The sequence below is a fragment of the Polyodon spathula genome, chromosome 17 (genome assembly GCF_017654505.1).
Source record: "Polyodon spathula isolate WHYD16114869_AA chromosome 17, ASM1765450v1, whole genome shotgun sequence".
Taxonomy (NCBI): Eukaryota; Metazoa; Chordata; class Actinopteri; order Acipenseriformes; family Polyodontidae; genus Polyodon; species Polyodon spathula.
Genome location: NC_054550.1, coordinates 5,063,007 through 5,172,865, shown reverse-complemented (window position 1 = coordinate 5,172,865; position 109,859 = coordinate 5,063,007). Strand labels below are relative to the sequence as shown.

General features: G+C 49.0%; 6 protein-coding genes across 13 annotated transcripts in view; 3 read left to right on the top strand and 3 right to left on the bottom strand.

Moving 5' to 3' along the window:
* Window positions 1-1,145: 1,145 nt before the first annotated feature.
* On the bottom strand, window positions 1,146-10,806 carry LOC121330267 (cytochrome b ascorbate-dependent protein 3). Its single transcript, XM_041276644.1, has 8 exons — window positions 10,578-10,806; window positions 10,394-10,457; window positions 7,338-7,495; window positions 6,945-7,132; window positions 2,509-2,717; window positions 1,818-1,972; window positions 1,450-1,612; window positions 1,146-1,366 (listed from the first exon to the last, which is right to left on the bottom strand). The coding sequence occupies exons 4-8, from the start codon at window positions 7,129-7,131 to the stop codon at window positions 1,349-1,351; spliced, it is 732 nt and encodes a 243-aa protein (XP_041132578.1). The 5' UTR covers window position 7,132; window positions 7,338-7,495; window positions 10,394-10,457; window positions 10,578-10,806; the 3' UTR covers window positions 1,146-1,348.
* An 86-nt stretch (window positions 10,807-10,892) lies between these two features.
* tmem138 (transmembrane protein 138) lies at window positions 10,893-15,171 on the top strand. Of its 2 annotated transcripts, none has more exons than XM_041276645.1 (6): window positions 10,893-11,026; window positions 12,377-12,722; window positions 13,003-13,166; window positions 13,372-13,543; window positions 14,179-14,254; window positions 14,462-15,171. In XM_041276645.1, the coding sequence occupies exons 3-6, from the start codon at window positions 13,039-13,041 to the stop codon at window positions 14,572-14,574; spliced, it is 489 nt and encodes a 162-aa protein (XP_041132579.1). In that variant the 5' UTR covers window positions 10,893-11,026; window positions 12,377-12,722; window positions 13,003-13,038; the 3' UTR covers window positions 14,575-15,171. The 2 variants fall into 2 exon arrangements, with proteins under 2 accessions (XP_041132579.1, XP_041132580.1); XM_041276646.1 differs by lacking the exon at window positions 10,893-11,026 and adding an exon at window positions 11,033-12,276.
* A 1,343-nt stretch (window positions 15,172-16,514) lies between these two features.
* LOC121329652 (transmembrane protein 258) lies at window positions 16,515-19,392 on the top strand. The gene is made up of 4 exons (XM_041275356.1): window positions 16,515-16,621; window positions 17,421-17,530; window positions 18,383-18,518; window positions 19,216-19,392. Exons 1-3 carry the CDS (start codon window positions 16,619-16,621, stop codon window positions 18,507-18,509), a joined length of 240 nt encoding a protein of 79 aa, XP_041131290.1. The 5' UTR covers window positions 16,515-16,618; the 3' UTR covers window positions 18,510-18,518; window positions 19,216-19,392.
* A 6,526-nt stretch (window positions 19,393-25,918) lies between these two features.
* myrf (myelin regulatory factor) lies at window positions 25,919-60,778 on the bottom strand. 7 transcript variants are annotated; one of them, XM_041276681.1, is made up of 27 exons: window positions 60,410-60,778; window positions 44,223-44,310; window positions 43,417-43,641; window positions 42,686-42,747; window positions 40,808-41,081; window positions 40,598-40,698; window positions 40,358-40,472; window positions 36,545-36,740; window positions 36,291-36,367; window positions 35,382-35,516; window positions 33,661-33,751; window positions 33,255-33,455; window positions 33,063-33,171; window positions 32,094-32,203; window positions 31,838-31,998; window positions 31,424-31,496; window positions 30,820-30,905; window positions 30,373-30,438; window positions 30,135-30,215; window positions 29,148-29,224; window positions 28,820-28,930; window positions 28,450-28,683; window positions 28,252-28,339; window positions 28,077-28,154; window positions 26,820-26,922; window positions 26,573-26,647; window positions 25,919-26,167 (listed from the first exon to the last, which is right to left on the bottom strand). In XM_041276681.1, the coding sequence occupies exons 1-27, from the start codon at window positions 60,453-60,455 to the stop codon at window positions 26,081-26,083; spliced, it is 3,150 nt and encodes a 1,049-aa protein (XP_041132615.1). In that variant the 5' UTR covers window positions 60,456-60,778; the 3' UTR covers window positions 25,919-26,080. The 7 variants fall into 7 exon arrangements, with proteins under 7 accessions (XP_041132615.1, XP_041132617.1, XP_041132618.1 ...); XM_041276683.1 differs by having other exon boundaries at window positions 25,919-26,164; XM_041276684.1 differs by having other exon boundaries at window positions 35,382-35,492.
* A 10,162-nt stretch (window positions 60,779-70,940) lies between these two features.
* On the bottom strand, window positions 70,941-92,230 carry dagla (diacylglycerol lipase, alpha). Its single transcript, XM_041276368.1, has 20 exons — window positions 91,504-92,230; window positions 81,724-81,841; window positions 80,983-81,194; window positions 80,474-80,575; window positions 80,179-80,317; window positions 78,882-78,969; window positions 78,486-78,620; window positions 78,323-78,400; window positions 77,905-78,029; window positions 77,496-77,646; window positions 77,247-77,330; window positions 76,804-76,881; window positions 76,500-76,580; window positions 76,192-76,334; window positions 76,033-76,101; window positions 75,879-75,951; window positions 74,828-75,024; window positions 74,614-74,743; window positions 72,064-72,236; window positions 70,941-71,907 (listed from the first exon to the last, which is right to left on the bottom strand). The coding sequence occupies exons 2-20, from the start codon at window positions 81,816-81,818 to the stop codon at window positions 70,941-70,943; spliced, it is 3,120 nt and encodes a 1,039-aa protein (XP_041132302.1). The 5' UTR covers window positions 81,819-81,841; window positions 91,504-92,230.
* Window positions 92,231-102,653: 10,423 nt separating this feature from the next.
* LOC121330094 (synaptotagmin-7-like) overlaps window positions 102,654-109,859 on the top strand; it is a 73,549-nt gene continuing 66,343 nt past the window's right edge. Inside the window, exon 1 of the mRNA XM_041276367.1 lies at window positions 102,654-102,778. Within this exon, the coding sequence (XP_041132301.1) occupies window positions 102,748-102,778 (31 nt within the window). The 5' untranslated portion in view covers window positions 102,654-102,747. The remainder of the gene's footprint in view (window positions 102,779-109,859) is intronic.

Genomic DNA, 109,859 nt, shown 5'->3' with positions numbered 1-109,859 from the left:
TGTTAAACAAACGTCTGCTCGATGTACCGTTCTGTCCGAGGCTGAAAGGCAGAACCTCAGCACAGCAGCAAAATGCCAGCGCTAAGGAAGAGCGAGAGAAAGAAAAGTCTGTACTGCAGCGCCACCTAAAGGCCATTCACAGGAAACACAAAGTTACAGCCTCTAGTGCATTTTTCAGCTTAGCTGTGTCAAGAACTCTTAAATCAGCGTGAAATTTTGGCTCTGATGTTAACCAAAATAAAATAAAAAAGCCAAGACGAATTATAGTCGATTTTGACAGCGACTATTTTTTTAAAGTAGCTTTTTATTTGATTTGTGATTTTTAGTAAAGTTTAGTTTCCTTTTAGTTGTGTGTTTATAATAATACCACCGTCTTGCACTGCTTGCGTGACGTCAGATAACCGCGTGCATTTCGAACTGACTGTGAGCCAAACAGCATTCCTGTGGATTTCCTGGGTGACAGTCAGTATCACGTTATTAATGTTAATGTCATTGTTACTGTAGTGACCCTGTATATCAGTGTGACTCTCTCCAACACAGGCACTCTGGGTGTGTGTGTGTGTTTGTAATTACCAAGATGTTTGACTTTATTATACTGTCTGTCTGTCTGCTTGAACCCCACTGTGCACTGAACCCACATTGAACCCCACTGTGCACTGAACCCACATTGAACCCCACTGTGCACTGAACCCACATTGAACCCCACTGTGCACTGAACCCACATTGAACCCCACTGTGCACTGAACCCACATTGAACCCCACTGTGCACTGAACCCACATTGAACCCCACTGTGCACTGAACCCACATTGAACCCCACTGTGCACTGAACCCACATTGAGCCCCACTGTGCACTGAACCCACATTGAACCCCACTGTGCACTGAACCCACATTGAACCCCACTGTGCACTGAACCCACATTGAACCCCACTGTGCACCGAACCCACATTGAACCCCACTGTGCACCGAACCCACATTGAACCCCACTGTGCACCGAACCCACATTGAACCCCACTGTGCACCGAACCCACATTGAACCCCACTGTGCACTGAACTCACATTGAGCCCCCACTCTATTGCTGTATGTTGTGTGGCCTGATCTCAGTATTCTGAGCTGGTGTGATCAGCGAGTCTGCACTACTGCAGCACCATGGAGAAAGTCATTTATTAAGCATGATTACTTTAAATCTCTACAAAGAGAACACAACCCAAATGAAACAAACACACATATAAAGAGGCTTTTCTTTTGAATCTAAAGAAACCCAGTGAATCAGCGGGAAGGTGAAACACAGACAAGCCTCTCCGCTCGAGTGCAGAAGGGGAGGCAGTGTCTCGCTCGCTCACTCTCCTCAGTCCTGCAGCAGTGGCTGTGAAGACAACAATCACAGTGTGTGTGTTTAGTATTTTGTGTGTGTGTGTGTCTTGAACTCTGTGTGTCACTCTCTCTTACCTGTGTGACCTCGCTGTTCTCCCCCTCTGGTCTCTGCCACGCCTGATTGGACAGGATCCTCAGCACAGCCAATCCGAAGACAACTATCAGGACCCCCAGCATGTTTGCAAACTGCGCCTCCTGTGGCAGGGCTGAGTACTGTGCCGTCCCATTGTTACCTTTCCTGAGGAAACACAAAATCCACACACAGTAAATACACAATAACAACACTACACAATCCACACACAGTGACAGCAAATACACAAAACCAACACTACACAATTCACACACACAGTGAGAGCAAATACACAATCCCCACACTACACACTACACACCCAATGTCCACACTACACAATCCACATGCACACACTGGCACTGCTGGCTCTCACAGGGAGAAGATGAGCTTCTCGTTGATGCCCGAGACGGAGGCTGCGATGCCCAGGATGAAGATGGTGCTGCCCAGCCACACATGCAGTGGCTTGGCGCGTCGGCGGAGCTCCAGGGGGGTGCAGGGCAGAAGGAAGGAGGCCAGGCCCAGCAGCCACTGCGGGGGGAAACAGCAGGGGGAGCTGTCACACACAGGAAACTTGTTTTCTCTTCTTTTTACTTAAGGCCAAAACAATAGCCAAGTGACGTTTTAAATATTGTACCAAACACACTGTGCTGTGAAAGGGGGCTGTGTAGCTCTAGCTAGAATATATCACACAGTCGTGAAGTATGTGTTACCTGTCCTGTCCTGTGAGGTGTCCTGTGTTACCTGTCCTGTCCTGTGTTACCTGTCCTGTCCTGTGAGGTGTCCTGTGTTACCTGTCCTGTCCTGTGAGGTGTCCTGTGTTACCTGTCCTGTCCTGTGAGGTGTCCTGTGTTGCCTGTCCTGTCCTGTGAGGTGTCCTGTGTTACCTGTCCTGTCCTGTGAGGTGTCCTGTGTTACCTGTCCTGTCCTATCTTGTCCTGTGTTACCTGTCCTGTCCTGTGAGGTGTCCTGTGTTACCTGTCCTGTCCTATCTTGTCCTGTGTTACCTGTCCTGTCCTGTGAGGTGTCCTGTGTTACCTGTCCTGTCCTATCTTGTCCTGTGTTACCTGTCCTGTGAACAGGGCCACAGTGCTGATGCCGATCCAGCTGTGCAGGGAGTACAGGTTGGGGGTGTGGCCCTTGTTGTGGAAGTCGAAGACAGCAATTAGCCCCAGCACGGCCAGCAGGAAAGACAGCAGCGTGAGGCTGGCGTGCAGCAGCTTCCAGGGCAGCTTGGAGCCTCCCCAGGTGAGGGGGAGCCGGTACAGCACTGCCGCTACAACCAGGCAAAGAGGCACAGTGTCAACACATTATCTACACAACACAGTGTCTATGCAACACTCTCTCACACACACGAGGCTGGGCTCAGCGTCAACACAGTGTCTACACAACACAGTGTCTATACAACACTCTCACACACACGAGGCTGGGCTCAGCGTCAACACAGTGTCTACACAACACAGTGTCTATACAACACTCTCACACGCACGAGGCTGGGCTCAGCATCAACACAGTGTCTATACAACACTCTCACACACACACGAGGCTGGGCTCAGCGTCAACACAGTGTCTATACAACACTCTCACACACTCGAGGCTGGGCTCAGCGTCAACACAGTGTCTACACAACACAGTGTCTATACAACACTCTCACACACACACGAGGCTGGGCTCAGCGTCAACACAGTGTCTACACAACACAGTGTCTATACAACACTCTCACACACTCGAGGCTGGGCTCAGCGTCAACACAGTGTCTACACAACACAGTGTCTATACAACACTCTCACACACACGAGGCTGGGCTCAGCGTCAACACAGTGTCTATACAACACTCTCACACACACACGAGGCTGGGCTCAGCGTCAACACAGTGTCTACACAACACAGTGTCTATACAACACTCTCACACACTCGAGGCTGGGCTCAGCGTCAACACAGTGTCTATACAACACTCTCACACACACACACGGGGCTGGGCTCAGCGTCAACACAGTGTCTATACAACACAGTGTCTATACAACACTCTCACACACACACGAGGCTGGGCTCAGCATCAACACAGTGTCTATACAACACTCTCACACACACGAGGCTGGGCTCAGCGTCAACACAGTGTCTATACAACACAGTGTCTATACAACACTCTCACACACTCGAGGCTGGGCTCAGCGTCAACACAGTGTCTACACAACACAGTGTCTATACAACACTCTCACACACTCGAGGCTGGGCTCAGCATCAACACAGTGTCTACACAACACAGTGTCTATACAACACTCTCACACACACACGAGGCTGGGCTCAGCGTCAACACAGTGTCTATACAACACTCTCACACACACACACGAGGCTGGGCTCAGCGTCAACACAGTGTCTATACAACACTCTCACACACACGAGGCTGGGCTCAGCGTCAACACAGTGTCTATACAACACTCTCACACACACGAGGCTGGGCTCAGCGTCAACACAGTGTCTATACAACACTCTCACACACACGAGGCTGGGCTCAGCGTCAACACAGTGTCTATACAACACTCTCACACACACGAGGCTGGGCTCAGCGTCAACACAGTGTCTACACAACACAGTGTCTATACAACACTCTCACACACACACGAGGCTGGGCTCAGCGTCAACACAGTGTCTATACAACACTCTCACACACACGAGGCTGGGCTCAGCGTCAACACAGTGTCTATACAACACTCTCACACACACGAGGCTGGGCTCAGCGTCAACACAGTGTCTATACAACACTCTCACACACACGAGGCTGGGCTCAGCGTCAACACAGTGTCTATACAACACTCTCACACACACGAGGCTGGGCTCAGGTCAACACAGTGTCTGTACAACACAGTGTCTATACAACACTCTCACACACACACACGAGGCTGGGCTCAGCGTCAACACAGTGTCTATACAACACTCTCACACACACGAGGCTGGGCTCAGCGTCAACACAGTGTCTATACAACACTCTCACACACACACACGAGGCTGGGCTCAGCGTCAACACAGTGTCTATACAACACAGTGTCTCACACACACACGAGGCTGGGCTCAGCGTCAACACAGTGTCTATACAACACAGTGTCTATACAACACTCTCACACACACGAGGCTGGGCTCAGCGTCAACACAGTGTCTACACAACACAGTGTCTATACAACACTCTCACACACACGAGGCTGGGCTCAGCGTCAACACAGTGTCTATACAACACTCTCTATACACACACACGAGGCTGGGCTCAGCGTCAACACAGTGTCTATACAACACTCTCACACACACACACGAGGCTGGGCTCAGCGTCAACACAGTGTCTATACAACACTCTCACACACACGAGGCTGGGCTCAGCGTCAACACAGTGTCTATACAACACAGTGTCTATACAACACTCTCACACACACACGAGGCTGGGCTCAGCGTCAACACAGTGTCTATACAACACAGTGTCTATACAACACTCTCACACACTCGAGGCTGGGCTCAGCATCAACACAGTGTCTATACAACACAGTGTCTATACAACACTCTCACACACTCGAGGCTGGGCTCAGCATCAACACAGTGTCTATACAACACAGTGTCTATACAACACTCTCACACACTCGAGGCTGGGCTCAGCGTCAACACAGTGTCTATACAACACTCTCACACACACACACGGGGCTGGGCTCAGCGTCAACACAGTGTCTATACAACACTCTCACACACACACACGGGGCTGGGCTCAGCGTCAACACAGTGTCTATACAACACAGTGTCTATACAACACTCTCACACACTCGAGGCTGGGCTCAGCGTCAACACAGTGTCTATACAACACAGTGTCTATACAACACTCTCACACACACGAGGCTGGGCTCAGCGTCAACACAGTGTCTATACAACACTCTCACACACTCGAGGCTGGGCTCAGCGTCAACACAGTGTCTATACAACACAGTGTCTATACAACACTCTCACACACTCGAGGCTGGGCTCAGCGTCAACACAGTGTCTATACAACACTCTCACACACACACGAGGCTGGGCTCAGCGTCAACACAGTGTCTACACAACACAGTGTCTATACAACACTCTCACACACTCGAGGCTGGGCTCAGCGTCATCACACGATGTCTAACATATACACACACACAGTCACAACAAACAAGGCAGGGAGCACAACATCAACGCACACACACCAAAAGCCAAGGAACACGTGACCAACAGACGTATAACCGATCACGTGACAAATCTCTAAACAAAGGGGCGAGGCGAATCCACGCTTGGAAGTATTTTGATGAACCTGACGAGAAAACCGTGGTATGTACCACGAAAACAATGCTTCACCATTTGAAATAAAACATTCAGAAATCACTGCGGGTGCCTGAGTGATGGCAGTAAAAGACAAACATGCCTAATAATTTCAAAAGGACGTTTTATGTATAGATTTTAATGCACCATTAAACTTTTACGGAAATCATTTGTTTAAAAAAGAATTCCTGGATATCTATTAGCCAACAGACGGGGATATTTAAAAAAAAAGGTTATTTCCCGTTTGTGGCTCCGATCTCTGAACAGCAGCGTTAATAACTGAGGAAGCGGCACATTTGATAGGGTCTGTGACATGAGTAAGCTACGGCATTATTATTATTATTATTATTATTATTATTATTATTATTATTATTATTATTATTATTATTATTATCATCTCAATAGCGCAGTACAAATACAAAGAGACCTTTACTACTAATAATGCACATGATTTTAAAAATGATCTTGTTTAGATTCTGTTGCTTTTTGTAGTATTACACGCAGGGCAGCCACTATAAGATCGTCATCATTATTAGAAATGTATACAATGAATCTATCGATTTAATCTACTAGCTCATCATTTGATGCCCATAAATGAAATGCAACATTTGCAGTGTTAAAACGTTACTTGCGTATTTAGGGATTCTTTGCTTAGGAAGTACTAACAAGGGCTGTCAGTATCAGAATGTAATATAAAGAGAGTGTGCGTGTGTGGATATGGATATGTTTTAACAATGACATCTGAATAGCATTTAAACATAAAAACTGACCACACTGCATCTCGCAAATAGGCAAACCAAGACCAGGCACTCAATACCAGCCCTGACCGCAGAGCACTGGACTCACCCTTCCCATACAGCACCGTCAGCCCAGTCACCATGAGCACTGGACTCACCCTTCCCATACAGCACCGTCAGCCCAATCACCATGAGCACTGGACTCACCCTTCCCATACAGCACCGTCAGCCCAGTCACCATGAGCACTGGACTCACCCTTCCCATACAGCACCGTCAGCCCAGTCACCATGAGCACTGGACTCACCCTTCCCATACAGCACCGTCAGCCCAGTCACCATGAGCACTGGACTCACCCTTCCCATACAGCACCGTCAGCCCAGTCACCATGAGCACTGGACTCACCCTTCCCATACAGCACCGTCAGCCCAGTCACCATGAGCACTGGACTCACCCTTCCCATACAGCACCGTCAGCCCAGTCACCATGAGCACTGGGTGCCAGTTAAACTGCATCGCTGAGCCGTCCCAAGCAAAGCCACCGCGCCACGTCGCGTTCCAGTACACCACGAAAATCACGCACAGCAAACCCAGGCACAGAGCCAGCAGATAGGTGAGATACAGCTGCCCTGGGACACGCATCCTGAGAGAGAGAGAGAGAGAGAGAGTGTCAAGTGAAAGTCATAGATCTGTGTCTTCGCTGAATGTCCTCATGGTGTATTTCATTGTACTTCATGAACACGTTCTTAATGGTGTGTTAATGAAACCGTCCAAATACAGAATCTTCCACGTTCTACCTTTATACTTTTACCTGGCCCTAGAAATCACAAAGAAAAGAATTTACTCACCTCTGTGTCGCCGTGTCTTCTTCAGTCGTCTTTATAACGTTCCCTTGTTTCTTCTTCCCTTACAGGAGAATCGCGTACTCTCTCTCTTTCTCTGTCTCTCTCTCTGTCTGTTTGTCTCAGAGCAGAAGAATCAGGAACAGAGAAGCAGCAAGCTGGAACTGAAAGAGAGTCAGTGAGTGAGTGAGTGAGTGTGTGTGTGTGTGTGTGTGTGTCAGTGAGCATGTGCAGTATTATTTAACAATCATCAACAATGAGAGACCCAGCACAAGTTACACAATAACAAAACTGTATTATATATAAAAACACGCTCTTGTAACCAGAAAGCAAGTGGGCTGTGTTGACAATCCAGTTGGTCCGCACCAGTAGTTTTAAGCCACAGTACCAGTGATTCTCATTCCCCCCTCCCCTCACATGTCTGTCTCTGCGGTGACTCTACCAGTTTCACAGCCAGATTTAGACTGGGGTTTCTGCATGGAGGAATTGAAAGTTCAATTCAGCGCGGTCTAGCCACAGCGTTTACTGTGTGGGGACTGGAATAGCCTGCAGTGTTTATTACACAGATGTCACCTGCAGACGCTGCACGGTCTAGTGTGTGATAAACACTCTATCACACAGGTGAGGAGGGTCTGATTCATCAGAGCGCAGCTCAGCGCTCAACGTCTCTTCGGAATCAACTGACAACTTCTTCAAAATGACATGTCCTTGCCTTAGTATCTTACAGACTTACTGAAGAGCCTATGCCTGTCTGAAGCTACAGAACTCTGCAGTGAAATGTCTCCCAGCCGTGGTGTAAAGAACACCCTAACACAGCCTCCTGACACCTTTTCACCCAGAATCTACCCGGTAAACAACACATTTCAAACCCTTGAGGGAAGGAAACGTGTTCCTGCCAACCCCTCATTTCTCGCACTGCGGATCCACAGCGAAGCCACCAGACCCATAGTGCCGGAGGACAACGCCCTCGTTTAGGAAATGCTGCAGTTCATGTTCTATTTAATGGAGAGGAACCTGAGGCTTGTTTTTTCAGATTCTCGTACAGGCTTTCGCACACACAGCCCTCAGTTATAGAAATGGAGAACCAGCTAGTCTACACTTCCCCATCACACAGCAGGTGCTGCCACTGCCCACACAGGTGTGCAAACAAGACCGCTGAACTGACACAATGTTACAAACTTTCTCCGTCCTGGGGCTGACAGCTCCAGGTAAACACCAATGGCACGGATCTGTGCAAAGCCTAGTCTATAGTGTTAGGATCCCAATGGTTAGCTGTGAGCTCAGTGGACAATATCCACTTCTGTTAACTTCTTTTGCAGAGCAGTGATAGGAGGTCACTGCTGTTGCTTTCATGATATACAAAGCTCTGTTGTTGAATGCTGCATCATGCCAGCTTTGTGATGCTGATAAAACCACTCCTTGTCAATGTTGTGCTGTATATATGCTGGCTGCAGAAGCCTTGATTGTGACTGTTCATGGGTGTCAAGGAGAGGAAGACACAAGAACTGCACAATGAAAGGAGGCTGTATATCAAACACATTACAAAATGCTGTTGGACCAACGCCACACAAACAAGCTTTTACAAAATACCAATAGTGCTAAACACACTACAGCGGTTATTCGCTGCGGTTTCTCTCTTCAAATGGCCATTGCCGGAACGTGTGATTCTAGCGGTGTATTTAAATTTCCAAGCCGCTCAATACACATCTCGATATGCAATACAAAATGCAGGGTAATGCAGGGTAACGGTACAGTGAATGCAGGGTAACAGCACAGTGAATGCCGGGTAAACTGAATACAGAAGTGTTTTTTTTTTTTAAAAGCGCGATCTGGAATTATTCAAATCAAGTACTTAGGTAAATAATAATCATAATAATAAATATTAGCTCTCTGTCTGTGTATTCAAAGTATGCAGTTTTTTTTTTTCTCTGCTGCGTGTACACGCAGGTCAGTGGTATAAAGCGAACCCCACATCCATGCCCTTTTTTCTCTAATGCAGTGTAGAAGGACTCTGGAAATCGAACCTGTTTCGATTTTTTTTTTCCCGCAGCGATTACGCGCAAGTGTGAATGGTTGCATTCGACTCCAGAGCTTCGATTTTTCAAAAGGAAAAACGCCGCGAATATACTCTGTAGTGTGCCTAGTCCGTTCAGAGCCGATTTTTCAGTTTCTGGTTGTGCCAGGTTCACTTTCTGTCGCTTGTGCAAGTCAGTTTATCTAGGGATCCAGGGCGGTCGATGCAAGGCAGAGAGCAGTGGTGTGTAGTCGCGGGTAAACGCCCTTCATCCGCTTTGAATCTGGGCAATGCAGCCTTTACCCACTTCTCATGTAAGGGATGCATAGTTTACTCGCTTCTACTGTGCTGTGATGAGCAAATCCCGGGTTAAAGACAAGATATTTCAAGGGTCTGTGTTGTGTTGCAACGCCCAACACTGACCACCGAGAGCTCTCAGGCCGCGAGAAGGGGCGTGACCACCGGTGTGTGTGTGGGTCTGTCTGTCTGTGTGTGTGTGTCTGTCTGCCTGTGTGTGTGTGTCTGTATTTGTGTGTGTGTGTGTGCTCTGTGATTGGTTGTTTATTTTCTGTTAATGTTCAGATGTTAGGCATGCTGTACTTGCAGGGCGGTGCTAGTAACCTTCATCCCAGCCCGCGAAAGGACCTCCCAGAACTGTTCGCGTCCGGCAAACTGGGACGCTAATCCACTTTTATGTCCCACTGCAAGGCAGTGCTGTGACTGCAGGCAATGCTTAGAATACCTGTTTACACCGCAGGACTCCTGCTCCAAGAGCCCTAACCAGCGGAGAAAGCGTAGATCTAACAGTCAAAAAACAAGTGTTCTGCAGAGCTCTTAAAAAGTGGCATGGTCGCCCGTGTTTAGAAATACATTCATAAATACAGTTATGTTTTTAATAATGCTGTTGTCACGTGATATTTAGCCACTGCAAAAACCGAGCTGTACAATGCAGCGCAATAACGACGAACAAACAGAACTGGTCTCTGCGTATTAATTAAAATAAATGAACTTGTTAACGAGTTTCTAGTTTGTAAAACCAGTCACATACCATCGCAGTCTCCAGAACGCAGAGCCGCTGTGTGGTGCGAGCGCTTAATCTCTCCGGTCTGCAGCTGTTGAATATAAAAGGACAGGCTAAACATCATTAAGCGTTAATAACTCCCTACAGTGCCTTGCCAGATGCGTTAACGGCTGATTATCGTGTCGAATGTGTGAAACTGGTTAAACCTCACCTGTTCTCTTAACTCAAGAAAGCCGTTCGTGTTTCTCGCTAGCAACGAATCATGGGAAATGTAGTTCTCTCGCCCGTGACTCGACCAGGATGTTATATAAGAAGGTTTGGTAACAGGGCTAACCTGTAACATTGCACAGTGTCGAGGAATTCGGGACAGATGCCGTCCCGGAGGCATTTAGTCCGGGATCGGGACTTGATCTTTACATTAGGGATTGTCCCGGTAGCTCTTAACAAATACAAAGCTAGGCGAGCCCTGAGGACATGTGACAAAACAGAGAGATGCATCCCAGCCGCTAGGGGTCAGTGAGCACAGCAGTGCGGGCCCCGGGCTTTCCTGGCGATCTGCCCTCCTTTCTGTGGGACTCGATGTTCTGCGAAGCGTCGGTTCGTTTCTATGGGAGTGAAACAACGCCAGGGACTGAACGGAACCAGGGACGCTGCGGACAGGTAACTGGGAGAAGCGCGGGGTCGGACTGGGGAAGAGGGATTGCAGGTGAAAGAGTAAGGGTGTCACTGGGGTTATCCGAAGCAGGGTTTGTGTTAATGAACGGGACGAGCGCACTGTGATTAGCTGCGCGGTGATCTCTCTACCGCTGGGTCCGATTTTTACAACCGAACCGAACCCGCAACAATACCGTCTTCTCACCGCGATCCTACCCGACCCAAACCCTCAAGTGTTTGTTCTTTACCGACTGTCTTCGTCGACGGACTCTCTCACATTCACACACATGTGCTTGCGGGGAGATGTGTGCCAGCTTTGTGGCTGTCGTTCACAAAAAATATGATGACAGACTTTAAAGCAGCGAATCCAGTCAGACGTTAATTATTCCGAAATAGTGACTCATTTCTGATTGACCTCTCGCACTGTTATCCACTGCGTGATATAAATCCTGCGCTACTGCTTGTTTCACCTCGTCCACAGACATTTGTAATGTCACCAAGGAGACGCGCTGAAAGCATCTTGCGACTTATCAAACAAGCCACAATACAAACCAGAACATAGCTGCCTCCTGGGTAATGCAGGGAATGCATCTAGCTTTACGTGTGGGAAAGGGTTACAGACGAGAAGGCTGAAGGGACAGAAAACGTTTTTGGGTGATTTCAAATTCACATCTGAGCCTGTCCACGAAAATTACATTTTTTTTTTTTTTTTTTACCCGAAACGCAAACCGCGAAAAAGTTCACATTCGGACCCGACTCAAGCAGGACTCAACCCCGCGACTCCACTGGGACTTGCAGGGTATCTGTTTGCAATGTTGTGAAATGCCGCTCAGCACAGCAGTCTGGACGGTTAGGAGACGTTTTAAATATAATCCGTAATGAGACGCCGCGCAGTCGGGTAACTGCTGCTATAAATATGCGGCCAGCCATGATAATAAAACATTTTTAGCGTCGTCATCATTTAGCAGTGTGAGCATCACAAAGAAAGACAGGACTGCTACTTTTCCAAAGCTTGTGTCAGGCACATAGACTGTCTCAGTATGTGCTGTGTGGCAGCTCACTCACAACTCCAGTGATTATACACAAGTGAATCAGTCTGCACTCTGTGATATGAAACACTTATCCTGGGGACACTAATCCTGTTGTTTTATAAGCGCTGTCTGCGTAACTCTGAGAGCCAGGCCTGCCGGGAGGGGAGGGGGCAGGTAAACCAGCTCAGCAGCAGGCTGTTGCTCTGCACTCCGACCAGCCCCCCAGTAAGAGAACCTTTTTCTGTAATCTGTTGTAATCTTTTTAAACCTGATTATCCTTCCTCTGCCTCCTTCCTCACTCTGCTTTCTCTTGAATTCAAAACAGCAGGGAGCCGCGACGCATGCAGCCAGCTCTCCAATTACATGACTTTCTGCAGGTTGGGACAAATAGAAAGCACCTGAAGATTGGCTCCTTGAACCTTGGAAGAGGTATTACGAAGAAGGGGAGAGAGGACAGGGAGCCGTTTGTTTCTCTGAGCCAGTGAGCGCACGCTCACACTCGCAGAGGGTCAGGCCAGTCCTGTGTTGCACCCTCTCTGCAGTGAGTATGGGCCCCTCTGTGGATTGGACTCTGGGCCTGTGATTCTCCTCTGTCAGGCAGCCTCTATCAGCTGCCTCGCTGCCTCCCTTCTAGAAGGATCTCTTCCCCGCACCCCCTTCTCCAGCGCTGGGTAAGTCAGGACAGCCTCACTGGGAGGGCAGGGGGAGCGCTGTTTGTGAAACCCCAGCCCCAGGGCAGGTGTGTCTGTTTTTGTGTGCTGATAGCCTGTTTGCTGAGTAATTCAATAGAAGCCTGTAGTGTAGTCTCAGGGTGTGCTAGTGTAAAACTGTAGTGCTCTTTGAGTGTGGATTTGCTGGGTGTGTTTTCACATTGTGGGACTGTGTGTAAAGTCTGTCTGTGTGTGTGTGTGTGTGTGAGTGAGTGTTTATCTCTCTGTCTCCTCCCCCCAGGTCCCGGATGTGCCCCCTCGCTGACCCAGCCCAGTGATGCTCCAGACCAGTAACTACTCACTGGTGCTGCTGGTGCAGCTCCTGCTACTCACCTTCGACCTCTTTGTGAACTCCTTCAGTGAGCTGCTGAGAACCGCCCCCGTCATACAGCTGGTGCTCTTCATGTGAGTGAGCGGGGTGAGGGGCCTGTGTCTCCTCTGTGTCCAGGGCATTGCTCTCTCTCTCTCTCTCTCTCTCTCTCTCTCTCTCTCTTTCCTCTCTCTCTCCTCTCTGTGTCCAGGGCATTGCTCTCACCCTATCTCTCTGTGTCTCTTCTCTCTGTATCCAGGGCATTGCTCTCACCCTATCTCTCTGTGTCTCCTCTCTCAGTATCCAGGACATTGCGATCCTGTTCAATGTGATCATCATACTGCTGATGTTCTTCAACACCTTCGTGTTCCAGGTGGGGCTGGTCACCCTGCTGCTGCAGCGCTTCAAAGGGCTGCTCATCGTGTCTGCCTTCTACCTGGGGCTGAGCATAGCCTTCCACGTGTGGGTGCTGGTGAGTGACGGGCTGTACTGGGAGGGTGGGGCTGGTGAGTGATGGGCTGTACTGGGAGGGTGGGGCTGGTGAGTGACGGGCTGTACTGGGAGGGTGGGGCTGGTGAGTGATGGGCTGTACTGGGAGGGTGGGGCTGGTGAGTGACGGGCTGTACTGGGAGGGTGGGGGTGGCGAGTCGTCAGTCTCTTTCCCTCGTCCTCTCTCCTCTCTCCCCTCCAGCAGTGCAGGTGATGAATTAGTCTCTGTCAGGTGTTAGTGTGTGTGATATTAGCAGCTCAGCCTCTGTGTCGGTGAATGACAGAGTGACTCCGGGCTAAGGATGCAGCCTGGAACTGCCTTACAAACCACAGGAGGATTCAAACCCAGGACCTCAGTCACAACATCCTTCCACTGCTGAGCTGTGTGTGATCCCCTGGCTCCCAGTTCTTCACTTTAACTACTAGGCTCCAGGCAGAGCTGTGTAGGGGACCTGAGTCTCTGCTCTGATCCTCAGACTGAACTGCTTTGCACTGAGATGAGGAGCGATAGTTAGATCTGGATTTCAGAGGGGTCCATTGTTCTCGGTTCACTTTCTTGGGAGTCTTGAGTGTCTGCCTGTCTGTGTTTGAAATCCCTGTCCATCTGTCTGTCTCCAGAACCTACGCTGGCAGAACTCTGACCGGTACGTGTGGACAGATGGGCTGCAGGCTCTCTTTGTGTTCCAGCGCCTCAGTGAGTAAATCTGCAGAGAAACTCAGGTGCACAGACACCCTGACACGCTGCCACACACACAGGGACACGCTGCCACACACACAGGGGCACGCTGCCACACATACAGAGCCACGTTTCCACACACAGAGCCAATTCTACAGACACACAGGCAGAGTTTGCACTGGTTTGCTGAGTGTGTGACAGCCTGCTCTGTGTTTAACCCCTCAGTGGCCGTGCTGTACTATTACTTCTACAAGCGCACTGCAGAGTGTCTGGGAGACACGCGGCTCTATGAGGACTCTGCCTGGCTGCGCCATCAATTCTCCCGCGGCAGGATGTGAGGTCAGCGAGGCACTGACTGCACCGTGTCCTGTGTAAGGAAATGAAGAGACAGCCTGTGAACAGAAAGGGGGTGAGATTGTCCAGCTTCTCCCTCAGGAGAAAAGAGATACTGTCCTCTTCAGTGCTGGTCCCAGCATCAGTGGACTCCTCCGAACTCTGTGTGTGTGTGTGTGGAGGGTTTATTTTTTATAATGGAATATGGTTGGATTGGATATGCTTTTATAACTTGAAGTGCTGATGGTTTTTTGTAATGCTTTTGTATTCAATTCCCAGTTGTATATGAGAATGTGTTTGTTTTTCCTACACTGACTCGCTGTCTGTTACCTGCTGCTGTTCCAGTTTTACTTTTACATTACACATTACCGTGGGCTGCACGATTCCACTGCAGGCACAGTGAAGTGACAGGAAGAGTTCGCTGCTCATCTCACACCTTCAGTCCAGGCCGCTGGGGTTCAGAGACCGGGCAACGGCAGACCTGGGCTTTGCAACATCCAAAACAATTCAAAACTTGAACAGTGGGTTCGTGGTTTTGTTCTGATTTCACATTGTACACAATTTTAATGTGTAATAAAAAAAGCAAGCTGATTTTATCTTTCTTCAGAAACTCTGCTGTGTGTTTTCATCTAGCCAGTATAGCCAGTACTGTTTCCCGCAGTGTGTGTGCCTGTTGGAGTCCAGTGACCGCTCACAGTGACAGAGTCCACAGGCATGCGATCCACATTGTAGAGTTCATGAGTGACTGCCCTGGGATCCAGGTCCAGCTCCGCAGCTCTGCGGGGCTGCACAGTAAAACAAACATTTTCCTATTTTCCAAACACCTGTTATCTCAAAATGCCCCCAGGGAACCTGCAGTGCTGTGTGTATGTGTGTGTATGTGTGTGTGTGTGTGTGTGTGTGTGTGTGTGTGTGTGTGTGTGTGTATATGTGCTGCTCTGTGTTCTCTGTGGGTTCTGTGTGTGTGGTGTACTCTACAGTGCAGTGCCTGGGCTGGTATTGTAGTTATTCCTGGAGGAGATGCTGTTGGATAGCAGAGGTTTCTGTCTAATGCTGCCTCACTGCTCTTGTATTACGGTGTGTGTGAGTCAGCCCCCGTGCTTTCTGATGCACGCACACCCTTTCTATTTTCATCACCAAGACAAATCCAGGATCTGTGTGTAAATTCAGGACAAGGAGCTCCCTTACACTGGAGAAAGGGGCAGCTCCGAAAATATCACGCTCTGCATTTAAATCTAATGCCAGTCCTATTTATATCAGTCTGTTACATAACATTAAAATACTAAATGGTTAAATCTGATCGAACCTAACCGGGTTGTATTGTATACTATTGGCAAACAAGCACAGGCAGACTCATCTAGCTCTTAGCGGTGCCTTGCTGCCGCTGTGGGGCGCACTGGTGTAATTACACGACGAAACTTGGACTATCGCTATATGCTTACCGGAGAGACACTAGTAATTAATTGCGAGACGATCTTAAATTGCAAAGCTACATTTTGGAATTATTATTATTATTATTATTATTATTATTATTATTATTAAGTTTAATTCAGTTAGTGATTGCAGGACTGGTGAGAATATATTGTAGGTAAACAACCAATTTCAGTGCAGTGAGGCCTTTTTTCCACTGCAGAGCCGAGCCGTGCTATTGATGTCACATGCAATAAAAATACAGTTGTTATTAATTATTGTTGTAGGAGTGATACTCCTAGTATCACACCCGCCGTTAAACGTACGCTCTTCTCATTGGGTTAAAGCGCTTTATAGTCCGACAGTTGGGAATTGTAGTTCTCTGACAGGCAGCCGTAGTGCGTGAAGCCAGGTTTTTGGCGTTATTTAATTTGCAGGAGGACTCAGATCTATTTTACAGGCATGTTGTTAAATTTAAGAGCGCTGTCCCTCTCTGCTCTCCACTGCTAAATTTCATGCCAGGGAAGCGGGACCCTCAGAACTACACTTCCCATACTGCAACGGGTGACAGGCGACTGCTGACCCGACTGTTCCGCAGATACGTGGCCTTCCTGAGAGAGACTCGGAGACTGAAACAACATGGTGAGTGCCTGCAGACTCAGCTAGAAGTAATGTTGCAATACGGTAAATGTGTAAGAAGCATTCATATCCGTAGCCACCGCTCTGAGGTTGGTATGGTCTCCCGGTAACAGATCATCTGACTTCATTTAAACGCAATCGAGGTCCTAGCTCGGTGATTAATGTAATTAGTCCGGGCGTTTTGGTTCTGGAGCAGAATCCCAGCACAGTTACTGGTGCAACCCGTCCCTGCAAACACTGACGGGCAGCGCAGTCCAGTCTGCAGTGCCGTGCACGTACGTGTCAAGCTATCTCTGGAGCTCTACATGCAAAAAGTCAAACCGTTGCAAAGATTTGTTATCTAATTTGAATTGGGAGTGCTGCGGCACTGTACTGGGATCACTTCATCTACCTACTTTTCTTAAATAGCAAACCATGTGAAAACGCGGGGAACCTTCGTATCTTGGTTCTCCGGTGCACGGCACTCTATTAACTCGAACTGAAAACCTCCAGTTAATGCTGGGCACGCTGACCCATGAGGAGGATGTGATCGGGACTCCTGTTCCAGCAGCTCCGGGTTTCACAGCCGCTTTTATTAACCACAGTGGGGCCTATATAACAGCTGAAACTGCTTGAGGACAGTCATTTCTGAGAATAGAAATCTATGTTTAATCCTCATAAAACTGTACAATTTTTTTGCTTTCTATGATTTTTATTTTTTATTTACGTTTTCCGTGTCCCGGTTTAAGTCTGATGAGCCGCCTGTATGTGTGTGTGTGTGTTGAACCCGCCGATCTCTCTCTCTCTCTCTCTCTGTCTCTAGGAGCTGGAGGCAATGACTCGATACACCAGCCCGGTGAACCCGGCTGTCTTCCCTCACCTCACCGTGGTGCTGCTCGCCATCGGCATGTTCTTCACCGCCTGGTTCTTCGTGTATCCTTCAGCCAGCACGGCACGATCCGCGCCCTGAACGAGAACCAGCTCCTCTTGTTCGTAACTAGTGAGCTTGAGGTTAGGTCCTGGCTCTTTGTACATCTTCAGATACTGGCTGTGCAGGTGAGTGATTGTGGGTTTAGTAGAGGCTAGGGTCGTTGCTGTGTAGCACAGAGTAACACTGACATTGACCCATACACCGGGCTGCTTGAGGAAAGAAAAGCTGCCACTAGATGGCACTGTAATACCGCTGTGTTAAACATAAGTTCCAATGAAAAGATGATGGCGATAGGGAGCAGTTTGAGTTCCAGTGAGATATTATGTGCTGTTTTGTTGCCCTTGACTTTGTGTAGGGGAAGAGGGAGCCGTGTGGGGCTGGGCTGTGATGGAGTCCCGTGTGGGGCTGGGCTGGGCTGTGATGGAGTCCCGTGTGGGAGCTGGGCTGGGCTGGGCTGTGATGGAGTCCCGTGTGGGGCTGGGCTGGGCTGTGATGGAGTCCCGTGTGGGGCTGGGCTGGGCTGTGATGGAGTCCCGTGTGGGGCTGGGCTGGGCTGTGATGGAGTCCCGTGTGGGGCTGGGCTGGGCTGTGATGGAGTGCCGTGTGGGGCTGGGCTGGGCTGTGATGGAGTCCCGTTTGGGGCGGGGCTGCTGGGCTGGGCTGGGCTGTGATGGAGTCCCGTGTGGGCTGGGCTGGGCTGTGATGGGCTGGGCTGGGCTGGGCTGTGATGGTGTCCCGTGTGGGGCTGGGCTGGGCTGTGATGGAGTCCCGTGTGGGGCTGGGCTGGGCTGTGATGGAGTCCCGTGTGGGGCTGGGCTGTGACAGTCCTCAGTTTCCTTGACTCCTTGCCTCAGCTACGAGGTGACCTCCACCAAGTACACGCGAGACATCTACAAGGAGCTGCTCATCTCGCTGGTCGCCTCGGTCTTCATGGGCTTCGGGGTGCTCTTCCTGCTGCTGTGGGTCGGCATCTATGTCTGAGGCATGCTGGTAAGTGCTTCATTAAAGGGTGTCGCGGGCTCCCGACCCGCACTTCCTCAGTGCTCCTCGCCCGACTCCCGAGGTGACACTCCCTCAAGTCACAACGCGACCGACACTCTCAGTAGCTGCTCACCTCGAGTGAACGGAGTCCCTCTCCACTTCATGTGGTTCATGGTGCTCTCCGAGTTCTGCGTAGTAGAGTGACCAGTCGAGCCACCCGAAGCACCACGAGAAAGACTACGTGGTCTCCCCCCTTGTAAGTTCCTTCTTAAACCACCCCAGTCCGAGACTCCCACTCTGAGGGGGTAGACTGCCCTCTGAGGGCAGGGAGGGGGGCGGGGGGGGGTTACCAGACCCGGAGAAGTTGGGGTTCAGATTTTTTGTTTCAGGCGGGATGTCGAGTAGTATTTATTTTAGGTTTTCGCTGCTGTCCTCCCAGCCTCCCCTGTGTGCTTCACTGCAGTGTGAAGTAGTTTGATAGAAATCCTGCAGAGGAGCAGAATTGCTGGCTGAGTCTGTGAGGGGTCACGGCTGCATATTTTAGCTTTTTCTTGGGTTTTAGTTTTGCTGCTTGGGAATCTAGTGCTCTGGTAAGGTGACTATATGATGCACAATTTCATAATTCAAATAGTTTTTTTATTACTATATGAATGCATACATTAACTGACCCTCAGGTTGTTTTTTTTTTTCTGACTTCCTGTTACAGAGAGAAGGGGAGGGGCTACACACAACAGCAACATTCCAGGGGCGTGGACTTCAAAATTTCCACGGCAACGCAGGCATTTCTTATTGCAACTGTTTTTCACAGATTCTGTACAAACTGTGCATTGACCTGGGGAGGGGAGGGGAGCCATCGACTGAATAAACACGTGGGTTTCTTAAACAATTGTTCCTTTCTCATTTTAAGTAGCAGTATTTTGGGGATGTGATAGTGAGGAGCTGGCAGCACTGGGGATGAGGCCCTCTGTCTGTCTGTTCACAAAGCAAATTACTTTACCCATTTTACCCACTGCCTTTAATTACTTAAAAGGTAGAGGGTAAAGTAGGAATGTTGTAGCACCCACACACACGCTGTAATGTTGTCACGTTGAAGCGCGCACGTTGAAGCGCGTTGAAGCGCGCACACACACGCTGTCATGTTGTAACACACACATGCTGTCATGTTGAAGCGCTATAGTTTCCTTCAAGACCCTCTTGATTAATTACATATCTCTGTGTCTTACTGATGAAAAAGGCAGTGTGTGTATAGATATCTTCAAATAATCTGAGACAGGTGACTTAATGAGAATAAAGAATATTGTATTAAAAAAAAAATATATATAATAAAAGTAATTTATAATTTGTATTATTTTATGAATTTTTTTTATAATTTATAATATTCCCAGTTATTATATTTATATTATTATTAATTAAAAAAATATAATAATAATAAAATATAATAAAATAAAATAATAATAAAAAATAATAAAAATAAAAATAAAAATAAAAAAAAAAAAAAAAAAAAAAAAAAAAAAAAAAAAAAAAAAAAAAAAAAAAAAATTTTTATAAAATATATATTTTATATTTTCCATGTTATATTAAATGCATAGAAGCTTCAGCAAAGAGTTACACAGATTTCATTTCCACAGTTGAGGGAAAAGCAACGAATCAGCTGTGAAAGAACCGCACAATAAATAGCAAAGCAATAATAATAATAATAATAATAATAAAGACACAGTAATAATGGTCTGGAGACCTGTTAGAGCATCGCACCGCTCCGCACAGGGCAGGTGACACTGAGCGCCGCTCCAGAACGTGTGGTCCTATACAAAGGGTTAAAAATCAGTGATTGTAAAAGAACAAAAAAAAAATTTGTGCATTCTTCAAAGAAAATTATAATAAAAATCAGATTGCAACAGCAAGATAAGTACAATACATATTTACACCAGCTTTAAGCTTTATTTTCCATTTAGTAGATTTTAATAAAAGTTATGTTTCTTTTTTTTGTTTAACTGATTATTATATATTTTTTTTTTTTTTTTTTTTTTTTTTTAACAAGCGTGTGTTTTTATTCCTGAAACCCCTGATTTCCTGTCTGCCGGTTGCCGAGGGAGACGGAGGCAGGTCAGGAATGCCAGTGGGTTTCAGATACAAATGCTCAGCCCAGAGCAGGACGTCAGAGCTGTGGCTGGGTCCTGAAACCATTGGAAATGCAGGACTCTTAACTGTGAGCAGCACAGGGGCCTGGGACTCTCACTAGGTTAGGAGCATTGTTCAACCCCCTCTCACTCTCTCACTCCCACCCATCGTCTGGCTTAAAGAAACCGTTCTACTTTGTCTCTCACACATTCCCTCTTGCACTCATTCTCACTCGCTCTCATTCTCACTCTCTCACACACTCAGAATGGCTAAGGAGCAGGGAGTTGTCTGTTAATCCCAATGGAAAGAGATGTTTGGGCTGAGAGATTTGACACTATAAAGACTGAACACACAGTTCTCCGCAGCACTACAGCACGGTTCATATTTCAGGGCGTCTTGTAGACGCGTTATATTTACATGAAAACAAAACCACAAATAAAGCTATAGAATGCCATTTCCTACATTACAAAAAAAACCCCACTAAATAATTATAATCCTGCAGTTACAATTTATAGTCCTATAGTGGAGATGTGCTATCTACCTTTCACTATGGTAAGTGACGTCAGTGTGTATACATTTAGTTTAATTGATGTTTGAATATTTTTTTTACTTTTATGTGCTCTGTCAAAAATACAGTGTAAAACATTTCAGTGTAGTGCTTGTAAAAAGTGAGGGATTGACCCGCTGGAGAGGAAAGCCCTCCCTTCACGAGAGACAGCACTGCCCCTACAGAGCGCGGGGTGACTGAGGCAGCACCACCCTTTAGTGCAGCCTGTCTCTGTGACCTCATTCCAGAACGCTCTCCCTGTCTCGGAACATTCTCTCGGAATGCTCTGTCTGTCTCTGAACATTCTCTCAGAACGCTCTGTGTCAGAACATTCTGTCTCTTTGTGTCAGAACGCTCAGTCTGTCAGCATGGACAGTGTTTGGTTTTGTAACAGTAAAGCTTCAGAACACAGTGTAACAATAAGAACATGTCTTTAACTTTGCTTGGGAGGTGGGGTTTGGTGGAGTGAAAGAGGTGATATTGCACCCCCACCTCCACCAGACTGCATCCTGGCCCAGCAGGAGCTCAGAGTTTGGGGAGGTTAAAGGTTGTTCTGTTTTTGGAATATCTAAGCCCTTTGGTCCACAGTGTGTGAGTTTGCATAGTGCTGCTTCTGTGTTGGGCAGTGCAGGAAGTGAGACACTTTTAAAGTGATGCACAGGAAGTGCTTGGAATGGGTTGTGAGTGTCTCTCCCTCGAGGTGAGGGCTGTGCTTCACACCTGCCCTGGCCTGAATAAACAGTGTGGAACTGCCTGTATGAGATGAGGGGTGTGATTCACACCTGCCCTGGCCTGAATAAACAGTGTGGAACTGCCTGTATGAGATGAGGGGTGTGCTTCACACCTGCCCTGGCCTGAATAAACAGTGTGGAACTGCCTGTATAAGATGAGGGGTGTGCTTCACACCTGCCCTGGCCTGAATAAACAGTGTGGAACTGCCTGTATGAGATGAGGGGTGTGATTCACACCTGCCCTGGCCTGAATAAACAGTGTGGAACTGCCTGTATGAGATGAGGGGTGTGCTTCACACCTGCCCTGGCCTGAATAAACAGTGTGGAACTGTCTGTATGAGATGAGGGGTGTGAGGGGTGTTCACACCTGCCCTGGCCTGAATAAACAGTGTGGAACTGCCTGTATGAGATGAGGGGTGTGCTTCACACCTGCCCTGGCCTGAATAAACAGTGTGGAACTGCCTGTATGAGATGAGGGGTGTGCTTCACACCTGCCCTGGCCTGAATAAACAGTGTGGAACTGCCTGTATGAGATGAGGGGTGTGCTTCACACCTGCCCTGGCCTGAATAAACAGTGTGGAACTGCCTGTATGAGATGAGGGGTGTGCTTCACACCTGCCCTGGCCTGAATAAACAGTGTGGAACTGCCTGTATGAGATGAGGGGTGTGATTCACACCTGCCCTGGCCTGAATAAACAGTGTGGAACTGCCTGTATGAGATGAGGGGTGTGATTCACACCTGCCCTGGCCTGAATAAACAGTGTGGAACTGTCTGTATGAGATGCATTGACTGGGGCGAGGATACCTGCCCAGTGAAAGTGTTGCTTTGAGATGAATCTTCAGCAGTAGCCTGTGCTAGAGGCACCAATAGGGCAGGAGGACTGTCAGTAGGTCTTAACATGCGGCTCAATTTCGAGTGCTGATTACATGAGGTCCCGACGTGAGAACTGGGTAGCGGTTTCTCTTTTTATTATTATTATTAATATTATTATTATTATGGAGAAACTCTACAAACTTAACCTTCTGGGAAACTTAATATATCCACATAGTTTAGAGTTGAGCGTTGAAACACTTTGAATTAACAGCAGGGTTCATTGCAGTGAATTCTGCTTGCATGTGTGCCTACACTGTATTTCATTACTGTTACATTTCAGTATGCATGAGGAGTTTCTGGACTCCAGTATGATTCTTATCCAGTGCAGTTGCTACGAGATGTCCAGTGTTTTATCTGCTATTTCCAGCAGTAGTTTGCAGTCAGTTCAATGAGGTGTTGAAACCCAGTTCAGACCAGTACAATCCAGTGTAACTGCTAATCACAATCCAGTTAGTCATCCTTATTGTTATACAGGTGCTGGAGTACAGAAGTAGAACCTGGACACTTGAGTTTCAGTGGCACTGCTGTAACTCCGATCACACTGTTCTCAGGCAGCAGCCTCGAAAGCCAGTCTGCCTGTATTCAGGCATGGCAGGCGTGCTCTGCTGCCACTCCAGTCTGCTGCTTTTCATTTGGTGCAAAGGAAAGGCGGCTTGTAACATAAATAGAATACTTGTATTACAAAATAATTGTTGCTGCAGTGTGATTACAGTGTAATCTGTGTGTTGCTGCAGTGTATTACAGTGTAATCTGTGTGTTGCTGCAGTGTGATTACAGTGTAATCTCTGTGTTACTGCAGTGTGATTACAGTGTAATCTGTGTTGCTGCAGTGTGATTACAGTGTAATCTGTGTGTTGCTGCAGTGTGATTACAGTGTAATCTGTGTGTTACTGCAGTGTGATTACAGTGTAATCTGTGTGTTGCTGCAGTGTGATTACAGTGTAATCTGTGTTACTGCAGTGTGATTACAGTGTAATCTGTGTGTTGATTACTGCAGTGTGATTACAGTGTAATCTGTGTGTTACTGCAGTGTGATTACAGTGTAATCTGTGTGTTACTGCAGTGTGATTACAGTGTAATCTGTGTGTTGCTGCAGTGTGATTACAGTGTAATCTGTGTGTTGCTGCAGTGTGATTACAGTGTGTGTGTTACTGCAGTGTGATTACAGTGTAATCTGTGTGTTGCTGCAGTGTGATTACAGTGTAATCTGTGTGTTGCTGCAGTGTGATTACAGTGTAATCTGTGTGTTACTGCAGTGTTATTACAGTGTAATCTGTGTGTTGCTGCAGTGTAATTACAGTGTAATCTGTGTGTTGCTGCAGTGTGATTACAGTGTGATCTGTGTGTTGCTGCAGTGTGATTACAGTGTAATCTGTGTGTTGCTGCAGTGTGATTACAGTGTGATCTGTGTGTTGCTGCAGTGTTATTACAGTGTGATCTGTGTGTTGCTGCAGTGTTATTACAGTGTGATCTGTGTGTTGCTGCAGTGTGATTACAGTGTAATCTGTGTGTTGCTGCAGTGTGATTACAGTGTAATCTGTGTTGCTGCAGTGTGATTACAGTGTAATCTGTGTGTTGCTGCAGTGTGATTACAGTGTGATCTGTGTGTTACTGCAGTGTGATTACAGTGTAATCTGTGTGTTGCTGCAGTGTGATTACAGTGTAATCTGTGTGTTGCTGCAGTGTGATTACAGTGTAATCTGTGTGTTGCTGCAGTGTGATTACAGTGTGATCTGTGTGTTGCTGCAGTGTGATTACAGTGTAATCTGTGTGTTACTGCAGTGTAATTACAGTGTAATCTGTGTTGCTGCAGTGTGATTACAGTGTGATCTGTGTGTTGCTGCAGTGTGATTACAGTGTAATCTGTGTGTTGCTGCAGTGTGATTACAGTGTAATCTGTGTGTTGCTGCAGTGTTATTACAGTGTGATCTGTGTGTTGCTGCAGTGTGATTACAGTGTGATCTGTGTGTTACTGCAGTGTAATTACAGTGTAATCTGTGTGTTGCTGCAGTGTGATTACAGTGTGATCTGTGTGTTGCTGCAGTGTGATTACAGTGTGATCTGTGTGTTACTGCAGTGTGATTACAGTGTAATCTGTGTGTTGCTGCAGTGTGATTACAGTGTGATCTGTGTGTTGCTGCAGTGTGATTACAGTGTAATCTGTGTGTTGCTGCAGTGTGATTACAGTGTGATCTGTGTGTTGCTGCAGTGTGATTACAGTGTAATCTGTGTGTTGCTGCAGTGTGATTACAGTGTAATCTGTGTGTTACTGCAGTGTGATTACAGTGTAATCTGTGTGTTGCTGCAGTGTGATTACAGTGTAATCTGTGTGTTACTGCAGTGTGATTACAGTGTAATCTGTGTGTTGCTGCAGTGTGATTACAGTGTAATCTGTGTGTTGCTGCAGTGTGATTACAGTGTAATCTGTGTGTTGCTGCAGTGTGATTACAGTGTAATCTGTGTGTTGCTGCAGTGTGATTACAGTGTAATCTGTGTGTTGCTGCAGTGTGATTACAGTGTAATCTGTGTTGCTGCAGTGTGATTACAGTGTAATCTGTGTGTTGCTGCAGTGTGATTACAGTGTAATCTGTGTGTTGCTGCAGTGTGATTACAGTGTAATCTGTGTGTTGCTGCAGTGTGATTACAGTGTGATCTGTGTGTTACTGCAGTGTGATTACAGTGTAATCTGTGTGTTGCTGCAGTGTGATTACAGTGTAATCTGTGTTACTGCAGTGTGATTACAGTGTAATCTGTGTGTTGCTGCAGTGTGATTACAGTGTAATCTGTGTGTTACTGCAGTGTGATTACAGTGTAATCTGTGTGTTGCTGCAGTGTAATTACAGTGCGTTTAGGATTTCATCAACCATGGAACTACATTACGCGTGATTACATAACTCTGTGTTGTGCCACACTATAATCAAATCATCATCTGCATTCATACGTCAGTAACGGTGAACTTGTTTCACAGTCAAGTTTTACTCTGCTCTTTATGCGTGCCAAGTATTTTTTTTGTGTCGAGGGTAGGAGTTTCAACAAAATCTCCTTCGTCCCCCTGAGGGGTGGGGGGGGGGGGGGAGGGGGAGGGGGAGGGGGAGGAGGAGGGAAGAGGACATCTCCTGTAACAGGAGACGACCCTCTTGGGTTGAACCTCTCAATAATGAAGCTGTTCTAAGGTACAGCATGGTGAACCCCTCCCTCCCTCCCTCCCGATACAGTGGGGGTCACTGGAAACAGGAAGTGCAAGGAGATATATACATAGTGGTTCTGTCCCACAATGCACCTGGTGTAAGCCACTCCCCTTTCAGACACACGCCTGCAGGAACAGGAAGTGGTAGTTGGCGAAGGGTTGTCCCGCCTCCACATGCTTGCTTTCACAGGTCACTTCCTGCTGCCAAGGAGACATGTCAAAGGTCACACAGGGGTCACACATCAGCTTCTATTAGACATTGATCTATCAAATGATCAGAAAGTGTGTAGAAATATTGAGCTGAACCTTTCACTATTCCTGTCTCTGCCTCTTCCGCCCTGAAGCGCTCCACTAGAGGAGGCTCACTGGAGAGTGAGTGAACTGGTCTGGAAGGACAGCCTTGAACACCCACAGCAGGACATAAACTGAGCAACTTACAGACTTGAACACCCACAGCAGGACATAAACTGAGCAACTTACAGACTTGAACACCCACAGCAGGACATAAACTGAGCAACTTACAGCCTTGAACACCCACAGCAGGACATAAACTGAGCAACTTACAGACTTGAACACCCACAGCAGGACATAAACTGAGCAACTTACAGACTTGGCGACCCGGAAGTGATACGCGATGTTATGGAATGGAATAACCTCTAGAGGCCACCGGTGAGCCATGCCCTGAGAGGAGAGAGATGGAACGAGGGAGGAAGGACGGAGAGAGAGAAAGGAGTCAATGCACGTAACTCAATAATCTCATTGTGTTCAGATAGTTGTGTCAGTTTATACACAGTGCCTGTGTGGAGTTCATGTCCAGGCCTTCTGCGTGTGTGTGTGCGTGCGTATTCAGTACCTTTGTGGAGGTCATGTCCAGGCTCCTCTGTGTATCCAGGCTCTTGGCACAGCGGCGCCCCCTGCTGACCCCACACAGTAGCACCAGCAGCGGAGAGGAGGAGCTGAGGAGAGGGAGGGGGAGATCACAATGAGCATCAAGCTAGTTTTACACAGATTAAATAAACCAGTGCTGGGGGAGTGGCTGTGTTACAGAGGGGAGTGCTGGGTTACAGAGGAGAGTGGCTGGGTTATAGAGGGGAGTGCTGGGGGAGTGGCTGCGTTACAGAGGGGAGTGGCTGCGTTACAGAGGGGAGTGCTGGGGGAGTGGCTGTGTTACAGAGGGGAGTGCTGGGGGAGTGGCTGGGTTACAGAGGGGAGTGCTGGGGGAGTGGCTGGGTTATAGAGGGGAGTGTTGGGGGAGTGGCTGGGTTACAGAGGGGAGTGCTGGGTTACAGAGGGGAGTGGCTGGGTTACAGAGGGGAGTGCTGGGGGAGTGGCTGCGTTACAGAGGGGAGTGCTGGGGGAGTGGCTGCGTTACAGAGGGGAGTGGCTGCGTTACAGAGGGGAGTGGCTGCGTTACAGAGGGGAGTGCTGGGAGAGTGGTTGGGTTACAGAGGGGAGTGTTGGGGGAGTGCTGGGTTACAGAGGGGAGTGGCTGGGTTACAGAGGAGAGTGCTGGGTGAGTGCTGGGTTACAGAGGAGAGTGGCTGGGTTACAGAGGGGAGTGGCTGGGTTACAGAGGGGAGTGTTGGGGGAGTGGCTGGGTTACAGAGGGGAGTGTTGGGGGAGTGCTGGGTTACAGAGGGGAGTGGCTGGGTTACAGAGGGGAGTGTTGGGAGAGTGGCTGGGTTATAGAGGGGAGTGCTGGGGTACAGAGGGGAGTGGCTGGGTTATAGAGGGGAGTGTTGGGGTAGTGTTGGGTTACAGAGGAGAGTGGCTGGGTTATAGAGGGGAGTGCTGGGGTAGTGTTGGGGTACAGAGGGGAGTGGCTGGGTTACAGAGGGGAGTGCTAGGGTTACAGAGGAGAGTGGCTGGGTTATAGAGGGGAGTGCTGGGGGAGTAGCTGGGTTACAGAGGGGAGTGCTGGGGGAGTGGTGGAGTACAGAGGGGAGTGGCTGGGTTACAGACGGGAGTGCTGGGGGAGTGGTTGGGTTACAGAGGGGAGTGCTGGGGGAGTGTTGGGGTACAGAGGGGAGTGGCTGGGTTATAGAGGGGAGTGCTGGGGGAGTGTTGGGGTACAGAGGGGAGTGGCTGGGTTGAAGCTGCAGAGACTCACTTCATCTCCAGGGTGAGTCCAGCTCGGCCCGCGGTGCTGTTGCTGCTCAGCAGGATGGTGTAGCTGTAGTTACCGGGGCTGAAACAAACACACACACAACCGTTACACACACTCACACACACATACACACAACCTGCTACAGAACTGCACTCTGAAAACACACTACCTCACTAACCTGCATGACTTAGGCGGGGTGCAGTGCTGCGATGTGATTGGCTGGTCTGTCTCCAAAATCCGCAGGGAGCTCAGAGAGGGGTCCGGCCCTGGAACACAATCAATCAACCAATGACTCAATTGATCAATCAATCTAATCAATTGATCACATACAGGTGAACAAGCAGAGTGCTGGTAGGGTGATCAGACAGCTACTCACAGGCAGTCTTTGCTCTGCGTTGGCGCCGGGGCGGGGGCAGGTCTTGTTCCCCCCCGGGCAGTGTGTTTGCTGCCCCCCCAAGCTCCAGCGGTCTCTTGGACTTGCCCTGGATGTGAGTGCTGTGAGGGGGTGGCGCGGGGCTGAGCCAGCTCCACAACCGACCCTCCTTCTCACTCTGACGGGACTTAGCCTTCTTATTGGTCATCCCGTCAGTGGAGGCAGGAACACTGGGAACTGAGAGAGAGAGAGAGAGGGACAGGCGATTGAGAGGCCAACAGACTATGAACGCTGATAGTGCAATTTAAATGAACCGGTTATTTGCCTAAGATGTTTATTCGCAGCTCGACAGTTGAAAGCGGAGCGCTCTTACCTGTAGTGGATTGGTTAGTGCTAAAGGAGAGGGTGGTTGCTGATTGGTTGGTTATGGTAGGGGTAGAGGAACAGCACACATCCTGATTTGACAGAGTAGGGGAGGGCGGAACTGCAATATTCACAACAAACAAACAAACAAGAAGACACCATGAGAGACTCGGGGAGATTGCAAAATTTAATATTGTTTAACCCTAATCCTGTGTTTTTACATTCCTGTGTTTTTGTGTTACAGTAATATTCCCCACAGGTTTGTTTCTGAAGCAGTGATGTAGCGCTTTACAGTCAAACAATATAAACAGACAAGGTGGGGGTGGAGCGAGTCTTACCTTGCGAAGGGGGGGTGGTTCCAGTGAAGTCCGGGGAAAAGGTGGACTGCCGGGACGAGCCAAAATCAGGAGAGGACCTGTCCCAGTTGAGGAGAAACCTCAGTTAGTAGAGCAGGGGAGTTTGTGGGTTCACTGTCAAACACTTCCTTTCACTGTCAAACACTGTCCTTTTTCACAGGCTCAGTTTTACAAAACAGGACAAGGTGCTAGAGAGGTCTTAAGCATTCAAAATTATACTCTACAGAGGTGGATATAAGATCTGATATATCTAATCTCTAGACTCTCGCCGTGTGATAATTCACTAGCATGCTGTGCTGTTCTCCTTGGAAGACCAGTTGATTCCTTCATTTATTTTCATAGAATGTGTTAAGTGACCTTCTAGTCAGTGTGAAACAGCTTTCCTGTGGGAGCTGGAGGTGAGTTCCTGAGGTAACGATGTTGGTTGTGTTGCCACAGAAGGAGGAAGATAAAGGGGGTCTCCTCCCCGCCAGGGAGGAGAGTGGAAGGTGAGAGAAGGCATTACCTGGAACTGAACCCAGGTCTCCAAAGAGAACAGCACAGCATGCTAGTGAACTGGCACACAGCGCCACCTGGCTCCTTGTGACAGTCTCGCAGTCTAACCTTGTATATGAGAGTGACTTCCCTTTTCAGGGCTTGCACAATTCAGGAGTGGAGAATCGTGGATCTTAGTGCACAATTGCAGAGTTTCATGCCACTGAAGACAGGAGGGATTATCAAACCCCAACCGTGATTTTGAATGAAATAAAGCATGGTATAGTTCTGTAGCTTTGCAGCTTGTGTTATGCAGTGAAAAGTATCAAACAGTTAGCAATGCTGTCCTAAAATGAGCTCTTCAGCCCAGTAGCCAAAGCACATGATAAGTGCCTTGACTTTTTACCAATCATCATCAAGCTGCTTCACCTTCAGGTTGCATTTTTATACTTGTGGATACATTTATGAAGAGACAGAGAGACAGAGTGGACATACCGTGGACAGAGTGTGACTGTGGCGCTTAGACCATGCCTCCAGGGCATGGCCATTATGCAGATGGTGGCCATGGCGACCGAACTACAGGCCAAGTGCAGGGCAAAGAGGAGGAACGAGAGAGTGAAGAAAGAAAGAGAGACGTAAACAGAGGAGACGGCAGGAACCGTTTAACTTGAAAGGGGCGTGTTCAGAGGGGGGCGGGGGTGTGAGAGTCGAGAGAGCGCGAAGGGCTACCTACCCTTCAGCGTCGATTTCACTGCGGTTGTGCAGGGTCAGCACGTACAGCGTGGACATGGAGATGACACTGCAGAGAAAGAAGGACAGGCATTGGACAGGGAACACTGGGCAAGCCATCTGTACTGGAGCTGCCAGATTAGAGCTAGGATCTTTACTGCGGTCTGTATTAGAGCTAGGGTCTTTACTGAACCTGCTGTATTACTGGAGTGGTCTTTATGGAACCTGCTACATTATTCCAGGGCACTTTCGAAGTCAACAGACTAACACAGCTCTAGACTGCTGGCTTCAGAAGAGGCTACATGTAGATTCTTAGAGGAGCTGCTGGACTCCCATTGATGCTGCAGTTTCGTTTCAGTGTTTTCACTCAGAGGTTAAAGTGAAGTACTCGAGTGTTTGAAGGTGTGGGTCCCGAGAGATCAGTGTGGCGGAGTGACCGGTCACCTCTTACCTGAAGGCCATGATGATGACCAGTGCGAGGATGGTGCCCTGCAGGAAGCGGTGACTGATACAGCTCTGCTCGGACACGCTCGGACTCTGAGAGGACAGAGAGACACAGGTCAATCACTGAGACAGAGGGACACACACAAGAGCATAAAAGGCAGGAAGGACACAGACACATTGATAGAGAGAGAGACTCTTCACTCTGCAGCTAACCTTGTTATCCCTATTTATTCCCTAACTGGAATGGCTGTGTATTTGGCAGCAGAACAGCTTTACTGCTTAGTGCCCTCATTGGCATGTCTAGTTTGGACTTGTACAATGTGACTGTAGTGATCAATCCATAAGCATGTAGTGCAATGGCTCCTGTGTGGTTGCAATACTGGTACCCACCACTGTGAGGTGCTGTCCACTCTGAACTCAGGAGCCTCGCTGGCTGAAGAAGGGATTCAAAGCAGTGAAGGGCTGCCTGTATTTAATGAGCAGGAGCAGCAGCTCAGGTACAGGGTGGGGGGTCTCATTGCAGGGTCACTGTCTGCCTGACTGAGCCAGGAGTGGAAGCAGAACAAATACACACACAGAATTGCAATCACTGGATCAGATGCAGCACCCACCTTGCTGCCCACCTTGGGAGGCCTCTTCTTGTACGGCCCGCTTCCTGCCCGGCTGAACTGACTTCCTGCTTGGCTGTGAAGGAAATGCAGAGGCATGTTAACCTACAGAGTTACCAGAAATCAGCTCTGAGGAACCAGGCTGCCAATTCAGGGGCTTCCCATCCCCTCCCCCTCGATGTTCCCCATCCCCTCCATCGATGTTCCCTATCCTTTCCCCCTCGATGTTCCCTATCTCCTCCCCCACCCTTGATGTTCCCTCTGCCTCTCTCGATGTTCCCTATCCCCTCCCCTGTCCCTTGATGTTCCTTATCCCCTCCCTCAAAGTTCCCTATCCCCTTCCCCAATATTCCCTATCCCCTCACCTCTCCCTCAATGTTCCCTCCCCTCCTCTCCTCTCTCCTCTCCTCTCCTCACCTCAGAGTTCCTCCGCTCACAGTTGATTTCATGCTGTCCAGCCTCCTCAGTTTGGCCAGTTTCTTGCTCCATCTCTCCAGCTCGTCGATTCGAGTCTCCAGGTTGTCAGTCAGTTTGCAGAGCTCCTTCACCGCACCCACATTCTCCATGAAGATTCGATCCTGAGAGAGACAGAAAGCTCAACATAGATAGATAGATAGATAGACAGATAGATAGAGAGAATCTGGGCTGATTGGAGTGAAGCCGTGGTTCTCACCTTGTTCACCACCAGTAGATTCTCGATGGTCTCTCCGTTCACAAACACGACATCGCCCGACTCCTTCACCGCATCAGGAAGAATCTCCTGCACTTCCTGCGCGATCACACCTGGGCAGGACATGACATCATCACACTGGTAAAAGGACCTTCTCAGGTGTGTGTGATTCGTCCAGGCGAGCAGGGTTTCTCAGATGTAATGTATTACCTGTCTCAGGTGAATGTATTAGCTGTCTCAGGTGTAATGTATTAGCTGTCTCAGGTGTAATGTATTACCTGTCTCAGGTGGAATGTATTACCTGTCTCAGGTGAATGTATTACCTGTCTCAGGTGAATGTATTAGCTGTCTCAGGTGTAATGTATTAGCTGTCTCAGGTGGAATGTATTACCTGTCTCAGGTGAATGTATTACCTGACTCAGGTGTAATGTATTAGCTGTCTCAGGTGAATGTATTACCTGTCTCAGGTGAATGTATTACCTGTCTCAGGTGAATGTATTAGCTGTCTCAGGTGTAATGTATTATAGCTGTCTCAGGTGTAATGTAGTATAGCTGTCTCAGGTGTAATGTATTAGCTGTCTCAGGTGGAATGTATTACCTGTCTCAGGTGAATGTATTACCTGACTCAGGTGTAATGTATTAGCTGTCTCAGGTGAATGTATTACCTGTCTCAGGTGGAATGTATTACCTGTCTCAGGTGAATGTATTACCTGACTCAGGTGAATGTATTACCTGACTCAGGTGTAATGTATTATAGCTGTCTCAGGTGTAATGTATTATAGCTGTCTCAGGTGTAATGTATTATAGCTGTCTCAGGTGTAATGTAGTTTAGCTGTCTCAGGTGGAATGTATTACCTGTCTCAGGTGAATGTATTACCTGTCTCAGGTGAATGTATTACCTGACTCAGGTGTAATGTATTATAGCTGTCTCAGGTGTAATGTAGTATAGCTGTCTCAGGTGTAATGTATTACCTGTCTCAGCAGTGGTGTCGATGCCCACAGTAGCAGCGAATTCTGGTCTATACTGGTAGTGGACCAGTCTCATCTGGGAGATATGCTTGAGCTGCTCTGTGGTGTCAACCTGCAAGCAGACAAAGAGAATGAACAGGGGAGGAGCGGAGAGGGAAGGGGGAGAGGGTTGCTGGTACTGGGGTGAATACTGACCTCCTGCACGTTCTCCTTAGTCCGGATGTCCGAGGGGTGCATGAGTGACCCCATGACCTTGATGTTGCCGTGGACGACGAGAGCTTCGTCGGGCCGGTCCGTGTTGACCCCGACACGGCCGTGATGGAACACGGTGTCCGGGAGCTGACCGCGCTGCCAGAGCACGTCACTGTCACTCTCAAACTGACCCGGGTTCGAGGCCTGCAGGGCAGAGCAGCACACTGTTAATATTGACACTGCACGCTTCATCGGCCAGGGAACCACAGGTACTGATCAGTGAAAAATAAATATTAGCTGTCAATTCTGAGGAGAATAGAGGACTTACAAAGACACACAGTGGCACACAGAGAGACAGACACAGAAACAGACACACACACACACACACACACACACACAGACTCCTCACCCTCACTATGATCCTCTCGGATGCTTGCGCTGTCACAGTGTAGCTCTGACTCTGAGACTGGGCCTGCAGCGCCACCACCAGCATGAAGTACCTGCACAGCAAACAGGAAACAGGAAGTCAGGGACACGGCCCTCTGCACAAACCTCTCCAGACTTCTGTGCAGAAAGCATAACATTCAGGACAGTTTGAGTTAGCGGGACACTTCTAGATTGCAGACACATTTCCACTAAGTGATCAGCAGGTGTATTGGGGTCTCTAGTTTGATCAGGTGTATCGGGGTCTCTAGTTTGTTGATCAGCAGGTGTATTGGGGTCTCTAGTTTGATCAGGTGTATCGGGGTCTCTAGTTTGATCAGCAGGTGTATCGGGGTCTCTAGTTTGATCAGGTGTATCGGGGTCTCTAGTTTGATCAGCAGGTGTATTGGGGTTTCTAGTTTGATCAGCAGGTGTATCGGGGTCTCTAGTTTGATCAGGTGTATCGGGGTCTCTAGTTTGATCAGGTGTATTGGGGTCTCTAGTTTGATCAGGTGTATCGGGGTCTCTAGTTTGATCAGGTGTATTGGGGTCTCTAGTTTGATCAGGTGTATCGGGGTCTCTAGTTTGATCAGGTGTATTGGGGTCTCTAGTTTGATCAGGTGTATCAGGGTCTCTAGTTTGATCAGCAGGTGTATTGGGGTCTCTAGTTTGATCAGGTGTATCGGGTCTCTAGTTTGATCAGCAGGTGTATCGGGGTCTCTAGTTTGATCAGGTGTATCGGGGTCTCTAGTTTGATCAGGTGTATCGGGGTCTCTAGTTTGTTGATCAGCAGGTGTATTGGGGTCTCTAGTTTGATCAGGTGTATCACGGTCTCTAGTTTGATCAGGTGTATCGGGGTCTCTAGTTTGATCAGGTGTATTGGGGTCTCTAGTTTGATCAGCAGGTGTATTGGGGTCTCTAGTTTGATCAGGTGTATCGCGGTCTCTAGTTTGATCAGGTGTATCGGGGTCTCTAGTTTGATCAGGTGTATCGGGGTCTCTAGTTTGATCAGGTGTATTGGGGTCTCTAGTTTGATCAGGTGTATTGGGGTCTCTAGTTTGATCAGGTGTATCGGGGTCTCTAGTTTGATCAGGTGTATCGGGGTCTCTAGTTTGATCAGGTGTATCGGGGTCTCTAGTTTGATCAGGTGTATCAGGGTCTCTAGTTTGATCAGCAGGTGTATCAGGGTCTCTAGTTTGATCAGGTGTATCAGGGTCTCTAGTTTGATCAGCAGGTGTATCGGGGTCTCTAGTTTGATCAGGTGTATCAGGGTCTCTAGTTTGATCAGCAGGTGTATCGGGGTCTCTAGTTTGATCAGGTGTATCAAGGTCTCTAGTTTGATCAGCAGGTGTATCGGGGTCTCTAGTTTGATCAGCAGGTGTATTGGGGTCTCTAGTTTGATCAGCAGGTGTATCGGGGTCTCTAGTTTGATCAGCAGTGTATCGGGGTCTCTAGTTTGATCAGGTGTATTGGGGTCTCTAGTTTGATCAGCAGGTGTATTGGGGTCTCTAGTTTGATCAGCAGGTGTATCGGGGTCTCTAGTTTGATCAGGTGTATCGGGGTCTCTAGTTTGATCAGCAGGTGTATCGGGGTCTCTAGTTTGATCAGCAGATGTATCGGGGTCTCTAGTTAGATCAGGTGTATCGGGGTCTCTAGTTTGATCAGCAGGTGTATCAGGTTCTCTATCAGCAGGTGTATCGGGGTCACCTCTGGTCAGGGTTGGGCTTGCCCTTCTTCCTCATGTTGTTCGATGTCGTCTCGCTGAAGTGCAGCCGTCCCACCGTCACCTTCGTCACCTGCTCAGGAGGGAGGGTGACCCTGCAACACAGACAGAGGGGTGACCTGAGAATAATAATAACAATAAACTCCCTCTCCATCTCTCCATCTCTCCATCTTATCCTCCCTATCTCTACCTCTAACCATTCTCCTTTCCATCACTCCATCTCCTCCTCCCTATCTCTACCTCTAACCATTCTCCTCTCCATCTCCTCCTCCCTATCTCTACCTCTAACCATTCTCCTCAACATCTCTCCATCTCTCCATCTCCTCCCTATCTCTACCTCTAACCATTCTCCTCTCCACCTCTCCATCTCCTCCTCCCTATCTCTACCTCTAACCATTCTCCTCAACATCTCTCCATCTCCTCCCTATCTCTACCTCTAGCCATTCTCCTCTCCATCTCTCCATCTCCTCCTCCCTATCTCTACCTCTAACCATTCTCCTCAACATCTCTCCATCTCTCCATCTCCTCCCTATCTCTACCTCTAACCATTCTCCTCTCCATCTCTCCATCTCCTCCCTATCTCTACCTCTAACCATTCTCCTCAACATCTCTCCATCTCCTCCCACCTCCTTATCTCTACCCCTCTAATCACATAACAATTCCCATCTCCTCCTCCCACCTCCCTATCTAACCATTCTCCTCTCCTACATTTCCATCTCCTCCTCTGGCTTTTCCTCTCTCTCTCCCTCTCCCCTTCCTGCACCCACCCATTACCTAACCCCCCCCCCTTATCACTTGAGTCAGTCTAGCCCCTCATTCCCCTGCTGGAGAGGGAGGGAGAGGGAGAAGTGTGTCCCAGTAGCTTTACTGGTGCACTGGGGTGGGACACTCACACCACTGGTTTGAAGGGCCTCTTGCTGCGGTCGGACTGGGATTGCTCCACGTTGATGGTCTGGTTCATGGCTTCCAGCTGTAGGAGACAGGAGAGAGGTGTCAGTGAATATTGAGTCTCGGGGCAGAAAGTGGGAACAAATCCAAGAGCCCCCTCCCACTCCCCCTCTCGTCACCTTGAGTTTCAGGTAGAAGCACTCGATCGCTCAGCCTCTACCCCACCCCTCCCCCTCTCCTCACCTTCCCCTCTCCTCACCTTGACCCCATTCAGTTTCAGGTAGAAGCACTCGATCGCTTTCAGCCCCTCGCTGGTCTTCACATATTTGGGATCTCCCAGCATGCCGATATACACGGTGACCTGGAAGTGATTCTTCTTCTGGCACACAAAGGAGTCGTCGGGCACCGAGAAGTTGAAGCCCTTGTCAGCGTCGACGCGGTACGTGGGCATGGGGCTGGGAGAGAGGGAGAGAGAGAGAGAGAGGTGAGGTCTGAGAGAGGAGGAACGAGAGAGAGGGAGGTGAGGTCTGGGAGAGGAGGAACGAGAGAGGGAGTTGAGGTGAGGTCTGGGAGAGGAGGAAACACTGTGCTCTAAGGTAAGCATCCTGTCCAGGATTCTCAGCGTGTTTCTGTAACGGAACTCCGTTCCTGGTTATGGGATGCCACTGATGTATTGCTATGCACAGCTGGGCAGCGTCACAGACTGACAGGGCTAACAGGTTGCCATAGAGACTCTGCGGTTTTAGTATGATTACTGTAGAGTCCTGCGGGCAATGAGACTCCCACACCAGCTGTAACCCTAACCCTACCCTAACCTGGGAGAACGACCCCTGTTATTACAGCTCTGACCCAGAGCTGCTCCTTGGAGGCTTGACCTTTCGCCTCACTGTCTGAAGTCAAAGGTCACAGTGGCTCAGAGACAGAGCTGCAGTCCCTCCCATTCACACTGAACAAATAAACACACGGCACACGTTTACTCAACAAAATCCACCCAGCTACAATATCCTAGAGTTTCTCTCACCAGCTTAAATAAATAATAAAAGAGGACGCAGAGGTCATCGGGATTAAAGGACGCGGGGGTCACAAGGTCAGCTAACCTGATACCTTCAGTCTAAACTGCATCTAAGCCTTTGTGATCTGAATCTGCATAGCTAGGTCTGCATGGGACACAAAAACATGACTCAGCTACTGCCAGGCTTGAGTGGCGAATGGCAGAGTGGAGCATTTTCAAAGAAGTGTATTTCCTTTATTAAAGTAACTCATAATGGTATATCTGTCGTCTCTCAACCTCCTCTCCCATCACCCTTTCCTCTAACCCCTTCTCCTCTCCTGTCCTCTCCCCCTCTCTGCTCTCCTCCTCCCTGGCAGTGACTCTGCCAGGTATCACCCAGTCGAAACTCCAAGCTGTCCTCCTCCTCCACAGCACTAACCTCTGGAGATTCCTTATGTCTTACTTTTCCAAGTAAAAGTGTGGGTTTCTCTCTCTCTCTCTCTCTCTCTCTCTCTCTCTCTCTCTCTCTCTCTCTCTCTCTCTCTCTCTCTCTCTCTCTCTCTCTCTCCATCTCTCTCTCTCCGTTGACCGCTCCCTGTTTTTGTTTTCCCTGCTTGAACCTCCCCCATTTACACTCTCTTCCCAGTTCCTTCCCAGAACGTACTGTGCTGCATTTCAAACTCTCTTATCGGTACGACAATGGAGTGTGGAACTCATTTGGAACTGGATTATCTGGAGCTGTGGTTCTGCTTCCAAATCCACGTGGTTCTGTCTGAACTCTGTCTCAGTCGGGCACAACCAATCAAGGAATTGTCACAGATGTGTCCGGGTTTGGCCTTTCGAGAAGAGTGTTTGCAAAGGGATTTTAAATTATAATACATCAAATAGCAGGTGTTTTGGGGTGCAGGTAGCAGGTGGTGATCAGGTGTTTTGGGGTGCAGGTAGCAGGTGATGATCAGGTGTTTTGGGGTGCAGGTTCAGGTGGTGATCAGGTGTTTTGGGGTGCTGGTTCAAGTGGTGATCAAGTGTATTGGGGTGCAGGTAGCAGGTGATGATCAGGTGTTTTGGGGTGCAGGTAGCAGGTGGTGACCAGGTGTTTTGGGGTGCAGGTAGCAGGTGATGATCAGGTGTTTTGGGGTGCAGGTTCAGGTGGTGATCAGGTGTTTTGGGGTGCAGGTTCAAGTGGTGATCAGGTGTTTTGGGGTGCAGGTAGCAGGTAATGATCAGGTGTTTTGGGGTGCAGGTAGCAGGTGGTGATCAGGTGTTTTGGGGTGCAGGTAGCAGGTGGTGATCAGGTGTTTTGGGGTGCAGGTAGCAGGTGGTGATCAGGTGTTTTGGGGTGCAGGTAGCAGGTGGTGATCAGGTGTTTTGGGGTGCAGGTAGCAGGTGGTGATCAGGTGTTTTGGGGTGCAGGTGCAGGTGGTGATCAGGTGTTTTGGGGTGCAGGTAGCAGGTGATGATCAGGTGTTTTGGGGTGCAGGTAGCAGGTGGTGATCAGGTGTTTTGGGGTGCAGGTAGCAGGTGGTGATCAGGTGTTTTGGGGTGCAGGTAGCAGGTGGTGATCAGGTGTTTTGGGGTGCAGGTAGCAGGTGGTGATCAGGTGTTTTGGGGTGCAGGTAGCAGGTGGTGATCAGGTGTTTTGGGGTGCAGGTAGCAGGTGGTGATCAGGTGTTTTGGGGTGCAGGTAGCAGGTGGTGATCAGGTGTTTTGGGGTGCAGGTAGCAGGTGGTGATCGGGTGTTTTGGGGTGCAGGTAGCAGGTGGTGATCAGGTGTTTTGGGGTGCAGGTAGCAGGTGATGATCAGGTGTTTTGGGGTGCAGGTAGCAGGTGGTGATCAGGTGTTTTGGGGTGCAGGTAGCAGGTGGTGATCAGGTGTTTTGGGGTGCAGGTAGCAGGTGGTGATCGGGTGTTTTGGGGTGCAGGTAGCAGGTGGTGATCAGGTGTTTTGGGGTGCAGGTAGCAGGTGGTGATCAGGTGTTTTGGGGTGCAGGTAGCAGGTGGTGATCAGGTGTTTTGGGGTGCAGGTAGCAGGTGGTGATCAGGTGTTTTGGGGTGCAGGTAGCAGGTGGTGATCAGGTGTTTTGGGGTGCAGGTAGCAGGTGGTGATCAGGTGTTTTGGGGTGCAGGTAGCAGGTGGTGATCAGGTGTTTTGGGGTGCAGGTTCAGGTGGTGATCAGGTGTTTTGGGGTGCAGGTAGCAGGTGATGATCAGGTGTTTTGAGGTGCAGGTAGCAGGTGGTGATCAGGTGTTTTGGGGTGCAGGTTCAGGTGGTGATCAGGTGTTTTGGGGTGCAGGTAGCAGGTGGTGATCAGGTGTTTTGGGGTGCAGGTAGCAGGTGATGATCAGGTGTTTTGAGGTGCAGGTAGCAGGTGGTGATCAGGTGTTTTGGGGTGCAGGTAGCAGGTGGTGATCAGGTGTTTTGGGGTGCAGGTAGCAGGTGGTGATCAGGTGTTTTGGGGTGCAGGTAGCAGGTGGTGATCAGGTGTTTTGGGGTGCAGGTAGCAGGTGATGATCAGGTGTTTTGGGGTGCAGGTAGCAGATGATGATCAGGTGTTTTGGGGTGCAGGTTCAGGTGGTGATCAGGTGTTTTGGGGTGCAGGTTCAGGTGGTGATCAGGTGTATTGGGGTGCAGGTAGCAGGTGATGATCAGGTGTTTTGGGGTGCAGGTAGCAGGTGGTGATCAGGTGTTTTGGGGTGCAGGTAGCAGGTGATGATCAGGTGTTTTGGGGTGCAGGTAGCAGGTGGTGATCAGGTGTTTTGGGGTGCAGGTAGGAGGTGGTGATCAGGTGTTTTGGGGTGCAGGTAGCAGGTGGTGATCAGGTGTTTTGGGGTGCAGGTAGCAGGTGATGATCAGGTGTTTTGGGGTTCAGGTGGTGATCAGGTGTTTTGGGGTGCAGGTAGCAGGTGGTGATCAGGTGTTTTGGGGTGCAGGTAGCAGGTGGTGATCAGGTGTTTTGGGGTGCAGGTAGCAGGTGATGATCAGGTGTTTTGGGGTGCAGGTACCAGGTGGTGATCAGGTGTTTTGGGGTGCAGGTTCAGGTGGTGATCAGGTGTATTGGGGTGCAGGTAGCAGGCACTCACAGCTCTTTGCAGTTCACGTCGTACAGCGCGGCCCACTTATTCTGCTGATGTGGCTGCCACTTGATGCACTGGTAGTTGGGGTCAAGGTAGGAGCCGTCGCTGTCCTGCATCAACCCTACAGAGGGGAGGACAGAAACACTCCTCTATTACTGCACTCGTCCTTCAATTCATTCATTTCACAAACTCAAACCAGGACAGGTGTGCTCTCTGTTTACCTGTGCAGGTGTGCTCTATGCTTACCTGGCTCCTGCTTGATCATGCCGTTGAGTATCTGAGTGTTGAGAGTGTTGGGGGGTGAGTCGGAGTGCTTCCTCTTCTTCGCCTGATGGACAGGAATCCTACTGAAACACACAAGGTGGGCAGTGAGACACCAAGGAACACAACGATCAGAGACACTGTGCTCAGAGACAGTGATGATACATAGAGACAGTGCAGTGAGAGACGACTCACTCTGGTGCCCCCTGGTGGTGCTGTAGCAGCTGGTGCAGCATCTGGCCCTGTTGGTTGTGCTGAATATCCCCGGCCGCCATCACTGGGCCAATCGAATACTGAGACATCATCGGCTCCGCCTTCATGTACATGTCCCGTGGCATGCTGGGATAGTGGGGGTGCGGGCCCTGCATGTGGGAGGAGCTGAGAGGGGGCGGGGCCTGGTGCTCCAGACGAGTGGGAGGGGTCATGTGGCACATGTTCTCTGGGGTCATGGTCCGATGCATGTGTTGATCTACATATGAGAGAGAGAGATGAACAGACATGAATTGCTCCTCTGCTGTAGCAGTGATTTCCAGCTAGTTTGAACACTGGATCAAACCCCTCGGAGTTTGACATGAGGAGGCTGTTGGCTCCTGTCAGTATCACAATGAGAATGATGACACTCTGTGTGAAACTAACTGCAGGTGACTAACCCATACAGCTGCCCATTGGTGTTTCAAGCAAACCTTTTTGGTTTCCCACGTCCTGCTAAAGCCTTTCAGTTAAAAATGAATAAAAGGTATACTCTGTAACACACAGGCACTCACGCACGCACTCACATACACACGCACACACACACACACACACACACACACTCACTCACACACACACATACACGCACACACACACTCACTCACGCACACGTACATGCACACGCACACACTCACACACTCTATCAGACACACACACTCACACACACTATCACACAGACACACACACACACACACACACACACACATACACACTCTCTCTCTCTGCTCTTTTGCCCAGTTAAAATACCTTTTAATAAACACGCTACGCTGTCTCTTGGAAACTGCCGAATTCTCTGATCGGAGTGTACCTACCATTGTTCCACGGAGGCTTGGAGGCCGGCCAATCAGATTAGCAGATTCCACTCCGACAAGGATTGAGTGTGAGGGGAGGGGGGGCTCGCTTACTGAGGCATGAACTGGGCTTCCAGTGGGGGCAGGGGAATGGATCAGAAATCTCTCTCTCGCTCTCTCGCTCTCTCTCTCTCTCTCTCTCTCTCTCTCTCTCTCTCTCTCTCTCTCTCTCTCTCTCTCTCTCCACAGATTCACTCCACAAGGTCAGAGTGGGACCTTGAGTGGGTGAAAATCAGCTTGCATTTTACACAGCACCCTAAACTATATATATCATTTCAGATGGCTTTATCACATCAATATTAGGGTCTGCTATACATTATATTAAACGTATAATATAACATTAAGATATTGACAAAGACTTCTCGTAGACTTCATGTTTGTCACAGTGAGTGCTCGGCTACAGATTATAATCTGCTCTGTCACACCAACGCACTGCCTGCTTTATTAAGCATATCGGTTTGATTTTGTTTCCTCCCAGTCAGTTCCTTGTTCTTGTGGGTGAACCCTGCTGGTTTCACAGAGGCCCGGTATATCAATGAACACACACACACACATGTACACGTACACACACACACACACACACACACACGTACACACTCGTACACACACAGAGACTATACACACTGAAAACGCCTGTTTACATACCCATAGTCACTCCAATATGACCATGTTAGACTCTGAATATTTCAATTTCTACAGCATTAGCACTCCCCAGTACTGCCGCTGTCCTTGCAGGTGTTTCTCGGTGCTTTCCACTGTCCCTGTTCCTCTCGCCCTGTCTTCCATTCCCAGTGTTTACAAACTCATTTTAAAGCGCTAGACACTTTCAGTCTTGTTAGTGGGACAAAGGCATCAGACCTGCCCTATTTGCAGAGAGATAGCGCCCATACGTACTCCATCCCCCCCGCCCCGACTGCACAGTGGTACAGTCTGGACGAAGCCACACTGTGGCACAGGGGACACTGGAACTTACCATTCACTTGCTGGGGGGAGTAGGGCTCTGAGCTGGAATCGGGTGGGGACTCGGGTAAAGTTCTGCAGGATGAAATACAATTCAAAATCAAAACTTTAAATATATAGAAACATTAAACAACAAAAAGAATGGAACAGCTCTATTGAGAGGAATGTACCTCTCCTCCCTCTCCCTTGCTCTTTTGTTTGCTGAGGGAAAGTCAAACACGTCGCGCCAGGCGTACCAGTGTGATGAAATGGAACTGTCCTGCGCAGTGACGGGAGAGGGGGGGACACTTCCTGTGAGCGCACGAAGCTAACTCACAGAACAGTCTTAAACATGAAGAGTCTACTGTGACTGAAGTTTAACATTACAGCCCCTCCACTCTAGACTGTAAACCTCCCCTGCCCCCTCCCAGCTCTCCCTCACTGCTACCCCCTCCCAGCTCTCCCTCACTGCTACCCCCTCCCAGCTCTCCCTCACTGCTACCCCCTCCCAGCTCTCCCTCACTGCTACCCCTCCCAGCTCTCCCTCACTGCTACCCCTCCCAGCTCTCCCTCGCTGCTACCCCTCCCAGCTCTCCCTCGCTGCTACCCCTCCCAGCTCTCTCCTCTCCCTTCACTCTCTCCAGTCCTCTCTCCCCTCACTCTCTCCAGTCCCCTCTCCCCTCACTCTCTCCAGTCCCCTCTCTCTCTCTCTCTCTAGTCCTCTCTCCCCTCACTCTCTCTAGTCCTCTCTCCCCTCTCACTTACCCAGGAGCGTAGGGGCCCTTGGTTTCGCTCTTGATGGGAGGCCCAGGGCCCATGCAGGGGTAGCCCTTGGTGAGCAGACCCAGGTGGGGAGGGTAGGGTGGCTGGCAGGGATTGGGGAGCAGCGCCCCCTGTCTGATGGGCAAAGGACTGCTCACCACACACACCCCCCCTGCAGACACACCAGGCTGTGGATTTGAATAGCTGACAGGGATCTCGGGGAAACAGCTGTGGAGCAAGCAGAACACAGTCAGAGCGCTGATACACCGCTGCTGTGAACAGCAATAATAACACGAATACTAATCATGATAAGGCATGTCCCCATTGGAACACATTAGTAGCAGCTCCTGTGCTAACTTTGCAGAGAGCGCCGATCTCGCACGCGGATGTAGCAGGGAACCGCGTTGTGCAAGCATGGCAGGGGAGTGAGCCTGTGAGAGCGTGGAACACACGCCTCTAGTCCGGGGCGCGGGGGAGAGAATTCCACAGGCTGCTTCCTTCTCCACTGACGTCAGTAGCTGATTTTAACAAGCGCTTCGTTACGAGTGTTGGAACGAAATCGAGAGCTGTTATTTGTTCCTTTAGGAATTCTCACATGAAGATAAGTGGTGTTCTTCCCCTCTATACAAACCATCCAGATAACAGAGACACCAGTGGAGTGTTTGAGAGTCAGTTGAGTGCCAGTTACTTGTCTGTGTGTTGGTAGTGTGTGTGTGTAAGTAGTATGTGGAGTGTATTTGTGTCAGTAGTGTGTGTAAGTAGCGTGTCAGTAGTATGTCAGTAGCGTGTGTGTGCTGGTTCTCACTCACATGTCGGCCGAGTCGTCCTTACTGATGTACTCCTCCAGAATGCTCGTGTCAATGTTCGCCGGCTCGAGAGCACCGTTGATATCGTGACCTGAAGAGAGAGTGAGAGAGGGAGAGAGTGAGACTGAGAGGAAGAGTGAGAGAGTGACAGAGAGTGAGGAAGTCATATCACTGTGTCTGTGTCAGTATGAGTGTGTGTCTGCGTGTGTTCTCTGGCACTGCACAGACTCCTCTCAGGGCAGGGCTGATAATCATAACAACCTGTGAACAGCAAGATGAGAGGGGCAGGAATCTACTGGAGCGGAGCCAGGAGCAGCTATACATCAACCCCACTGCGGACTTAACCCTTTCACCGCTGCTCCGCTCCAGTCCTGCCAGAGTGCTGTGGGCAGCACACACAGCAGTGCCAGAGCTCTCTGTGGAATGTGAGGAAAGTACAGTATTTCCATCCCAGCAGGAAACAGTTGTGACTCAGCTCACCTTTCTGAACTTTCAGAGGGAGTGATATAGAGAGAGAGGTGTGCACAGCTGTGCATTGCTAGTGAAATGGGTGAGGCCAGCGCTGGGAGTTACTGCCTGTCTGTAAACGAAGATGCTCTCGTTAAGAAGCTTGTTTCACACAGAACACACCTTCCGTTAGCACACAGGCACACACCGCACACGCTCACACTCACAATAAACCCTCACACTCAATGCAGTTTCAGTTTGCTTTTTTTTTTGTGCAAAGTGCTGTGCTTTGTTTTGTTGGTTTACTGTTAATTATCCAGTTGGCCCATTGTCACTACATGAATAGCTGATTATTTTGAACACAATCCCACAGTGTAAAGCCTGCCCATTTTTTTCTTCTTCTTCTTCTTGTATTATCAGCAGCCCCCTCCTCCCTCTCCCCCCTCCTCCTCAATGGAAGGAGACTGAATGAATCTTGAGTTTAAGCTCTGTCTCTGTGTCGCTCTCACAGTGAGACTTGCAGTTTTCACCTGGGAGACAATCCACAATAACCAGGCTTTCCAGCTGCTGCCACACGGAGAGAGCCCCAGAGAGAGAGAAAGCACAAGATGGGTTACCGTGTTCAAAGAAGAGATCTGCTTACCGTGTTCAGACAAGATAGCTGCTTACTGTGGTCTCTCAAGACACTGGCTGATGCAATTCTTTAGTTCCCCCACTACCCCTCTCTCAGAGCGTGCTGAACTGAAGGCACTGCAGGGTTTGCACAGTAATCCTGCATGCTTTTCCACATGTGCTTTATTACACTTTGATTTTATAAGGGGCAGCACAGTCTCTCTGCTCTGTGGGAGCTCCTATCAATGCTGGTCTCTGTTATCACACAACGCAGGAGCACAATGGCCTCTATTGCAGTGCAGCAGGAAAGTGAGATAATAGATATCCACACAGCGTCCAATCAATTAAACCAACATAAGTGTAATTATTAACCAGCCCTCCCTCTCCCTCTCCCTCTCCCTCTCCCTCTCCTTCACTCACTCTCACTTTCCCGATGCTTATAATGTATGTAAATAAAGCTCCAACGATAGCAGTAAGTATGGATTTCCATTTGCTCTCCTTGTAGACTAAGCCCACCCCAGACCCCTATCCCAAGACTGTCCCAGTGGATTCAATCACACAATACTGTGTCTGTGTTATTGCTCTGCATTTACAACTGAAACCAATGGAACCAATCAACTGTATTGCATTGTGTGAGACTGATTCTGTTTTGCAGCAGGATATGAAAGAGACGCTATGTGTTTGTAATAGGGATGACCCGTCTGCTCAAACCTGGGCGAGGAAGGGTTAAGGGTGGCTTGTGGTTTGGGGAGGGAGCAGGTCATCAGTTTGGGATTTGAGACTCTGCTGAGCAGGGTCAAGGTCTCTGGGAAAGTGGCGATTACCAGGCTGAGGCGCTTACTGCTACCCTGAGAGCCACATGACCCGTCGAAGAGGAGAGCGGAGAACAACGGGATTAGGAGTGGAGGCATTGCAGTGAGGCAGACTCACTCACAAACACACACAGTGAAACTCACACAGACACAAACACACAGTGAGACTCACACAGACACAAACACACAGTGAGACTCACACAGACAAACACACAGTGAGACTCACACAGACACAAACACACAGTGAGACTCACACAGACACAAACACAGTGAGACTCATACACACACTCACACAGTGAGACTCACATAGACACAAACACACAGTGAGACTCACACAGACACAAACACACAGTGAGACTCACACAGACACAAACACACAGTGAGACTCACACAGACACAAACACACAGTGAAACTCACACAGACACAAACACACACAGTGAGACTCACACAGACACAAACACACAGTAAGTCTCACACAGACACAAACACACAGTGAGGCTCACACAGACACAAACACACAGTGAGACTCACACAGACACAAACACACAGTGAGACTCACTCACAAACACACACAGTGAGACTCACACAGACACAAACACACAGTGAGACTCACACACACACTCACACTGTGAGACTCACAAAGACACAAACACACAGTGAGACTCATACACACACTCACACTGTGAGACTCACAGAGACACAAATACACAGTGAAACTCTCACACACACACACACTGTGACTCACATACACACACTCACAAACACACACACAAACACTGTGACTCACATACACACACTCACAAACACAGACACATGCACACACACACACTGTGAGACTCGCACATACACAGTAAGACTCTCACACACACACACTGTGGGACTCACATATACATACTCACACACACAGAGACATTATGAACTGTACTATATGTTTATAGCAGGAGCTCCTGGCCTGGGCACACAGTGCAGAGCAGGCTGGAGGAAACTCATATTCTCATAGCAGACAGTTAGACAAGACACCTCTCACATTCACCCAGCCCCCCCATTCTAGCCGCATTCTCCCAGCCCCCTGCACCCCCAGCCCCCACCTCGGCCACAGTCCCTCATTCCCTGACAGCCTAAGCTCCACTCCGCACTGGAATGTCAGGAATCCTGCTGTTTGTGTTGGAGAACTGGGCTCCCCTCCATCCCCCCTGACCATCCTCACCCTTTATCTCACTCCCTTCCTTCTTCCTACCTTTCTTCTTGTCTTTCCCTCCCTTTCTTTTTTCCCCTTCCTTCTTCTCCCTCTTGTAATGGATCTCCTCCTAGCGGCTGATGAGATAATAAGACTTGCATCAGTGTAAGACCCTTGCTTGCCTCTCGGCTACAGAGCTCATTCTTCGCTTGAATGCAAAGCCATTTGTCTTTTGAAGCGCATGGTTAGCGGTTTGTGTCCAGTGTCCTGCGCTCCACTCAGCAGTGTAGGATTTACAGCAGGGTTATCTTGTCAAACCTCTGGAATGCCATGTCAGAGAATTACTTCCCACCCTGCTCCCGGGTCAGGGCCAAGTTCCTTCAGGACTGAGCTACAGAGAAATCATTGGATTCATCTCCGAAAGCAGGTCACAGCAGGAATTCAGAACCTCAGCTCTAACGACTAGAGCCACACAGCCTCCCTCCCAGTCTTCAGCTCTAACCATTACAGCCACACTGCTTCCTTCTCTTCCAATCCCTCAATTTTGACCTAATTTAGGAGCCCTTGAGTTTATATTATACATGGAACAGTACAGCACCATCTAATACAGGTTTGAATAGCAGCTCCTGTCATTACTGAACACACTGGCACTCTGTTAAAAGGGCAGGAGAGTTGGACCTGTTTAAAACATCTCCTGGTTGTTCCCATTAGCCCCAGCGTTGTATAAACAGCAGGGATTAGGGATCGAATTCTAACATTTCACATCCCTGGTATTTACAAGACCCGTTTTGCAGTCACGTGACAGCTTTCTGGAAGAATAGTTTTTAATGTCCTCTCCTCTCGTGCTCCAAAGAATGAACACTGAGAGGAGAACCACTCAGGACAGAACACTTTCATGGAGTAAAAACCCTTGAAACTAAACAGGAGTTAACGTTTCATGAGTAGAGTCCTGATACCACAATTCCAGGTTCTGAGTTCCAAAGAATCAATTGCAAGCTCCAATGAGTGAATTTCAATGGTAATGAATCAGCACTGAGTTCTGATCATCACTACCAACCCTGAAGACTGAAGTCCCTGCTTGGGCTGGTCGCCACAAGCAGGTCAGCCCTAGTGCTATGTGTGTCTGTACCTGTGGTAAGTGTTCCTGTGATTCAGGAGAAGACCATAGAAGTGACTGTACTTGATGCAAGGCCCCAGGGGTCAAAGGTCTTTAACTCACTGTGCAACTCAATTTAACTACCTGTCAGAAACGATTCTGCGTGATTTAAAATTATGATTGAGTGTTTGAAACAGTACCTCATCCTGCTGATCTTTACACAGCTGCGTGTCATCCTGCCTTATTCACAATAATACCCAAGACACCCCACCCCCCTTTCAGATAGCTACCTTCATGCAGGAGGGCAAGCAGTGATAAACAGTTTCTAAGAATAACCTGCAGCCCTCCCCAGCACTCCCTGATCATACAATCCCTTGCTCTGCCGTGGTTATAATGAGATCCAGATGCTGGCTCCGGTCTCAGACACACCCCCCATCGCCTCGGGTTTCAAACCCTGAGCTGCTGCTGCTGGGAACACTGATAACAGAAACACACACAAAAAAAATGCATTCCACTACACGTTAGGAGCCATGAAGTGTCCGTGCAGGCTGCTTCCCAGCCAGGGTCCTTCCAGAGCACACTCCTTCAGCTTTCTCTATCGAAACACTGCATGCAGCCATTTACTGTAAATACTGACACCAGAGCCAGGAATCCAATACAGTCTAGTGTAGAGAACTCAGTGCTGTACTGGGGATCTGAGAGCCAGCTAATTCAATACAGTCTAGTATAGAGAACTCAGTGCTGTACTGGGGATCTGAGAGCCAGCTAATTCAATACAGTCTAGTATAGAGAACTCAGTGCTGTACTGGGGATCTGAGAGCCAGCTAATTCAATACAGTCTAGTATAGAGAACTCAGTGCTGTACTGGGGATCTGAGAGCAGCTAATTCAATACAGTCTAGTATAGAGAACTCAGTGCTGTACTGGGGATCTGAGAGCCAGCTAATTCAATACAGTCTAGTATAGAGAACTCAGTGCTGTACTGGGGATCTGAGAGCAGCTAATTCAATACAGTCTAGTATAGAGAACTCAGTGCTGTACTGGGGATCTGAGAGCCAGCTAATTCAATACAGTCTAGTATAGAGAACTCAGTGCTGTACTGGGGATCTGAGAGCCAGCTAATTCAATACAGTCTAGTATAGAGAACTCAGTGCTGTACTGGGGATCTGAGAGCCAGCTAATTCAATACAGTCTATAGAGAACTCAGCGCTGTACTGGGGATCTGAGAGCCAGCTAATTCAATACAGTCCAGTGTAGAGAACTCAGCGCTGTACTGGGGATCTGAGAGCCAGCTAATTCAATATAGTCTAGTATAGAGAACTCAGCGCTGTACTGGGGATCTGAGAGCACATACACACTCAGCAGGGAGCTGGCAAGCAGTGAGTCCCTCTCTGTGATGTTTGTTATATAAGGTTTTAAATTTGCACATTCCTCTACCGTACATTAGCAGGCACACCAGTCAAACATTCAACACAGAGCCAACAGGGACACCAATCAAACCTGCATCACAGAGCCAGCAGGGACACCAATCAAACCTGCATCACAGAGCTATCAGGCACACCAATCAAACCTTCAACACAGAGCCAACAGGGACACCAATCAAACCTGCATCACAGAGCCAGCAGGGACACCAATCAAACCTTCAACACAGAGCCAACAGGGACACCAATCAAACCTGCATCACAGAGCCATCAGGCACACCAATCAAACCTTCAACACAGAGCCAACAGGGACACCAATCAAACCTGCATCACAGAGCCAGCAGGGACACCAATCAAACCTTCAACACAGAGCCAGCAGGGACACCAATCAAACCTGCATCACAGAGCCAGCAGGGACACCAATCAAACCTGCATCACAGAGCCATCAGGCACACCAATCAAACCTTCAACACAGAGCCAACAGGGACACCAATCAAACCTGCATCACAGAGCCAGCAGGGACACCAATCAAACCTTCAACACAGAGCCAACAGGGACACCAATCAAACCTGCATCACAGAGCCAGCAGGGACACCAATCAAACCACAGAGGCACGGCTCAGCCAGTCCTTCCTGAGTGATATATAAGGGCTGACAATCGTTCCCACACCACCAGCAGCGCGACGGCTTCCTCAACCCTAACCCTATAGCCCTACCCCTAACCCTCAATGCTCCTCCATCCTTCTGCTGTGGTGACTTTAGTTTTCAGTGACTTCTTTATTTTCACTTGGACTACATTTATGCTGCCGCCATGACACAATAGACGCAGAAGGTATTAGGACAATGTTAATGGGAGGGACAGGGAGAGGGGCAGTGTGACTGGGATAGAAACTGGACTGGTAAATTGTTTGTACTGCAGCTCTGTAAGTTCTTGGTCTCTCAGAACAATAGCCTGTACCTCAGTAACGGTCTGCCGCAGCCCAGCTGCGGAGCTCGCACACTGCCAGCATTGTTTTCTCTGCCGCAGGACAGTCGGATTCAGAGACAGACAAGGTCCAGCCTGTGCCCCGACCAAGTCAATGCCCTTGTTGTGAGTTCCGAAGATAATACTCCATTCTGGGTAGGTCAGCACACAAACAAATATTGACAGGAGCCCTGCAAAGGGCCTCTGTTCCACTCGCACACTGGCTGTTTGTTCGGCTCTGAAAAGCCCTTGGTTTGTAAAGCCTGGCCCTGGGTCCGAGTGAACGCTACGGCAGAGAGGGAAGCTGCTTGCATTAACACTGCAGTGACTGTGATTCAGCTCTGCTCACACCCAGGGACCACACTGCTATCTGTAATGGATATGTTTAAACACAGGGGCAAGAGAGTTTTTTTCAGAATTCTCTTCCTTGTGGGATATTCTAAGCACTAGAAACGAGCCACACACAAACACACACACATACACACACACACACACACACACACACACACACACACACACACACACACACACACACACACACACACACAAGGACACACACTTTTGCACTCCTATACTTGTGGGGACTTCTCACTGACTCTCACTATATTTTTATTTACTATTTCTAACTCCAGTCAGTCAAAACTCCACACAGGGTGAAAGTCGACAACAAAATAAATATTTTGGTACTTTTAGTTTTTTTTAAAGGCCCATGTTGTTCTTAAAACAGTGTTTTACAAAGTGGGAACATACCAACAATGTCATTTTTTCAGGAGCTATTATCTTTGTGGGAACATTTTCTCAAATTTTGTCCGCACATTGATAGTAATACCTGCACACACACACTCACATACACGCACTCACACACACACACACACTCACACACATACACACACACACTCACACACTCAAACCAAGCTGTTGCTTTTCAGCTGCAGGCTGGCAAGTATTTCTTCCTGAAGGCTCCAGTTTGGATTAGCTGATCCAGTGCAGCTGCTGAAACACTGATAAGCGTAGAGGAGCTGTTTACTGTCGGAGCCACTCCTTCACACTGCTGCATTCCTCCAGCCTGCTCCCAGGACCCTCTCTCGGCATTGGGACAGGACTCTACCTTCCCCAGTCACAGCCAATGTGCGCTCAGCATCACAATCTGTCAAAGTCATATACAGCGGGAGCCTCAAACTCCAAACATGGGAGCCAGTTCATATTGCAGCTTTCTTCTAAAGTCATTATAAAGCTCTCCCCTCACTCCCTCTCTTTCCCTCCCCGCTCTCCCTTTGCCCTCTCTCCTCTCCCCTCCCCTGCTCTCCTCTCTCACATCTGTGTAGTGTTAGTTCAGGTATGAGCTGGACTGAGTGGGTGCACATTAATCACACGCCCTGACAGTGCCTTGCCTGCACAGCCAGGCTACGTCCACACTGCCATTCCAGGAAAACAACCTCCTGGCAAAGCGAGTCTATTATCAATCCACTTTGTGAAATGAACACAACAAAGTTCTGCACAATGAACTTACCACTAGACCACACTGCCTCCTTCCCTCTCAGTTAACTCAGCTCTAATCCCTAGACCACACTGCCTCCCTCCTTCCCAGTTGCTCAGATCTCAGTCTATATTACTGTCACAGCCCCCCACAGTGCCTCTTCACCTCCCACACTGCCTCTTCACCCCTTCACTGCCTCTTCACCCCTTCACTGCCTCTTCACCTCCCACACTGCCTCTATACCTCCCACACTGCCTCTACACCCCCACACTGGCTCTATACCCCACACTTCCTCTACACCCCCACACTGCCTCTACACCCCCACACTGCCTCTACACCTCCCACACTGTCTCTTCACCTCCCACACGTCCTCTACACCCCCACACTGCCTCTACACCCCCACACACTGCCTCTACACCCCCACACTGCCTATACACCCCCACACACTGCCTCTACACCCCCACACTGCCTCTACACACCCCACACTGCCTCTACGCTCCCACACTTCCTCTACACCCCCACACTGCCTCTACACCCCCACACTGTATCTGCGCTCCCACACTGTCTCTATATCCCCACACACTGCCTCTACACACCCCACACAACCTCTACACCCCCACACTTCCTCTACACCCACCACACTGCATATACGCTCCCACACTGCCTCTACACCCACCACACTGCCTCTACACTCCCACACTGCCTCTACACGACCACACTGCATCTACTGCCTTTGTGCATGGCCAGCTGAGTGACGTACCGCATGTAATTCCTTCTACTTATCCTCACACCAGAGATCAAGTGGAATGAATGACAGCGAGGAAAGCAAACGGAACACAAGCTGATTTACTGCACTAGCAGCACACGGCTCAAACTGGCCTTCCCTTTAAGAGGAGAGAATCTGAGCCTGTACACCAGTGGTCAGGGGCAGGCAGAAAATAACCTGCAGTTAAATGAATGTGTTCCTGCAGGAGAGCTTCGCAGAAACACATTTTATAACTAACTCCAGCATTACCTCATTGTGTACCTGGCTGTGTACTGACAGTGTCTATTGACAGTGTGTACTGACAGTGTGTATTGAGAGTGTATTATAACTAGGCTGTGTACTAAGAGTGTGTATTGACTGTGGTGTGTGTCTTTGTGTAAACGCCACTGGTTAATCATTGTCCACAGAGTCAGATTCGACTGCAACTGGACAAAGTCCACAGCAACCATTGCACTGTAAACAGTACCCACAATCCACTGCTGCAGCGCATTCCGGGCAGAATATACAAACAGTAACCAAGCTCCACCTCCCATTGTCCAAATTCAATGAAGCTCCACCTCCCAGCTTCCAGAAATATAATATGCAAAAAAAACAGGGACAGCAAATAATCCATGTGACAACTCAAGGGAGAAATTCAGTCTCCGTGCTTCAAGCCTGCCCTGGTCTGGAGGAAGCACCCTGTCTCTTAGGGGGAGTGAGGGAGGGAGCAGTTCAGTCTCCGTGCCTCAAGCCTGCCCTGGTCTGGAGGAAGCACCCTGTCTCTTAGGGGGAGTGAGGGAGGGAGCAGTTCAGTCTCCGAGCCTCAAGCCTGCCCTGCCCTGGAGGAAGCACCCTGTCTCTTAGGGGGAGTGAGGGAGGGAGCAGTTCAGTCTCCGAGCCTCAAGCCTGCCCTGGTAGGAGGGAGCAGTTCAGTCTCCGAGCCTCAAGCATGCCTGTAATTCTGAAACCCCCAAGAAATCGCAACAAGGAATGTCCAAACCAAGTTTCATCACAATCCGATGAGTGGTTATCAAAGTATAACCACAAATACAAGTGGGATATTCGGAGTGAATGCCCTGTACCCAGCATCGTCGGGGTAACCAATATAACAACAGGAGAAATTACAAGATTATAAACATGGGAACCTGGGGATGAAAGAATAAAAGCTAGACACAGGTGTATACACACCGACACACACAGAAGCACGCACATATACTGTACATACAGAAACACACACACACACTGTATACACAGAAGCACGCACATATACTGTATACACAGAAACACACACCCATACTGTACATACAGAAACACACACACACACTGTATACACAGAAACACACACACATACTGTACATACAGAAACACACACACACACTGTATACACAGAAACACACACACATACTGTACACACAGAAACACACACACATACTGTACATGCAGACACACACATATACTGTACACACAGACTGACAAATAACCCATATAAAAATAATGTAGTCCATCGCACAGCACTGAGCTGGAGTTTGCTGTACTATTAACTGTCCTGGAGTTACTGTAATATTCACCACAGTATAATTCTTGGTAATTGGAAAGTAGGAAAGCATTTGTATGTTGACAGACAGACAGACAGACACACACACACACAGACCTGTTCTCAGCCACAACATGGTTCTTCCTGTTACCAGCTCTCTCCGCGATACCTCAGGAATCAGAGCCCTGTCTTTCTTTCTGTCTCGCTCCCTCTTTCGTTCTCACATGTTCTCCTGCGGTACTTCAGAGCTGCTCTCTCGGCTCCTTGCGCAGTGATTCCAGCAGGCCTCACAGCAGCGTGTATGTGCAGTGCTGTGTGTCTCTGTGTGACTCTGCAGCCAGGGACAGGCAGGTGTGTGTGTGAGGGGGGGGCTGCTATTTAAGGATTTGGGAGGTGAGATGGGATTAAGAGGGGGTGTCATGAGGTCTGGTTGTACCAGTACTCTGGTAGCCCGCTCCGTCTCCAGCTCTCCCTGACCCGGCACTGCCGTCACCGTGGCCCGCTAAGAAGATTAGCCGCCCGAGAGAGAGAGAGAGAGAGTGCGACAGAGAGAGCAGAGGGTGTGGGAGCGCTGGGACACCAAGCACTGCAGAGCGACCGAGACACAAGACTGTCTCCTTCCCTCCCTCCCAGTCCCTCAGCTCTAACCACTAGACCACACTGCTGCCCCTTGCTCTCCCTCCCACTCACACACTCCTGCACATTCACACTCACACTTACACACTCACACACTCCTGCACACTCACACACCTGCACACTCACACACTCACGCACACTCACTCACACACACACACACACACACACACACACACACACACACACACACTCCTGCACACTCACATTCACACACTACTGCACACTCACACTCACTCCTGCATACTCACTCATACACTCCTGCAAACTCACACACTCCTGCACACACACACACACACACACACTCCTGCACACTCACACTCACACACTCCTGCACACTCACACACACCTGCACACTCACTCACACACACACACACACACACACTCCTGCACACTCACACTCACACACACCTGCACACTCACACACTCCTGCACACTCACTCACACACACACACACACACACTCCTGCACACTCACATTCACACACTACTGCACACTGACACTCACTCCTGCATACTCACTCATACACTCCTGCAAACTCACACACTCCTGCACACACACACACACACACACACTCTGACACACTCCTGCACACTTACACACTCCTTTACACACACTCACTCAAACATTCACTCACACACTCCTGCACACTCACACACACACACACACGTTTGTTTTCTTATACTTGTGGGGGCTTCTCATTGACTCTCACTACATTTTTATTTACTATTTCTAACTCCAGTCAGACAAAACTCCACACAGGGTGAAAGTCAACAACAAACTAAATGCATTTATTTTTTGAAGGCATATTTAGTTCTTAAAAGTGTTTTACAAAGTGGGGATGTTGTAAAACATACATACACACACACTCCTGCACTGCACACTCACACACACACACACACACGCCTGCACATACACCTGCACACACACACACACAGACACACGCCTGCACATACACCTGCACACACACACTCCTGCACTGCACACTTACACACACACACACACACACACACACACACACACACACACACACACACTCCTGCACTGCACACACTCATGCCTGCACACTCACACTCACTCACACACACACACACAGACACACGCCTGCACATACACCTGCACACACACACTCCTGCACTACACACTTACACACACACACACACACACACACACACACACACACACACACACTCCTGCACTGCACACACTCATGCCACAACACTCACACTCACTCACTCACACACACACACACTCCTGCACTGCACACACTCACGCCTGCACACTCACACTCATTCACACACACACACACTCCTGCACTGCACACACTCACGCCTGCACACTCACACTCACTCACACACACACACACTCCTGCACTGCACACACTCACGCCTGCACACTCACACTCCTGCATTGCACACACTCACACCTGCACACACACACTCCTGCACTGCACACACTCATGCCTGCACACTCACACTCACTCACACACACACACACACTCCTGCGCTGCACACACTCACGCTTGCACTCACATTCACAGTCATACATACACACACACACACTCCTGCGCTGCACACACTCACGCCTGCACACTCACACTCACTCACACACACACACACTCCTGCGCTGCACACACTCACGCCTGCACACTCACACACACACACACTCCTGCACTGCACACACTCATGCCTGCACACTCACACACACACACACACTCCTGCGCTGCAGACACTCACGCTTGCACTCACATTCACACTCATACATACACACACACACACTCCTGCGCTGCACACACTCACGCCTGCACACTCACACTCCTGCACTGTTATCTTGCTGATTGCATATATTAATGAGAAGTTTGGTTAATGTGTTTTTATGGTTTTCTGTTGTGTATATTTAGAGTTAATAAACAGCCTGCTTTGCACAGCCGCACTTCCCTATCGCATTGCTTCAGCGAGGTCAGTGTGCAAAAGGAGGATTTGTTTTAAATTAAAAAAAAAAACAGTTGGCGGATAATTCTAAATGAAATTACAGTTTTTCACACTGAAACTGGTTCCATGAACAAAATATCCCAAACCATTAGTTAGGTACCAAAAGAAAGATTATTTCAATAAAACTATAAGCATTATTCATCTGTTTTCACATAAATTGCAGCTTCATTAAACCTTTTTTGCTAAACCCTACACACAATTCTCTTCATAAAGCACAACCTTCATCAATGAAACCTCATGTTTTCATGTAGAAAGCACTGCCATTCAATATTCCAAACTCCAGTCATTAAAACACACAGTCCTCAAGGTGCAAACACTATTAAGCTTAATTGTTCAATGAGCAATCAGAACCTTGGCAGGAATAAAAGGGCTACAGGTGAGCTGTCAATAACGGAGAGAGAGGTAGAGGGACAGGAAGGGTGCGAGGACGAGGACGAGGACGAGGACGAGGACGAGGACGAGGACAAGGATGAGGAAAAGGAAAAGCAAGAAGAACAATTATCTTGTGACTGGTCGACTATGTTCTTGAAGAAGAAGAAGAAGAAGAAGAAGAAGAAGAAGAAGAAGAAGAAGAAGAAGAAAAAGAAGAAGAAGAAGAAGACAGAACATTATTGGCCACCGTGCCATTGTAGATGTCCCTAGCCAGCGTGGAGACAACATCACAGTTTGTGCAGCCATCAGTCACCATGGTGTCCTCCATCACCATGCCAACCCTTGGCCCATATAGCACAGGCCGCCTGCCCACTTCGATGGTCTACGGGATGCTTTGTTCCAGCAGGAGCAAAGGGAGCCTGGGACAAAGAAACCTTCTCCAGGCGATGGGGCTTTTCTTGACTGCTACCAAATTCAGTTGAAATTCTTAAAATGAAATTTTGAAAATTCTGGTCTTTGTGTATTGTTTTTACACTTGAGCATAGTCTCTAACCTAACTTACACAGATTACTGTTGCAAAGTGCCAGATTTATAGAGGTAATACTGAAAAAGCATATTTTATAACAGTGTTTTCCATTGAGTCCACCTGTGTGTAATAGGTATTCAGTGGGGTCCATTTATTTGATGGCTTTTGTGTGCCATTTGATGGCAAAGTTACATTTAGATGAAAGATAACATGTTTTAGAATAGAGTCTCGTTTGGTCTGAGACGTCGGAGGTTTGGTGAGTACAGTGTGGGTTTTTTGTTTTGTGTTTATAGTTTTGAGTAAATGGAGTATAATTTCAGGAAAAGTGTGTAAATGGTACTGAAACATTATGATCTCTCTCTCTCTCTCTCTCCTCTCTCTCTCCCTCTCTCCCTCTCTGGGTAATGTCACAGTAATAGCTGGTGAAAATTACACGCACTTTCTCTGAGCTAGGACGGCAAGGGGCCCGGATTTAGCTTCAAACTTTACATTAGAGTTTGCCTTCAAGCACTGACACACAGTCAGTTAAATATTCGATGACTTGGAAGAAAAATCAGTTAAACCAGGAAGGGTCAGTTCTGGCCGAGGAGAGCTCCAGAGCGGTCGGGTTTTGTGTTTGTTTGTTTGTTTCAAATGATCTCTAAATTACTTGGTTCCAAGTCTTTAGAAATGGAGGATTAAGGGTTACCTATCAAACCTGTTTGATTGTGACTCCCCAGGACCGGGGCTGGCCACCATTGTATTAAGTAGTGAAGCAGATGCGATATTTCAAATGAATTGCGCACAGCGTGTTTCTTTGACTGAATCGTTTATATGGGACTGCTTGACAGCTCTGTGTTTCTGTTTTAATCATTGAGTCTCTCATTGCTGCAGGGAGAGAGATACCCTCAGAATAACACACTATAGGTTCACGTCTGCGTCATCTCTGCATCCTTTTCATTCTAACTGAACCCTCAATTACTCAACTAGACCCCAAATTGAACTGATAATCTGCTTAATTAGACCTTTTCAATTGGTTTCAGCTCTTAAACAGTTGCAGAGTTCAAGTTACTTTGTTTAAAAGTCCACACCCGAAGAAGACACTCATAATGTCTGATCTAGTAATATAATCGTCAATCTTATAAACACGATCACAACTTAAAAATATATTATTTGAAAACCAAATAACATATAGTTAAGAGGTGTGGTTTTATTATGAAATATGTAAACATAGATATGATGATAGGTTAGGAATATATAACACGTTTTCTAAATTCTAAGTGTAATCTGTTAATAACACAATGAATAGCGTGTTTATATAAATCCTAAATTATATAATTCGCGGTGAAATTCATTTACAGAATTCTAGCGCTATTTAGGAAATAAACTAACAAAGAGATTTTTATTGGAACATGATCCAGAAAATTGAACAGGAGTTTTCGTAATGTTACTGCAGCAAACAGAGGTCAACAGCAATCTCGAAACTGTCAAAGCGCGTAACTGCTATTCATGCCAAGTCAACTCGGGCGCTTTTTAAAAGTTTCTCCGCTCTCTCCCTCTCGGGGTCGCGTTGCTGTAACCCCGTCCCTACGAGTAAAGTACGGATCGCTTTTCAAAGGAATGTGTAAACACTGGAAGCGAGCACAGACCGACAGGTGAGATAGTTTCGGAACGAGGATTCAAATAAACACCAACTGGTGAGCCAGACGCACACTGGCAGACTCGACCGCAATAACTTCTGCACAATCGCCGTCTAGAAATACCTAAAAAAAAAAAAAAAACCCGTCATAAAACCAACGACAAACGTTTCGACCAGAAGTCTTTCTCAATGTCCGAGCGTTCTCTCTGTATGTACATTGATAAACACAGTTTTCCAGTGGAGAGAGACTAACGTTTATTATTATTATTATTATTATTATTATTATTATTATTATTATTATTATTATTATTATTATTATTTGCAGTATTGTTCTACCACACTGGATCTCTTCAACCGAAACATTCAGATGAATTATTCCTTCGTTAGAATTACAGTCCTGTTTAAAAGCACAGTTTCACACTTAGACAGGCAGGTTAACTCGCGAAACACATTCAATGTTAAACATCACAGCGAAACACATCTAAGGCTGCATTTGAACACAAATAGAAACATTTTATAATAGCAATCAGAATCGCGTGTAACATTGTGCAGTGATGCCCACACCGTGTGCATGTTTTCATACAGCCACTATCTGTATAGGTCAATATAAACACAAACTGACTCTCAATAAAGTTAAAATCTAGACAGAGGACAGGCAGGTGCAGTTGTTATTATTATGATTATTATCATTATTATCAATAATATAATAATAATAATAATAATAATAATAATAATAATAACTAATAATAATAATAATAATAATTACCTTCAAAGAATCTCTGCAAAGCTTCTGTTTCATCGACCACGTCCATTCTAGTGTCTCCTCCACTCCAACAAATCCATGTAAAGCTCTGAACCGAACCGAACCCGAACTTTACAATCGGCTCACACACATCGCCGCGCCGGGAATCAGCAGAGACCCCTTTCTTTCTTTCTTTCTTTCTTTTTTTTGTGTGTAGTTTTCTCTCTTAGAAACGTGCCTCTTTCAGAATATGAAAGTGTAACCCTTCTCCTCTCGCTGTTATTTTTCTTCGTTTCTCCCCTCTTGTGGTCAAAGTTTCACCCCCGGGAGTGTTTATCGGCTGACTCAGTCTCCCCCTCCTCTCTCTCTCTCTCTCTCTCCTCTCTCTCTCTCTCTCTCTCTCTCCTCTCTCTCTCTCTCTCTCTCTCTCTCTCTCTCTCTCTCTCTCTCTCTCTCTCTCTCTCTCGGTCAGTTCTGTTAAAATCTCTAAACTGAAGCAGCGCCCCAGCTCTTACACGCTCTCTCTTTCTCTGAGAGAGTTGCGGAGGCTACGTCACTCAAATCTACACTCTAGTCTACAAATAAATAATAATAATAATAATAATAATAATAATAATAATAATAATAATGTGTGTGTGTTACTGTTCAGTATGGATTCTATTGCATCAAAACCCAAGGGCTGCGCAGTGTTTGCTCGGCGTATTCCAGCGTGTTTCTCAATCGCTCGTCATTATCACTGCATGAAGGCAGCGCACGCCTACCTAACGGGCAGGGTTGGGCAAAATACTCAGGAAATGTATTTTCAATACAAAATACAGAATACTCAGAAAGCAATGTATCAGAATGAACCTGAACATTTCGGAATGCTTTTGGATGGTTCTTATAAGTGTAACCCTTCAAAGTGGCTCTTTAGGAAATATGTGGTGGTTTCAGCATTTTGATAAAGGACTCTTCGGACGGAGACTTTATTTTTGCTATCAAGATGCAGTTTTAAAATAAATAGGGGGCGGGGGGTAGGAGGAGTAATTCTATAGCAAGCAAAAATCTTTGAATATTCAAACAGTATTTATTTAATGTGTAACATTAGTGTAGTTTTCAGTACGCATTGATGTACTAGACTGATGTGTGGCGCTGTATAACCTTTTTTTTTACTCGAATACGCGAACACTATAATTAAATGACATACAGCTGCAGGTTAATATTCAAACCGTTACTGACAATGTATTTTGGAGTATTTTGAAATTACAAAATACTCAGGAAATGTATTTTCGATACAAAATACTTCTAAATTGGCATTTGCATTACAAATTACAAACCGCAAATGTAATTTTAATTACGTGTATGTTCGATACTGCCCAACTATGCTAACAGGGCGGGACAGCTCGTTGAGAAACACAATGTTTTTGTAAAATTCGCAACAGTCATTTAAAAATAGCTTCGCCCGTCCTCCTGTGTTTATACAGGTAGGCCTCCTGTGCGGCGTGTTTACTGTGGGGTGCCGTGTCCCGTTGCGTGGGTGTCCATGCCAGCACTGAGTCCACGTCACTGGGGATTCCCGCTCGCCCACCCTGGTACCACCCTGCGCTGTCCCCGGCTCTCCTCTCGCTTCCTCTCGCCTGTCTGCCGGTCTGTCCTTCAGTCCACCTCACCCGTGCGGAGATGAGTAACCAGGCACGTCCTCTATGCAAACACGGTGTTAGTTGTTAGTTTATTCCTTATGAATGCATTATTTATGAATTGTAATTTTAATGATGCCGAGTAATCACGTGACCGTGCTGCAGAGCTGAGAATGGGGTGTTTATTTATTGTCAGTGTGTTATATCCCCCCCCCCCCCCCCCCCCCCCCCCCCTCGGTTTGTAAACAGACAATGCTGATTTTCTTATTCTGCGGCTCAGGCTCGCAGCTGTAGAGTTACACATTCCTGCGCTCTGTTCCCCAAACAAACCCCTCGTTATTCACAGCTTGGGGACACAGCGGAGACTGTTCCCCTCCCAGCTCTCACAGACTCAGGGCAGGGCTGCATACTGGAGCGAGGATTATACTGGGATAGAGGCTGGAGATTATACTGGAGCGAGGATTATACTGGGATAGAGGCTGGAGATTATACTGGAGTAAGGATTATACTAGGATAGAGGCTGGGAAAGAGATTGGTCTGGAGATTATACTTGGATAGATTATACAGGGATAGAGATTGGGCTGGAGATTATACTTGGATAGATTATACAGGGATAGAGATTGGGCTGGAGATTATACTTGGATAGATTATACTGGGATAGAGATTGGGCTGGAGATTATACTTGGGTAGATTATACTGTAAAGGATTCTGGAATACAGATGCCAGTGGAATAATGGAAGCGCACGACACGCACAGCGGCACTCGCACACAGCATTTCACACTGCTGTACGTTCACCTGCATTCCTTACTGCAGCCGCATTGTAACCCAGCCGCTGCTGGTTCAGTAACTCGCTGTCCACTGTGCAGTGTGCTGTCATTCCAGAACAGAACCCCCCCCCTCTGCTACAGGACTACAGCAGTGCTGTCATACCTGGGAGGTGTGTGTGTGTGAGTGAGGGAGAGAGGAGCAGAGTGGTGATGTCATACCAGAGATAGCTCAGCCTGTCACCATGGCAACATTCCAAACCAAAGCTTTACCTCTCAGCCATTCACCCTAACCCCACCCTGCGCTTTATAAGCGCCAGGAGAAACAACACTGGGCATCTATTTATAGAACAAGGGTTCACTGTTTGTTTTAGCGGAGCAATCACCTCTGTGCTTGTAAAGGTGAGGAACTGACAGAAGACTGAATCCCAGCTAACAAAACACAATCACAGTCAACACTCAGCACACAGTCAGCACCCAGCACACAGTCAGCACCCAGCACACAGACAGACCGGTCTATCACAGCACAGTCAGCACACAGGCAGACCGGTCTATCACAGCACAGTCAGCACACAGACCGGTCATACAGACCGGTCTATCACAGCACAGTCAGCACCCACACACAGACCGGTCTATCACAGCACAGTCAGCACCCAGCACACAGACAGACCGGTCTATCACAGCACAGTCAGCACTCAGGCAGAGTCTATCACAGCACAGACAGCACACAGGCAGACCGGTCTATCACAGCACAGTCAGCACACCGGTCTATCACAGCACAGACCGGTCTATCACAGCACAGTCAGCACCCAGCACACAGACAGACCGGTCTATCACAGCACAGTCAGCACCCAGCACACAGACAGACCGGTCTATCACAGCACAGTCAGCACACAGACAGACCGGTCTATCACAGCACAGTCAGCACCCAGCACACAGACAGACCGGTCTATCACAGCACAGTCAGACAGACCGGTCTATCACAGCACAGACAGCACACAGACAGACCGGTCTATCACAGCACCCAGCACACAGACAGACCGGTCTATCACAGCACAGTCAGCACCCAGCACACAGACAGACCGGTCTATCACAGCACAGTCAGCACCCAGCACACACAGCACCGGTCTATCACAGACAGCACCCAGCACACAGACAGACCGGTCTATCACAGAACACAGCACCCAGCACACAGACAGACCGGTCTATCACAGCACAGTCAGCACCCAGCACACAGGCAGACCGGTCTATCACAGCACAGTCAGCACACAGACAGACCGGTCTATCACAGCACAGACAGCACCTATCACAGCACAGCACACAGACAGACCGGTCTATCACAGTCAGCACAGTCAGCACCCAGCACACAGCACACAGCAGACCGGTCTATCACAGCACACAGCACCCAGCACACAGACAGACCGGTCTATCACAGCACAGTCAGCACCCAGCACACAGACAGACCGGTCTATCACAGCACAGTCAGCACCCAGCACACAGACAGACCGGTCTATCACAGCACAGTCAGCACCCAGCACACAGACAGACCGGTCTATCACAGCACAGTCAGCACACAGACAGACCGGTCTATCACAGCACAGTCAGCACACAGACAGACCGGTCTATCACAGCACAGTCAGCACACAGACAGACCGGTCTATCACAGCACACAGCTATCACAGCACAGCACACAGACAGACCGGTCTATCACAGCACAGTCAGCACACAGACAGACCGGTCTATCACAGCACAGTCAGCACACAGACAGACCGGTCTATCACAGCACAGTCAGCACCCAGCACACAGGCAGACCGGTCTATCACAGCACAGACAGCACCCAGCACACAGACAGACCGGTCTATCACAGCACAGTCAGCACCCAGCACACAGACAGACCGGTCTATCACAGCACAGTCAGCACCCAGCACACAGACAGACCGGTCTATCACAGCACAGTCAGCACCCAGCACACAGACAGACCGGTCTATCACAGCACAGTCAGCACCCAGCACACAGACAGACCGGTCTATCACAGCAGCAGTCAGCACACAGACAGACCGGTCTATCACAGCACAGTCAGCACCCAGTCAGCACCCAGCACACAGACAGACCGGTCTATCACAGCACAGTCAGCACACAGACAGACCGGTCTATCACAGCACAGCACACAGACAGCACCCAGCACACAGACAGACCGGTCTATCACAGCACAGTCAGCACCCAGCACACAGACAGACCGGTCTATCACAGCACAGTCAGCACACAGACAGACCGGTCTATCACAGCACAGTCAGCACACAGACAGACCGGTCTATCACAGCACAGTCAGCACACAGACAGACCGGTCTATCACAGCACAGTCAGCACCCAGCACACAGACAGACCGGTCTATCACAGCACAGTCAGCACACAGACAGACCGGTCTATCACAGCACAGTCAGCACCCAGCACACAGACAGACCGGTCTATCACAGCACAGTCAGCACCCAGCACACAGACAGACCGGTCTATCACAGCACAGTCAGCACCCAGCACACAGACAGACCGGTCTATCACAGCACAGTCAGCACCCAGCACACAGACAGACCGGTCTATCACAGCACAGTCAGCACCCAGCACACAGACAGACCGGTCTATCACAGCACACAGTCAGCACACAGACAGACCGGTCTATCACAGCACAGTCAGCACCCAGCACACAGACAGACCGGTCTATCACAGCACAGTCAGCACCCAGCACACAGACAGACCGGTCTATCACAGCACACAGCACACCAGCACACAGACAGACCGGTCTATCACAGCACAGTCAGCACACAGACAGACCGGTCTATCACAGCACAGTCAGCACCCAGCACACAGACAGACCGGTCTATCACAGCACAGTCAGCACCCAGTCTACACAGCACAGTCAGCACACATCTATCACAGCACAGTCAGCACACAGACAGACCGGTCTATCACAGCACAGTCAGCACCCAGCACACAGACAGACCGGTCTATCACAGCACAGTCAGCACACACAGACCGGTCTATCACAGCACAGACAGCACCCAGCACACAGACAGACCGGTCTATCACAGCACAGTCAGCACCCAGCACACAGGCAGACCGGTCTATCACAGCACAGTCAGCACACAGACAGACCGGTCTATCACAGCACACAGCACCAGCACACAGACAGACCGGTCTATCACAGCACAGTCAGCACACAGACAGACCGGTCTATCACAGCACAGTCAGCACACAGACAGACCGGTCTATCACAGCACAGTCAGCACACAGACAGACCGGTCTATCACAGCACAGTCAGCACACAGACAGACCGGTCTATCACAGCACAGTCAGCACACAGACAGTCTATCACACACAGTCAGCACACAGACAGACCGGTCTATCACAGCACAGTCAGCACACAGACAGACCGGTCTATCACAGCACAGTCAGCACACAGCACACAGACAGACCGGTCTATCACAGCACAGTCAGCACCCAGCACACAGACAGACCGGTCTATCACAGCACAGTCAGCACCCAGCACACAGGCAGACTGGTCTATCACAGCACAGTCAGCACACAGGCAGACCGGTCTATCACAGCACAGTCAGCACCCAGCACACAGACAGACCGGTCTATCACAGCACAGTCAGCACCCAGCACACAGACAGACCGGTCTATCACAGCACAGTCAGCACCCAGCACACAGACAGACCGGTCTATCACAGCACAGTCAGCACCCAGCACACAGACAGACCGGTCTATCACAGCACAGTCAGCACACAGACAGACCGGTCTATCACAGCACACAGTCAGCACACAGGCAGACCGGTCTATCACAGCACAGTCAGCACCCAGCACACAGACAGACCGGTCTATCACAGCACAGTCAGCACCCAGCACACAGACAGACCGGTCTATCACAGCACAGTCAGCACCCAGCACACAGACAGACCGGTCTATCACAGCACAGTCAGCACACAGACAGACCGGTCTATCACAGCACAGTCAGCACACAGGCAGACCGGTCTATCACAGCACAGTCAGCACCCAGACAGACCGGTCTATCACAGCACACAGCACACAGACAGACCGGTCTATCACAGCACAGTCAGCACACAGACAGACCGGTCTATCACAGCACAGTCAGCACCCAGCACACAGACAGACCAATCTATCACACAGTCAGCAGTCAGCACACAGGCAGACCGGTCTATCACAGCACAGTCAGCACCCAGAGAGACCGGTCTATCACAGCACAGACAGCACCCAGCACACAGACAGACCGGTCTATCACAGCACAGTCAGCACCCAGCACACAGATAGACCGGTCTATCACAGCACAGTCAGCACACAGAGAGACCGGTCTATCACAGCACAGACAGCACCCAGCACACAGACAGACCGGTCTATCACAGCACAGTCAGCACCCAGCACACAGACAGACCGGTCTATCACAGCACAGCACACAGCACACAGACCGGTCTATCACAGCACAGTCAGCACACAGACAGACCGGTCTATCACAGCACAGTCAGCACCCAGCACACAGACAGACCGGTCTATCACAGCACAGTCAGCACCCAGCACACAGACAGACCGGTCTATCACAGCACAGTCAGCACCCAGCACACAGACAGACCGGTCTATCACAGCACAGTCAGCACACAGGCAGACCGGTCTATCACAGCACAGTCAGCACCCAGAGAGACCGGTCTATCACAGCACAGACAGCACCCAGCACACAGACAGACCGGTCTATCACAGCACAGTCAGCACCCAGCACACAGACAGACCGGTCTATCACAGCACAGTCAGCACCCAGCACAGTCAGCACCCAGCACACAGACAGACCGGTCTATCACAGCACAGTCAGCACACAGACAGACCGGTCTATCACAGCACAGTCAGCACACAGACAGACCGGTCTATCACAGCACAGTCAGCACCGGTCTATCACAGCACAGTCAGCACACAGACAGACCGGTCTATCACAGCACAGTCAGCACACAGACAGACCGGTCTATCACAGCACAGTCAGCACACAGTCTATCACAGCACACACAGACAGACCGGTCTATCACAGCACAGTCAGCACACAGACAGACCGGTCTATCACAGCACAGTCAGCACACAGACAGACCGGTCTATCACAGCACAGTCAGCACCCAGCACACAGACAGACCGGTCTATCACAGCACAGTCAGCACCCAGCACACAGGCAGACCGGTCTATCACAGCACAGTCAGCACCCAGGCAGACCGGTCTATCACAGCACAGCCAGCACCCAGCACACAGACAGACCGGTCTATCACAGCACAGTCAGCACCCAGCACACAGACAGACCGGTCTATCACAGCACAGTCAGCACCCAGCACACAGACAGACCGGTCTATCACAGCACAGTCAGCACACAGACAGACCGGTCTATCACAGCACAGTCAGCACACAGCACACAGCACACAGCACACAGACAGACCGGTCTATCACAGCACAGTCAGCACACAGGCAGACCGGTCTATCACAGCACAGCCAGCACCCAGCACACAGACAGACCGGTCTATCACAGCACAGTCAGCACCCAGCACACAGACAGACCGGTCTATCACAGCACAGTCAGCACCCAGCACACAGACAGACCGGTCTATCACAGCACAGTCAGCACCCAGCACACAGACAGACCGGTCTATCACAGCACAGTCAGCACCCAGCACACAGACAGACCGGTCTATCACAGCACAGTCAGCACCCAGCACACAGACAGACCGGTCTATCACAGCACAGTCAGCACACAGGCAGACCGGTCTATCACAGCACAGTCAGCACCCAGACAGACCGGTCAATGCTTCAGCGACTGCATAGCGGTGCAAGTGTTGTGTCTCAGTAGTTTAAACGTACAGCTCACAGGGCACTGTGCGACCCCCTGGGGTATGAGACAGTCCCCCCACTATGTGTCCTGCTGTGTAGAAGAAACAAACCAAGCAGCTCAGAGAGAGAAAGAGAGAGAGAGAGAGAGGTCTGCTCTCTTATCAGTGTGGAAAGGTGTGGCTGAGTAAACACTGCACTGCCTCGTTCTTATTGAATCCAGGGCCTGTGTGCATCTGGATTACACAGTCTCCCATGTTACCAGAGCAGCCACGTTTGATCCCAGGCTGCCAGAGGAAAGGTGAAAGGGGTAACGCATGAAGGAGAGGCTGGTGACTCAGCCTCTCACTGTGATTGAAGGAAGCTGTTACAGGGAGTTTGTTTCAGTCTCCTGTCTTCCAATTCAATCATCGTTAAGCATTAGCAGTGCTTGAAGGGGACATCTTGTTAAAAAGGCCTCTTCGCAGTTCTCTATGAAGGACACATCATTGTGACACGTTGAAACCGTGCACCGTGCTGCTCACCTTCCCCACTCTCTGAGCTGGCACAGGCTGCCCTCTGCTGGAGACTGCTGGCATGACAGAGACCAAGCAGCCAGCGGTTCTGCCCAGCTGTGACGCTCCAGTGTTGGATTCAGAGGCTAGAGAGAGAGAGAGAGAGAGAGAGAGAGAGAGAGAGACCCCCCTTTCGGCTCCTCTGACCGGGGGGTGAGTGACGAGGCTCACACAGCTGTGTTTGTCATGGATGTTTATTGAATCACAAACCAGGCACAGGGGGGTGGGGGGGGGTGGTATAGGGTGTTGGACAAAACCCTAAATATTAGTCAGTCCTGCAGATCAGTCATAGTAGAAGAAGTAGTCTTCTCTCTTTCTCCCTCTCTCTATATATATACAGTGTATATATATGTATATAATAATCCTATATTATTTTATTTTATTTCTCTTTATTACAGTTTCTTACATACATACATGATAATGCCGGAAGGGGGAGGGGAGAGAACGCGTGGGGAGGTGGCTCGACAGGGAGGTGAGGTGAGGAGATGAGGAGAGGTGAGGGGGATCGTGATGGGAGGGGGGCTTGACAGGTCGGGGAGGGGGTTCGACAGGGAGGGAGGGAGCTCTCCCAGAGAGGGGAGGGGGCTCGTCAGGGAGGGGAGGTAAGCCCCTCCCTCGAGGGGAGGGGGGGGGAGAGCCGTCCCTCCGACAGTTCCTCTCCCCCCCCTCGTCCCTGGAAGGGAGGAGGGTAAGGTGCTCGTTAGGGAGGGGAGGAGGTTATCCCTCAGCAATCCCTCCCCTCCTCCCATTCCCCGAGCAATCCCTCCCATTCCCCAGAGTAGTCCCTCCCCTCCATTCCTCCCCTCCCCTTCCCAGATTACTTTTAACTGGGATCCCCCCCTTTTTTTTTCTAATAACGAACAGGGACGTGTCAATTCAGATTGTATTGTTGTGAGAAAGTGAATAACAATGAGGAAGGGGTGCACACGCAAGCAATTCATTACAAAGTGCTTCAGTCACAAATACAAACTTTACATTATATTCTATTCAGTTCAGTTTGGCAACACTGCCCCCTGCAGCATGAGAGGAGCAGGGGTTTGACATGGAGCTAGGAGAGGGTTGGCCAGTCACGTGACACAGGGTCATGCGGGATACCTTCACTGTCTCTATTCTGCATCCCTGTCTCTCTGTGTGTCTCACAGGGACAGGACTAGGCTTTAGTGCCAAGCAGTGCATGTTTGTGAAAGAGTGAAAGTGTGTGTGTGCTAGACAGCAAGAGTCTGTGACTGCGGGCTAGGAGTGAGAGTGAGTTTGCGAGTGACAGTGGGTTAGAGAGTGAGAGTGACAGTGGTGAGAGTGGGTTTGCGAGTGGGTGGTTTAGACAGTGAGAGTGGGAGGGAGTGGATGAGTGAGAGTAGGAATGGGTGTACTGGCTGCTTGTGTCACTCTGCATTCACACAGAGTTTGCTTCAGTGCTTCTCCTGCACCACCAGGGCTAGCGATCAGACTACCATACTGGGAGCTCATTTGGACTCCCGCTGCACTTCTGCTCCCAGTCACACCAGTACTGGCTCATCCTAAACACCATCTGGTATCATGATGGCTCAGAAACTTTAACACATAGAAATTACGAAACAGCAAGTCCTGAAAACCACAATAAAAACCCATCACCCGCTGAAGAGGCTGCACACTGCTGCAAGGTGAAAGCACCGCCCTGCCCTGCAGCCAGGAGGCGGCGCTAGAGAGCGGAGATCATGCGGTCCTCCTGGGGGGGGTGAGTCCGCAGGGGGTGGGGCTCCCCCCCCAGAGGTCCCGAGTCTAGGTACCGAAGGGGGAGGAGCTGAGCGGGAGGGAGGGGGACAGCGAGATGCCAGAGGAGGGGTCGGCAGAACTAGCAAAGGTGCGGGGGGGCTTGGGCACCAGGTTGGGTTCGAACTGGGCCCGGGCCAGAATCTGCTGCTGCAAGTCCTGGTTCTGGGGGTCCGATCCCCGCCCCGACTCCTCCTCCTCCTCCTCCTCGGAGAGCTGGAACACGTCCCCCAGAGAGCCGTGGCGCGAGTCCAGGTTGAAGAGGCCGTCTATGAACTCGGCAAACTCCAGAAGCGCCGGGCTGGGGGCCCCTGAGGAGGAGGAGGGGGGGCGGCCGTTCAACAACTTCAAACCTGGAGAAGCACTGGACTGGCTGAACCGGCCCGACTCCACTCCCTCGGAGGAGGCCCTCTGGTGGCCGGGAGGGGAGTGGGAGCTGTGGCTGGGGGTGGAGTGGTACCTCCGGCTGTGCGCTGCCTCCTGCTCTCTGGGAGGGGAGGTGTTGAACAAGGACGCTGCTCCAGTCAGGTGGGGAGGAGAGAAGCCCTGGTTAAACAGCGCGCCCGGCTGGCTGCTCCCAGTCGGGGAGTATGCCTGGTTGTACAGGGCGAGAGCAGAGTCTGGCTGGTCTGCGGCGAGCAGCTCAGTCCGGGAGCTGAGGGAGGGGTTCTCCTCGGGGATGGGGGGGTCGATATAGAAGCAGGGCCCCTCGTGCCGCTCTGGGAGGGGCCCCAGGCTGGGAGAGCCCCTGAAAGCCGCGGAGGAACGGCGGGAATCCAGGCTGTAGAGAGACTCGTTATCCGACAGGCTCTCCATCACCGCCAGAGGAGCTTTCCTCTCCCGCAGCTCCCCAGCCAGCCGCTCCCTTGCCCCCCTCAGCAGAGCCGACACGGGGTCCCGGAGGCAGGGGGGCGGGCGGAGTGGCGAGGCCGCCTCCGAGAAACCCTCCAGAGAGATCTCCGAGCGCGCACAGCTCCTGAGAGGAGAGACGGGCAGCATTAGCACTGCCATCCTTAGCAACACTATTAGCAGCATCTTCTCAGGAATCCTGTGCATCAACTGGGCATAAAATCACAAGAGAACCAACGAGACAGAATTACAGCAAGGTAAAATCTCGCTCCCTCTCCCTCACCTGACGCTGTTGCTCCTGCAGGGCTGGGTGAGGGGCTGCCCCTGCGGGGGTCCCGCGGGGGGGTCCTGGTCCTGGTACAGTGTCTCCAGGTTCAGGTCCATCTCCGTGGGGCTCACTATGATCTTCGCAGCCGACAGCAGAGCCGTCTTCCCCAGGTTATAGTTCTCAAGGACCTGAGACAGAGGGGGAGACAGCGGAAGGAAGGCAGTGTGTGAGAGAGAGAGAGGGGAGAGAGAAAGGCAGTGTGTGTGTGAGGAAGGAGAGAGGGGAAGGCAGTGTGTGTGAGAGGGGAGAGAGAGAGAGAAAGGCAGCGTGTGTGAGAGGGGGAGAGAGAGTGGGGGAGGAAGGCAGTTTGTGTGAGACAGGGGAGAGAAAGAAAGGGAGTGTGTGAAGGGGAGAGAGAAAGGGGATGAAGGCAGTGTGTGAGAGGGGGAGAAAGGCAGTGTGAGAGAGAGGGGGATAGAGAGCAGGAGGAAGGCAGTGTGTGAGGGGGAGAGAGAGGGGGAGGAAGGCAGTGTGTGTGAGGAGAGAGAAAGCAGTGTGAGAAAGCAGGGGAGAAAGGCAGTGTGTGAGGGGAGAGAGAGAGAAGTTAGTGTGAGAGGGAGAGAGTGGAGGAGGAAGGCAGTGTGAGGGGGAGAAAGAGAGAGAGATGGGGAAGAAGGCAGTGTGTGTGTGTGTGAGAGAGAGAGAGAGAGAGAGAGAGAGAGAGAGAGAGAGAAGGCAGTGTGAGAGAGGGGGAGGAAGGCAGTGTGAGAGAGGGGGAGAGAGTGTGAGAGAGAGAGAGAGAGAAGGCAGAGAGAGAGAGAGAGAGAGAGAGAGAGGAGTGTGAGAGAGAGAGAGAGGGGGGAGGAAGGCAGTGTGTGCGAGTCTGAAAGGGACGGGGTAGCAAAGCGCTGACTGACCCAACAACTCAAAACACACAAAACCACAGCAATGACAACAAGACTGGACCACCCTCAGGCTGGCTTTTATTAATCTTTAATTGATGAAAACATGAAAGAAAGATCAAAATTAAAGCAGATGAATTAGAGAAACGTTTCGATTTCTCATGAAACTGGACGCTGCTCGGCCTTTCCCTACAAAGGAGATACTGCACGAGGGTGATCTGCCCTCTCACAACCCCACAAGAACACTGTACCCTGCTTACCACCATCACATGAAACTGTGCGAGATTAGAAATCTGCACAATGGAAGTAACACACATATCCTTGCAGACCTGCAGCACACACAATCCTGGCGTGAAACCTGCAGCACAAGCAAGCGAAGTGAAGGAACGGCACAGCCCAGCACAGCACAGCACACAAGGGTATAGCAAAACATACTGCAAAAAACAGTCAATTCATTCTGTAACCCTGGCACAAAATGATCAACCCAGATATTTCTCAGCAGGTACAGTGATTCTCCTTAGTGAGTTTGTCAGAACACATTGAACCTCTTCTCTCTCTTCTCTCTCTCGTAAGTAGGCCAGTCTCCTCCAGTCGGATTGCAATGACACACAGGGTCACACTGTGCAGATTCAGAAATGGCAGGCTGGCGAAGCTGGGGTATCCTGCAGCAATCTTTGAACAGTACAGGTATCCAGCTTCACTCTTGTGTGTTCCTTTCCCAGTTACAGCATTACAATGTGTCCCTCATTATTTCCTGGGAGGTAACGTACAGCAGTAAATTTGCTGTGGGAAATCCACAAGCACAGAGCCTGGGGGGGGTCTCTGGCAAGGTCAGAGCTGCGTGGTCCAGTCTTCTGGTTCGGACAGCTCTGAGCTGCAAGCGACATCACACTGTCTCTCCATCACCTACAACAACAACAGCGCAACGTGCGTGTGAGGGGAGAGGGGGGGACTTCATACAGACGGCATGGCAAGAGTGACCAGGACTGACCAGCAGCACAGAGAGTGAAGAGTGACCAGGACTGACCAGCAGCACAGCGAGTGAAGTGACCAGGACTGACCAGCAGCACAGGGAGTGAAGAGTGACCAGGACTGACCAGCAGCACAGAGAGTGAAGAGTGACCAGGACTGACCAGCAGCACAGGGAGTGAAGAGTGACCAAGACTGACCAGCAGCACAGAGAGTGAAGAGTGACCAGGACTGACCAGCAGCACAGGGAGTGAAGTGACCAAGACTGACCAGCAGCACAGGGAGTGAAGAGTGACCAGGACTAACCACCAAGCCAGCCAGGAGAGTGAAATGTGACCCCTGCTGACCACAAGCTAGAGGGGTGTCCAAACTCGACAGGCCCCAACCAAAGAAGCAGAGAGAAGAGAGTGACCACTGCTGATCACCATCAACCTGAAGCAAGAAGGATGACCAAGACTGATCCACAAGCAACCAGGAGTGACCAAGACTGACTGCCAGCAGGAGTGGACAGAGAAGACCGAAGCTGGCCCGAGACAGAGAGAGAGAGAGAGAGAGAGAGCACGCAGCAGTCCATCACCACACCTCCATACCTGCTATTCCCCGACGATGATCAACCACACCGGTCATTGCACCTCCGAGCCCTCTCCCCCCTCCTCTCCCAGCCCCTCACCCCGGTAACCCCTCCCTCTCTCACCTTGTTCAGTCCGTTCATGACTATGTGTGGCAGGTGCTCGTGCAGCATGGCTGGGGAGATTATGACCTCATCGAAGGCCTTGTTGTCGCCCCAGATAGCAGAGTAGGTGGGCTCCTCCTGACCACAACAGCTGAGAGAGAGAGAGAGAAGGTTGTGTGTGTGGTAGAAGCGAGAGAGCGACAGCTAGAGAGTGCCATGCCGACTGCTGTCTCACCAGCTCTCAGGGGGGTGATTGTGCACGACGTGGATCACTCTGCCAGGGGGGTAGAGCGGGGTGCTGGCGGACAGCGCAATGGCGAGGTCGCTGGGGTGCGTCCACAGCCGGCTGTTAGGGACCGAGGTCACAGAGAGGTCATCGTTCAGCAGCTCCGACTTGGGGATGCACTTGGTCCCGCCCACGATGACACGCCACTGAGGGGGAGGAGCCAGAGACAGAAGTACAGATACCCAATCACCAGAATTCAGTCACCTAATCACAGGCGCATTTACTACAGCAGTCAGAACGTCAGGCACACGAGACGAATCCATTCAAACACTACTCAGGCAAATGCTTCCACAGTGGAGTTCTGTTCACTGAGGATGGGGCTGCTACACTGTATAGACTAAGGGGATTCTACGTACACTAACCCTTAGCGGTCCATTTATTCAGCGCCTGTGAGGTGCATCAGGTCCAATTTATTTTCACACACACTGTTTAAAAGTGTTTTTTTTTTCCTTGCACAGTAAAACAGGTTTAAAAGGCACTGCATATCAACAGGACACCCAGTACTGCATCTCCAGCCCCGCCCCACCCCTTGTTCACTGTATTTATCACATACCTCTTCATAGTTGTGCATACTGATCAATGCTCTCCTGATCACTCGTTTTATCACCAAACTCCTCAATAATGCGATCCAAGTCATTATTTTATTACTATGACATCTGCAAAAGCTCTGCACATGTCTGTGATATTCTTTGAGTGCTGGATGCGGAAGCAGCTATCTCCTTTGCTTGTGTCCGAGTTATCTCTGTGGTGCAGGGGCTCTGTGTATTGCTCAGATCCGCCCCTTTTGTTTTTTCAGCTTCTCTCGGCTCCTATTGGTCTTACTCGGCCATTGCAAGGTTTTCTCTGCTTGATGTCTTTTTGGTGACGTGGGACAGGGTCCGACATTGGACCGGAAAGGGAAAACTGCAATGTCGGACCTGGTGCGACATAGGACAGCAAAGAACTAATGCCCAATTCAACAGTTAACAGTGCGATCGGACCCTGGACCCTTGACACCCACCTTCGGCTTGTTGCTCTTCTGCAGAACTTCCAGCAGGTGGCGTCTGAACCCTTCCAGCTGAGACAGACCAATCCTGTGACACAAACAGTATTGTCATGGCAACCTGTGCAGAGTTTAACAAACAGTGGAGGAGAGGAGAGGAGAGGGCACTGACCTGGGAACCAGATCCTTCCCCAGAACCACAGAGGTGACAAACTCCTTCGAATACTCCATAGCGTCCTCACTGCGAGAGAGGGAGAGATCTTACTACTACTAATAATAATAATAATAATACTAATATTACATTAACAGTGAGGGTTCTCCTTCCTCTTACCTGAGCAGGCCCCCTGGTGGTGAGTAGGAGTAGCACTGCAGCGAGGGGTAGGCAGGGCGGAGCAGGAAGGAGAGAATAGCGGCCGTTCCGGCGCCCAGAGAGTGCCCCACCACTACCAACCCGTAGTGCTTCGTACCGCGGCCCTGGGGTGAGAGAGAGGAATAAATACAGAACCACACACACAACCACAGAACCACACACACACACAAACCAAGAACCACACAGAACTACACACACACATACACACAAACCAAGAACCACACAGACCTACACACACAACCACAGAACCACACACGAAGCTGCCCTACCAAGTCTCTGCCGAACGCTTGTGACAGGATCATCTCCTGCTCCAGCTTCTTCTTGATGTACTCGGCTGACAGGACCATCCCCTGAGAGAGGGAGAGAACATGATAGCACAATCTCATCTAATACCAGGACCATTCTCTCTATCTCTCTCTCTCTCTCTCTCTCTCTCTCTCTCTCTCTCTCTCTCTCTCTCTCTCTCTCTCTCTCTCTCTCTCTCTCTCTCTCTCTCTCTCTCTCTCTCTCTCTCTCTCTCTCTCTCTCTCTCTCTCTCTCTCTCTCTCTCTCTCTCTCTCTCTCTCTCCTCACCTTGTGCCCCAGCCAGGTGCCATGCTGCTCCTCCACAGGCAGCCTCTCTGCATCTCCAGTCAGGTCTGTCAGCGCGTCCTGGGGAGAACCAGTTACAACCAGTAACACCAGCGCACCAAAACCAGGGATGTTGTGTAGCTGTGTGCTCTGCTGTGTGCTGTGCTATGGTACTGTGCTGTTATCTATGCTATGCTGTGCTGTGTGCTGGGTTGTGCTGCGGTACTGTGCTGTGCTGTGCTGTGTGCTATGCTATGCTGTGCTGTGTAGTGCTATATGCTATGCTATGCTGTGTGTTGTGCTGTGCATTATGCTGTGCTGTCCTGTGCTGTGCTATGCAATGCGGTGTGCTGTGCTATACTATGCTGTGTGCTGTGTTATGCGCTGTGCTATACTATGCTGTGTGCTATACTATGCTGTGTGCTGTGTTCTCATGCTGACTCTACCTTGGGGGACAGGGTTCCTCGGATGCTGATCACCACTTTCTTCTTTTCATGATCCACCGCAACAAAGAACGGAGTTTCATAAACCTGCAGAGAGAGGAGGGCAGAGTCATGCACAGCATCCTACAGGACGAGTAGACAGGCAGGCAGAGAGAGAGACAGTCAGAGAGACAGAGAGAGACAGATAGACAGGCAGAGAGAGAGAGAGACAGAGACAGACAGACAGAGAGACAGGCAGGCAGAGAGACTCACAGCATCGTGGCAGGACGTGTACACTATCTCCACCCCGGCCAGGTTCTCGTCCAGGAAGTGCCTCTTGATGGCGATCACATTGCAGCTACAGCAGTTATCATCCTCCACTGTGACTCCCGGGGAGAAGCGAGGCTGAGAGAGGGAGAGACATCTGGGGGAGGGGGAGCGGAGTGAGGGAGAGAGGGGGGAGTGAGGGAGAGAGGGGGGAGAGAGGGAGAGCATGCTAAAGACAAAATATAAATCCCCCAATGCTGCAGTACCCTTCTAGCCCTCCTGAGGGAGCTCTTCCAGTAATACATGCGACTGCTGCAGAGTGCCAGCCTCCCCACACAGAGTGTGAGAGAGAGCGAGAGTTTACATTTAAACTCACACAACCAGAGGTGGAACAGAGCCAGGGAGAGGTACTCACGGGCAGGAGCTGACCAGTCTGCACAGTCCGCAGGCTGGTTTCCTCATCAGGTACATGGGCCAGCCGTACGCTGCCAGAGCAAACAGCATGTAGTAACAAACCTCCTTATACATCCCCATCTCCTGCTACAGAGACAGAGAGAGAGAGAGAGCTGAGTATACTGGCACTGAGACCCTCATACACTCACGGACAGGCACACACCACTGTCACTCTGGAATACACCTGTTCCTCTTGAATTACATTTCTATCCCTTAAAACTGGGTTATTTATCTCCAACGGCAGGGCTTGTCCAGAGATAGGGTTGGTCCAACACAAGTGAATGAGGGCGCGTGGCCAGCGATCCTGAAAGGAGCGTCGAGTGGGTGAACACGCCTCCCTACAGAGCCAGCTCGCTGACTCCCGATCGCAGCACACTTACCGAGTTCTTCAGGTTGAGGTATTTGGTGCTCCGGGTGACTGGCATCCCCGACAGGAAAGCCAGGATGTCGTTGTTCCCCTGGAAACAGACAGACAGACAGACAGAGTTAACAAGAACAGGACTGACCCAGAGAACCCCCCCCCTGCTCCCTGGCGCACCCTACCTCGTCCAGCACGGCACTGCGCTTGGCACACTGCTGCTGCCTCAGCAGGACCAGCCCTGCGATGATATCAGAGGGAACGATATCCAGATCACGGAAAAACTCAGCAAAGAGATTTGCAATCTCACTGTACGCATCCTGCAGGGGAAGACAGGGAGGGGAGTGAGATAGTGTGAGGGAGGGAATGAAAGAGGGGGAGGGAGGGAAGGAGAGGGAGGAGAGAGAGAGAGAGGAGTGAGACTGAGGGAGAGAGAGAGGGGAGTGAGACTGAGGGAGAGAGAGAGGGGAGTGAGACTGAGGGAGAGAGAGAGGAGAGGGGAGTGAGACAGTGTGAGGTAGGAAGTGAGGGAAGGAGAGAGAGAGGGAGAGGGAGGGACGGAGGGAGGGTGCTGTACTCACAGACTGAGAGTCTTGGGCTCGAGAGCAGCACATGAAAACCTTGAGTCTCCGAGTCCAGCTGCTCGCCTGGCCTTCCTCCAGCCGGTGCCTGGGGGAGGAGAGAGAGTCAGGGCGAGAGACGGGAGCACAGCTCACTGCACACACACACACTGACGCGCACACACTACACACACACACACACTGACGCACACACACACACACAATGATGCACACACACTGACACACACTGCCAAGCGCACACACACACACACACACACACACGCATGCACACACACGCACACAGTGTGAGAACCGTGAAGCATATACTCCTACACTAGCTACCAATCAAATGTATTCATTATTCAAGATTCAGATGCACACACACACACAGGACTGAGAGCCAGCTAATTCAATACAGTCTAGTATAGAGCAGCTGTACACACACACACTAACAATACAGTCTATAGAGAACTCAGTGCTGTACTGGGGATCTGAGAGCCAGCTAATTCAATACAGTCTAGTATAGAGAACTCAGTGCTGTACTGGGGATCTGAGAGCCAGCTAACTCAATACAGTCTAGTATAGAGAACTCAGTGCTGTACTAGGGATCTGAGACAGCTAATTCACAGTCACTAGAGAACTCAGTGCTGTACTGGGGATCTGAGAGCAGCTAATTCAATACAGTCTAGTATAGAGAACTCAGTGCTGTACTGGGGATCTGAGAGCCAGCTAATTCAATACACTAGTATAGAAAACTCAGTACTACTGGGGATCTGAGAGCCAGCTAATTCAATACAGTCTAGTATAGAGAACTCAGTGCTGTACTGGGGATCTGAGAGCAGCTAATTCAATACAGTCTAGTGTAGAGAACTCTACACTGTACTGGGGATCTGAGAGCCAGCTAATTCAATACAGTCTAGTATAGAGAACTCAGTGCTGTACTGGATCTGAGAGCCAGCTAATTCAATACAGTCTATAGAGAACTCAGTGCTGTACTGGGGATCTGAGAGCCAGCTAACTCAATACAGTCTAGTATAGAGAACTCAGTGCTGTACTGGGGATCTGAGAGCCAGCTAATTCAATACAGTCTATAGAGAACTCAGTGCTGTACTGGGGATCTGAGAGCAGCTAATTCAATACAGTCTAGTATAGAGAACTCAGTGCTGTACTGGGGATCTGAGAGCCAGCTAATTCAATACAGTCTAGTATAGAGAACTCAGTGCTGTACTGGGGATCTGAGAGCCAGCTAATTCAATACAGTCTATAGAGAACTCAGTGCTGTACTGGAGATCTGAGAGCTCCCTCTGTCTCCGCTCACCTCAGATTGTAGGTCCGTAGATTTCTCTGCTTCCTCTTGGTCGCCCTCAGTTTGACAACGGTCCGCCCCGTGGGGTCAAAGGTGCACATCAATGTGAAGCACATACTGAAGATAATCAGCCAATTACAGGCCACAATTCCTGCAGGGACAGGAAGAGGAGGGGTCAGTAACAGACACACAAAGTGACAGACGTATACCCACATTGACACACACACAGTGACTGACAGACGTACTCCCTCCCTCCCTCCCTCTTTCTCACTGCCCGACACCGCAGTCTATCTCTGTAGCTCCTTACCCAGTGTGACGTTCTTGGCAGTGACATCATCGCACGGCCCATAGTACTGAACCAACCAGCCAATCCCCACAATAGCATAGACCAGCTCCACCAATAGGATCGCTGGAGAAAGAGGGAGAGGGGGGTGGGGCGGGACGTTATAATCGTGATAACATAGATCAGTACAGTCACAGTGATTGAGTGTGCAAGAGAGGAAGGACAGGCAGGCCGACTTTTGGCGCTGTGTGCAGTGTGACGTGCATTGCGCTGCGCTATGGTGTGCTGTGCTGTGCTGTGCAGTGCTGTGTGCAGTGCAGTGCTGTGAGCTATGGTATGCTGTGCTGTGCGCTATGGTATGCTGTGCTATGGTGTGCTGTGCTGAGCTGTGCTATGGTGTGCTGTTCTACGGTGTGCTGTGCTATGATGTGCTTTGTTATAGTGTGCTGTGCTGTGCTATGGTGTGCAGTGCTGTGTGCTGTGCTATGGTGTGGTGTGCTGTGCTGTGCTGTTCTGTGCAGTGCAGTACTCACCCAGTCGGATGTACAGCACATACTGCATGGACTCTCTGGGCTCGGTGTACAGGATGCTGCCCCTCATGCTCAGCCAGATGATGGCTCCCTCACAGATCAGGCAGCTCACCAGGATCCCCAGGTACCCCCGGCCGTGATCTACCAGCGTGAGCGAGCAGGACTGCCCCGGCCCATAGCTGATCCCAAACAGAACCACGGACAGAACTACCAGCCTGGGCAGAGACAGGGAGAAGACAGTCAAGTCAGAACAGAACCAGGGACAGGAGAGAGCATGAGAGAGAGAGGGCACACGAAAGAGAGAGCCAGCTCTGCACTGGCCCATTCTTCTACCCTGATTTCACTCCCTGAGGATACAGGAACAATGCTGAATGGGAGGCAGCAGATCAATGAGAGCCATTGAAAGCAGGATGAGGTCTTGACTGGACCAGAAACAATCCCCTCTATGTCTCTGCTCTCCCTCCCTTCTGACAGGCAGACAAGCATGCACAGACAGACAGACAGGCAGACAAGCATGCACACAGACAGACAAGCATGCACAGACAGACAGATAGACAGACAAGTATGCACAAATAGACAGACAGACAGACAGACATGAATGCACAGGCAGACAGACAGACAGGCAGACAAGCATGCAGACGGACAGACAGACAGGCAGACAAGCATGCAGACGGACAGACAGACAGACAAGCATGCAGACAGACAAAAATGCACAGAGACAGACCAACAGGCAGGGTGTCTCACCAGACGGCGTGTAGCAGGAACAGAAAGAGAGCCGGCAGCACCAGGTCATCACTCCCCACTGACCAGCGCCTCCGAAACACGACCATCCCCGGCATTGTGTCTCCCTGCAATCACTGCCCTGAGGAGAGACAGAAAGAGAGCGAGGGGTTAACAACGACAGAGAGAACAAGGGGCTAACGATGAGAGAGAGAACAAGAGGCTAACAACGAGACAGAGAGAGAACAAGGGGTTAACGAGAGAGAGAACACGAGGCTAACAACGAGAGAGAGAACACGAGGCTAACAACGAGACAGAGAGAGAACAAGGGGTTAACAACGAGACAAAGAGAGAACAAGGGGTTAACAACGAGACAGAGAGAGAACAAGGGGTTAACAACGAGACAGAGAGAGAACAAGGGGTTAACTGAGACAGAGAGAGAACAAGGGGTTAACGAGAGAGAGAACACGAGGCTAACAACGAGACAGAGAGAGAACAAGGGGTTAACAACGAGACAGAGAGAGAACAAGGGGTTAACAACGAGACAGAGAGAGAACAAGGGGTTAACAACGAGACAGAGAGAGAACAAGGGGTTAACAACGAGAGAGAGAACACGAGGCTAACAACGAGACAGAGAGAGAACAAGGGGTTAACAACGAGACAGAGAGAGAACAAGGGGTTAACAACGAGACAGAGAGAGAACAAGGGGTTAACAACGAGAGAGAGAACAAGAGGCTAACAACGAGACAGAGAGACAGCGAGGGGTTAACAATGAGAGAGAGAGAACAAGGGGTTAACAACGAGAGAGGAGAGAGAGACATAAAAGACATTAAAAGATGTTTTCTCTGTATATAATTTAATCGGTTGTGCCATGCATGTGCTTTGACAACACAATTCTCCTTTATTGCCATGCCGATAAAGCCAATTTGAATTTGAGAGTGCGAAGAAGAGTGAGACAGGGGTCTCCTCTCGCTCTCTCTCTCACCCTGTTCTCTCATTTCAAATTTGCAATTTTTTCAATGTCAAGTGCTTTATTGGCATGACTGGTTATTACAAGTATTGCCAAAACAATGATGGGTAAATTCCATCTTTACAACATTTAAAACATATGTAAATAAAACAAAAACAACACAGTATACTAAAAACACATTGCAACAACAACAATACTGATAGATCATATATATAAAACATTTCTTTCTTTATGTATTTGATTTTCCTTCCTGTGTGAGGAGCCTCAGCGTCACTCCCTGCCCCTCAGGCTGTCCCAGGTGCTTGTGAATTGGGCTGCCTCTTTCCTGCAGCTTGTTCCCTCTCCTCAGAGGACAGGGAGTTTTTCATGTTCTGGCAGGTCTGGGGATTGTTTGCAGCGTTTTCCTATTTTTGGGAAGAAGGCTTCTCTTAATGGGATATATTTGGAGCACTGCACTAGAAAGTGTGAGTCTGTCAGGGTGTCGTGTCTTTTTAGGCTCCAATAGCATTCCAGTTCGCTTTGTGTTTTGGTGTGTGTGTGTCCCAGTTAATAAGGTTTTCTTGTTTGTTTTGTGTATAATTTGGTTGACTCTGATTGTGTTAGAGTGGAGCTGTCCTGAAGCTGGCTGGTGTTCGTGTGGGTCAGTGCAGTGAGCTTCAGGACCAGCTGGCTGAGGGGACTCTTCTCTGGGCTCTGCTCCTGGTATTGCAGGGCTTTATGGGGGTAAGAGTTTGTTACTGTTGTTTAGATAGAGCCAAAATGTAATTGCTCTTTTTTGGATATTAAACAATAGCGGGTATTGGCCTAATTCAGCCCTGCATGCACTGTTTGGAGTTTTCCTTTGTATTTGCAGGATACTTTTGCAGAACTCTGCATGCAGAGCTTCTGTTGTGTAAAATCCTGCTCTGCGAGTAGACCACACACTTCACTGCCATGCAGCGCAATGGGTCGGATGACAATCTTTTAGGCAAGTTTTAAATTGGGATCTTTAAATGAATTTTTCTCTTAATAGCATAAAATGCCCAACATGCTTTTTCTTTGAGTGTACCATTCCCTGCCAAGCTCCCTGACGCACTGATTTCTAGGTCTAGACGGGTGTAGTGTGTGCCGCTCTCTGAAGTGTTTTTGCCCAGGGTGAAGTGGTACTGATTTCCCCCGAGATCTGGCTTTCTTTTGGAATATCATGACTCTGATGTTGTTCATGTTTACTGCCAGGGCTCAGGTCAGACAGTACTGCTCTAGCAGTGCCAGGCTCTGCTGCAGCCCCTGCTCTGCGGGCGACGGCAGGAATTTAATTTAACAGTGTCATGTACAGAGAGGCCAGGGGCTGCAGGCTGCTCCAGCACTGTGACCGGCGCGTTGATGTAGATGTTGAGCAGTGTTGAGCTCAGACTGCAGCCCTGTCTCACTCCCTGCCCTTGTGAGAACAATTCTGTTCTTTTATTGCCAATCATAGCCCTGCCTTTATGTTCTATATACAGACTTGATGACATAATTATGACAGAAATACAATGATTCTTGGTAGTAAATCTCCCTCCTGACCTGTGAGGGCGCTATAGCAGAGTTTACTGGACGGGCTGGCCTGACAGCTAGAAAGGGGGAGGAACTCCATTGCATTTACCCGGAAGGGAAACGCAGATTGGGACTCCCTGGTACCCGTCCTTCGGAACAGCCGAGCACCACCACCACCGCCACCACCTAGTGGTTAGAGCTGAGGGACTGGGAGTGAGGCGGAGTGGCTCTAGTGGTTAGAGCTGAGGGACTGGGAGGGAGGCAGAGTGGCTCTAGTGGTTAGAGCTGAGGGACTGGGAGGGAGGCGGAGTGGCTCTAGTGGTTAGAGCTGAGGGACTGGGAGGGAGGCGGAGTGGCTCTAGTGGTTAGAGCTGAGGGACTGGGAGGGAGGGAAGCAGTGTGACTCTGTGTGTGTGCGTGTATGTGTGTGCAGTTCCTCCTCAGTGGTGTGTCAATCGTGTATGTGCTTGAGGCCCCAGTCTCTTCTCTCTGTCTGTAATGCCCTGAATCAGCTGACTGGTCACATATTGAGTCCCAGAGCTGCAAAGGACCCACACCTTGCTTCGCTGTGTGATGAGACGTGAGAATGGAGAGAGAGCCTGCATTGTGACCTACAGCATATAATCACACACACTGAGATGCAGTAATTAGTGCAGTGAGAGGCTGTCCTACTTTCTGTGACTCTGAAGTGAGTTTGTCCTCCCTCCCTCTCTCTCTCTCTCTCTCTGCCCCAGGACCCATACCTCCAACCCCAATGGGCCCCCTTGTCTCCCCTTCATGAAGACCAAGGTTGGCCCCCAGCTGGGCCATACCAGCAACGGGACAGATATATAACCAATGCCCCCTCTGTCCCCCAAACAGGTTTTAGGTGTAACCAACCGGGACACCTGGCCAGGTCATGCCCCGCTGCAATGGAGTGCGACGTGGCCCTGTGTAATTGGGCACCTGAGACAGGTAAGCGAGGAGAAAATGGTCGGGAGGGGCATTATATGATTGATGTGGTTTTAGGCAATGTGAAAACCCATGCATTAGTGGACGCAGGATGTGAGGAAACCTTGATTCGGACAGTTCTCCTGGGCGGTGTGTCGTGGCAGCCATGAGGTCAGGTGGCCATCTCCTGTATCCATGGAGACACGGTGGCATAACCCACACTAAAAGTCTACTTATCTGTAGGACCGATAAAAAGTCACCTTGTAGTCAGGGTGGTGGAAAGGTTGCCACACCCAGTTATTCTGGGCCGAGCCTGGCCAAAATTCATAGAATTAATGCAAATAATGGCAGTCTCAGCCACACATGTAAACGTGGCAGAAAGAAAGAAAAGGGAACGAACTGGTGATGTGTTTCCTTTTCACCCCGAAATGTTTTCCCCTATTTTCCGTCCTAGAAAAACGAATAATGAGAGACGGACCGCAAAATGGGAGGGAGCGTCTTTGAGACAAGGTTGCGGTCTGGTGGGAGAGCGCTCGGATTGTAATAAACGCCAGTCAAAGGGAGTCGGAACGCAGTGTGACCGAGAGGGTGAGGCTACTGGGCCATCCAGAGCAGATGCTACTCCGGCCCCTCTCGGTATACCGGACATGTGGTACTCAAGCGCGGACATAGTGTGGGGCCAACACAATGACCAGTCACTAGTGCACGCTTGGGGGCAGGTCCAGTCTATTGAAGGTAAGGATGTTGATGGCGCTGGGGCGCTAGTAGATCTACACTTCAGTATCAAGCAGCAATTACTGTATAGGGTAAATCTAGCCACGGGCACAAAATTATTGCCTGTGACACAATTATTGGTTCCCCCGTCTTGTCGGGCCGAGGTCATGAGGCTGGCGCATGATATCCCTTTTGTGGGACACCTCGGAGCTGACAAGACAAGGGAGAGGATATTGGCTCAATTCTATTGGGTAGGACTTCATACTGACATGTCGAAATATGCAGCCACATGCCCAGATTATGGTAAGTGTAGGGATCCCCAAGGAAATTTTGACTGATCATGAAACCAACTTTTTGTCTAAAACATTACAGCAAGGGTATAAAATATGAAAAATACATCCCATCAGGACATCTGTTTACCATCCACAGACTAATAGTTTGGTAGAGCGAGTTATTCAGACCCTGAAGTCGATGTCGAGATGTTTTTTAACACAAGAGCAGAAGCATTGAGCATCACTTCTTCCCTACCTCCTTTTTGCAGTGAGATAGGTGCCACAGAGTTCAACAGGGTTCTACCCCTTCAAGCTCTTGTACGGCCGACAGCCTCGTGGAATCCTCAATCTGAGAGGGGTGGGAGGAGCACAAAGCCTCGTCCAAAAATGTAGTGAAGCGTGTGCTCCTACTAAGAGATCGCCTGGATTTGGTCGGTCGTTTTGCCCAGGACAACCTCAGATCGGCTCAGTACCGACAACAGCAGCATTACAATAAAAATGCATTAATTTGAACCTTTAGACCTGGAGACAAGATAATGCTGCTGCTTCCCTTCTCAGAATCAAAATGATGTGCTAAATGGCAGGGCCATACGAAGTGATTTGGGCTATAGGAAAGATGAATTATGAAATTAGACAGCCCGATCGGCATAATGAATGTGAAATGTTATCATAAATGTATTAAATAAACTTATTTATAGCCCCAGGCAATGTAGAGGATGATTTAGGACCCTGTCCAGAGACTCCTCACACTAAAATCATTTCGATGGGGGAAATATTGGTTCCAGATCAGCAGAGGGAGCTTCTAGATAGACTGGGAAAGGCAAAGTTCATCTCCACTCTGGACCTGACAAAGGGATACTGGCAGATCCTCTTGACCCGCAGCTCTACAGAAAAAAACGCAACACCAGAAGGGCCGTTTCACTTTAAAACCATGCCGTTTGGACTACATGGTGCGCCCACTGCCTTTCAGAGGTGGATATATTGAGAATGTGACGATTTACAGCTTCACCTGGCGAGAGCATTTGTAGGGTTACAGCCGTTCTTCAGTCTCTAACGGTAGCCCGGCTGACAGCTAACTTGAGAAAATGTGCGTTTGCCAAAACAAAGACTCAGTATTTGGGATTTTTAACAGGGAATGGAAGGGTGAGACCAGTAGTCACCAAAATCCAGGCTTTGGTTGACGCGGCAATCCCAAAAACCAAGACTCAGGTGAGGTCACAAGCCGGTTATTACCGCCATATCCTGTTCTCTCCTCTCTCTCTCATCATGTTCTCTCTCCTCTCTCTTCCATCCTGTTCTCTCCCTCTCCCACACACTTCCTTCTAGCAGTCTCTTTTTTCTGCCTCTCTCTCCCATCTCTTTCTCTCATGCAATTTATATGTATTTTTTCCTCTCTCCCTCCACAGTTCCCCCACTCCAGACACACAGACAATTACACTCACACAGACGGGGAACACACGCTCCACAAATCCAGCAGGGAATGTCTCCTGGAATCGCCTCCCTAAATTCCCAAACTGTGATGTAATGCCGGAAAATCTGAACAGCCAACAAGGAACAGAAAAACAAAAAAACCCCAGAGCAGCTCAGTTTCCACGGCAACAACAGTCATTACTTTAGCTGTATTCCGCTGAATCATCGCTAATCTGAAACCACGAAAACCAAACCACTGCTGTCAGAACCTCATTACCCAGCAGCAGCCCAAACACTGTCTCTCAGGAAACTACAGCACAATACCATGATCCCAATGGGCTGCAGGTACGATCGTTATTGTATTTTTATTAACTGGGTTGGGAGGGATTGAACACAGTCCATTATGCACAAGCACAAGGTGAACTGTGCTGTGCCCTACCCTTGGTCAGAGAGAGAGAGAGTCTGTCTCTGTGTGTGTCTCTCTCATGTAGTTGGGAGTCAGAGAATCTCTCTCTTTCTCTCTCGCTCTCTCGTAAGGTGACATTAAAGCAGCCACGGAGACATAGAGGAGAGGAGCTACAAATTCATTTCTGATGCCTGCTGATTGGTAAACAACTCCTAACTTCAACGCTCCTGCCCAGGAGAGCAGCGCTGACACCCCCAGCCCAGGACAGGAGCACTGACACCCCCAGGATAAACCAGCACTGGCTCTCTCCAGCACAGACACCCAGGCCAGGTGCATTAGAGGCAGATTAGCAGTGCTTGTGCGAGCGTGTCAGTCCGTGTATTGAAGCAACTTTTGCTATTTTAAGGAGTTTAAATATAGCCTCTTAAGAGTTTTACTAAAGAAGAGTGCAATTGTTGGGTTTTTTTTTTTTTTTTAATATAAAGAACACTGGCCAGCAGCACATACTAACTGGATTCCCAGTAACAGCGGCGAGACCAGTGCCTCCCCGACAAGCTGATGATCGGGAATAAAGAACTTCCTGTGCCCTCGGGGTCACAGCGGGGTCAGTGCGCTCTGCGTCCTCTTGCCGTCTCCATGGCAACTGTGGGTCCAGCACAATGCAGATCAGATTCACGGGAAACTGGGGCGTGAAAAACACAGGCTGAGAGAGAGAGAGAGAGAGAGAGAGAGAGAGGGAGGACAAACTCACTGCAGAGTCACAGAAAGTAGGACAGCCTCTCACTGCACTAGTTACTGACCCTGCTGAGCAGCGTGCATCTCGGTGTGTGTGATTATATGCTGTAGGTCACAATGCAGGCTCTCTCTCTCCGAGCTCACATCTCATCACACAGTGAAGTGAGGTCTGGGTCCTTTGCAGCTCTGGGTCTCAATATGTGACCAGTCAGCTGATTCAGGGCATTAGTGACAGAGAAGAGACTGGGGCCTCAAGCACATACACGATTGACACACCACTGAGGAGGAACTGCACACACATACACGCACACACACAGAGTCACACTGCTTCCCTCCCTCCCAGTCTCTCAGCTCTAACCACTAGAGCCACTCCGCCTCCCTCCCAGTCCCTCAGCTCTAACCACTAGAGCCACTCCGCCTCCCTCCCAGTCCCTCAGCTCTAACCACTAGAGCCACTCCGCCTCCCTCCCAGTCCCTCAGCTCTAACCACTAGAGCCACTCCCCATCCTGAGACGCTCTCCATCCTTTTGATTTTTTCCTACAGCACTGCAGTGTGTAGAGCACAGTGGAGGCACAGCAACCTGCATCCTGCATCCACCTCGTCTGCTCTGAACAACCACTGAAGATCTGATAAACAGGACTTACCAGAATCCACTTACGAGAAAGAGAGAGGAGAGAGAGAGAGAGGGGGAGAGACAGAGACAGGAGGGGAGAGGGGAGAGAGAGAGAGAGAGAAAGGGAGAGAGAGGGGAGAGAGAGAGAGAGAGAGAGAGAGAGAGAGAGAGAGAGAGAGAGAGAGAGAGAGAGAGAGAGAGAGAGAGAGAGAGAGAGGAGAGAGAGAGAGAGAGGGGAGAGAGAGAGAGAGAGAGAGAGGAGAGAGGGGAGAGAGAGAGACAGAGAGAGGAGAGAGAGAGAGATCTTTAACATGATTAGGGATGAGATTAATTAGAGTTTAAAAGGATTACAGTGCTTTAAAGCTAATCTCACTAAAGCAGCCTTTGCACTGCGCTGGCAGAGAGAACGGGGGGGTTACTGATCTGTCACATTCAGAGTTGGAGATAGAGAAAGGAGATGCGCAGGGTTTTTATAACAAAGAGGAGGCTCTATAATATAACCGCCCCCCTGTCTGCAATTATTAAAATGGATTCATCTAAAATAGTGACCCAAACTGACTCCATCATAAAGCCCTGCAATACCAAGAGCTCAGCCCAGAAAACAGTCCCCTCGGCCAGCTGGTCCTGAAGCTCAGCGAGCTGAGCTACACTGACACCAGCCAGCTTCAGGACAGCACCGCAAAAACAATTCCAATTAGTGTCAATCGAATTATTAAACACCTGAAACGCAAAACCCTACCCGACCCTAACTAGAAACTACACCCTGGCAGAATACCTGGTAACTGTGAGAAACACAAAGCAGAGGCAGATCCTGACCAAACACGGGCTCAGTGACCACAGCCTGGCCATTGAAAAAGACACAGAGAGAGAGAGAGGGAGAGCAGGCTCTGTGATCACTGCAGACAGGAGAGGTCGAGACAGAGATTCACTTCCTAATGCACTGTGAAAAATATAAAAACATGAGGGCCATTGTCTTCCCCAAATTCGGCAATTAAGTCCCAGAATTCCCCAAAATAAGCAATACCCAGAAGATGTCAATCCTGCTGGGGGAAGACAAACACACAGTCAGACTGGCTGGTCAGTACATGGAGACCTGTCATAACCTGAGGGGCAAACCAGGAACAGGACACACTACAGAGAGGGGGGGGGGGGGGGGGGGGTTTAATATACAGGGATGAGGTGGGTACTGTTAAATATAGAGGGAGGGACAGTGGGTGGGTTACGGTGCGTTTATATGTACACTTCCTCCCGCTGCATCTTGGTCTGGGACAGCTGTTCAATACACAATCCTCATTAGGCAACACACACATCAGTATAATGAAACATGATACATATCGACTTGTTGCAGCGCTACCGCCGCCGCTCGTTGCAACACAAACCCTAACGCATCAGTCACTGACACACACCCCGAACCGGACACTGAAAAGGAACCGAACAAAAACACAACACCAGTGTAAGAACTGTAGTGGGAACTCTGGGGGAGGTTTGACTCGCCATGCCTCTGTGATTGACGCAGGGAGTGTTCAGCGAAGAGAGAGAGAGAGAGAGAGAGAGAGAGAGAGAGAGAGAGAGAGAGAGAGAGAGAAAATGGTGACTGTCCTTGCTGTTCGATTATGCGTACAGATCTGATTGACATAAACCAGCGACGTGTTGCAGGGACCAGCCTCTTCAGGTTCCCTTTAAACACCAATCTACAACGCTATAATAATAATAATAATAATAATAATAATAATAATAATAATAACGACACCACTGCTAAACACGGGGTATTTGTGCTGGTTAATTACGCTGCGCAGTTGCGCACATCTAAACTGTTATTCTACGAACATGCTAAATTAGGGAGGTACAGTGTTGGCGCTAAACAGCTACAGTATCTTCCACTCAAAAGGGATTATAGTCATTTAAAAAAAAAAAAAACATACGCAGGACTCGAAAGGGAGTGACACAAGCGCGGGGTTGAAAAAGCACCAGGTAACATTAAATATTGATGCTGCAAGTGCGGTTTAAACTCTGCAGAAACTGCACGCCGTCTTCATTGTGTTAATGATATTATTATACGTGTCATCTAACTGAGCGAGCGACGCGCTGTATAGAGGCTGATGGGTCACTGGTTGATAATAAATACATTAAGTCATCACGTTACAGTACATGCACATACTGACCGGCCCGCACCCCCGACCCTTCTCCCCCCCATCACAGGGACAGCCTCCGAGCCCACCTCCCTCCGTCCCTCTCTCTCACCTGCTTTGCGCTGAATGATCCCCGAGTCTCGATGCTGTGGCCAAAACTGTATCTCCATCACTAGCCGTCCCGGTCCTCCGAACCGTTCAGCGGTCTATTCAAAACCTCTGAACCGAACCGAGCCGAGCCGAAACCTTCACCGAACTCGAGTCCCTTCGGCTTTCTACGATCTCGGTCTCCAAACAAAATGTATAAATATAGATATAGATAGATAGATAGATAATCTCCAAAGTGACGACTTTATTTAATTTTGTGTGTAACGTGTGTACACCGCCTGCACGTATATGTGAGGCAGTCGTTTTATCCCCGCTGCATACGCAAGCCTGTATGAATTGTGCAGAAGAAAAAAAAAACCTAAAAACAGATCTGCGCTCCAGCACCCCCTTTCATCGGTCCCCATTAACGGAGCGGACCCGAATAATAGTGATTGCAATAAGAAATGGTCCCGGACGGTGATCCTGTTTTTTGGGAAGCGCGGAGGGAGCAGCGCTGTATCTGTGGCTATGCAGTCCGAATCCGCAGCCGCAGCTGAGCGCTCAATCACTAGCGCTGTTCAGCACCTCTCGCCCCCAAACCCAGCGGTAGCGCCACTCCGCTTTTTGCGCAGCTCCGCTCCGGCGCTGCTTTCCTGCACATACAGGCACCGGGGCTGAAGGAAAAGACGAAAAGACGAAATAAATAAATCACAGCACTTCGTGAATACCGAAAAGACTCCGCAGAGGGGACGTGGGAGGGCGGTGTTGAACGTGGTTTTACATCATTTCCTGGGGCGACACCACGCCCGGGTATTACGCTGGCTGTTGTACAGAAGTGGGGGCGACGCGCCACCTGTGTGCTGCTTGAAATGTTTTTTTAGGATGGCCGAATTGGGGGGAATGTGTTTTTTTGAGACGAGGCTGAATGGTTTCCAGCGCATGCGTGTTGGATGCCCATAATGCAGAATGAACTGTTTTGTAAATTAGACTTTATTAAATTAAACACACTGTGCCTCCCCTATACCTCATCAACAGGGGAGTTTTGAAACCCGGGGCTGGGTGCAGGGCTTGTGTGAGTTTCAAACACTGGGAGTAATGCCAGGATTGCATAATACAACAGTCATTAAAAATGCAAAACCTTTAAAACTGCAACACGCTGTTCCCTTGTTCAGTTAGGGTTGTGTTTGTAGATGGTAATTAAGCAGTAACATCTGGACGGCCACGATCTGCGCTGAATGGGAGTCTTACCGTAATCTCAGTAAACAAAGCGATGCCTGCAGTACCCCACGACCCCACAAGATGTCGCTGTAAGACTGCAGTAGAGACAGATGCAGCTTCCTCAGTTGAGGGAGATTCACGCCAGTGGTCTGGCTGCAATCACACCATGTGACCTACAGCAAAGGAACGAGATCATTCGGTATTCTTCGTTGCTATTATATAATACACGCTGCCATAGCAATTACAAAAACGTTTCGCACAACAGAAAAATAAATATGTATCAATAACTGATAGAAGCATTGTGCATTGTATTTGCATTGTGCTTTTAAATCTAAATTTAAAATCGAAATGATCCTCTTGTTCTGCAGTGACTCCTTATTCCAGCAGAGGCAGCATGAGACTGCAGGACATAATCTGATAGACTCCTATAGACTGACAGACTGTGACAGCCGGATACTCTCTGATAGACTCCTATAGACTGATAGACTGTGACAGCTGGATACGCTCTGATAGACTCCTATAGACTGATAGACTGATAGACAGCTGGATAGCTGGATGCTCTGATAGACTCCTATAGACTGATAGACTGTGACAGCTGGATACTCTCTGATAGACTCCTATAGACTGATAGACTGTGACAGCTGGATACGCTCTGATAGACTCCTATAGACTGATAGACTGTGACAGCTGGATACGCTCTGATAGACTCCTATAGACTGATAGACTGTGACAGCTGGATACGCTCTGATAGACTCCTATAGACTGATAGACTGTGACAGCTGGATACGCTCTGATAGACTCCTATAGACTGATAGACTGTGACAGCTGGATACGCTCTGACAGACTCCTATAGACTGATAGACTGAGACAGCTGGATACGCTCTGATAGACTCCTATAGACTGATAGACTGTGACAGCTGGTTACGCTCTGATAGACTCCTATAGACTGATAGACTGTGACAGCTGGATACTCTCTGATAGACTCTGATACTCTATGATACTCTGATAGACTCTGATATACTTTGATAGACTGGTAGATTCAGTTATACTCATATAGACTCGTAAGAGGGGTGGAGAGCAGACTGAGGAATGGAACTGTGTTGATTTAAACTGTTTTACCACAAAATCCTGGAAGCTTAGCTGGTACAATAGGCCTGCATGTATGGCTGGATGCACGTAGCCCTGTGTATGTATTAATTACAGGGGAATATGTGAACGAAGGCATTCAGAGTCCTGTTTGCACAACAGCAACAAATATCAGAAACAATGGATGGATTTTTAAACTGCCTCAGACTTCAGTGAGAAATGAGTTAAGGAATAATGAAAGTGATGAGATGAAAGAGAGCGGGATTACAGCCCTACTGCCCGACCTTTCTAAAGGAAACAAGAGACGCCTTATAATAACAGCACAGTGGAAAAGAGAGCCCCTGTCTCTACAGACACCCTCTTTAAAGTGTACTCAGTTCAATTTGCACATTAGTTTTGCTTTTCCCGTTGGCATACAATGATTGTATCACAGTTTACCTTGCTTTACCATGCCTCTCTCTGCTTCACAATGCTTCCCTATGCTTTACCATGCCTCTCTCTGCTTCACAATGCTTCCCTATGCTTTACCATGCCTCTCTCTGCTTCACAATGCTTCCCTATGCTTTACCATGCCTCTCTCTGCTTCACAATGCTTCCCTATGCTTTACCATGCCTCTCTGTGCTTTACAATGCTTCCCTATGGTTTATCAGACCTCTCTGTGCTTTGCAATGCTTGCCTATGTTTTACCATACCTCTCTGTGCTTTACAGTGCTTCCCTGTGCTTTACTATATCTCTCTGTGCTTTGCAATGCTTGCCTATGCTTGCCCATGCCTCTCTGTGTTTTGCAATGCTTGCCTGTGCTTGCCCATGCTTTCATTGCGCTTTCTTCCACGGTGCTGTACGCCCCTCATCTCCAGTCCCCTGCAGCACATGAATGACATGTTTGCATTTGTTTAAAAATAGTTAGGAATAAAATAAGAAGCAGTGACTATGTAACAAAGAGCAGGGAGAGGGCGCTGTTGGTTACTAATGCTGTGATTATCAGCGTGGGAGGGCAAGCGACACAACAGGATTGAAAGGACTTGGCAGCCCAGAGACAGGAAGGGAAGGTGCAGCGTGATTCTTACAGTGTGAAGAGGCCTTGAGGCTATGTTCCCAATCCACCAGGAGCGTGGGAGAGAGGGAAGGAATTAGAGAGAGAAGAGGAGACAGAGGAGAGGGGAAAGAGGGAGAAGAAGAGAAAAGGGAAATGAAAGGGGGAGAGAAGGATAGAGGGGAAGGAGAAGGAGAGAGAGGGAAAAAGAGGAGGAGTAAAAAAGAGAGCTGGGTAAGCAGGTCTCTCTATCTCTCTCTCTCTCTCTCTCTTTCTCTCTCTCTCTCCCTCCCATTCTGGTCTTTCTTTCTTTGTGATGATTGAAAGTCCTGGAAAGTTTAATACCATCCCCCCCACACCCCCAAGCTATTCCTGTAGGACGTCCCGTTCATCACCGGCCCCGATCACAAAGGGAAGATCATTCATCTGAATATTTAATCCTCCGGTAACGCATCTGTCCTTCTTCCTGTCCGACGCTCTTAATGAAAATTTAAAATTTCATAAGAGGGAGCAGATGGAAGATGTAATTACTGACGGGTTATTATGCATAGGGATGTCAAGGTTGTGCAGGAATGTGAATGAGGAGTCTGAGAATGCTCTTCTGGTTTCATTTCAGTAATGCTGATGAAGGCACCAGAGCCCAAACGCCTGCCGGCTTCACTCAGCCTCATCTGGTTTCACTTCAGCAATGCTGATGAAGGCACTACCCAGAGTGCCTCACTTGTTGACTACAGTACACATTTCCCTATGAAGAGCAAACTGAACTGTCTCTCGAAATGGAGAGCTTTAATGTTGCAGTCGAAGTATTGCACAGATCACTTCATAATTAATATGAGCTCTGTTTAAATGAAACGCAAGCCGCTCTTTGAAGTTTCTAAACGCAAAACAACGAAACCGTGTTGAAAACAAGGGGGGCCTTTGAACTCTCTCTAGGACTGTTGTGAATGAAGCGCAGCAATTCTACCCACTAGAAGTGAACTTCCTCCCTCCCTTCTTCTCTCCCATTCTTCCTTCATTCCCTACTACCTCCCCCTGTAGTATGGAACCACAATGGTAACTCCATTAGCACTACAGCCAGAGATGATGGATTGCTCAATTTACTAACCCCATGCTGTACCCTGCTCCCATGTGCTGTACCCTGTTCCCCTGTGCTGTACCCTGCTCCCCTGTGGAGCTTTACCATACCTTATTGTTCTTTACATTGCTTTCCTATGCTTTACCATGCTTTCACTATGCTTTATTAGCACAGGTTAATAAGAGGAGGCAATCTCCTTCAGCTGTTTCAAAATGCCCTGCTCTGTTTATCCATTGGGCTGGGTCTTTATCACAGAGCCCAGGCTGAGCAAATACACACAAATACCCTGCAAAGCAAACACTCTGCCAGACTGTGAGTGAGTGTGCGGCAGTGCTTTTTCTAAACCAATGGGTACATGTGCTTTGTGTTCTGTAGCTACCTGCATGTATTTCCCAGCGGGATTTCAAAGGGAGGCCCCACGAGCACTGCCAGGCAGGCAGGAGCAGGAGCAGGAGCAGAGGCTTCAAGTCAAAGCTTGTGTTTTTCAGGAAAGTCATTAGTTTGTTGTCCAAGAGATTGTGAATCGGCTGCTGTAGGAGACCCTGATCTTTAGAAAGCTGGGCTGAGTCATCCTTCAGTTGGAAAAGTGTCCCACAATAAAAGCACAGCACAGTGTAACAAAGCACAGAGAGGTCTGGTAAAGTATAGGGAAGCATTGTAAAGCACAGAGAGGTCTGGTAAAGCATAGGGAAGCATTGTAAAGCACAGAGAGGTCTGGTAAAGCATAGGGAAGCATTGTAAAGCACAGAGAGGTCTGGTAAAGCATAGGGAAGCATTGTAAAGCACAGAGAGGTCTGGTAAAGTATAGGGAAGCATTGTAAAGCACAGAGAGGTCTGGTAAAGCATAGGGAAGCATTGTAAAGCACAGAGAGGCATGGTAAAGCATAGGGAAGTATTGTAAAGCACAGAGAAGTCTGGTAAAGCATTGCATGCCATGGTAAACTATGATAAAGGCATTGTATAGTGAAGGGGAAAACTGCTGAATTACTGCTGAATTACTGTGGAATTACTGCTGAATTACTGTGGAATTACTGCTGAATTACTGCTGAATTACTGCTGAATTACTGCTGAATTACTGCTGAATTACTGTGGAATTACTGCTGAATTACTGCTGAATTACTGCTGAATTACTGCTGAATTACTGCTGAATTACTGTGGAATTTTACCATGCTAAACTTTTGGAAGATGTGGAACCAGTTAATTCTCTTCTAAAAACATTCTCTCGATATTTATAGAAACAAACCGAAAATGAAAGAAATATGTTGCCAGTTGCCAGATCCGTGGACAATTATAGAAATATATGGAAATGTATAGATATGGAGAGGAACGGCTGTTCAGATCTCTGGATAGGAAAATAGGAATCGCTATATAATGCTGGGACCACTGGGATCATGCAGTTCCTTTTCCTGCATCTCCCTGGAGTTTAAATCTGAATGAAATTCTAGTATTCTCTCAACATCAGCAGCAGCAACGAGAGAACAGGCTGTTTGAACCTCCTCAGGTTCATTATTTATTGAAATGGCTCAATTGACATGAAATACAGGCAGGTTTGCGTCTGTTATTGCAGCTTTAAAAAAAACAGATTGAGCTGGGTTTAAAAACAGAGGCAGGCAGGACAAAGCACAGCTTGCTGTTAACACAACTACACACCAATGAAGAGCAACCTGCTGCCCAATGATAATCTCATCTCCTCTGTGTGTTTGTAGCTCATTAGCCCCGCTCAGAATGGATTTAAACAGCCCTCCATTCCCGGAGGACAGGCGATGGCGTGCGGAAGCTAAATCTGTATCTATGTGCAATATGGATGTTTAAAAGGTGAGGGTCCCCCCCTCCTCCCGATTAGGGAACCCCAGTTTGAGCAGAAGAGAACCCCACTTTTTACTGGGGACTTCTTTCAGCAGGACAGTAAGATAGGTAGAAAATACAATAAAATTAAATAAAATAAGAACATGATACTGCAATTCAGAAACATTTTCACAGCCAGAAGGACAACACAAAATTACAACCAAAGAGAGTCCTCTGATTTGAAACTCTACAGCACTGATTAAAGGTCTCTTCAGGCCAAACACTGCAATCACATTGTAATCACATTGTAATCACTTTAATCACTTTGTAATCGCATTGCAATCGTATTGTAATCATTTTGTAATCATATTGTAATCACTTTGAATCACTTTGTAATCACTTTGTAATTGCATTGTAATCACTTTGTAATCACATTGCAATCACATTGTAATCACTTTGTAATCACATTGCGATCACATTGTAATCACATTGTAATCACTTTGTAATCGCATTGTAATCACTTTAATCACTTTGTAATCACATTGTAATCACTTTGTAATCACATTGCAATCATATTGTAATCACTTTGTAATTGCATTGTAATCACTTTGAATCACTTTGTACTCACTTTGTAATCGCACTGTAATCTCTTGAATTAATTTGTAATCACGTGATCATATTGTAATCACTTTGAATCACTTTGTAATCACATTGTTCTGCTGAATGGAAAGGATTAAGAGCGCAGGAGAGTTCCTGTCTGATTTCACTGCATGAAGTGGAGGGAGGGAAGCAAACAGACAGACACACACAAACACACAGACAGACACACAGACACAAACACACACAGACACACCGACACAGTGAGACAGGCAGACACACAGTGAGACAGACAGACAGACAGACAGACAAACAGGCACACAGACAGACACAGTCAGACAGACACAGTGAGATAGACAGACACACAGACAGACACACAGAGACACAGTGAGATAGACAGACACACAGACAGACAGACAGACAGACACAGTGTGAGATAGACAGACAGACACAGTGAGATAGACAGACACACAGACAGATGCACAGTCAGACAGACACACAGTGAGATAGACAGACAGACACACAGTGATGTAGTTCTGAACTTAGAGATACAGACAGAGTCCCCCCATCACTAGGCTCAGGACTGTGCTCAGTTCGTTTACACTGCATTTTCTGGAGTGGACCTGGAATCCAAACCAGAGCCGACAGGACTGACTGGCTGCACATCCTCTCTTGTTTCATATCTAATTTCTCTCGCCTCCACCCCCTCCTCTCCCTCCTCTCTAATTTGTGCTTGACTGTGCTCCAGTAGTTCTGTTTTTCTAAGTAAACAGTCTGTCCTCCTGGGGGGCACACACACGCCTGCTCTCCCTCCCTCTCTCACACACTGTCACCTGAGTCTCAGTCTGTTACATGTATTCTGTCCTAATTGCAAATAGTGAAATACATTTTATTGGAAGGAATCAGCTCTGCGTTCTGCGTTCACCAGAACATGTCAGCAGCTCTAAAATTAGCTCCCCCGCCCCCTCAGCACAGCAAAACAAGCAGCCAACAGACACACACACACACAACACACACACACAACTCAGACACACACCACACACACACACACACACACAACTCAGACACACACACACACACACTGACACATACACAACTCAGACACACACACACAACTCAGACACACACACACACACAAAACTCAGACACACACACACACACACACACACAACTCAGACACACACACACACACACACACACAACTCACACACACACACACACACACACACACACACACAGACACACACAACCCAGACACACACACACACACACAACTCAGACACTCACACACAAAACTCAGACACACACAATACACACACACACAACTCAGACACACACAACACACACTAACACACACACACAACACACACAGACACACACACACAACACACACTGACACACAGCACAGACACACACACACACACAGCACAGACACACACACAAACACTGACACACACACAACACACTGACACAAACTGACACACACTCACACACACACACACAACATATATGCAACACACAGACACACAAAGCACATACACTGGGACACTAGTACCCAGCATGTAATACCGGGGTAGCTTCACAGAACAGCTGCAATTTGAGTTCAGCCGCTGGGGGAGCAAGTCAGCTGTGTAGCAAAGAGGAAGCTTTTATCCAGCTTTTATCCAGCTTTTAGCGTGTCCTGCATGATAGCACTGCAGCACGCGTGCGTGTGCGTGTGCGTGTGCGTGTGCGCGCGTCCATGTATCTCTGCGTGTATCCGTGTGTACCTGTGTGCATGTGCTGGACCTTTCAATCTAAAAGAAACAACTTGTTATTAATAATAATAATAATAATAATAATAATAATAATAATAATAATAATAATAATGTTGAAAACAAAACGTGATACTAATAATTAAAGTAAATTATTTTAGCTGAATCATTTTGAAACCTCATTGGCTTTCCTTCCCGGAGGTAATTTTGTGCGTCTCCCCTTCGACGCGCAGTGTCGTCAGGGTGCAGCCCAGGTGAAGGTCGGGCTCGATTTCTGCTAGGTAAAGCACGGCCAATGCGAGGTATTCGCCCGGGGAAACACGGTGACGTGGGGGACTGTGTATGCAGGCCGCTGCTGGCTGTTTATGGTACAGCAGAAGGCACAGGAGGCGGCAGAGAAGCCAAGGAATTATATTGAAAGTGAACATTTCTGACATGCAGTCATCATGCGATTGAAATAGACTTGTGTCGCTTTAATAAAATGCCGTTATGAAAAAAAAAAATCGAGTGAACGCTGCTGTATTTTTTATTTTTCAATTTACACAACTGGTTTACTGTGGCAGAGCCGATCAAACGATTAGACATCACAGGAGGAGGCCGGTTTGAAGAGCCCCGTGTGGCTTCTGGGCACTAGCAGAGTCAGAGGTTAAACAATACAGGGGCTCGCATTGCGGGCAAATTGAGAATCCAGCTCAGTCTAGAGCGGGTTCTGACTCACTCTGAAATAGTTCTGACACCTACAGTAAATTACCCAACTCATTCTAGAATTGTTCTGGTACAGGTCCCTCAACCCATTGTAGAATTGTTCTGATACAGGTCCCTCAACCCATTCTAGAATTGTTCTGGTACAGGTCCCTCAACCCATTCTAGAATTGTTCTGGTACAGGTCCCTCAACCCATTCTAGAATTGTCCTGATACAGGTCCCTCAACCCATTCTAGAATTGTTCTGGTACAGGTCCCTCAACCCATTCTAGAATTGTTCTGGTACAGGTCCCTCAACCCATTCTAGAATTGTTCTGGTACAGGTCCCTCAACCCATTCTAGAATTGTTCTGATACAGGTCCCTCAACCCATTCTAGAATTGTTCTGATACAGGTCCCTCAACCCATTCTAGAATTGTTCTGATACAGGTCCCTCAACCCATTCTAGAATTGTTCTGGTACAGGTCCCTCAACCCATTCTAGAATTGTCCTGATACAGGTCCCTCAACCCATTCTAGAACTGTTCTGATACAGGTCCCTCAACCCATTCTAGAATTGTTCTGGTACAGGTCCCTCAACCCATTCTAGAATTGTCCTGATACAGGTCCCTCAACCCATTCTAGAATTGTTCTGGTACAGGTCCCTCAACCCATTCTAGAATTGTTCTGGTACAGGTCCCTCAACCCATTCTAGAATTGTTCTGGTACAGGTCCCTCAACCCATTCTAGAATTGTTCTGGTACAGGTCCCTCAACCCATTCTAGAATTGTTCTGATACAGGTCCCTCAACCCATTCTAGAATTGTCCTGATACAGGTCCCTCAACCCATTCTAGAATTGTTCTGGTACAGGTCCCTCAACCCATTCTAGAATTGTTCTGATACAGGTCCCTCAACCCATTCTAGAATTGTTCTGGTACAGGTCCCTCAACCCATTCTAGAATTGTGCGCAATGGGTCGGCGCGTTATAGAATTCTGTTCGATCCAGGGGAAGTTCTCTGGCAAGAGAAAAATGTAAAACATAAACGATGGTTTAAAAAGTTAAATTATAACCAAGCAATTGGAAGCATATCCTGCCGAGCTGGCTTGTTGGCGGGGTCAGCTAGGATCCTGAACTGCGTCACCTGTGATGCAACAACCCTCACCTTAGATAAAAACAAAACGTCACCACAACCCCCAACCACGCCTTTACAGTCTCTGTCTGGGCTCGGATTTGGAGAAAGGTGTCCCATCTGCGCTGCCGCTGTGACTGTGACTCCGACGGGCACGCAATATATAACCCACTGGTGCTGCACGACTGTCAGTAAACATAGCTGCCCGTGCCCGTGTCAGCGGCGCCCAGCAGCCCACACCTGCGGTCCTAGACAGATACCTGTGCGGCGGCTGGAGTCTGCTGGAGTGAATTTTTTTCTCAAGGACAGTTGGGAGAGGTGTGGCGCGGTCGCACCTTTTGTAACATGCTTATATTTTCTTTACTCAGTAATTGATTTATTATGACTCTCATACAATCTAATTAATTCACTTAGCCAGCGTTTTCAGCTCTCAGTCCTTTGTTGTTTTTCTCTCTCTCTCTCTCTCTCTCTCTCTCTCTCTGTGCGTTTTTGCGAGAGAGAGAGAAAGAGAGAGAGAGAGAGAGAGAGAGAGAGAGAGAGAGAGAGAGAGAGAGCAGCCCAGTGATGATGAGGCTCACTCGCTGTGTCTCCTACTAGCAGCATAGCTAGTATAACACAGAGAGAGAGAGAGATCCACGAGTAGAGATCGCTTCTACAGATTCATAACAATCAGCCCCGAATTAAACACACGCCACCCTGCGCTACAGCCAGCTCTGTGGAGAGCACACAGGGAACTCAGAAAGAGGCTCATCGGAGCACAACACTCAAGACTACAGTGAGAGCCACCGGCAGCACGTCACCGGGTACCTTGCAGCGTGTCCACAATACAAACAAGGGACCGGGCGGCAGGAGACCCAGCAACTGCTATAAAACACTAAGAGGACGGAGACCGGGGAATCTAGACAGCCATGTACATCAATACGGAGAGCCAGAGGCAAGGTAAGACCCTAGGGCTCTGTGTCTTTCCAAAGCGCTGCACGGGGGACGGTGTCTTTATTGGGGCAGTGCGATCATTGTTATTTTTCAGTTGCATTATTAGAATTATTTTTATTATTATTATTATTATTATTATTATTATTATTATTATCAGTAGTATTGCTATGTCTCTCCTCTCCTTTGCTATATAAAAGCATAGGTGTTACTTCGTGTGCCCTGAAGTGGTGAGCGGTTCCCGTCTCGCCGAGACAGACCTGTTGTGTGCGGAGCTCGTCTAGCGATCAAATTTGATGTCGGGTCCACGTTAACAAGGTCAAACCGACACAGTAATTGCGGGCCGGTTTGTGTCGCAAGAGGACTCGTGGACGCGGCTCAGCGATTTGCATGTATTAAGGGATTTTCTTTATTGAATGCATGCATTAATTGCATTTCTTTTGTGTTCAGGAGTAAGTAAGTTCTCTTTGTGTGCGAGCGTGTTTGCGCGGTGTGTGTGTGTGTGTGGCTGCAGTGCCCGCCGACCATCGCTCCGGCTATTTGGTTTGATTGAAAACGAGAGATGAAAGGAAAGAGCGGGCGCTTGTTTTTGAAACACCTGGCTGCACCGAATTCAGTGCAATTTAAACAACACGGTCCTGCAGGAAAAAGACAGAAGAACGTGCAACAGATATGCAATTAAAGTAATTGCCCGTTGCTTGTAGAAGCCGTGACAGGACTGCTTTTTACTGTCAGAATTACTGTAGTGATTCCTATATTATTGAGACACGTGTTCTGGGTGATTATATAAGCTTCCTCGCTATCACTGCTAATGCATTCACACTAGCATTAATAATAATGCGAAATTATTATTATTATTATTATTATTATTATTATTATTATTATTATTATTATTATTATTGCTGCTGCTGCTGTTTTAGTTCGACTTTTCTGACTCTGTAGTTTGTGTTTCTTTTATATTCTTGTTCCCACGCTCCGTGCCACGGTCTCCTTGTCAATTCCACGCGCGTCTCAAGATCAGACTCGCGTAGCTCAGGGGAATTTAAACATACTGTCGAATGGCAGGGAATTAAAAAAAAAAATAAAAAAATGTGTGTTGCAAACTATCCATTGTCTAATTCGTATTGTTCTTGCTATCGTTTGTCTAGCCTGTTGTTAATGAGAAGGTGTGTGTGTGTGTGAGGGAGAGAGGGAGAGAGGAGCGCGTCTCGTTTTGAATTCAACTCCACACCTGTCATCTTGCCTGTTCCTTCAGCAGTCCTGTGTTATATGTTGTGCTGTGCTTTAACAATCCCTCTGTAAGACTCCGGGGGTCTGCTGCACGATTTAAATTCCGGTTGTTGTGTGTGTGTGCGTGTGCGTGTGCGTGTGCGTGTGTGTGTGTGTGTGGTTGCTGAGCGCCGCGCTTGCTGTCTGTCGTTGCAATCCGTTCACAGGGCGGACAACAGGGAGCCTGGATTCATTACATTGCCGTTCTCGGACTCCCACACCATCCCTGCAATAACAAGGTGGCAGCTCGTCTCGTATTGTATCTGTCGACTGGGCTGCCACTGTAATGCGTGTGTATATGGATTGCTGTTTGCTACAGAATCGGGGACTGTCACTTTGTCATTAGCCAGAAAACTTTGCTGAATAATAATAATTCTAGCAAATAACCAGTTTCACGCAAGTGCTAGCAGGCTGGTTTTGTATCCCGAGCGGCGCTTTCTTAATACTTGTTGGACATTGTATTTCATTTATTAGACTTTTTATTTATTTGTTTATTTTTAGAATTATCTGCTTAACAATGGGAAGCGGCGGTAGCTTGCTGTGAGGTGCAGCTGTTAATCCGCGCTCGGGGAAGCAGCCCGGGCATGCAAGGGTAGAGAGAGCACCTGTTTCGCAGCTTGGAGAGAGAGAGGCGATTGAAATAGACCGTCCCTCCGAGCGAGCCGTGGACGGGCAGGCAGGAGAGCGGGCGATAATTAGGGTGCAGCGCGGAGGAGCAGGAGTGTATGTCCTCGCCTTGAACAGCACAAGGTCATCTGGAGAAATCCGATCGGAGAGAGAGAGAGAGAGAGAGAGAGAGAGAGAGAGAGAGAGAGAGAGAGAGAGAGAGAGAGAGAGAGAGAGAGAGAGAGAGAGAGTGTGTGTGTTTCAATCATGGGGCTTCAGGACTCTCCGTGCCTGTCATTTGCACACTCCCGCACGCTCTCACACACTCCCACACTCCAGAAGACAGAGAAGAAGCAGCGCCCAGGGTGAGTCTGGACCGCAGCTGGTGAGAGATCAGGCTGAGGGGGAGCGAGGGAAGATAGCATGAGGAGCCGATGTCATTGACTCCCTGGGCTAATTTATAACCTTTCCCAGCCCTGCTCAGTGACTGTATGGTTTGATTAGCGTGTGCACGCCAGATGGGAATGTGCGTGCACAGGTAGAGAAAGAGGTGTGTGTGTGTGTGTGTGTTGGCTGATTGTTCTTCTCCCCCCTGCGTGCCTGCCTGCCTGTGTTCGAAGCACATCTCTCACGGTCTTGGCGGTGCTGTGGTGCAGCACCCAGACCCGGTGCCAAGCAGCACATCTACCTATTGATTGACTCTTCAATCTACCACACAGCTTTTAATAACTGCCGCCCGGCCGCACACCAGCGAATGGCTGCTTTGATTTGCGATGCCTCCTGTCTGATTGCGATCTGTCCTCCAGCGAGGAGCTAACGAAACTACAGAAAACACGTTTGGGAAGTGGAAGAGCCCGTTCGGTCGTCCCGTCCCCCGCCCCCCCAGTCTCGTGCACCCTTCACCTGTACCGGGGGGGGGGGGGCGTCTAATTACACCTGACAGCAGCCCCGTGCGCTGCATCTCTGGTCCCGTGATGTCACAGTGAGAACCAGTTTCATTGAGAAGCACGATGCATTGAGCACAGCCATACAAACGCTTTTCTGTTTTTCTTTTTGTTTGAGTCGGATGTATAATTCGTGTGTAATTATTAGTGCGACACTGACCGTGTCTGATCAGTTCTGCCGCGGAGCTGACGGGAACTCTAGCGGGGTGAGCAACAGTGCGCATTGTGGAAGCGCTTCAGTACCTGCGTGTTCCTTATAAAGGGGTCGATGACCCCCGCATTATGTTAAATGGGTTTGTTATTTTTAATGGCATATTTTTTCCTAGCTATTAAAATGGGCAAACTCCCGAATAAGTGGAAACATTCTTCCAATGTACGAGAACTCTCTCTCCTCTCTCTCTCTCTCTCTCTCTCTCTCTCTCTCTCTCTCTCTCTCTCTCTCTCTCTCCCTCTCTCTCTCCGTGTGTGTTCTGTCTACAGATGGTTTTATTGAGTGCTCTGTAGACCCACGAGTCTATTCTGCTTAAGTAGCCTGTTTTACTGAGTGTGTATTTAGTACTGTGCGAGTGACAGAACATCATAGTAGTGGTTAGGGTCAGCGTGAAGCCAGCCTCCCTCCCTTTGCCCGTCCAAATGAGTTATCGGCACAGCACTGCTTGATTAAAACCTGTACTGTAGGCTGGTGTGCACAGGACAGCCACTGCCACGTCCAGCATCGCTCACAGGGCTGGCTGTGTTTCAGGTGCACACCAAAGCCTTGCCAATTAACAAATACATTATTAGGACAACAGAGCAAACGCTTGGGGGAAAAGCCACCCCCCTTTTCAGAGGGGGGGGGCTGTTTTCTTCAATTTGTTTTTAATTTTATTTTTTATAATCTGCATTGTTTGCCCGTGCACAATGAAAAAAATGCAGCAGGATCGGAATCCCTACAAAAATGAAACCAAACCAGCTTTGTGAAGAAAGGAGAGGCAGACTGAGCCCTGGGCTCCTAATAAACACAGACTGCACTGAGCCGTTCTGCTCCCACTGTGATTTATTATATTGAATCCTGCATGGCTGTGATTTGAAGGTGGTCACAGAGATCCCGTTGGGTCAATTAGAGACACCTGCGCTCAACCTGCCCCACTGCTGCATGTCTCCGAGCCCCAGGCTCACAAGCCCATTCCCTTTCCAACCTGCTCACGCACGCAAGTATTTCTATCTCTATATCAATATACAAGCAAGGAAATGACTCTCAATAGCATACATAGTTACCTTGATATGGATGTGATACAGCCATCTCACCTTTCTTTGTAAGAGAATGTTTCAATGTTGCCGATGTCAGACTGAGGTTAGCTGTGCTGTTGAATTTATGCCTATTGTATATTGTAATGCATTTAATACAGGGGCTGTGTAAGGTTCTCACGCAAGGTGAAAGCCACTAGACTGTGTAGTGAGCAGAGCCAATACAGCCCCCCTCCTCCCATTGACAGCGACCGATTTCACTGTTAAACGTGGACTATAAACCCCCACCATTGTCTCTCTCTCCCCTCATTCCATTGCAGTCTGCCAGGGTAACACAGTTCTGGCTCATATGCCGACCTAGAATTCTAGCTGACAATTCAGCAAGAGATCTTAGCAACTGGCTGTGTTGTTTTTCATACTGTTAACAACATAAATGCTTAAACGCCTTTGCAAGCACGCTGTCCTCTGACTGTGCCACGGTGCAAGTGTTTTTTCGGCGAGGTAAATGAAGATTCATATCACAAGACCGGCGTTCTGCATCTAGGAGGCCTGGGATGAGCTGGAAAGGTTCCTCTCCGACTCCTCCGGTGAAACGAGTGTTCACATCCCGCTGCGAGGCGTCTCCAGCCCCCCTTCCCTCGCTGGCAGCATGTCTTCCTTAGATGCTGCCAGACACCCCCTTATCAGAAACGTCCCAGAAAACCTATTCCTAGCCCTGAAGAGACTCAGGGCTGGTGGCTGCAGTGGCTCCTGGTCTCCGGGACGTTTACTTTCTTCCTCCCTGTCAGATCCGCCTAACACTGGAGCAGAGGACAGTCTCCCTTCACACACACACACACTCTCACTGGAGCAGAGACATGCGGTGGGGGGCGGGGGGGGGTGAATCCAGTGGCCTCAACCTAACCTACAATACACACACACTTTCACCCAGGACTGAGAGCTGTGAGAAGCCTGCACTTGCATAGGGAGCCCTCAGAATCATGTCTCGGCTCTCAGTGCACCAAGAGCAGCAGTCTGTAATTAAAGGATAGGAAAGGAATATGAAACCAATGTAATTACTGAACCTGTGATTATCACATTGTTTTTCTTGACGTTTACTGAGTTTAAAAAAATAGTCGGGCCTTCTCGTTCCAGCACAATGGCCTGTTGTCTCTCACGCGCTGAGTTCTGAATCACAGGCGCCGCACTTGTAAATGAGGAGAGATAAAGAGACAAGGCTAATTGCGTTGTGTTGTCTCAACAACATGCCCCTAACAACAGCAGAAGTGAAGGTACAGCACGTCACTGCAGCCGGTGGTACAAACTGTCCTGTTTATACCAGCACCTGTACCCTCTCAGGAACGGACCGGTTACACCCCACAGCTCGACCAGAGAGTCTGAGTATTCTGCAGCCTCTGATCTTTAACCTTCAAACCTGACGCTGTTTCCGCTAGTCGTCCCCCCCCCCCCCCCCCCCCAGGCTTTCTTGCTCCCGCTGGTGGAAGCAGGGTGGTTGTCGCTGCGTGTGTTTTTGTAACAGTATCAGTGTCTGTCTGAAAGCACTGCAGTGAAAGACTCTTGAATGAAGGCATTAAGGGATCAATGTGTGTGTGTGTGTGTGTGTGTGTGTGTGTGTGTGTGTGTGTGTGTGGGCGGGGGGTTGCGGTTCTAATGAAGTGATGTTCCTCCTCTGCTCTTTTACCTTTTTAAAATAGTCCCGTCGTTAGTGAGAATTGGAAATGACTGCATGGCATGCAGAGAACTTGCCCTTCGGGAATCCGCCACACACCATCCGTTGCTCTCTGGCGCTGGGTTCGAATGCTCAGTGGGTTAGTTGCTCTCTGGAGCTGGGTTCGAATGCTCAGTGGGTTAGTTGCTCTCTGGAGCTGGGTTCGAATGCTCAGTGGGTTAGTTGCTCTCTGGAGCTGGGTTCGAATGCTCAGTGGGTTAGTTGCTCTCTGGCGCTGGGTTCGAATGCTCAGTGGGTTAGTTGCTCTCTGGAGCTGGGTTTGAATGCTCAGTGGGTTAGTTGCTCTCTGGAGCTGGGTTCGAATGCTCAGTGGGTTAGTTGCTCTCTGGAGCTGGGTTCGAATGCTCAGTGGGTTAGTTGCTCTCTGGAGCTGGGTTCGAATGCTCAGTGGGTTAGTTGCTCTCTGGCGCTGGGTTCGAATGCTCAGTGGGTTAGTTGCTCTCTGGAGCTGGGTTTGAATGCTCAGTGGGTTAGTTGCTCTCTGGAGCTGGGTTTGAATGCTCAGTGGGTTAGTTGCTCTCTGGAGCTGGGTTTGAATGCTCAGTGGGTTAGTTGCTCTCTGGAGCTGGGTTTGAATGCTCAGTGTGTTAGTTGCTCTCTGGCGCTGGGTTCGAATGCTCAGTGGTCTCCTAGATTCCTGTGTGCCTCTCTGTGCTGTATTTTTGTCGGCAGTTCAGTTGGGCTGTGGCCTGGGTTTTCATTCGAACTCTAGTCAAGTATGAAAATGAATTGGCTGCCAAGTCAATGACAATTAAAAGACCATTCGCAATTGAAAAACAAACTTCAGCTGCAGAGCGGGGGGTGGGGAAGAACGGATGCCGTGCCGAAAACCAAAAGCTCAAAACCAACCAAAGCAAACACCCATTGTCATTCTGAACCAACCTGGTGAAAGGCAGTGTCTTCAAACAGCAGCCAATGAAACAGCATCAAGAGGAAGTGGAGCTGCTCCTGGGCTGCCTTCTCTCCCTCTCCCTCTCTCAGTGATGCCCTTGATCGCAGTAGCAGCGTGTGTTGAATGTGTATTGGGAGAAGGGGGGGGTTAGATTGCCTCTGAACACTTGCTCCCGGAGGCCGTGCCGGAGGGAGGGATAGGAATCAGGCTGACCAGGTAAAATTTACTGGAACTAGAAGCATGAGGAAACGCTCGCAAATTTGTAGTTTCCTGAAAAACATCCTGTTTGGATCCGTGTTGTGTGTCTCCCTGAAACGCCCAGACTAACGCACACATTCTTATTCATGTATGCACTCACACTGACACGCCCAGACTCAGACTGACACACTCACACACATACACACACACACACTGTAGTTACTC

Bases quoted from the DNA above. Each gene is read 5' to 3' on its own strand.
- LOC121330267 (XM_041276644.1), bottom strand. From the start codon at position 7,131: ATGCGTGTCCCAGGGCAGCTGTATCTCACCTATCTGCTGGCTCTGTGC. The intron at 2,718-6,944 runs GTGAGTCCAGTG...GCCTGGTTGTAG, and splicing joins GACGGTGCTGTATGGGAAGG to CGGCAGTGCTGTACCGGCTC. The intron at 1,613-1,817 runs GTGAGAGCCAGC...GTGTTTCCTCAG, and splicing joins GAGAAGCTCATCTTCTCCCT to GAAAGGTAACAATGGGACGG.
- tmem138 (XM_041276645.1), top strand. From the start codon at position 13,039: ATGCTCCAGACCAGTAACTACTCACTGGTGCTGCTGGTGCAGCTCCTG. The intron at 13,167-13,371 runs GTGAGTGAGCGG...CTCCTCTCTCAG, and splicing joins ATACAGCTGGTGCTCTTCAT to TATCCAGGACATTGCGATCC. The intron at 14,255-14,461 runs GTGAGTAAATCT...TTAACCCCTCAG, and splicing joins CTTTGTGTTCCAGCGCCTCA to TGGCCGTGCTGTACTATTAC.
- LOC121329652 (XM_041275356.1), top strand. The intron at 17,531-18,382 runs GTATCCTTCAGC...TCCTTGCCTCAG, and splicing joins TTCACCGCCTGGTTCTTCGT to CTACGAGGTGACCTCCACCA.
- myrf (XM_041276681.1), bottom strand. From the start codon at position 60,455: ATGGACGTGGTCGATGAAACAGAAGCTTTGCAGAGATTCTTTGAAG. The intron at 36,741-40,357 runs GTGAGTGCCTGC...CCTCTCTCCCAG, and splicing joins GACGTGAACTGCAAAGAGCT to CCCCATGCCCACGTACCGCG. The intron at 30,906-31,423 runs GTGGGTGCTGCA...CTGTCCTCTCAG, and splicing joins CTCCCAAGGTGGGCAGCAAG to AGTCCGAGCGTGTCCGAGCA.
- dagla (XM_041276368.1), bottom strand. From the start codon at position 81,818: ATGCCGGGGATGGTCGTGTTTCGGAGGCGCTGGTCAGTGGGGAGTGAT. The intron at 76,335-76,499 runs GTAGGGCAGCTT...CTCTCACCCCAG, and splicing joins AAGCGTTCGGCAGAGACTTG to GGCCGCGGTACGAAGCACTA. The intron at 76,102-76,191 runs GTAAGAGGAAGG...CCTCTCTCGCAG, and splicing joins CCACCAGGGGGCCTGCTCAG to TGAGGACGCTATGGAGTATT.